Source organism: Lytechinus pictus, chromosome 18 (assembly GCF_037042905.1).
Source record: "Lytechinus pictus isolate F3 Inbred chromosome 18, Lp3.0, whole genome shotgun sequence".
In the NCBI taxonomy this organism is placed as follows: Eukaryota; Metazoa; Echinodermata; class Echinoidea; order Temnopleuroida; family Toxopneustidae; genus Lytechinus; species Lytechinus pictus.
Genome location: NC_087262.1, coordinates 9,049,402 through 9,191,298, shown reverse-complemented (window position 1 = coordinate 9,191,298; position 141,897 = coordinate 9,049,402). Strand labels below are relative to the sequence as shown.

At 36.2% G+C, this 141,897-nt stretch overlaps 1 protein-coding gene and 1 long non-coding RNA gene across 2 annotated transcripts; both read right to left on the bottom strand.

The window, feature by feature from the left end:
• Positions 1–39,500: 39,500 nt before the first annotated feature.
• LOC135157500 (uncharacterized) lies at positions 39,501–92,982 on the bottom strand. The gene is made up of 3 exons (XR_010296497.1): positions 92,800–92,982; positions 55,119–56,072; positions 39,501–49,163 (listed from the first exon to the last, which is right to left on the bottom strand). It is a non-coding gene; the product is annotated as an uncharacterized LOC135157500 (long non-coding RNA).
• Positions 92,983–130,436: 37,454 nt separating this feature from the next.
• On the bottom strand, positions 130,437–132,021 carry LOC135157531 (decorin-like). Its single transcript, XM_064113430.1, has 2 exons — positions 131,608–132,021; positions 130,437–130,445 (listed from the first exon to the last, which is right to left on the bottom strand). Exons 1-2 carry the CDS (start codon positions 132,019–132,021, stop codon positions 130,437–130,439), a joined length of 423 nt encoding a protein of 140 aa, XP_063969500.1.
• Positions 132,022–141,897: the final 9,876 nt, after the last annotated feature.

Below are 141,897 nucleotides of genomic sequence, written 5' to 3'. Positions count from 1 at the left end.
AACCCCAATTAGTGTCCTAAAGAGACCTAAACCCAAAAGTGTTAATTTGTTTTTTTTTTTTTGGGGGGGGGAGTTTTTATTTATTGTGAAGATGAAATTATTTATTTTAATTAGTGGAAATTAGTAAAAATTCAATAAAAGTACCATACTAATGGCAGAATTATCACATTCAGTGTATTAAGTAAATAGGCAGAGTTCTCAAATAGTACAAGTATCACAATACAGTTATTGTTCATGTTATACTGACATAGCGCCAGGGATGGTCAATGTGCGTATTGCAGGAATATTGTGCAGGCAGAATAGGGTAGAGGGAAACTGTGGATTGGGACTATTACTTGGGAATCATTAAAGATATTGAGAAGGATTTATCTAGTTTTAGCAACTGAGCTTTAGGCGGTGCTGCACCAGCCCGAGTTTGCTAAATCTCAAGATTTTAGCCCTATCGGCCCTCTTCGCAATTAATCTCGAGATTCAAGAAACCCCGTCTCCACCATCGCAAGAAGAGCGATCCCTGCTCGAGTGAGGCATCGATGCATTATGGTCTCACGCCGTGAATAAATAATCCTGAGTGCGTCTGCACCCGCGAATTAGCGGGATAATTCGTAAAATGGCGTGCTATTTTGCAAATAATCCCAAGTTGACTTGAGATTGCAATCTTGATATTAATCCAGCGAACTAGCGCGATAATTGCGTCTCCATTACGAATAATCTCGAGATTGTTCAGATCGGGATAATTTGCCGGATCAGAAATAGCGGACTAACTTGAAAACTCCGGCTGGTGCAGATGGCCCTATTGATTTCATGCTGCATCAGAACGCATCAACGAAACCAATCAAAGCTATTACATTATTGGTCAGTTTTGTTTGTGAGAATGTAGAACTAAGCAATACTGATATTACTGTGGTTAATCCTATACTATGCTTTTCACCAATTATTGGAATATAGAGGGTCAGGATTGGTGATTTCCAACAGAACACTTATTTTCCGATTCATATAATATGAAAGTCAGTTATGCTTTTGTGACTTTGCCGAGGTACATACCACCTGAGGATGCAAGCGAAAACTTTTATTGCTTTCAGATTCCATGCGCAAGTCGGAGATTGGGCAAGCCAGATCCATTCTCGTCTTTGTGACGTAAAACAAGACATGCAAAATAGTCATAAAATCCGCTTTGGTACTTTACTTCATTTGCAAATTCTACTTTAGAACAGGATCAATTTACCATACAGCAATTGTGAAAGCAGAAGGTATCGTAAATGATGACAAGGGGCAAATTAAGTGAGCGCTTGGAGAGTCATTTGAATCAGGGAGACGGCGGATTCAATGACTTGTGGTTTCGCCAGGGAATTCATCCTGGTTTTACTGATGCATGCGGATGTTGTAGTCTACATTCTTAATAAAGATATGACTCTCATTGACTTGATGTGAAATAGGAGAGTGTATTGAGAGGTCAATGAGGACATTCACCAGCCTGAAGAAATGAAGATATAAGTGTAAACAAATATATATCTATATTTTAAAAAATATATATATTTTGCAAAACATCAATAATTTCAAATTTAATACTATACTCTTTCAAAATAGGATTGGTCAAATAATGAATCTGTTGGAGATAGATAGATACATGTAGATAGATAGATATAAATATAGATGGATAGATAGATAGAATGATTGATAGATAGATAGAATGATAGATAGATGGATAATGGTGTTAATGTATCCAACCCAAAATAATAGTAAAACTAAACCCCAAATCCAGATCCGGATAAACCCCTTATCCGGATTGGTGCTGGTCCCAAAGTGTCCGGATAAGAGGTCGGACTGTAGATAGATAGAAAGAAATATAGATAGATAGCTAGCTAGACAGATAGATAGAAATATAGATGGATGGATAGATAGATAGATAGATAGATAGATGGATGGATAATGGTGTTAATGTATCCAACCCAAAATAAAAGTAGAAATAAACCCCAAATGTGGTAGATTATAAATTTTTAACAAATGATTTGGTTTAATTTTGAATTATATTTTTAATTTGATATCATTGAATCATTCACTAATTAATAGTATTGTAATGAGGAATAAACAGCATTTTGTTTCCACCAGCATTTTTATTCGAGAAATGAAGAAACAAGCTATGCTTTTGACAAAATGTGGTATAAAACCTAAGAAAGTCAATGTGACAGTATCATTGGAAAGTGGATTGAACAGAACACGAAGATAGCTATAAAATCACATTGCTTTCAGAAGGCAACGCATGAATATACATCGAGACATATTTGAACACTCTTGGGTTACACCTAGGTGTATAATATCTTGCAATCTTGATCACGTAGTGGCAAATCTTACACCGCCCACAGACATAACAAAAAAGCAAGAGCATGATGTAATAAGGCCCATATGCATATTGACTGAAACTTTACACCAATTCCATGCGACGTTCCGCGCTCACCACGGGCACATACAAAACAAGACTGATTTTAATTGGTACGAGAATAAAATGGAGCTTGCCACAGCTATAATTATAAATTGCTGCATTGTACATGTAGGCCTACCCTTTAGAATTAAAGGGTTCAACCACCATGAAAAAAAATCACAAACATGCCATTATTTAAAGAGAAATTCCAGTACACTGTAGTTGCAGTAAACACTGATTTCATGAGAAAGTCTGTAAAACCAGGCTTAATTGTCAGTATATCATCGAGGATCTAGATCTGGTACAGTTACATAAACTGAACTTTGTGAAATCTTGAAATCTACGCTGAAAAATGTTCAGACTGAACTTCCCCAACACAGATAAGCGCACGTGGGACAGTGTATAATTATTGCTTTGAGCGTCGGGCCCGACGCTCTACCCGAATCCTGTGCTTATTTGCTGATTTCTCAGCAATTACACAATTTCTTCCAGAATCCTTTGGCACATGCGTTTTATTTATACAAACAGACACTTTGGTGGTCATTTCATTGGATTCTGTACGAACTCATTTTGATATCGTTACCAAAACTAGCATTTACCTTTAAACAATCCATATAAGAAAGCTATACTATATATTCATTCCATCTAATTAAGTGCTTTCGAAAATGATAAATATCGTATTTGTTATCACCATCAATCATATGCGGGCATTGCAACATAAAACTTAACTATTGATCAATCGCAAATACCAGTTGCATCTCTTCATTATCATGACGTACGCCATGAAATATACAGTTTAGGGTTTCAAACAACAACAAATACAGCATGCTTTTAGTATAGCATACAGTTGTGCCTTTTGTGAAACTGCATCAAGCATCCTTCCAAGAAGCATTTAAAAACAAATTGTTTGTAGCATCCGGACTGACCAGTCACCATAGCAAACATGTTGGCTTTGATTTTTATTCAGTTTTGGGGGGGGGAAATGTGATGACTAACCATAAATTTCACAATTTTTGTCCACATTTCATACATCAGGAAAAATTATATGAAATTGATAAATTGCCAAATGGTACAGTGGAACACTGTTTGTATTGTACCTAGATCTAACTCCTGAGATCTAGGAGCTCTACAACAAGATACTGACCGACCAACCCTAATGTATTTTTCTCTCAAGCACACAATTTGTTTAAGCCCCCCCTCCGATCAATGCAGACTATTAAGCAAAATTGAACAGGCCTTTACATGTATTTCTATTCCATGACCACTCTAAATTTTCTTCCAATTTATCAAGCGATGAGAATTGATTCCCTCCCCTACAGAACAGAGCGGACATACCTAGATTGACCACCCCACAAACATCCTGCAGTAGTATCATTCCAATCTATGACATCATGGTTACCATGGTAACAGTGATGTCATACTCTATCAAGTCATTGTGGTATCACATTCACAAATGCATTTCATCATCCGAGACAGACGCTCTGCCAGGTTTGAGCATAGTAGTCTGCTCTGATCAGACTTTCCTTATTTTCTTCATAAGGTTGCCACTTTATGATTTTAATATGAAAGTATGATAGTCACCAAAAAAATGAGCCTTTTTAGCACACAAACAATTATTTATACGGCCCGGATATAATGAAATTTAGCCTGAATTCAGGCTTGAGCCTGAAAAGTGGCATCCCCGTTTGATGTACATGCAGACCTACTTTTTTATATATAGGCCTCAACAAGGACATAAAGAAGAACTTATGAAGTTGACCTATGTCCCCACTATGGGTATAAAAAACACACACACATCTGATCATCATTCACATGGGTCTTTGTTTAAAGAAGATATATATGTTACAAAGAATTCAAGATATCATGACGGTAAAACAAGTTTGCTTTAAAAAAGGAACACATACCGCAATGAGAAAACTTTTTTTTTTGCAATCAGGATGTCTATTTTTGGAATTAAATAAGCTTTCTTGTTTCCTTATTTCATCACAACAAATATAAATGTAAGCAAAACCAATATACATGTATACATATTATAGCGACACTTGAGACTACATTATAGGCCCATCTCTATAAACAAATCAATGGTAATGCAAATTCCAATAATAGAACAGGGGAAATATGGTATGCAATATTATTTCATATTTTTATTAAAAAACATTTTCTTGAAGAAAAAGTTTCACTCTGGTGAGGTTTATGAATTCCATTACCACCCCCTCCCCATAAAAAGATGTGTAGGTGAGGGGGTAATCTTTTAAAAAGGGCTGAAAACGAAGACTATGCAATGTAATTAGTAATTTCGAAGCAGATGACAGTAGCAGCTGTCTCTCGGATGACATCATAGCTTAAATAACACATCTAATAAGGTAGTCAATGGGATATTACTCGCCCAGTCAAATAAGACTAAACAACCTCGCCAAGGTTAAGGTTTTTTTTTAGTCTTCGATTTCAGCAGAGGTTTTTTTTTTTTTTTTAATCATTTCAATAAAATGGCATTTGAAGGGCAATCCTTCAGTAATCTACAGCAGACAATAATCTAGATATTCACCCAAGATATCATTAAAAAGGAATAATGCCCACCTTTATACAAGATTTTTGACCCCAAAATGAATTTAACAGCATTCGGGCAATCTGCAGATGATAAATATAGGCCTGTGTACAGTATATGTTCCACTAGATTGTTACTGATGGTATCAAAGCTTATCCAGTGATGAATGAAATTATGGAGGGGTGGTGGGGGGGGGGGGGGTTCTGTGTATCTAGGCACTATTTCCAGGGGATGCTGGGGGGGGGGATAAAATTTAAGTCTGATGAAGAATACATAAAAAAAACCCACCAGAATCACAAGTAAAACAGAACAATTATAGTTGTTCTTGCACCCCCCCCCCAAAAAAAATATTATTTTCTCTAGATACGCCACCATTGGGGAATACCTTTAAGGCTACTCCCAGACTACATTAAGACATGAATGTTGATGGGTATACCATCAGAGCACAGGATGAATGATGTCAGAGGAACATGGATATCAATCCATCACGTCACACAATAGACTGTTTTCACACCGACCTCATCAGAAAAATTAAATTGAAGGCCTATAGGCCCACACCATTAATATGCACTGCTTTGGATTTGGTGGTAACTTTAAATACCTGATTGCTAAGAAAGCATGAATGCTTGTTAGCAAGCAGCCAAAGGAACAACGGCTTAAGGTCCTCTCCGAGGGACCTGGTAATGAGGATTTAATGCCTTACCAAAGGGCACTAGCACACCAAGTGGGAATCGAATCCGGTTTGCCAGAATCCGAATACCCTTGCACTGCAGAAACAATCAAGTAAAAACTACACCATTTTGGAAGTGTTAAATACAAGTCATGTAATAAGCTGACTAAAGACCTGCATGCAAATTTTCCCATAGGCCTGTAAATTCTGAACTTGGGTCTAAAAAATGTGGTTTCACCAGGGAAGTGGGAGTGGTTTCGCAAATCTCTGACAGCACAAGTTCGATTCTTTTACTCAGACTATTCATAATTGTCTTGGAATAATAAATTAATTAATATTCTTTGCCATCATAGTACGATGAAAAACACAATATTTTACCCTTTTTACACAGGATTTTCTTAGCCCCGGACTATCGCTAACCCCGTACTATCCTTAACCCTGTACTATTTTTTTTCCTTTTCACACATGCCAAATTGTTATTGCTAACCCCGGATAAGGAATGCTTGCTTTTCACACACAAAAGTCGCTAACCCCGGACTAGTGGTAGCTCATTCACTCGTACCCTTTTTACACACGCTAAAATTTCCTTAACCCCGTACTATAGGTGGGGCTAAATTGCCATTTAGCCCCACCTATAGTATGGGGTTAAGCTTAGCCCACTTTCGTTTTACACTAGCGATCTTAACCCCGTACTATCGCTCTTAGCACCGCAATTGCTGGGATAACCCTGCTTTTTTGCAGGGCCAAATAATCCCGTACTAAAGGTGGGGTTAGCCCACTTTGCAAAAATGCTGTGTAAAAATAAAGTGGGCTAAGCTTAACCCCGTACTATAGGTGGGGCTAAATGGCAATTTAGCCCCCACCTATAGTACGGGGTTAAGGAAATTTAAGCGTGTGTAAAAAGGGTATTTGTGACACTTTTGGGCTTTGGCTTCCCACAAATTAAGACCATTGCCCAAGCTAAACCAGACTTCAGATTAGGAGCCACAGAAATGTTGAAATATGATAAGCCACCTTGACCCATTCCACCGGAAATATTGGGTATGAAATGATTTTTTTTAATGTCCAAGACTGTCCCCATAGCAACCAATCAACACAGATGGTCAGGCAGGAAGCCGATGGACAGGAATTAAGACAACTCAAAGAATCCCTTAAAACATAAGATTTGCATACAAAATATTGACATTTATGTAAAGATTAGGGGAGGGTTGGGTAAATGAGGCCCCTGTTTTCATAAGTCCAATCATATCTTTTAAAAGCAAAGCAGTATGAATAGATTCTAATAGACGAGAAATGTTAGAACCAATTGCCCCAATTTGAAAAATAACCCCTACAGTGTCATTAGTAACAATTATTTCATACCCTGATCAAAACGGATTAATCATTCCAGCAAATGGTGACTTCATTCAAATATGATATACATGCATGGAAGCATTTCCAGACCCCCCAAAAAAATCTGTTAATCCTCTAAATTAACATTACACAAAATGTCTGGATGAAGAGAATAATTTTCAATTAGTGAATTTAAAGTGCATGTCTTTTCCAGCTGCTTATATTGCATGAAGCTACACCATTTTAATTGATTGAAACTTGGGACGGAGACATAATAACATGTGTCTGATTGTAATTGGATAGAGCTACAATGGTACGAAGTCATTCTTACAAAGTGAACATACATGTACAATCAACAGAGTGAGTTGTGGAGTCTAATACCCCATTTACAGTGTAGATCTATCCCTCTCCCGTGTCACACTATCACACTAGACAATCGTATGGAGCAAACACGGGATAAAATTCTTTATCAAAACACGAGGGGCCGTTTGGGTCATCTGTGGTAATCGCGAGGTACATCATCTCCCTTAGCGTTGTCATGGCAAAATGCCAATCAAGGGAGAAAGCGGGTGCTGCACAACGATCCAGGCCATGCGCTCAGAAAAAGGACTTCCATTTTCTTTGCCGAGTTTACGCCGCGACCGTTTAGATCTACACTCCAACAGTGGATCACGCCGTGTAATCTCCCGATAGTGCTAGACTGTCTAGGGTATATTTTCCCTCGCATTACCTCAGACTCGTGCTTTGTCCTTTGTGCCGAGACCGTTTGGATCTAACGGCTCGTCTAGAACGACCTGCGGTAACCTCCGCTGGCACTCCAGATTTTTGGCAGATCTAAACGGGGTATTACAATCCTTCTATAGGAGCATTCACACCCAGCCGATAAAAAAAAAAAAAATGGGCCCTGTTACACAAAGCCTAGGGATTGATCACACTGCTGAAGCTTATAATTGATCATACACAATAGTCAATGTAATCAATCATATAAATCAGGCACACGATCAGGCTCTGGGCCCCGTATTACAAAGAGTTACCATTGATCTGATCATCTTAATATATTATATGGACATATATTTTTTTCTGTAGAAAAACATTAGTGGTAATTTTATTGGATTCAGTTTGAACTCATTTTGAGATCGTCACTACAACTGGTGTTAATAATAATAATATCGGCATATTTACTCAGGGTAGCCACTTCAGTTCCGAAAACCATTCTCCCAGCGGGCCCTGCTATTATTATTATTTACATGTATCTTTTAATAAGAAACTTTATACCTCATATTTACCCAGAGTAGCCAATTCAACTTTGTCAGCAGGTCTTCAAGAGGGCCCTGACACCCTGCATAACATATCATTGCTACCCCTCTCCATTCTAATAAGTTTTAAAAAAATTCTTTGACATGACTTGGCCAGAGATTGAACCCATGACCCCACATTCATGAGGCGGGCCCTATTTACCACTGAACCACCATGCCCCATGTTCACTAGTTCCATCTGTTTTATTACATACATAGCAGAAAAGATCATTCATAACAGTTTGCACTGTCCTTTTCCAGGTTCAACTTCAAATCAATAATATTTATACAGTATTTTATTTTTATCTGCCATATTGACAAAGGGATGAACTTGAATTAACAAATCATGTAAAATAAAATTATTTCACTGGATAGTAAAAAAAAACACTTTCAAATAATTGTTACCATTTTCAATTTCCCGACTGAATAGACAGATGATTGCACGATATTTCATTTCATTGTGATCAAGTCAAACATCAATAATTTAATAATTTCATTTTGGAATTGACAAAGGCAATCGTAGCTCACTAATCCGATGCTAGCTCAGTCGATTTCTGCTCAAATAATCAAATAATGAATTTTGAAACATAATTATCTTCCATCCACCAGCACGTACATTGTACCTTTTGACTGGATCTAAAATGAAGAATCAACAATGAGTTAATCTGTTTTAGAAACATTATTATTATACTGAATTTTGGCAGAAAAGAATTTTATTTTGGACTGTTTGCGCTTGGATGTGTTTCAAGTTTGTGTTTCTTAAATGAGAAATTTGTGCTCTTAATTTTTGTGTCTTTCTGACACACTTGACAAGCAATAAAATCCAAACACTTGTACTAATCCATCTACGGGCAATAAAAATGGAAAAACAAACCACAAATTTGCCCCAATTTTGAAGCTTTCAAAACATTCCATATATCATTGCCTGGCATATCATCCAAATATTTGCTTAAAATCAGGCTGTGTTATGGTAAGAACCTTCAGCTCCCATCTGCTCTCGGTGAAGTAAAACTTTGCCTTCTAGAAGCAAGGGTTGTAATTCCTAATCACTCCAGCTAATAGGATGTAAATCATTTGGAAAACTACAGGACCTATTCAAACCGTCAAGATAAAATACCACTACGCCTGCATTCACACTAGCATAATTTATTGTATAACATTCAGATAATTTTTATCTTGATCTTGATTGAGATGCCATGTTGGGCAAGCTTTTCTGGGTATGCTCATGGAATTTGGAGGAGAATTTGGTGTGAGTCGAGAAGTTACAACACCGAATGCTTGTCATTTTAACGTCACACACAAAAAGTTTAAACATTGAGCATTGCTTTCAGCAAATAATTGAATAAATTTCTACAACAGCCTGGATATACCAAGCATAACTGATAGACTATTAAAGCACATCTCTCTATTCCTTCGACAAAGGATCACCATTAAGTTCCTACATATTTTCTTAATATGCAGGCTATAGACTCAAGCAAGGCAAGGGAACATGCATAAGCAATATGGATTCCTGCGTACCCAAAGGCCTATTGATATGTCCAAACTATTTAAAAAGTACATTGTTTCAATTTAAGCAGCAATGGTACGTATTTGTTCACAATGATATTTATCAGTCTGAATGGGTACCAATGGAACTTAAGAGAGGGATGGAGAATGATGAAAATGACACAAATGAAACACTTTTTAACATGTGACTCTGTGACTCAACATATCTGCATGAGGCTTGTTGATGTCATCATTGAAAGTAAAAATTATCCATTTGTCTGGTTGTCCAATTCATTTTGAAATCTTAAATTTACGCAATCCATACTTGAACAAAGACGCGTATGTCTCATTACTTTGGTTTTGCTTATGTACTGGCAGTGTACATGGACACTATATAAAAGTGCTGATTCATAAATGGAAAAAAAATAAGATAGGGCATGGAAAGAAAGACAGACAAAAATAATTGAAGCAAAAGATAGAAAGAAAGAAACAAACAAAGGAAGGGAGTGGGAGCAGTCACACGTCAGACCAGACGTAAAAGGAAATTTTGTCACAGCAGGAGATTACATTTTAAACCACTCACAAACAAATACACAATGACAAGTTGCCATAGCAATGAGTAGGAAAACAACTGTGTATGTTTACAAAGAAATGTCAACCTTCTCTCTCTTTCTTTCTCTCCCTCTCTCTCTCTCTTATTTAAAAAACATAAAAACACAAACATGACAGCGTCATAATCAAAATACCACTTGGCATGTTGATCAACAAAGACTGTATTTTACAGAGGAAATAAAAACCACAAATTTGCTGAGAGCTTCCCTTGTAAGGATTTTACTATACTATTTGATGCAATGCCTTATTTGCGTTTATAAACATGAGTAAAAAAAGGTCCACATTGTTTTTTTATGATTCAATCAAATGGAAAAATGTATGATACACCTGCCATAAGGCCTACCTGCCATCCAAATTTAATGATTTCTATCATCCATTTCTTTTAAAGGGGAAATTCACCCTCAAGAATATTTTGTTGTAAAAATAGCAGAAAAGATAATTAAAAATATTGGTAAAGGTTTGAAAAAAATCCATGAAAGATTAATAAGAAAGTTATTAGAATTTTAATGTTTGGATTTGTGACATCATAAACAAGCAGCTGCCCCCTATGTAACGTAATATAAAATGCATAAATATCATTTTTTTTTAATGGTTTGTGATTAATTATTTTTGTTTTCTTTTTAAGAAGCATTAAATGATTTGTCTATTGATATATTGAAAGTGTAGTAAAAACCATTTTCAATTTTCTGAGATAATGACATTTCATTGATTTTTTACCATACGATATGTACATGTAGGAAAGCTGCTTGCATATGATGTCACAAATAAAAATTCTATAACCCTTTTTATTCCTTGAGTGATTTTTCCAAAACCTTCAGCAATATTTTTTTTGTTATTTTTACAATAAACTTTTTGTCAGGGTGAACTCCTCCTTTAATGAACTCATTTAAGTTTTGTTATAAATCCCTCCAAACGTATTTGTTACTATTCTACTTCATTTACTAGACCACATGAATAGTACATGTAAGCACTATCAACCATTATAATGTGGAGCATATGAAATAAAAATGTGTTTTATCAAATAAATTTTGTGATTTTACATGAACATTGATTTTGAAAGTATGCCCGATCAAAATGAAATATCAGCATTTTTTTCTTTATATATAGCAAAAACTCTGGTGTTAACTGGAGTACCAATTATTTTACACCGGTGTCAAATTGACAGTTTTAGTTTAACACCTATAGGTGTTACCACAACACCTTTGGTTGTTACATTTACACTCTTTGGTGCTGTGTTCAATCTCTAGGGTGTAATTTTAACACCTCAGGGTGTGGTCCTCTATTAATGCCAACTGGTGTCAGTTTTAACACCATAGTTTTTACAGTGTATCTTAAGAATAGTATACTATCTTTCTGATATCCAGTCACTAATAAGTTCTCAAAGGGATCTCTTTACCAAAAAGAGGGCAATAAATTACATAAAAGAACTAATAGATAAATGGTCGCAACACTTTAGATATTAGTCTTGGTCTGGTTGTTACAACTCTCTTCCTTCAATCAGAGGGACGTTGGTTCAAATCCCTTCTTGGCATGTTTTCCTTCAGCAAGAAATTCACCCACTATGTGCTGCACTCGATCCAGGTGAGATAAATGGGTACCCAGTAGGACCTATTCCCTGAATGCTTTACAGCTTTAGAGCCTATTATCAAACATTTACCAAATTGACTGACTCTAAATAAAAAAAAAAACTACCTCTTTAAAATCCCAAAACAAATATTATAAGGAGAGGATCGTTAAGAAATCATATGGTATCTGAACGAGCCATCAAGAAGATTCAATCATAACATTCAAAGAAAACTATAACTGGTATCATTGTTCATGAGATGCCACGATAATGAAAACGATTATGGCATTTTGCAAACCTATCCCGTGTCTATGTGACATCATACATGTACATACATGTAAATTTCACAGAAAGTAATTTCATTCAGACTTTGCTCATCAAGCCCGAGAACATTAAACCAATTACTGGCAGCATAGTCAGCTCTAGATGATTGGTGAATCAACGTCATTCCAACACGTCTGAACGTAGAATTCTGTACATGATGTCATACATGCAGTTGATTATGATGGAAAAAAAACCCAAGTGCTATCTAATATAAGAAAAACAGGGCACATTCACACCTGTACAATCAGTGAAATATGCGTGAATTAAATGAATTTGTTCACCTGCTTAACATGTTCAAAACACATTTCAAACCTGCCATTTAATACCAGATGATGTTTTCATATTTTAAATGAGCTTGCAACAAGACTTTATAATATTCCCATAGCAAAGGGTGCACATTTTGCCTCCCAAATTTGCTTTCCCAAGACTATGCCTCAGACCTCCAAAAATTCCCTGTAAAAATTCTGAAAAGTATAGTACTCATTTTGGTGTGTTTTCTTTGTAGAATATTTAAGAGTACTCTGTTTTCACACTGTCAAATTTACAGATTGAATCCTGTATATATAAAGATAAACTCAAGAACATAAAGAAAAACGGTCTTTATAGGCAGGCGATATTTAAGAACAGGTTCGAGTAATACATATTTCAATATGGAATACAAGTACTAATTTAATTTAAAGGGAAGATCAGATTGCAGTCTTTGCAAACAACCTTCTTTATACAGATACTGCTGTAATAGCAAGATGGTGTATGCGGTATTTTGTAGTGTTCTTCCCCGGTAACGAAATACCAGGTATTTTCCATGAAAGGATGGTGTGAGAGCCTCTCTTTTTTCACTCAGACAATGCATGACACCTTCTGACGATTCAAATATTAATTACATTCTCATTTCCATGAGAATGAACCCAGTACAGGTGATAAAGCTACTTTCATAACACCTTCAGGAAGGACTGTTCTCACAGCAAGAATATATTGCCCCCCCCCCCCCCCGCAGGTATGAACAGGTAAAAGATGGATACATGTCGCTGTACTGTGAATAGGCTCATCTTCACCAGCCCAAAGTTTCACACTATCCTGCTATTTCTGATTCTGCAACTTATCACAACTTATAAAAATTATTTACTGACCATTAAATATAACATGATGAATAGAAAATATCCATTCAAAATACAAAATAGTCTTGCATCAAACATACAGCAGGGACCCGACTACAAGTACACATTCCAGAAGGACCTCAGACAAGATGAAAATCTGGGATAAGTCAGGGCCCGTCTTACAAAGAGTTACGATTGATCGAATCAATCTCAACAGTATAGAAACCATCCATAGCATAATTTTTTCTACAGGAAATTTGCACAATGTCCTTAGTAAAAAAACGAGAATCACACTGAATCTTAAGGGAACGATGAATGTATGAATATATCTCATATAGTTTCAAGAAAATATTTTGAACAAATTTTGCATTTTAGATCGTCCGACGGGATAAAAATCTGGGATATTAAAGCTGAATTGATCATTTAGGTGTCGAAATGCATATTTTACCTTTAACATAATAAGCCTAAAGGCACGGCTCTCAACAAGGACTTGACTTAGAAGACCAGTAAGCATTCAAGTCTATTATATGATTCAACACCCAACGTCAGATGGGATGAGAATAGAAGATAACCCTAGTTTATCGAGAGCCTGTCAAAATGCAAATTCTACCTTTAACACAATAAGCCTATTTAAGGCACCCTCAACATGGACTTGACTTATGAGGTTCTTTCTAAAAGTAAGCATTCCAGTCTATATGATTTAACATCAATCGTCAGAAGGGATGAAAATCAAGGATTAGCCGAGTTTATCACGTAAGTGTCAAAATGCATATTCTGCTTTTAAAATAATATGCCCAAAGCCCTACAAGGGACACCCTCGTCAGAGAACTTGACTTTATGGGGTTCTCCCTACAAGTAAGCATTCCAATCTATCTACAAGATGATTTAACATCAATCATCGCGATGGGATGAAAATTGAAGATGAAATTCCTGACTGACATCTCTCCACATCTCTCCAGGGCCAGCCGGTATTTTGCTTCAAACCCTCGCATCCACCGATGCATCCTCATTCGCACGTACCGTCCCCGCATCCGCGACATTCATGACATAGTCTTACACAATGACTTCCATAACATTTTCACCGCTGTAGATCACAACAGCACTATACACATTGCACAGCTGCAGTATTTCTTTTCACAAAGCCATCCCTTGCGTCCTCTAAAATCTTCTTTGCACCAACCTTGGCTTGGATCCCACATCCATACACATTCATAACAAAGTCCTACCAAGCAAAATTTGGGCATATAGCAGGTAAAAACCGTTTTCTTTTGCTTGTCAATTTTTTCAGAACAAGCCCCCTCCCCCCTTTGGAAAATCCTGGACACGCCCCTGATCAAAACAATGTAAATAACAGTAACCACTAAATCAAAATTGTACATCCAATAAAGAGCTGGATTAATTAAGATTAATGTACAATTTTGTAGATCCACTCTTAAATAATTTGAGAGTTTGAGCCATTGAATCAGATGACGGTCAATTTTTTCCTAAAAACTGTTCTCATTTTGTCTGATAGTACAAACTTTAACCCATATCGGAGCAAATATGGACTTTACACAACATTTTTTGAAAAGGATAAGATCGTTTTGAATTTATAAGACCATTACTAGAAAAAAAAGTTGAGATTTAAAAAAAGAAGTAAAAATCATCACCAGACATGCTCTGACATCATAAATATGTAATATACTTACCTGTTCCGGAGTCTTGTCACCAAAGATGGTCTCAAAAACAGCTTTCCTTTTCCTTTCATCTTGGCAAAAGTTTTTCCACAATATTGTTCACCGAAAAAGAAGGCCAATTCCACTCTTTCAAGCAAATCTTTTGTTCAATCAATCTATAATCAGGCGAATTACCACTGTTGATGACAGGCTGAGTTACATGTCAAGCCACACGAGAGAGAAATGAGTTTAATGCTTTTCCCAAAATATTGTGCTCAAGAAAGAAGTAGAGCAAAGTCACTCCTTCAATAAAATGTTTTGTTTTTCAGGCTATTGCTCAGGAAACTATAACCGCTGTTTGGGGGCGAGACTGGGCTGTTCACATTACGATACATGAGTGAAGGAATAACATTGGTTCAGGAACCAGTTCATATCTACCGATGATGAGTCTGTAGAACCCCAGAGAGGTTGTGGCTGCACGGCATTAACATGTGTTACGCGATCCCCATTGGTGACTTCTGCAGGTTCTGAGTCACAGCTGGAGGAGATATTGTTTTGTTTAGAGAAGATGTCTAGCTACCAAGACACGATGTTTGTCTAAACATAGATTGAAAACCCGTACGACCAGAAATCATTCAGATTTGCCACATAAGATGTCAAAAGTTACTTGAGAAAGTTCAGACACGGTCCTGTCTCACTATTAACATTCAGGGAAAACTCATACAACCAGAAGTGGCTTACATCCACCTCATAAAATGTCAAAAGTTTCTTCAGGAAGTTTCAAGTAGATATCTCGCTTTAACAACTAGAAACAGTTCCATCCATTGCATACATGTAAGACATCAAAAGTTACTTGAGGAAGCTTAGACATGCCAAATAGCTAGAAACATTCAGAGAAAACTTGTACTTACAGAAAATGTTTACACGTACATCAAGCGCAAAAGACGTTATTACGTTACTCGAGGAAGTTTTCTATACGTCTAGCTAAACATTCTGAGAAACTTGTACAACCAGACATCGTTTGCAACCATCGCATAAAACGGCAAAGGTTACTTGAGGAAGTTTCGAGTAGACACCAAGCTTATACAGCTCGAACCCATTCAATGATCCATAAGACCTCAAAGGTTGTTTGAGGAAGTTTACATTCCCAGAAAATTTGTACAACCAGAAACTGTTCGCATCTTCCAGAAAATACATCAAATGTTGCATATAATACGATAGAAAGCCAAGATACAGTGTCTAGCTAAAAAAAATAAGAAAAGAATTGTACAACTACGAATCCTTTACATCCACAGCACACAATGTCAAATGTTGCTTGAGGAAGTTCTCATACAGCCTAACCCTTGAAAAGCTTTTTGGAAAATCTAGGAACAAAGCCCTGAGGATCAATCCACTCGGGAGGCTCTGGTGGAAATGAACAGGAAAATAATTCCAAGAGTCTATGCTATGCTATCTCTTTCAAGATCTACTGCCTTCAAAACCGGATAAAGAGGCCATTCAATACCAGAGAGTAAGAAAGAGTAACAAACTCAGTGATCAGACTACAAATCAGCAATTAAATATATTATTAGCCTTTCGAGTTTATAAAGCTTGGAAAATCAAAATTATAAGGTTTCTTCCAGTAGGTGAACAATATTGGGTCTTGCTAAAAATATTGCTAATTATTAAGTTACTACATGAGATTCACTCTTTGTGCGCTGGACCATGAACCCATCTGTACTGGATTATTTTCAGGGAGGGAAACAATGCATTGTTTGTTGAGTGTGAAATGCGAAGTTCGCACGGCACCGAGTGTGCATTGGTGCGAAGTACGCGTGGAAAGGGTTAAAGGGATTCATTACTGGTGCTTTTTATAGAAAAGCGATCATTACTTAAAGACGCCTTCGTCAAAACACTTCAAAGAATTTCTCTGTCAAAAACACATTTAGACATATCAACCATTATCTTCCTACACTCTAGTTTCCGACAAGTCAAAGTTTTTTCAACTCCGAAACTGAGTCAACAATTTTTTTTAAAACTCTGATCCGTGTAAAATGACTTCTGATTCATCATTTAGGTTATCACTTTTTACATCTTCACATCACAGCAGAATAAAGAGTTTTTCGCATGGCAATGCAGAAGAAATTCTAGAACACAGTAAATGTATTGAAAATGCGTGTTACATTTCAAAGAAATTGCAATAATCACAATGAACGGCTAAGAGGTCTTTGTCGAAAATTGGTGAACCAGAGCAGGAGATCATCCTATTAAAGTTTCGAAGCTGATGAAAAACTACAAATATGTCATCCGTCCAGAGTCCAGGACGAAACTGCTGTTTTGATTCACCAACTTTTGACAAAGACCTCATTGTCTTGAATGGGACTTGACAATACATTTTCTATGTTCCTGAATCGACTGTACATCACAGGAGCAAAAACTCCCTTCAACGAATCAGTGACACCAAACTAGCATACCGGTTCAGGAAACCAGTTTGGAAGATGGCTTTGCTAGCTTTCCCATTTGATCACCTGAAAGTGGTTTTCAAAACCACTTCACGGAAAGCGATCTTGTTGCCATGGGTAAGCTCTCAGTTCAGTTTGAAACCGCAGCGTAGGCATTCTGCACACAGCATGTGCGAAGATCGCTTCCCGAAGAACGGTTGTGTCCTCCCTTTATAAGCTAAAACCAGTTACATGTAAATGAGGCACAGCGATCTTGAAAACTACATTGCAAGGTGGTGCGATCTTGAAAACTACATCGCAAGGCGGTTTTCCAATCCGTTTGGAAGATTGGCTTCAAGACGGCTTCGAACAGATACTTGAAACATGTCATGTGTCCTACATGTATGACGAACAGGTATGTATGTGCGAGAAATATTGACGATTTTGCACGTACCATTATTGGAAGATCTGGGCCCAGAATATATCAAAATTTTAATCTTTTAATACATGTATATGTGAATACCAACACCCATATAAATAATATTTTTGAAAAATGGTCTTTTAACAGTCACATCTATATTCCAGAATTCCGGAAAAATCTAGAAGACTTACACCACTGCATAGTTTAAGTTAAACCAAAGGACAGGTTTCTTCCTTCAAAGAAATAAGATTAACAAAACTATCACGGGAGAAAATTTAGAGTCAGGGTAATACAGTATGGCTTCAATTTAATCTCATGCCTACTCTCTACTGTATATGTACATGAATGGGCATTTTACGTACAAACTCTCACGTGTCGCGTGACATGAGATGAATATTTTTGTTTATAAAAATTATGCCTCCACACTTTCGGTGTGCAGCGATACAAGATGAAGCCATTCATTTTGGGACATATTTTTGGCGAATCGGAGGTGGTTGCAGCTCTAGACAAATTCTTTTTTCACACTTCCTGCTGGGAAATATTATTAGAATAGGCTTAAGCTATTTTTGAACAGAATAATCAATGGAATCCATTGAATAATACAGCCCGTCGCTTTTTTAACAAGATGTTGTTTAATTTAAAAACAAAATTATTCAAACTCTTTTTGAAATTATTTGAACTTTATAAAACAATGTAACAACCTGTTTAAACCTTCAAACAATAGTTGTTAAAGTGAATCTTTATTAAACGGCATGAATAAAATTTTAAACAGCATTTTTACAGTAAACTGGGCCCATAATTGTATTTGATACAACTGACAACAAATGAGTAGGATAGGTATATTGAAGGCTATCTATGAGTGAGTATTGCATCAGGGAAACCATTGGAACTTGTTGAATTCAAAAATGAAAAAAAAAGGAAGAAATAATACCAATAAAAGCTCGAAGAAGCATTGATGACAAATTAAAAGAAAATTATGCTAAAACCAGTTTAATGAGGCACAGCGATCTTGAAAACTACATTCCGAGGTGGTGCGATCTTGAAAACTACATCGCGAGGTGGTTTTCCGATCCGGTTTGGAAGATTGGCTTCAAGACCGCTTCGACCGTTCTAATTACACGTTACACTAGTTTCCAGTAAACTATTTTTAGGATGGTAATGAGAGCTGGGTCAGTGAGGAAGAGATATCTGAAACATGTCATGTGTCCTATGACGAATAGGTACGATGTGCGAGAAATATTGACGATTTTGCACGTACCACTATTGGAAGATCTGGGCCCAGAATATGTCAAAATTTTAATCTGTTAATACATGTATATATGTGAATACCTACATGTACCCCTATATTCACAACACCCATATAAATAATGTTTTTGAAAAATGGTCTTTTTAACAGTCACATCTGTATTCCGGAATTCCAGAAAAAATCTGGAAGACTTACAACACTGCATAGTTTAAGTTAAACCAAAGGACAGGTTTCTTCCTTCAAAGAAATAAGATTAACAAAACTATCACGGGAGAAAATTTAGAGTCAGTATGGCTTCAAATTCTCAGAACGATTAAAGTTTTCTATTTATTGATCTCATGCCTACTGTACATGTATGGGCATTTTACGTAGAAACTCTCACGTGTCGCGTGACATGAGATGAATATTTTTGTTTATAAAAATTATGCCTCCACACTTTCGGTGTGCGGCCATACAAGATGAAGCCATTCATTTTGTGACATATTTTTGGCGAATCGGAGGTGGTTGCAAAGACAAATTCTTTTTTCACACTTCCTGCTGGGAAATATTATTAGAATAGGTTTTAAACTATTTTTGAACAGAATAATCAATGGAATCCATTGAATAATACAGCCCATCGCTTTAATAAACAAGATGTTGTTTAATTTAAAAACAAAATTATTCAAACTCTTTTTGGAATTATTTGAACTTTATAAAACAATGTAACAACTTGTTTAAACCCTTAAACAATAGTTGTTTAAGTGAAACTTTATTAAACGGCATGAGTGAAATTTTAAACAGCATTTTTACAGTAAACTGGGCCCATAATTGTATTTGATACAACGAACAACAAATGAGTAGGATAGGTATATTGAAGGCTATCTATAAGTGAGTATTGCATCAGGGAAACCATTGGAACTTGTTAAATGAAAAAATAAAATAGAAACAAAAAAAAACAATAAAAGCTCCAGGAAGCTTCAATGAAAAATTAAAAGAAAGTTATGTACATTTGAATATTGAGATCACTAAAGCTATTTCGATCCTCCCACTGGCAATCAAACCGTCCATGATCAAACTAACATCTGTGATGTCATACCAAGGAGAGAGTGATATCTCCTTGGTCATACGCTTACAACTTCCCCATCTTATTAGTAATATATTTTCTCTAGACTATCACAATATCAAGTGTGTTTTTTTTTTTTTTTTTTTTTTGGTGTGCCTCTATATAGGGGAAGCCTGTCTCATAATAGGCTCTTTGGTTTGATTTTTGTTGTTTTTGGTAAAAAAAAATGATATTACATTGGTCAAGAATGTGTGTAATCCATATAAAGACCCTGTTCTCAAAATAGTTGTTTGATCTGGTTTCCCTTTAAGCTAGTTTGGAAGATCACTATGACTCCATTCTCATTATATTATCTAACACTGGTTTACTGGAAACCGGTTCAGGAAACCAGTTTGGAAGATCGCTTTGCTGGCGTTCCCATTTGATCATCCGAAAGTGGTTTTCAAAACCACCACACGTAAAGCGGTCTTGTTGCTATGGGAACACTCTCAGTGGGGTGACATGTTTTGTGCAAAATTTAAAACAGCAGCGTAGGCAGAGCTGCCAACCTGAACAAGTACATTTCAGTATTTTAAAAGCTGAAAATAAGTATTTTGGTGAGGAAATCAGTATTTTCAAAGAAATATAATAGGACAACACGTAAACTGAAACTTTAGGAATCAGTATTTTGTATGAAATCATCAGTATTATTCTCATTTTTCAGTACTAAATACGGAAAATAAGTACTACTTGGCAGCTCTGCGTAGGAATTCCACATACAGTGTGTGGAGTAGCGCGCTCGAAATGTGCGAAGATCACTTCCCGAAGAACGGTTGTGTCCTCATTTATGCTCAAACCAGTTTAACGAGGCAAAGCAATTTCAAAACCACCTCGCGAGGTGGTTTTACAAAGTGGTTTGGAAGATCGCTTCTAAGACCGATTAGAGCATTCCGATTAACACTAGTTTAACTAGTTTCCACACGACTCTTTTCCAGTAAACTAGTTTTAGAACTGCAATGAGAACGGATCTGTGCGCCACCAGCTAGCCGCTACCTAGTTACTACATTGAGCATGCTTGAATTCCTGTAGGGGCAAGAAAATGATATGAAAATTTTGATGTCTAATCCGTGATAGTCCGCTAGTTTACATACCCATAAACTCCATGCAAGGGTGTCAGCTGATAAAATATCCACCACTAGAAAGCATCTTAGACGATAAATGATCTCCTCCAAAGAAACAGAGAACAACAAACCAATAATACAGATTCACTTTGGACGACAGATTTCAAATAAAGAAGAAAAAAATGACTGAGATACAGCGACCATGAACATGACTGACAGGAGACATAAAACACAAATATGTTCCCTGAACAAACTTAGAAATAAACAGGAATGGATTTTGACAATGATCTCCTCAAAATAATGATCAGTAGATCCTCAACAGTCTCAGTCACTTATGATCCATGTACATGTAGAACTAGAACTTTGTACACACATGTAATAACGAAAATCAAGGTCAAATCCGGGTGGGCACTTTTAGTTCAATCCAATTAGTGCTCGATGGAAATTGATGCTGGATCGATGGCGATCCCAATTATCCCCTCTCATTAATACAAGTGTAATTCAGATCGAGAGATATCTAGACTGAAGTTTGTAGTGAATGCAGTCTTTATAATGTACATACATGTTCAACAATAAGGAAGTGGTATAGATGACGAGCAGTGTGCATGTGTGATTAAAATTGATTTTTTTTTTTCATTTTTCTTTACTAAATATGGGAGTCTACTATACTACCTCCAGATTCTCAAAAATAGAAATATGCTGTATACTTTGATGTATTAAAGCAAGAAAGTTTTGCATGTGATAAAATTCAATGCAGGTTTCCACTTAATCCACACAAAACTGAAACTACATCAATCTTTATCACCACCTAATAGACTTCATCATACCAAACTTTACCATCACAAAACCCCCCCTTTATTGCAAACAAATATCGTATAAATATGTATAATAGATTTTCTATCATGTTATTTTTAGGTCCATTGCTTGAACTGTATTTGTATAGAATCAAAACCCTTTTCAGAATTTTAAGAGGGTGGATAATGGTCTGAAAATGTTATTTTCTTCAAACAAATTATCAAATTATTATTACCTTAAAATATACATCAAACATATTGTGAAATGCCAAATTTGACAACCCATGCTTGGCAGATCGTAATACATGGAAGTACAGCGAGCTTAACAAAATAACCCAGCCCCCCCCCCCAGAAAAAAAATTAATCAACAAATCGATCATTTTTTAAAAAATGCTTTTGCCCTAATAACTGAAGTATAATCTACAATTATTTTCAGTAAATACATCCTTTTTCATGTATTTTTAAATGAACATTCATAAATTTTCTTCTGAACTCATATTAATTTGCCTTATCCGTTCCTCCCCCCCCCCTTGGTTTTCATTTTGGTAGATCTTTTGTGTCACAGACCTCGAGAACTTTGAAAGGTCTTGAGGTCTATTGTTAATCCCACCACTTTCTGTTATTTACTCTATTTATAATGTACCCTTTTTTATTAATGTTTGAATGTATTTTTGAATGTTTTTAATGCTATTGTACTTCTATTTTTATCAGATTGTGAAAAATATAAATAAATTTAAAAAATCTCAATCTATTTTCATTTTTGCATATAGGAATCATTGCCAGTATTAATGTATATATTTCGTACAAGGAAGGAAGGAAGGAAACAAGTAATTCAAACATAAATATGAAACTGGAGGGTTTCAAAATGAAAGCTTTTGAATAAAATCAAAGAACTATTATTTCCTTACCAAGTTTTTTTGTAAAAAAATAAATGACTTAAATACTTGTGTATCAAGTATTCTTGATAAAGCATAATCATCATTTTCTAATGTGTCTGTTGATATACTATCTGTTGTGCTTTTAAAGGAGAATGAAACCTTTAGAACAAGGTAGCTTGTGTGAAAACAGAAAAATCAAAGAAACAGATCAACGAAAATTTGAGAAAAATTGGATAAATAATGAGAACGTTATGAGCATTTGAATATTGCGATCACTAATGCTATGGAGATCCTCACATTGGCAATGCAACAAAGATGTGTGATGTCACTTGTGAACAACTCTCCCCATTACTTAAGTATATATTTCACTATCAATAGATCATGTATTCTATCTATAGGTGGGCATGTAACACAGATTTTTAAGGAATACATGATGGATAAAGAGTTTGTATCACCATAAGAAAAAGCAAAAAGAGACATTTTGGGGGTATTTATAGTCCATCAAAGGGAAAGTTGTTCACATGTGACATCACACATCCTTGTCGAATTGCCAATGGGAGGATCTCCATAGCATTAGTGATTGCAATATTCAAATGCTCATAACTTTCTCATTGTTTGTCCGATTTTTCTCAAACTTTCGTTGATCTGTTTCTTTGATTTTTCTGTTTCGACACAAGCCTACTTATTCCAAAGGTTTCATTCCCCTTTAAGTGAGAGGACTGTGGACAATTCCTTTCATTTCATAAAAAAGAAAAATCCCTGCATATCATATGAATTCTGCACACATTTATCTTATTTTAAATAATCTACATGTTATTTTCAAAGGCATGGTACATCTTTACAAAATGAACAGAGCTTTATATAGTTTACAAGTTTTTGTACACTAATATATAATATACATATTTAAAACAAAAATGGATAAAAAAAGGTCAAAAGGTCAATATTACTTTTCTTAACATTTTTTTTAATTTGCAATTTTGTTATAAAACAAGATATATATATTTTTTTTCATTTCACTAATAAGAAACAAACCCACTGAATGATATTTCTGATGTAATGACAAATTATGGGGAATCTGGTTATTTTTCTCTGTTAAAATGAGAACACGCATCAAAAGTGATCAAATGTTGTTTAAAAAAAAAGAAACCATATATGGCTAGTTGACTACCAAATTATTTTGATTCCAGTTTGCATAAACAACATCCTTTAATAATTTTACTAGATCCTAAGAAAATTGATAACCTCAAGAGCTTCACAGGAAATAACTAAAACTGTGCTTCTTTCAAGTTTTATCAAGGAAGTGTTTCTGTGAATTCTGCTGAAAGAACCTTTACTAACAGTCCTCTAATATGCTTTTCACTCTGCACTTTTTTTCCTTAACCCCGGGAAATTGGTGGGGCTAAGGGGGGGGGGGGTCTTAGCCCCACCAATTTCCCGGGGTTAAGCTTAGCCCACTTCGTTTTCACACTACGTTTTAGCAAAGTGGGCTAGCACGGTAAATAGTACGGTACTATCTGGCCCTGCAAAAAAGCAGGGTTAGCCGGCTTATTGTGGTGCTAGCACCACAATTGCGGTGCTAAGAGATGCAGTGTGAAAACGAAACAGGGCTAAGGAAAGTGGGGCTAAGCATTAGCCAATCACAGAAGTCGAATTGCACGTTAATCACGCTCTGTATGGTAAAATCATCAATATTCATGAGCTGAGGGATAGTCTGGGGTTAAGGCATTAACCCCGGCTGAGCAGATAGTATGGGGTTAAGAAAGACAGTGTGAATCGAAAAAAAAGATAGTATGGGGTTAAGGAAATGCAGTGTGAAATTGTACGAACAATCCCAGTAAATACATAGACTTTACACACAATCTGCAGAATATGAACTCCTCAAAGGCATTGTTCCAATGTGCCACAGGGTCACCTTGACATGTACATGTATATTGCACAAACAATCCCAGAAAATATATAACCCTACACACAATCTACAGAATGTGAACTCCTTGAAGACTTTGTTCCAATGTGCCCTAAGGTCACCTTGACATGTACATTGTACAAACAATCCCTGTAAATACATAGACTTTACACACAACCTGCAGAATATGAACTCCTTGTAGACTTTGTTCCACCTGCATTGATCAGCATCACCTTGACATTCTGTATGATTCCAAAGAATACATCGAATTAATAACACACAAACTGCAGATCAGAGTGACTCCTTGGAAATATCATTCTTGGAGACAACTTTAACCAGAAATCCCAGTAAAATACATTTATTTTTACAGAGACTCGGCGCAATAACTTTCTGGAAGACATCATCCAGTGCGTTTGTAGATATCCTTGACAACAAATCTCAGTAAATACATAGACTTTGCACAGACTCTGCAGGACAATCTTCCTAAAAATGCACTTCCCAGGAACTTGTGGGAATTAACGTGACTAACAAATATGAAATATCATATGTATAGACCCATTTACATGTGCTCGGAACATCCAGATCATATTCACAAAATTTCAAATGCAAGAAAGCCAGAGCAAGTACTCCGTCCAACTAGAAGAGAAAATATATTAGGATTCAGGGCAAAAGAGATGTCCTCCATGGGATCCCCTGCTATTTTATATGAGAAACTTCACCTGTCAAGATGGAACAAACAGATTTGAAGTTCTGTCCATGCTGAAGCTACTACCAATAAACAATAGCCATGATGCACTCCGACTGATGCTATGAATGATTCGCAGAAGTGATAATCTTGAGGATAACACAAAAGCATGATTTCCAGGAGAGGACATAAATCATAACAAATTAATTTGAATCTACAGTGACGCAAAGGCTCTCGAGTTTCAGCGTTCGATCGCGGCCATCGTGCCTGCTACCTGGGAAATATGTCATAAGATGATCTAAGCAGTCCTTTGATGAAGAGGCATCATGAATGACTTATGCATCTATAGGGCCTAAGGAACTGACTTGCTTGTTTTGTTTTCTCGAAGGTATGAATGTCCAGAATGTCTGCTGTGGGACGGTGGCATAAACCGTGGGAGGCGACGGTCGCGGGAGAGCGTGACACGCTCTAAGGTGAGAGGCACGGAGAGAGTACACAGAGGAAACTTTTGTGTCGTCTTCAACGGGATGATTAATCAGCTGGATGGTTGACGGAAGATTAAAGACACCGACGACAACTCTTCAAACATCCAATACGATACCAAACCTAAACCATGGCCAGACATACATGTACAAACACAATGTTACTATCTATATTAAGGAAGTCAAACGTACACATGACACGGCTATACTCGGAAAAGCTTTGAAACTGATCCCAGTGAATTAATTAACTAAAGCTAACAGCTCTTGAAACTGAACTCATGTGTTAGGATTAACCATACGATCACATTTATCAGACTTTATGTACTCTAAATGAGTAAATTAGTTTTGCATGGTGTCATATGACTAAAATGAAGTGTATGTGTGTATATGGATTAATTTAATAAGTTGGAAAAGATATCATCACAAAAAAAGTGATTCGGCTACTAATAAGGCTTGATCAGATGGTGGTAAATATATTTTTTTTAAATGTCTGCAAGATCTTTTCTACAACCTGGAAAAGTTAAGTTTGCCCAAAAGTTGGAATCCCTATCAAATCTAAATCATTATGAGCAGAGTAAAAACAAAAAATGTAATCCGACAAATATTTTTTTAAAGCTGTAATAACTGATTATATTTTTCAAAAAACCAAAAAAAATGGGTTGTATATTTTATTTTCAGCGCTGTTAGTCTGTGTTGCATTCTTTTCCATGCTTCTTTTAGAGATGAAATCATCAACTCCCTATACTACCTACATGTACGTTGGACATGCTACTGTTATAAAATCAAATGAGTCAGATCTTTCAAATTTCATCAATTTCTTCTTATCTCACATCCTATATTGAGTACATTTCCAGTTTTTATTTGAATCATTTTGCTGATGAGGTGGACTCGGCCTTGGAACTATTTTCTAAACTAATTTTTGTACCGATGGTCCTTGTTTAATATCATTCAAATATAAAATGAAATCATCGCTTACTGAGAGGAATGACTCAAGAGCACGAATGATGGTATTGTACTGCTGGCTACCATTGTTAATGGATACCTGCACTTGGTATTACCTTCAAGTTCATATTGATGTTCGCACATGATTCACTGTGACGGGAATACTCTATGTTCAGTGAGAGAGTGAGTCATCAGAATAAAGAACAATATTTTTCTGCATCTCTTCTTCTGCGAGAAGAAGGGGAGGGATAATAATGAAAAGGATAGAAATCTTGCTTTCCAGAAAAAAAATGTGAAAATGGAATCAATACACAGCGTATGTATGTTTGTAGTATTTGAGAGATGTATTCCTCATTTTAGGGTGAGGACCGTGAGGAGTAATCAGGGTCCACAATTTTATTGCAGAACATACGTAACAGAGGCACCTTTTCGGAGCCATAGCTTCAAATCTATGGGAGTGTTTCATGAGGCAATTAGTCAATAAATTTCACTGACTAATTTGTTATGAGCCAATCAGATGCAAGGATTTCAGTAGCTTTTCACAGTCATGAGTGAAAGTCAATGACCTTTTATTTCATGAAATGCTCCCCCTGTGCATGTATAGACTTGCACATTAAAACCACACAAGATTTCAATATTCATATTCAACACTGATGAACAATTAATTACCACTGGTAATTAGGTTGACAAAATGACTGGATGCCCCTGCGCTAGGTTTTGAAAAATGAACAATTTTCGGAAAACGACAAGAAAATTATGGTGATGGGGGCATCCTTTAACCCTGTTGCTATCTTGATCCCTCAAACTGGGCTAAACCATCTCAAGAATGCATCACTGGTATCTGGTAGACGACGATATACTTGTCACTGCTTTGAACAAAGTTTGCTCAGACTCCTGCCAACGATAACAGCACAAGATGCATCTTGAAGAAGAGACGCCCCCGTCCCTGCTCCCTCTTGCCTATAATCGCCCCCTCCCCGATATATCCTCATTTCCTTTAGTTTTGAAGATAATACCCTCTTCCTAAATTAAATTACCCAAATTTCATTGTGTATCTGAATGTCCCAAGCTAACATCCCTCAACTTCATCCTAATATCATGATCATCATCATCATCATCATCATCACCACCACCACCATCATCATCATCATCATCATCATCATCATCATCATCATCATCATCACCACCACCACCACCACCATCGACATCATCATCATCATCCTCATCATGATCATGATCATCCTCATCATGATCATGATCATCATCATCATTATCATGATCATGATAATCACCACTATTAGTCTTATTACCACCATCATTACCACCACCACCATCACCATCATCATCATCAACATCAACATCAACATCAATATCATCATCATCATCATCATCATCATCATCATCATCATCATCATCATGATCATCATGATCATGAACATGATGATCATCATGATAATCATCATCATCACCATCATCATCATCATCTTTTATCACCATCATCACCACCATTATCATCATTATCATGATCATGATCATTATCATGATCATGATCATGATCATGATCATCGTCATCATCATCATCATAATTATCATCATCATCATCATCATCATCATCATAATTATCATCATTATCATCATCATCATCATCATCATGATCATTTATCACCACCATCATCACCATCATCATCATCATCACCATCATCATGATAATTACCATCGCTATCATCATCATCATCATCATCATCAACAACATCACCATCATCATCCAGGGAAAAATCTAAATGGGAGCTCACAGCAATTTCATGCCAAAATGCTGAAAATAGCCCTGGAAAATCCCCATTCAATGCAATGCTACAAAGCTCTTCCAATGTTGCAGTATTTTTTAGGCAGTTTAAGTTGTGAAAAGTAGCTCCCCCTCCCCCCCCCCCAAAAAAAAAGAATCATTGTCATCATCATCATTACCACTAATATCATCATCAAAATTTGTCAATCACAACTCATCAATTATTAGAGTTGATAAGACAACCCATCACAGTGTCTCCTGTTACGACTGAGCAGCTATGACCCGATTTCTCCGAATTAAAATTGGGATAAAAACATTTCCCGCTAAAGAGATGTATGGTCCATTGTGCATGGCGAAGATAGGGCTGACATCTGAAGAATACCGTCATAACAGTATCATCATTACCCTTTCAGACGAGAGACTTTTTGTAATCAATCAAGCCAAATGCACTGTAAATAGATAAAGGAGAAACCCCTTATAGGAGAAACCCCATTTCCACCAGCCCGTACATGTATTTACTGGGGAGGAATTTTCGCTCGAGTATAAAACGTGCCATTGGATTCTCGAGTATGAGCACTTCGGACTCCTTGTTCAAATGGCCTTTGGTGTATGGTACTGTACCACAAATTAATCATCCCCAGCCAAAAACCTAAGTGTATCTTGACTTTGTGAAATAACTGGAAAATTAATATTCCAAATAATGATAGGCATTTATAGGGTGCGTTTATGCGCCACTATTTTACCCTAGAATCAAGATCTGAATCATGATTCAGCAGAATCACGGTTGCGTTTAGTCAAAAGTGAAAATAAACGTCTTTCAAATCACAAACATGAAACACGGAAAAAGGGGCGTTTGGAAAGACGTTTCTGTAGAATCACGAATGAAAAAATGTTGTATAAATGTAATCGTGATTTGAATCACGATTCTATGACGTCATTGTGTCGGGCTACTTCCGGTGTATGTGCATATGCTCAGTGTATGGGTCAAACTGCGCGCCGGAACGGCCCGAATCCGAGGAAAAACAGCATTGGAATGAAAGTCGTCTAAACCCTGATTCTGTGGTATTATGTTTTGAATCATGATTCTGGCTTGAGATCGCATAAACGCAGCCATACAACACTGGTCAGAGGGGAAGGGGATGACCAAAGAAGACATGAAAGGAACGAGAGGTGTAGGAGAGTAGGAGGGTTGGGTTGAGGGAGGAGGATGCACCGAATAGAGTAAAGTGGAGGGAGGGGTGAGGGTGATCTCTGAAAGCGGGGTGAATCTGGCCACGCCCAGAAATCAGATTTAAAACCTATTAAACTGACCGACTCTATATAAACAGTGGAACAAATTCTCAATATATCATCTATTCCATTGCGCACTATATTACTCCAGCAGCAGACTCTAGAGCTCAGTGCATTCAAGGAATTAATCCTGCCGTGTACCCACTCACCTCACTTGGGCAGGGGCCGTGGAACGGTTTTCAAAGTGGGGGGCTGACCATGCAAAAAATCACAATCATATGGTCATTTTTACGTTTTTGTACACGGCCCCTGTTGAGTACAACATAATAATAATAATTTTTAAATCGTTCTCATCTGGATAATTGGCCCAATTCAAAACGATGGGATGATCTGTAAACTCAGGCTGATGAAGACGAATATTTCACGACTACATATTTTTTTCAACGTTTAGTATGTGATCAGGTGTTAAGGTCTCACTGCAATCGATTAAAAAACATCGCTCATTACGATTATACACCTGGATCTTATTTGATTTAACGGCCAAAGAATTAGGAAACGACTATTTGTACTTTTTGGAGTCAGCTGTCGTCAACACATTCCAAAAGTTTATCTATGAAAGCAAATTAAGGAGATGGGCACTTGCTGACTGTAAATTTTGTAGCTTTGTTTTTTGACTGCACATAGCTTTTTTAAAACAATTTTTAAAGAAATTGATTGAGAAAAAGCAATTTATATTTACATATTTCATACAATGATACATCCAGCATGGTTGCAGTTAGTGACCAAGTGAAATATACATGTAGATTCCACACTAAATCTTAAAGACTCATTTTCAATCACAAATGATTTCGAGTCACATCTTTAAGATTTGAAATGTAAATAAAACCATCCAGATGTCACGATGCTTGTTCCAGATTCATTGAAAAATTCCTGTAATTCAAAGTGAAATATCTCTATATCTGTTCTACTATTTGAAAGTTCTGATATTTTTTAGCATCTTAAGAACCAGTAATCAAATTAAATGGAAATTAATTTGTTTTAAAGATCAAAATTTGAAAACACAAACCATCAACAAAATTGTTACTGGGTGTGGCACTGCCGTATATGGATTATTATTTCAGGAACAATAAAACAGAAATGGAACAAAAAATAGGCATGAATTTACAACTGCTTTAACTATTCATTGATTGAATACTTAATTCTGTGACTCCCATGTCTTATGTTATGAACCAAGGGTCATTTGAGCACTAATACCCCTTTCATAAACCCAATAAAACACAATTATGCGGCTAATAGCAGCATAATTTGGTCGTAAAATCAGAGGAGGACAAGAGTTATCCGCATTATTCTGATGCTGCTATTATCCGCATAATAGCGGCATCGGGACAAGATTTTGAGTTTATGAACGTATTTCCAAATAATGCGGATAATTGCCATGGTGCGGTCACAAGGTCACCCTTTTCCAACACAACCGCATTGGAGGGGGCGTGTCCAGTTGTCATGACGATTATCCGCCTTTTTCAGGACGGGCGCTCGTAAAAATAATTTATGGAGTTTGTGAACGCAATTTTTATTGAATTATCCGCATTACCCTTAGGCGGCTAATTGGAGGATATGTTTTATTGGGTTTATGAAAGGGGTATTAGTTTCTAATCTTATTAAAGGTCAAGTCCACCCCAGCAAAATGTTGATTTGAATAAAAGAGAAAAATCAAACTAGCATAACACTGAAAATTTCATCAAAATCGGATGTAAATTAAGAAAGTTATGAGATTTTAAAGTTTCGCTTATTTTTTTACAAAATAGTTATATGCACAATTTTAATCATGTCCAAAAAAGAGAATCGATGATGTCCCTCACTCACTATTTCTTTTGTTTTTTATTGTTTGAATTATACAATATTTCAATTTGTACAGATTTGACGGTAGTACCAACTTGACTGAACCATAAAATGTTAAACAGGGGTAATTCCACAGGTTGAGGAAGAAATACAACTTTGTTTCACAGGACAACGAGGAGAAAATTAAAATATTTCATATTTCACATAATAGAATACAAAAGAAATTGTGAGTGAGCGATGTCATCAGTTCCCTCATTTGCATACCGACCGGGATGTGCATATAACTATTTGGTGAAATTAAGCGAAACTTAAAAATGTCATAACTTTCTTATTTTACATCGGATTTTGATGACATTTTCAGTGTTATGCTTGTAGGATTTTTCTCTTTTTATTCAAATCAACTTTTTGTTGGGGTGGACTTGTCCTTTAATGACTTAATATCAGAAAGCTGTAATGGTAAAATATTAAATTCTGAAATTCCAACCCATTCCATCCATGAAAGAAAAAAAAAACATTCAAATATTGATCAGGCACCCACAGACCAATACAAATTTTTCATGAACAATTGCAAAATGTATCCAATGAAATATATTTTTAGGGACAGTGATTTTCCGTTTAAAAAAAATTGCCTTTTCCGTTTCAGAAAATCTCAAATTCTGTTTCAGCATGTCAGAAAACGGAAATTCCGTTTCCCCATAGACTTTGTACACACGGAAAAGTGACAATTCCGTTTACACATTGAATAGCAAAATCACAACATGTACACTCGCACTGGTCAAAATTTGTATCTGCTAATGTACCAACAACACAATAGAATCCTTTCTAATCGGATCTATGCGGGTGCATGAAATATTTTTACAAACCCATCCTCACCTTTCACATTATTAGCATTATTTCACGGTGAAATGATATTTCATCGATAATTTTGGGGTTTTTGGACATCGTTATCATCAGTCAACGGCTTTTGCCAATCCGCCATCTTGGATTTTAAGACCACGATATCGTGCTGTTACATCTTCAAACGTAGAGGGCAGCAACACACGACCGTGTAGTTGAACGATATGTGTGCATGTAAAGCCCAACCCGGCCGGGTACGGGTACCGGTGCGGGGTACAATCGAGTGTGCTGATGTCGAGTGCAGTCACGATGTGTGAATTGTCATGATAGTAGCGAAGTGAGATCGTGTTTTCTGGGGTTTTGCGGCCATTTAATATTCTCATTTTGTTGTGATTTTGGAGTAATTTCTGTTGCTATTCTGTGTATTTTGAGGGAAAATACGTTTTCTGTGATTTTCCGTTTGAAATGCCACTTTCCGTTTCAAAAGGCCCTTTCCGTGAATTCCGTCCGTTTTCCGCGATCGCGGAAAATCACTGTCCCTATATTTTCATTTTATATCTTCCACATTATATTTCTATGACAAATCATTTTGTATAATTCATATTGAAAATGACATTTTGTGAAAAATGGAAGAAAATAAATGTTTATTTGAATTGAAAAAAATGAATAACTTATTAACAGACTTTCATCTTGATATCTACATGTACATTGCAGTTATGAATTGAAATAGTCAATAGTATTACAAGTACCGAGATACAGTATGTTGGGGGAATTCAACATGAAGTATTTTTCTCTTCTATGGTTTTAATTCTCTGTACCATGACTAAAACATTCAAAACAAGACAGAAGAAGTATCATAAATATGAAAACATCTGATGTAAACGGAAGTCAATGAACCACAAAAATATACTTTATGTAATATGTACGCCTACAGAATATCTATTTTCATTTTTTTGTAACTATTTATAAAGAAATCGATTTGATGGGATTCTTCTTCAGTTCTCACAAAATGGTTTGGGTGGTGAAATTGTTTTGTCGTCGAAACAGTCTCAAAAATGTTCACATCCGCCTTAATATCATCTAAACGTCCTAGAAATACTTCAAGTATTAAAATACGCCTCGAGTTTCAACTTTATTTTTGTAACTATTTACTAAGAAATTGAGAGGATTCTTCCTAATTCTCACAAACAAAAAATGGGTTAGGTGGTGAAATTGATTTGTGGTCCAAAGAGTCTAGTTTTCACATCGGCCCTATCACAAGAGTGTTCCTGAATAACAAGAATTGGTGGGCGCCTCATTAAGCTGTTCGTAGGTTACGGATGCCCTCATGTCCGACCAGTGATATAACTATACCCCATTCTCATCTATACAGTATGTACTTTCTAGAGCAAAGTGATGTGCATTATTTGTTTTATATTTAAATGAATAAAGATATGGATTCTTGTTATTCGATATACATGTAAAACCATCTTCAACTCTAAACCAAGACAGACCAATAGAGCTGGTCATTAGTAAATTTTCCTGTAAGCCAAAACAAATAACTGGTCACGTCATATTTTAGGCGATCATTTGATCAGGATTTATATCACCATTTTATGATATATATTTTTTTACAAATGTTTTCAAATGCAATACCTCAACTGACAATACGAAGTAGATCACTTCCAGATTCTTACCTTATTCTTAACTTCAGAAGATTAAGCGGCATGATCGTGAATGAGAGCAAACGATTATATAAATGAAAGTAGAGTTTAACTGTATATCCCAATACAGCAGTGATACAATCAAGGCTATAAAGAAGAGGACTCTCGACCATGGCAAAATGACAGTTGCATGCTTGATTACCTTTGAATCTTGGAAGAGACAACCCATAACTCTTGACAGAATGGATTGTATTTTTTATTTTTTGCTGGTATCAACTGACTCTCTTTTGAGTTGGTTATACATGTATTTTACAGGCAACACCGAGTTGCTCATGCCCGCATATGTATACATGTAGGCTGTGATCCAGTGCTCTGATAATATATTTTTCCAGCAGTATTGATGCTATTTGAAGTCTATCTAAGAGCAAAACTTTTGGTATTCCTTTTCTTTAGCATTCTCAAAACGTTGACACACAAACGCACTATATTAATAATATCACAGTAAAAACGCTGTTTAAGATTTTATACAACGCTGTTTACTCTATGAACCTTACAGTATTTGTTTAACCGTTTAAACAATCATGTTTAATTTAGTGACAATTAGATATTGAAAATTAAACTTTGTTGCTTAAGATTTAAACAGTTGTTTAAACTGTTTAAACAATTACTGTAAGGTTTATATAGTAAACAGCATTGTATAATTTTTTTTACTGTGTAATAATAACAAAAATTATTACAACAAACCTGTCTATAGAGGTCACCTATTACGGGAAACAGATAAAGTGACCACCGGAGACAAGTGGCCCTAACAGAAAGGTCCTATTAATGGGGGACAATTTTGGTGGCCACCATGCACAGTCAGGTTGTTACCATAGACAGGTGGCCATTACAGTTAGCCTCTGTATCGGAGGGTTGGCTCAGTTGGTAGAGCGTCCATCTCACAACCGAGAGGTCCTGAATCAGTCCAAAAGACATTAAAAGATGGGAGTTGCTGCTACCCTTGTTTGGCGTTCACCAATTTAAGCGATAGAGCAACGTCGATCTGGCACAGTGGCTGCAGGGCCATGATAAAAAGAATTTTCGGATGTATTTCTATTTCAGAGTTCATTTCGAACAATCAAATATGGAGTTTGATCAATGAAATTGAACTATGGAAACATATAATTAGTGTCACTGGATAAAACTTCATTTTCTTGTACAAATTCTTATTTGTGGAGCATTGCGGTCCAGTGGATTAGCACTCGGACTTTGAAACAGAGGGTCGTGGGTTCAAGTCCCAGTCGTGTCTCCCATGCCAAAATGGTGATCACCAATCACGCAAACAATCTCATTGCAAGTTGATTCTGATCCAACTCGCGCGTCCAAAGTAGCAATCGATTTACCCCTGAAGCATGGCTTTATCCATGAAGGAATCCAAATCAAGGAGTTTTCCTACAAAAGCAAGGTGTTTTTCTTTGGAATCAGTGTAGTGTGCAATTATATCCGATCAAGGAGATCTCCTTGATCCGATTCCCATCTCCGTGAGTTCAATGAAAAAGGGTATTTTGATTTTCAGTGTGACCCTATACCTACTTGCATGATTCTATTTGCGGTTCTTGCCAGGGGTCTGTTTCACAAAACTTGTTATAATAAAGAATTTACAATAAAAAGTCAAAAGCTATAACTCAAATCCTTCAATCTGATTGGCTGATAGTACATTGTTATTGGAAAAACAAGTATTTTTTAAACAGCTAGGACCCAAATCTGTACATTTTGAAGTACTGAATGGCACTTCTCATGTTTACTACTCAAACTCTGTTTAGTCAAATAGTTTGTACCATAATGGTCTAAACCTATTGGCCTGTATTCTGGACTCGGGTGTAAATTAAACTTTGGTCTAAAGTTGTGGTCTAACGATGGATAGCTAATTGGGGTACAAATCTATATTAAGTACATGTTCAATTTATCAAATCATTTGACACTCAATTCATTTATACCTGTCTAGAAAAGAAAACTGAAGTATTCTTCTCCATTATTAAAGTAAGGGGAAACAAAATACATGTAGTAAACATAAGAAATATTCAATATTAATAGCATTTCTTATTTTTGGGGCTTTCCATAATTTTAGACTGTGGTCTTGTACATGTTAAAATGGAGTTCAGAATACGGATCATTCGGTCAACTCTAAATTTGAATAGTCCAATTGCAGTTTAGTCAACCATACGCCTGGTCTGATCGATACCCACTTACATGTAGTCTAATCGTCAGTTGTCTAACACCCAGTTGGTCTATTTTCCACTTCATTTAATTTATCTTTTACTCTGCCAAATGAAAATTTGTTATAAATACTCTAGCCATATGGACTACATTGGTGGCGTACGATCACGTGGATACTAGATGAAATGAGTTGGCCTATAAAGTGGAAAGTCAATAAACGGTAAATGGACTAAATGGCTGGCAATTAGACTAAATGATTAGTAGACCAACTGGATGTACACAAACAAAGAGTAGACATAGAATAGACCATGTGGGGTGAGACGAAATGGAAACGAGACGAAGTGGTTGCTGACCTATCGACATACAACATTCAAAATTCAAAGTGTATGCCTCCATCATTACCAATTAATAAATGTATGGCAAATAGCTCTGGAAGAAATGTGTAATTGCTGAGAAATGAGCAAAATAAGCACGGGATTCCATCAAATGTCGGGTATTTTTCCATGCAATATGTCCCACATATGCTTGTATGTGTTAGTGTTCATCAGGATTATCGGTTGTGAGCTAAGATTTCGTGATTTCACAAAGATATAAACTTAATGATAATATGGTGGCAATCAACCTTGATTGAAAAGACTTTCTCATGAAATAACGGTTTGCTGCAACTACTTTCTTTTACCTTCAATCAGTTTAAACGAGTCTTTGAAATCTCAAACAAGTTAAATTTTTGGTATTGAAATCTCAAAGCATGATTGTTTAAACTGTTTAACAACTATTCTAAGTTTCATACAGCAAACAACATTGTGTAAATTTTAAACAGTAGGCCTACTGAGCATAAAGCTGTATTAACTTACAAAGACTCTTCACATGACTGGGTGACCCTTTCTTGCGTGGTAAAGTAACACCAATGAAACATTGGGGTACACAAGAAAGGATCACCAGTCTCACGCAAAGTTGTGCATAATTCATGGACAGCCTTATAAAACGACCCCCTAGTATTAAAGATAATATGAGAAATCTTTACGTACCTGAACTTAAGCATGATTTCTATAAAAGGGGAACACCAGACACTACCAAACAGACGACGACGATTCTTGTCAATGCATCTCTATTCGCTACTTCAAACAGACATATTAAAAAAAAAAATCTAAATTCAGATCCCAACGCACTTCATTCCATTATTAAAAAGTAAACAACATCTATATGTACTCTGTGGTTTGGTGGAGTTAACCAGGGCTAAACTTTGTATAAAATTGCCATTGTGCAAGTATCAATGGTGTATAAGACCACAACTCACCATTCATAAAAAAGTATATCACATTAGGTGGTTTCAAACCGCCACCATCATAAGAACCCCCGTTAAATTACGAGAACTTTTTTAGGCTAAAAGATACCCATTAATTATTCCTCCATTCACACCGCCCCGAAACATACCCTTCCGCAGTATGGTCTGATAAGCAGGCAAGGCGCGAGTTTCAAAATCACTAGATCAGCAGCCACCCACGGCGCCCGCGCCCAATACACGCTGGGCTAAAAGTTCCCGTAAATTGCTTTCACATTGCCAAAATACCTGCGACCTTGGAAAAATCCCCGCGAAAGTTCTCGTAATTTTGACAAGTACCTACTATTTAGTGGGTATTTTCTTTCAGGGAGATTTCGCGTAATTTGCTCTCACATTGCCAATATTACCTGGTATTTTCTGATCGGGGTTAATTTCCCGATCAGAAAATACCTGGAACTGACGAACTTTGAGGCGGTCTGAAACCACCTATTGTGAGTTTTTTTCTGTGAATGAATCCTGATCCTATAATCTTATTAGATGATATTACAAATAAATTGACTCAATGGGATTTGTTGGTACTGATAAGGCGGTGCTGCACCATCCCGAGTTTGCCCAATCTCCAGAATTTAGCCTGATCGGCCCTCTTCGCGATTAATCTCGAGATTCAAGAAACCCCGTCTCCACAATCGCAAGAAGAGCAATTCCTGCTTGAGCGATGCATCATGGTCTGACGCCGTGAATAAATAATCCCAAGGGCGTCTGTACCTACGAATTAGCGCATTATTTCCTAAAATAGCACGCTATTTTGCAAATAATCCCAAGTTGACTTGGGATTGTAATCTCGAAAGTTATCCTACGAACTAGCGCGATAATTGCGTCTCCATTGCAAATAATCTCGAGATTGTTTAGAGCGGGATAATTTGGCGGATCAGAAATAGCGCGCTAATTTGAAAACTCGGGATGGTGCAGACGGCCCTGATGTTAACTGTGAAAATCAGTTTTCCCGAAAGACAGTTATAGTATTAGAACCCCTTGAAATTCATAGCCTTACAAGTATGTGTTGCTCTCAAATATCACTATAACATGCTATAATGCTATAGCCATCGTACAAAGCAGTCAAAAAACGAAAATATGGAAGAGTAAATATGAACAACAGAAACTGTCACTGTGTAAACTGATTTTATTCAATGGTCACAAACACAAACCACAAAGTCACCATGCATGGTTAATAACAAAAGGGAGAACTATGTGGAAATGTGTTTAATTCAATTATTAAAACATTTTTTAAAGATCACATTCTTCAGATAAAAAAAGAAGCATATAAAATGGATAAGAGAAGGAAAGAAAAAGAAATGAACAGAAAAATGAAAATTAAAGTGAAAAAAATAATAAATTAATGAGAAAGGGAAATAAAAAAGTATTGTTTAACCTTTCCCTTTAGTTGATATTCTCATCTATTATGGAATCATAACATTACACAGTGAAAATTTAGAAGTTGAGAATGATGCCAGTTGGTGTCCCTCGCAGTCTACACCATGAGGTGTTCAACCTACACCCTAGAGATTGAACATATATAACATCAACAAGTGTAAGAGGTGTTGTATTAACATCCATAATCGAGACAGTCACAGTGATTTCCCGATTAAAAAGATGTTCTTTTCCAATTCTTGAAAAGCTGTAATTTCATTTTAAACTTGATCTTCTAAAAATTGATAATTTGTTCAATATGTCATAGAAAATGAACACAGCAAAACATGTATTCTCTCTTTTCAAACGTAAATAATAGTATATCATGTTAAGAAGAGCTTGATGGGAGAAGGAACTGGCTAATCTGGGTAAAATATGACATTATTATCAATATTGGTATTATACTTGTAATTCAATGAATTTTCACATGAAAAGAAAAGAAAAAAAACCCAAACAGATTTTCCGTTTTGATTCTAACAGTAAACAGAAAATCACTGTCCCTACCATAGATGTTGAACTAAAACACCAAAAACTTTAACACCTAATAAAGTAAAATGACTGGTTTTGCCCTCCATGTATATAAAACCAACTAACACCTCAGTTTTAATATTTCATATATCAATTCTCTTAAAAGAGAATGAAACTCTTGGAGTAAGTTAGCTTTTGTGAAAGCAGAAAAATCAAAGAATAAGATCAACAAAAGATTGAGTAAAATAGGACTAGCAATAGAAGAGTTATGAGCATTTGAATGTCGAGATCACTAATTCTATGGAGATCCTCCCATTGACAATGCGACCAAGATCTATGATGTCACAGATGAACAACTCTCCCCTTTTGGACACTGAAAATATACCCCAAAACATCTCTTTTTGCTCATTCTAATCATATGACAAACGATTCATCAATGATATAATGTTGTGAAACCTCTGTACTTGTCCTCTCATAAAGAGATCACCTCACCTTGTGATAGACTCTATAAAAGTGAGAATATAAGTGAAATAAGTACTAAAGTAATGAGGGAGTTGTACGTGTGTGACATCACAGATCTTGGTCGCATTGCCAATGGGAGGATCTACATGGCATTAGTGATCTCATTATTCAAATGCTCATAACTTTCTTATTATTCATTCAATCTTCCTCAAACTTTCAACAATATGTTACTTTGATTTTTCTCTTTGATATGGATTCAGCTGGTTTCAAGGGTTTCATTCTCCTTTAAAATTGCTCTAAAAACCAATTTGTTTAAATTCGCCTCCCAGTCGTTTCCTTTCATTGTCACGATTGTTGTTCCTTTAAAGGGGAAGTTCACCCCAAAGAAAAGTTTGTTGTAAAAGTGGCAGAAAAAATAATTTAAAAATATGGGTGAAAGTGTGAGGAAAATCAATTAAAGATTTAAACAATTATTTGAATATTAAGTTTGGATTTATGATGTCATAAATGAGCAGCTTCCCCGTATGTTAATGCATAAACTTCAATTTTTTAATGGTTTGTGAGGACTTATTTTTGTTTTCCTTTTTCGGAACGGGTGTGAAATGATTTGTCTATTGATATACTGAAGGTAGGCCTACAGTAAAAACCATTATAAATTTTCTGAGAAAATGACGTCATTGATTTTTTTTAACCATACGTTTATGTAGGAAAACTGCTCGCATATGACGTCTGAATCAAATAATTAAAATTCTAATAACTTTTTTATACTTTGATGGATTTTTCTCAAACCTTCAGCAACATTTACTTTTTCTGTTATCTTTACAATAAACTTTTGTCAGGGTGAACTTTCCCTTTTTATAACCTTTGTCTCTCCCTCCTTATTTCCTTTCCTCAGCACCTTGAGCATATAATCAGTGTGGATTTGGCGCATTGGAAATACTCTACATTATTATCATTGTTGTGCAAAAATACACTAAAATTTTGAGTTTATGACTCTATTAAAGAAAGACAGAATTGACAGTATTGCTGTCTCACAGCTGTCATATTTGTGAAAGTAAATCAGATCATGAGATCATAAAGAGAAGATAATCACATCAAGTTGAGCAAATTTTCACAATCTAGAAAAAAAAAATGTAGGGTATTTCACTTCAGTCCTGCCCCTACAAAGCTACGACAAATTATTTTCACATGGTTTAAAACCCATATTGGGTTATAGTAGACTACTGTCTGAATCATGATTTCATTGTTGGATAAAAATACATTACAGATTGTAATAAAATGTTGTGCTATGTGATCGTATAACATAATATGTTTTTTTTTGGGGGGGGGGCTAAAATTCAAAGTCTGAATTGCTGTAACTTTTTTGTAAGTAAAAAATTGTTTGTTTTTTTGGTAAAAACAATTAAATTACCAAATACAAATTATGAGTTATAGGGCAAAAAATATCAGGATACCAACTCCATACTTGTTAAGATATTTGTTGATAAAAAAAATGTTCCAAATATTACCGACTCAAAGAGGGTGCTAAATCTATTAAAGATAGGAAGAATTCATATACAAATCATGGTTTTTCAACACAAAGGGGGACAATTTTAACTGAATTCTGAAAGCATTTTGTGTCAACCATTTTGTTTCAATCCTTGAAATTCAAAAATGAAAAATAAGATGTCATAATAGAAAAATATATGTTGCCAATTTGAAGAGAAAACAATGATCAAATAAGGCTAAAGACAACTCACTATCCCGAAAGGATTAATCTTGCTATTTATAGAGGCCCCCATCTTCTATCTCTCTCAATTTATCTCTCTCCTTCACTGTAGTAATGTAGGTCCATGGTATGGGTGACTAAACTCTGCGTATTGATCAAGCATGCACTTTTGCTACGCACCCTAATTTAATAACGAATCTGCCAAGAAAGCCGAAAATATCTTAAAGAGTCTGTATTGATTCAGTTCCCATTACACTTCCCTCGACTGCACCACGCTGAAAGGCAAACCAGTCTAAACTCAAGCAACTTCATCAATTTATGACTGACATCCCATGATGAAGATAAAACAATCATTCATTTCAATCCCTACAGTGTATAGCTGACATCCTAAACATCGCTATACCTTCAAACAGATGGTCATAGGGTTGAATACCAGCCAGAGCGAGTTTTACTTCAGCAAGAAAATAATTGTGCTTCACTCGACCCAGGTGAGGTGCGTGGGTACCCAGTAGGAATGCTTAATTCCTTGAATGCCCTGAGAGCTGCTGACGAAGCGGCAGCTCGAGGTAAAGCAAGGGTTAACGATCGTTGTGCACTGTATCCTCTGGAAAATGATTTTGTGGCCGAGTGGATTAGTCTCAGGACTTTGAAACAGAGGGTCGTGGGTTTGAATCCCAGCCAAGCATTGGCATTAGACATTTGGGCATTCAAATGCTTATAACTTTCTTATCTACTATTTAGTTCCAATATTAAAATCGATTTAATCAATGTTCAGAATATACAAATGAGAATATTTATACAATGCATTATAATGAGTTTTTGTTATGAAAGCCTGTACATCATTAACTTTGCTTCACATTTCATATTTCATATAATATACATGTAATTTTAATAAAAAATAGTGAGAGGCTAATGCCATCATACCCCTCGTTTTCATACCGACCAGGATACAATTCTTTTTGAACAGGATACAGATCAGAGGCATCAGACAGATATCAGGGAGATTCAGAGATTGTGCACAACTCAAACTACAGAGGGCTCACTTTGAAAATAGACTCTTTCCATGATAGAGTTCAAGTGGTTTATAAATTTATACAGACCTCTCTTCAATTCCTCAGGTTTGGAAAATTCCACCATAAGTGTTTGGCAGTGTTCTTTTTAGTGCCTTGCTACATTTGACAAGGGAGGTGGCAGTTTATTGATTTAAACATCCAGTATGTCCTAAAAATTTATTATGTGGACAATATGAAAAAAAAAAAAAAAAACATGTTTTCAATTTTCATGGATGCATTTTGCAGTTTACAATAATTACATGTACAATAAGTTTCTTTGGTTGTGATTCTGTCACACAAAAAAAGGGATGAAAATGATATAAAATAAAAGAATAATTACATTTTGATGGATGTTCTTTTTTAAATTTTACATGAAATTTAAGTTTGGTTTGGATCCTGACAAAAATGTAGCTTCGAAGGGCCATTTGAAAAAAAAAGAAATTTACCAAAATAATACCAAGTGAGGCCACTAAACATCCTCAAATGCAAAATTAAAATTTCCATGAAAAACTTAATGAATGGATGCATGACATAAGATTCTCAGGTCAAGAAACTTTTGTAAGATTGCCATGATAGATGATCATGATACACCAATGAATATACACTGTACATTTAATTAACATTACCGGTAAACCTTTACAAAGGCAAAGACAGGCTTCAAAGCCCACATACAGTACAGCTTTTGGGTAAAGGTTCAATACGACTTTGAATATGAATCAGTCAGAAATCTGTTCTCTGAAAAACAGGAAGACTGTGCTCCATTTCAACTCAAGAGGGCTCACTTTGGAAATATATCTGTAATCATCTTGGTCCAACCCGTCAAGCCAGCTTTGTTCTATTACACTCACGATCGTGATCACTGATGCTCTTTATGTATTTTATTGACCCCCCCCCCCTTTACCATTTTTAAGAACAAATGTGTTCCCATTACATTATAATATGCAACAAATAATTACTTTAATATCAACAATATCAGAAGAGCAAAAACGTTGTATTCATGATAGAATTGTAGAGAAAGTGACAAATTTTTTTGGGGATAGCATGTACATCATGTTCATATTTAAATGCAAAGTCCAAGTCAACAACTACTTCATCTAAAATTTCTTTGGTATTGGATGTCCATGTTTTAAAGAAAGTTAGAGCATTTTGAAGTTTGCTATTAAATTTCATCACCTACATGTACATGTATGCTTTACCAGCACGCGACACTGGCACCGGTCCGACGGTCCAAGACTGGTAAAAATTGCTTTCGGACCAGTAAGTTTTCAGAAATAGCCAGATTTACTGGTCCTACATGACCAGTAAACTGATACACATGATATGTTCTCCTCTCGTTAATTATAAAGCAGAGCTGCCAACCTTGTGCAAGCAAAAAAAGGAACCATTATGGCCAAAAAAAGGAATTTCCAACAAAAAAAAGGAATGTGTTAAAACGAACCTTAAAACCACATGCGACAAACATCCAATGCAAAAAGTATGTATGCAGTGAACAATTTAAAAAAAGTTAATCTCTAGGCCTAGTCTGGGCTAAGTAACGGAGCGTTACAAATTGGACCCTTATTTTAATTAAGTCAGTAGCAGGGCTTGAATTAAGAATTGAGAGGGGCAAGGCCATTTTCAAATGGGCACTTTCAGCTTGGGGCAACCGGCAAAGTGGCCTTGGATGCCCCAAAATTTCAAGGGGTATCAAGGCCATTCTAAAGGACATGAAGGCCACTTTTATTCTAGTCAAATGGGCACCTAGGCAAATTTTTCTAAAAATGACAAGTAGGCCTTTCATTTTGTAGTGCAACCTACTCCGGCACTTATCAAAGTGAAGATCTGTCGAGAAAAAATTCTTTCAGGGGCACCAAAATCAGTTCTGGTGAACATTTTTAGGGCCCCATTTTTCTGGGGCTTCCTTTCCACTTCTAAAATAATTAATTGTTTTATGTTGAGTTTCCTGACAAAACTACCAAATTGTAGACTAAGAGAAATATAAAAAAAAAAGTTGACATCAATTCAGACTTCTCTTCCCAAGTAACATTGTTTTTGCCAAACAGTACCCTTTAAATTTAAAGTGTCATAAAATGGAAGTGTACATGTAACATTCCACAAATATAGAAAAATTATTCATAAATCAATCTAATCTAAAATTCAAATAGAACTATAGATAAGAAGTTGAAATCATTCCACAAAAGTCCCATCGTAAATCACTTCACGATGTGCACAGCTCAGCCTCAATCACACTGCACGCACACTCAATCATCACCAGCAGTGACGGCACTATAGAGCAGACATCTAGGCCGCCAGAACCGGGGAAGAAATCTTCCCATTCCTGCTAAACTGAATGCTAAAGTGCCGACTTTTTTAATGAATTCCAAAGGCAGTAGGACATCTCTCTAGTATAAATCATGTGAAACTATCAATAAATGTTGAATATCACCCAGAATTATTACTTCAAGGGACAATGAAGAGCTTTCCAGGTCTTTTCAAAGCCGAATACATCGTATTTGTTTGATACGATTACGAGTTGATGAAAATTAACCAGACAGTACCGTTATCCGAAGGGAATTGATATTAATCAATTCAAGAAAATAGCCTCAAAATTTCATTTCTTTATCACAACAATTAATTTTAAAGTATATGAAAAATATCTTTTGATGATTCAATCTTTAATATATATGATGAGTATTTTTGTAAAATTTTGCAAATGGAATAATAATTTCCCTCAAACCTCCAAATCCCCCTCCATTACAAATGGACTCTTCTCTTACTACATTTGGGAATTACCCTACCCAATTCATCGTACTCCTCGCTCTGCGCTGCAAGAACAAACGTTGGCTCGATCACCTGAAGAGTGTTGGCCCGTGCGTAAAGATAACGTATTAGCAGTAACGTTAGATCTAAATTCTGAAATCTGATTTTCGGATCGTTTTTTTGTACATAAAACATCACTTTATAGGAAAGAAATTACATGCAAATTTAAGATAAAATATATAAAATTCAGAAATATCGTACCTTAGACCGCAGTTACTGTTATTTCCTTTCAAATGATGATCAAAACATAATCATCCTCGATCCTTTCGTTTGTCATCGTAAGTTCCCATCTTGGATGACGTCATCATCCTTACAGACGTATTTACCAGTCGCTATACATCGCGATTCGTACCATGCATGCCGCTCGCATATTCAACTAACGTATATGTACGTGCACGCTATCAAATTATTAAAGTGCGTTGGAAAACCGGCAGGCGGGCGACTACGCACGCGCAAATACCAGGCTCATCTCGGGCTCAACCACTGAACTAGAAATACGTATTTCTAGTTCAGTGGGCTCAACACGCACTCCACATACATACAATTATGTACACACATTATCAAAATTGTCAAAAAACGTAATTTGAAAAGAAAAACCATAATGCCGTAATTTGAATGAAAAAACGTAATGATTACGGCAAAAACGTAATGGTTGGCAGCTCTGATAAAGGCTCTGGTATCTTGAAAAAATAGCGAGCTCTAAAATTGAGAAATGGCTCTCATGATTTATGTTTTTCTTGTGTAGTTTCTTTGTATACGTTTTTTTAGCAAATTTAGGGGACAATAAAAGACAGCAAAATAAACTCAAGACTTTTTAAAATATTTTTCTTTATTTTGGGGACCAGTAAATTTTAGTTTCTGACCAGTAAAGTTGAAAACTGGGTATCTACGGTCCGACATGAATAGGTTGGACCAGTAGGAATAAAGGGTTAATAGTGTGGAGCCCTGGGCCTTATCACAGATATGCAAATGAGAGAGTTTATGATGTCACACACTCACTGTTTTAATAGTTTGTACTAGTTAATTACATGTATATGAAATTTGAATTTACTCTTACTCTGTTTAGATTTGAATATGAAGCTCTAGATTGAATCGTGATAGATTACAATAATGGCAATTCCACATGTTCAAGGTGGAACGAATGTTTTAAATAATTGTTAATATTACAGGAGGGAAAAAGGTAATAAATAGAGGAAATAGCGATTTTGAGATGGCTTTGGTCAGGCTTTTTTTTTTGGGGGGGGGGGCTACTTTCACAAACTACTGGCTATTTCTGCTGCATTGGATAAGTTTCAACATTGTCTCAGTGAAGGAGAGGATTTCCTGGGGCTCTTTCAAGCTTTTTGAGGGCAAATTCGCCCCGGGCCCTCATATGATTTTTCACCTGTCATCCCTTTACCTCATTTGCATCTATAGCACTGTTCCTGTGCATCTAACTGTTTTGTGAAACTAATAGCAACTTTAATAAAAATTACATATCTTTTTCTCCTTTTTTATAATGGCAGAACAATAATAGAAAAAAGGAGCTAGGATGTTATGTAGAAACAGTCTATACAAGGGCTCGTCCACCCAAACAAAGAGGTTGATTTGCAATTGAATAAAAAGAGAAAAATACTCAAATTTTGATGAAATTCCATGTATCAGCGTTAAGCTTGTTTGATTATTCTCTTCTTATTCAAATCAACATTTTGTTGGGGGTAAACTTGCCCTTAAAAAAAAAAACCTACATGTATGTACATTTAGATCAAAACCAATACATTGTATGAAATGAAAGTTTCTGTCTTTTTAGCAAAACATCAGTCCATTTCGTTACAATATTTCAAATTAAACTTTCGATATTCCTTTGCAAATGAATCGCTTTCTTTCCTTTTCTACTGTACGTTTTACATGTAGATTTTGTAATATTCAAAGTTTTTTCGATTGTTAGAGAAAAAAAACCCTTCCTCTAATATCACCATCATGAATACCTGAACAGCTATTATTTAAGGATGATATATTATTCACAAACTGTGAAAAAAGAACCCCTTTCTTTGTTCATAAAGGGGAAATCCCTAGATTGGCCTTTGGATTCAAGCGTCTCTTTCTATCCATGCTTAACCCTTTTATTTTGTCACATTCATGAATACTTCATTGAACAGATACAGAGAAGCCTGGAGTCTTTCCTGTAAAAACCCTCCTCTTACTGGGGAATTTTAATCTTGAAGTTTAATACATGTATGAGGATAGAAAGAAATTTTATAACTCTGTCTTGTTGGGTGTGTTCATGAGCTCTGTAAAGCATGCTATTGTATAAAAAAGAGGACCGATGAATGTTTCAAAGTATACCTTGTTCACATTCACTTTCGGTTGGTCAAATGGGGAAATATTGCCAACTTTGATCTTGGAGATTATTAAGGGAGGAAAGAAATTATCTTTTGGGTTTGTACTCATGAGCTCTGAAAAGTACACTAGTGTAAAGAGGGCAGGAGAGCGTTTCAAAGTGAACATGTATTGTATTACTGGATACCAAGACCTTGTCCATGTTCACTTTCCAAGGTCAGTCCGAGGGGGAAAATAATGCAAATTTTGATCTTGAAGATTACCATAAGAAGTTAGATAACTCTGTTCTTGGGTGTGCATTAATGAGAGCTCTATAAAGCACGCAATTGTAGAGATGACAGAAGAGTCTTTGAAAGTCTATTGTATTTAATGCCTAACAAGACCTCATTCATATTCACTTTCCTGGGTCGGTCTAATGAGAAATACATGTACTGCAAAATCTAGATCTTAAAGATTATAAGGGAAGAAAGAGATTTCTAAACTCTCTACTCGAGTTTATTCCTGAATTCCATAAAGCATACTATTGTAAAAGAGGGCAGAGAAGTACAGTGTTTCAAGCTAATATAAGAGAGTACAGAAAATTATGAGAACTTTAGATTTGTAATTAAAGCAAGAAGAATATGCATATAGGGCCTTCTTGGTATAGGAATATGAGAGTCCTATAGGTGGCTCATAAACTATGGGAATTTATCTGGTTTGAGCAAGGCCGAATGACAAACTGAATTTGGTATTTTGAGGTGTGGACAAAGTCGCATCATTTCCAAGATCAAGTGGGTGTACATGTAAAAGCATTTGTAATCATTGAAAAAAATGACACTTCACGTACCTTTAATGAAATCTGCTTGTTATATATTCTCCTTCTCGTGGTCCCCAGATTCCCCTCCGAAAGCGTACAATTTTGAAGACAATATCACCCACTCGACTTCCGCTGTTGAAGGCACTTGTAATCAAAATCAAATGTTCACAAATTTTTGTCTCCTGGTATTCCTCTCTCTCTTCTCAATAAATATATTCCCTTTAGATAAAAGTCGATTTCAATAATTTGAAAGCTGTTGCGGTAGCGGCAGGCACAACTGATCCAGCAGACTTCAAAGGACAATATACTTTCCAATTGACAGCTGAACATTTGCAGGTATCATCGCATGAATGTCGCTCTGCTGTCTTGTTTTACAGCTGAAAGAAAAACCAAAAAAGTACAATTTCATTAGGTTCAACCTAAAAATACAAATAAAAAAATCTACATCTGGGCCCAGTCTTACAAAGAGTGGCGATTGATCCAATAAACCACCACTATGGAATGTTTTACAGCTGAAAGAAATTTAAAAAAAAACAGTAAAATTTAATTAGGTTCAACCTAAAAAATACATATAAAAAAGCCTATATCTGGGCCCAGTCTCAAGCGATTGATCCAATCAACCACAAATATTAAACGTTTTACAGCTGAAAGAAATAAAAACAGTAAAATTTCATTAGGTTCAACCTAAAAAAAAATAAAAAAAACCTATATCTGGGGATTCTGGGCCAAATATTTCAAAGAGTTGCAATTGATCCAATCAATTACAACTATGGAAAGCCAGCAATGTCAACATCTAATACGCTTGTTTGTTCAAAATGTTTTCTAGATATGATGTGTATGCATGCATTCATCGTTTTCTTGAAAATTCAGTATGCTTCTCTTTGCTTGCAAAGTGCAAAAACTACACCTGTAAAAAAGAAAATAATATAAAGTTAAAATCAGAAATGATAATTTACCACATAAAAAAAATCTTCCTCTGCTGAAGATAATTGCTGCTGATGTGTTTTCCAAAATAATAATCAAATATTAATGATGATTCTGGTTGAAGTATTCATCACAGAGGTCCGCATTATAATGACAAGGGGGAAAAAAACATGAGGGCCTAATGCGGTTGACGTATATATGTACTATCTAGACAATTTGTCTGGAATTTTAACTAAATAAGGTGAATTTTCTCTCCAGTGCATCACAGACGGATCAAAGGAAACAAACTATAGATAATGGCAGTTTCTATTTGATTTGGAAATAGTACTTATGTCATCAGGGCCCTGTCTCACAAAGAGTTGCAATTGATCCAATCAATCGCAACAATGGGAAGCCAGCAAAGTCAACATATAATTATAAAATGCATGTTCGTTCAAAATAATTACTAGAAATGATGTATATTCATACATTATCTGTTTTCTTGACAATTCAGTATGCTTCTTTTTGTTTTCAAAGGACATCAAACAAATCTCCGAAAGAAAAACATTGTTGGATTTCCATAGAGTTACGATTGATAGGATCAATTAGGATCAATCGTAACTCTTTGTAAGGGCCCTTGAGTCTGTATGAATATTACATGCATGCTGCTGGCTTAAAGTCAGGCTTATTTTATAGAGAAGGCTAACCACGTCTAACAGTGCAATATTATGACAACTTGACAAGATAACCTCATTTTTTCCGGTGCTTTACTCAATAGCCATATCCTTCACTGTTATATGAATTCATTTTCGTAATGTGTTATCAACGATAAATAATGTAGCATGATGAGCGTTACTCATTACCTAGCGGATGATGGCACTATAATAGAGGTGTCAAAATCATTACTCTCATCATTCCTATCGAATATAATAAAATAACATGAAATAAACACATAAATAATGGAATAATTAAATATCAAAAGAGCTATTACTTCGAAGAGTGTTGGGAAGCGTACGATGGTGGATTGAGGTTTTTATGAAAGGGAGAGGTAGAGCAAAAAGAAATGTTGGTTTCACAGGTGAACAAACAGAATGATTTGACTCATAAAAGATTAGAAAAGCAAAAAAAAAGGATACTATAAAAAAGATTACCATATTACCCACCCCCCCCCCCCTTCCCCAGTGTCCCATTCTAAGAGAGCTCTGGACGTTATCAAGGTAAAGTAATTTACCAGAGTAAAATGGATGAAGCTTTATGTTTGAAGTGTACTAAGATGAGAAGAAATTTCAGGTAGAAAGGGCAAGAATACATGTATATAAGTTACAAGGACAAAAAGACAAGATCTTGGATCTCATCAAGTCAGGTTGATGAAGATGAGAAGACCAGAAGACAAGATTCTGGATCTCATTTAAATCAGCTTGATGAGGATGAGAAGACCAGAAGACAAGATTCAGGATCTCAATTAAATCAGCTACAGGTAGATGAAGACGAGAAGACCGGAAGACAAGATTCTGGATCTCATTTAAAATCAGCTTGAAGAGGATATGAAGTCCTGAATACAAGATTGAGGATCTCATTTAAATCAGCTTGAAGAGGACGAGAAGACCAGAAGACAAGATTCTGGATCTCATTAAAAATCAGCTTGAAGAGGATGAGAAGACCTGAAGACAAGATTCTGGATTTCGTTAAATCAGCTTTATGAGGATGAGAAGACCAGAATACAAGATTCTGGATTTCATTAAAAATCAGCTGGAAGAGGACAAGAAGACCAGAAGACAAGATTCTGGATTTCATTAAATGAGCTTGATAAGGATGAGAAGACCTGAAGACAAGATTCTGAATCTCATAAAATCACCTTGATGAGGACGAGAAGACCAGGAGACAAGATTCTGGATCTCATTTAAATCAGCTTGATGAGGATGAGAAGACTAGAAGACAAGATTCTGGATCTCATTAAATCAGCTTGATGAGGAGACCAGAAGACAATATTCTGGATCTCATTAAATCAGGTTGATGAGGATGAGAAAACAAGAAGACAAGATTGTGGATAACTGGATATCATCAAGTCACTTTGAAAAAGATAAGACCAGGGGCCAGGCTCATAAAGGATTTGCAACTGTTGTAATTTTGCCATTATGGCAACTACCATGGTAAACTTGATTTTGATTGGCTGCTGAGCCCTGTTACCATGGTAGTTGCCATTATGGCAAAGTTACAACAGTTCTTTATGAAACAGGCCCCAGAAGACAAGATCCTGGATCTAATCTAGTTAATAGCTTGATGAGGATGAGATGACCAGAAAAAAATTCAATCTCATCTATTGTGCTTGATGCACATGAGAAGACCAGAAAACAATATATTGGATCTCATCAAGATGACTTGATGAGGATGAGAAGACAAGGACACAAGTGAAGTAGTCAGCTTCATGAAGATAAGACAAGAAGACATCTTAGATCTCAATCAAGTCAACTTGAAATGCTGAGAAGACATGACAGGATTCAGGACTTCATCAAGTGACTTGAAGAGGATAAGGAGACAAGAATACATCTTGGACTTGGTCACCAATGACAAAGAGTCAAGATCTTGGATTTCAGCATGATGGGAGACAAGAAGATCAAACCCGGACTTCATCAAAAAGATCTAAGAAAGATAAGACAAGATCTTGGATCTCGGTTCGTTGACTTGAAAATAGATCGACAAGAAAACAATATAGATCTCATAGAGTTTACTTTATGAGGACGTAATAAGACAAGAAGACAAGGTCCTACACCTCATCAAGTCGACTTGAAGAGGGTAAGATTAAAAAGACTAAAAGTTCTCAAGCTGACTTTAGGAGGGTGAGTACAAAACTTCAAAATCTCTCCTAAATTGAGAAGTCAAGGCTTTGATTTTTATTCAAAATTTTAAACTACCTCATGCCATTAGATTTCACACAGACGAAATATGACTTGCCATGAATACTCGTTTGCAGACGTTACAGAACATGACTTTTAGTTAAGATTCAATTTTCTGTTTCCAAATTAAAAAAAAAATATTGAACACATCAAAAGAATAAAAAATCCATCTACTAGTATTCCATTAGAGAACCTCAATGGCCAAGGTTGATACATGTAGACCATATTCTATGGTTTTGTTGGTTTTATTCTCCTGTCTTAACAGGAGAAACTGCGTAACCACACAATTAGAATGTAATACAATGAAGTAGAATTGTTGCATGGAAACAAATGTCAACATCAATCATCTTTTCTTCCATCTTGTCTTCTCCCCTCCTTTTTATCTTTCACAAGTTCTATTCAAAATGTAAAAGAAAATTACGGGCATGCACTAGGCAACTAGTAATAGCAAATTTCATTAACAAATTATTATATGTCCCAACAACAACCATAAATGCACTTTTGTCATATCATCCCCATCATCAGCATGATTAAAATGATTTGCGAGTTTCATTATTATATCAAGATTTTCATCTGTTGAAAAATGTGTTTTGTTTATAAACTCATTAACATGATCACGAACTATGAATACGGGATGAATGCAGGAGCATTGTTGTCAAGTGGATTTAATCTCCGGACTTGGAACAGAGGGTTGTGGATTCGAATTCCAGCCGTGGCATAATTTCCTTCAGCAAGAAACTGATCTGTGATTGTGCTGCATTCAACCCAGGTAAGGTTAAAGGGGTACTCCAGGCTGAAGTAAATATGATTTAAACAGGTAACGAAAAATCAGACAAAATCAGACAAAACACTGAAAATTTGATCAAATCAGACAAGGATTACAACGTTATGACATTTTAAACTTTTGCATTTTCCGGTGAAACAGTTCCAGGAATGTCTTTATGAATATTCAATGAGCAAATTGATGATGCCATATCCCCACTTGTTCTTTTGTATTCTATTATATGAAATTAGGTTTATTCAAAATTTTTCCTCCAAGAACTTTAAAAATTGGACTGACAACTGAATTGTGCATTAGATATCAATTGCTGCAAATTATTTCATCGTAAGGGAGACATATTATTCACACATGTATGAAATAATGAAACAATTATTATTTCATGTAATAACATAAGAAAAGGGAAAATGGGGATGTGACATCATCAGCCCACCTAATGAATATTCATGACGACGTGAATATAATTATTTCCACAAAATATTGCTTAACTTTTATAAAATTCAATCACTTTGTTATTTGTTATCTGATTTAGATGAAATTTTTGGCATTTTGCTCTGTGAATTTTACTCTTTTTATTCAGATATAAATAATTCCAGCCCGGTGCATCCTTGAAGTGCTTGGCTTGCAGGGCTAAAGCCCGGGTTATAATATCAAAGTGCCTCTGGAAGCACATAGAGACATTAAATTGTATACACAAGAACTTACTACTTTATATCATCTTCATTAGTTGACTGCACAACTTGACAATTGATACTTGAAATGACCTCTTTTTCAATACCAAAGTTTAAATTAAAATCCATTAATGTGTAAGGGAGGAGGCAAGTCTGCATTTTACACATTTTACAGGACTTTTGATGGATTTTAGGTACATCTTTAATACCTCTCCATCAATCAATATAGCTTTTATTCAAAGTAACATCCTGGCTGACATCCTCTATAAATATCAAATCGAATGTCCCTAGATCTCTACTAATCTAAATCTTCTATGCATATATATCACAGGACTTTCGATGTCTTTTGGGTATCTTACCTTTCCACAAACTACATGAAAATCAATCATTAGGTGGTTTCAAACCGCCTCCATCACAAGAATCCCCGTTAAATTACGAGAACATTTTTAGGCTAAAAAATACCCATTAATTATTCCTGCATTCACACCGCCCCGAAACATACCCTTCGGGATAAATTCCTGAAGTTAGGAGCATGCGCAGTATGGTCTAATAAGCAGGCAAGGCTCGAGATTCAAAACCACTAGCTCAGCAGCCACCCACAGCGCCTGCGCCCAACGACATGCTGGGCTAAAAGTTCCCGTAAATTGCTTTCACATTGCCAAAATACCTGCGACCTTGGAAAAATCCCCGCGAAAGTTCTCGTAATTTCGCCAAGTACCTACTATTTAGCGGGTATTTTCTTTCGGGGAAATTACGCGTAGTTTGCTTTCACATTACCAAAATACCTGGTATTTTCTGATCGGGGTAAATTTTCCGATCAGAGAATACCTGGAACTGGCGAACTTCGAGGCGGTCTGAAACCACCTATTTTAACTTATTCCGAGCAACTTTTTGCTGAAATCCTCTATGAAGATCAAATTGAGTTTCCTAAGATCCCTACAAATCTAAACCTTCTCTGCGTATGCAGAACAGGCTTTAACATCCTCCCACACAATGATGCAAATCTCGTTTAGACTTAAACCCTGATCTAAACAGAAGGCTTTCAGATGCATTAAAAGGATAATTGCAGTTTCTTTCTTCACTTACCTGGCTTTGGAAGGATGAGAGAATTGAAATTCCACTTCTTGATCACACAATCTATTTCCTACAATCCTCGCTCGGTTGCCATTTAGGATTGACGATGCAAACAGGAGATAAAAATCCAGATGAAATTCAGTTGAACCCTCGCAACTTTCCAGGTTTCAACCAATTGAGGGTGTGTTGATGCTTTAAGCTTGACGACTATTCTTGAGGGGTTAAAAACAAATGTCCGTAAACACAAGCATGCAGATGTTTACTTCTGAACACGCACTTATCGATAATCAAAACGATGTTCATAGAAAACAAAGTGTTCTTAATACATTTCTGCTTCAATTTACAAGCGAGCAATCATCTGATTTCCTGGATTGCATACCCATCGGCAATGGAAAAATCAAATCTAATTTGGGGCCTTTTAATCAAATCTGTGGCTGGGATGACCAAAAAATGAAAGAGGGTTGAAGGGAAGTAACTGAAAGTATGCGGTTGAATTAAAGCAACAAGATATCCAACATAGATGAAAAGCAATCATGCATTGCGAGCGAGGGGATTGGTTCAGATTAGGACCTCAAGCGAGCAATTGTGATCGACGAGTCACATGACCTACACGTAGGGCCACCAGCAAATTGAGCATCTCCTCCTCTTGAGGATTTTGTTGGAAAACATCTACCACTCCTTCCAAAAGACGGTAAATCTCCGATGACAGTTCTGTCATTTCACATCCGACATCGTCTGTGGAAGCTCGTTCGTGAACCTGATCGGAGAGCATAGGTAGGATGAGGTCAAGTGGGAGTCTGAAGGCGAGACTAAATGTGTCATGAGGATGTGTTCACGTTTCTCCCTGGAGGATGCAGGCACAGATGGATGGCGGAATCATGTACGCGTGACATTGGGCATCGTTCACACCTGTAAGGCTATCCACACGGAACTAGGCTTGATTGGTTGAGCAGCATGGAGACATCTCTATAAAGAGAGAGAGAAGAGATGAGAAAAGGTAGAAATACCAAAGTAGAATTGGATGTAAAACATGTAACATTTCATAGTATTTATTGCAGTAAGCTTTTTTAATTGCCTTGCAAAAAAAATTATGTAAAACATGAAACAACATTTTATAGCATTTTTTTGTGCAGTATAAAACAAAAAGTTGTAAATTATCAAATATTATGAAATGAAATAAATAAAATAACTTTACATGTCAACCCAAGGAAAGATTTTTAAACCCAGGATAACATGTTTCACATAAAATATACAATACATAAGAATTAGAATTACAAGGCACAAGCTAGCAATTAATTCTGCTTAATAAGAATTAATGTTGGTTATGGTTGTCGGTAAAATGCTTGTAATACAGGTACAACTGATGAGGCCCTGTCTTACAAGAGTTGTTATATATCCGATTAATCTCAACTATAAAGCCCGTGGGCCACTATGCCGATTTGGCTACGATTTGACAAACCTTCAGATCTAGCAGGATCGGGGAAAACGAACCATTATACTAGGAGTCAGTGAAAACAATTTATTACAAAAGGCAATTATCTTTCTTGTTTTTTTATAATTTCATATTTTCATTGTACAATATATCCCTTGAGATACTACATGCCCACATCTTAAGGCAGGATATACCACTGTTTATTATGAAGACAAAAACAAAAACTATGGTTTTAAGCCTTCTGTTTCATTTCCCAAGCCCTTGCCAATGGGGATTCATTTTTTATTAAGATACGACCTCCCCTCGTTGTAATATCCATTTCTTATTGATTAGCAGTAGAAAGCTAGAAACTAGATCAGATGAGGAAGTTTCTCCATAAGTCTGAGGTCGGTTCTCCATCAGTCCGGGGTGGAAGTACGCCTACACTGTAAACTGTGGTGTTTAAACTTACACCAGTTGGACACCCCTATAGGACCCAACCCTGAGGTGTTAAAATTACACCCTTGAGATTGAACATAAAGCACTTAAGAGTGTAAAACTGATGTAGTAAAACAAGCCATAGGTGTTGAACTGACTCCAAGAAGTTAACGCCGGAGCGAAATGACTGGTGTGAGCCTATATGTACACAAATCAACATCGAGTAAAGCCAACACTGTAAAAACAGGCTGGTGTTAAGTTAACACAATGCCGGTTTTTGTAGTTCAAGCGATGGTGTACGGTGGGTGAATGAATTAGCCTCAGTCTAACCCGGGGTCTCCACCTCGTGAATTCACTGGATACAATGTAGTTCGCAAACTTGTTCAATATTTTACATGAATAATTTTACACTGATTCAGGATATTGCAAACAAGATTATATAAGTATACAGATGAAATATCCTACTCCTACTAGTAACTAGCATGCGGCTAGCTTAATATTAAGTGTGTAATATGCGTGGAGAGTAATAGTTAAGCGATCTTTTAGCGAGCAGGAACTGTTCGCTAGCATGCACTCGCTTATTAAGCAAGCAACCTGCTAGCGCATGCTAGTTACTGTAGGGGATATAGGCTTGAGAATACCAACATCATACCATCACAAAATCAGACTAAAATATGCGAACAAGTAGAACTCCTGTTTGTGGAAATACATGTAGGCCTATGGACTTTTAAAACGAGAAGTTAAAAACCAACATCAACTACCCTTAAGTCTAAGTCTATTCACATCATCACCAACTCAGATTAAATTGTTCATAAATGAGAAAGAACAATGTGGGCTGGTGGAAATCGGCTTGACAGCAACCAACACCCCCTATGTGAGTCCATCCACACCACCAAAAATTTAGATTAAAAGGGTTTTGTTTCGCGTTGCCGGTTGCTATTTCAGGACATAGCCAGGATGCACGATCCATCTTGGTTTATTTGATGCCCATAAGGGAAGCTCTTTTTTAACCAATTTTTTTCACCCATTCAGAGTTTAAAAATGGCACAAGCCACAGATGGATGACTTCTGAATCACAATTCAAGTCGCATTAAAGATAAATACCAGTTGTGGTAACGATCTCACAATGAAATCAAACAGAATCCAATGACCCCCAAGTATTTGTATGTAAGAATTAAAAAAAATATGTGCCAAGTGGCTCTGGAAGAAAATGTGCTATTGCTGAGAAATGAGAAAAATAAGCACGGTATTCCATCAAATGTCGGGTATTTTTCCTAGCAATGTTAATACACTGTCCCACCTACGTCTTTTTGTGTTAGTTATCATCAGAATTATCGGGTTTTCAGTTAAGATTTCCCAAAGATAAAGTTGATTTCATTGTACCAGATCTAGATCTGCGATAATATGGTGGTAATTTACCTTGATTTTAAAGGCTCGTGAAATAATTATTTGCTGCAATTACTTTCCTTTACCTTTAAATTTGATGAAGCCTAGGTATTCCATTTCACTACTCCTATAAAGTCTACGCCCGGCGATTGTAAATCACTCTGAGATTAATTTGACCATGACATGCTTGATTTGAAAGTATCTCATTTCACTACCTTGATCCGTCCCCAAAGATTAACAGAGAGGTAGACAACAACCCTTTATACCTCTCGCTGCTCATCATCTGCCCGAACCTGTCATTTGAATGTCAACGTTCATACTGCCCCCTCCCCTATCTCTCTCTCTCTCTCTCTGAAAAGAGTGAATTTTCACTCCCTTTTCACTCTCCTTGGTAGTGACAAACAACCCTTTACACCTCTCGCTGCTCATCATCTGCCCAAACCTGTCATTCGAATGTCAACGTTCATACTGCCCCCTCCCCTATCTCTCTCGTCGTCAGTCACGCCTTTTTCTTTCTTCTTTCTTTCTCTTTATCCCTCTCTACCTACTAGTACTGTATGCATTTCTCTACCCTCCCCCCCTCTTATCCCCCCGTCCCAAGAGTCACTAGTAGACGATGATGATTGGATGAAGGTTTAAGACACATCATTCCCAAGGTGAAACAAGGTGGAGTTTGCCGCTTTTAATTAGTTTTCATATATCTTCCGTCATATCATCTTCAGAAAAATGATAAAAAAACAATCATTCCCGAGGCAAAACAGGGTGTAATTTACTACGACTAATTAGCTCTCATACTGTGTTTATCATTTATAATATCATCTTTAGAATCATCATAATGAAATGATGATTCCCAAGGCAAAACAAGGTGGAATTTACTGCCATTAATTAGCTCTCATATATCTTCTGTCACAGTCTCCTAAGAATAATGATGATTAAAAACACAATGCTGAGGCAAAACTACAAGTAGGTGGATTTTGCCACATTAATAGCGTTCACCTATCTTTTATCATGTTTAGAATAGTGATAATAAAAATGTACATGTAATTCCCAAGGCTAAAAAAGGGAGAATATGCCCCCTTTCATAAATCTTCTGCCATGTTTAGAATAATGATAGGATTGTACTGTGCTTGGTTTGCTCATGAAATGAGACCTAAACACCATGACAAATTTGTTTGGTTTTTTGTTCTTGCCTTGAACAATATGGAATTCGCCTCAATTTCCTCTGCCATCTTTAACGCCTTGTCAGTAAAAAAAAATCTGACATCTCACATACATGTATCCCCAATTTAAGAAGACAGTAATTCCTGAATGCATAATCATTACATATGGCTGGAAAGAGTATCTTCTCCTAAATAATTTGATACCATATTTATGTGGTCTGTCTTCACACATGGATAATCAGTAGGTATTCTTTGCAGTGATGTAAAGTTTGATTTGCGTCAAAGTAAGGCATGACTGCAGTGAATAGGGCCGTCTGCACCATCCCGAGTTTTCAAATTAGCGCGCTATTTCTGATCCGGCAAATTATCCCGATCTGAACAATCTCGAGATTATTTGCAATGGAGACGCAATTATCGCACTAGTTCGTAGGATTAATCTCGAGATTGCAATCCCAAGTCAACTTGGGTTATTTGCAAAATAGCGTGCTATTTTACGAATAATCGCGCTAATTCGTAGGTGCAGACACACTCGGGATTATTTCTTCACGGCATCAGACCATAATGCATCGATGCCTCGCTCGAGCAGGAATCGCTCTTCTTGCGATGGTGGAGACGGGGTTTCTTGAATCTCGAGATTAATCGCGAAGAGGGCCGATCGGCTAAAATCTCGAGATTGAGCAAACCCGGGATGGTGCAGCACCGCCTAATGAATCCAGATAAATGATATCATAATCCTACATGAGTTAGTACCAGTAAACATATTTGCAAATCTCTTTTCAATGAAATTAACTTGAGAATTATGTAAATCACTGAAAAAATGTTTTGAAATGGATTTTAATGCAACCCTTGTAGGATTATGACATCATTGACATCTGGATTCATTTATTGCAGTCATGCCTTACTTTGGCTCAGATCAAAATTTACATTACTGCAAAGAATACATGTACATGTACCTATTGATCATCCAAGTGTTAACACATACCACATAAAGATGGTATCACATTATTTGGGAGATTGTACTCTTTCAGGCCATGAATAATAATTATGTGTTCACAGCATATTTTTTCCTTGTATTGGGGATTTGTGAGGTGTCAAGTTTTTTTACTCACATGGTAGAATAATGATGATATTTCATCGTACTTGGCTTGCTTATAAAATGAGAGAACCTAACAAACTGACAAATTCTTATCTCTTTTGGGGCCTTGAACAATGAGGAACTTGCCTCTACTTCTGCTGTCATCTTTAGAATAATGATGGGATTGCATTGTAATTGGCTTGCTTATAATATGAGCTGAGGGGCCCTGAACAAAACTGACCAAAATATTCTTGAATCGAGGAGAAACTCTAATAGCTTCATTGTTGATTTCTGGACACATCTGTTGATAAGCAGAAGGGTAGATTAAACAAGCAGGATTGGCACAAAATGTTTTGTTCTACATTATAACAATTTTAAAGTGTTTTAAAATGATTTAAAATATGTTTTTATAGAATTCAAATTTTGTATCAGGCATATAATATTTCTCAGGTTATATTAAAATGTCCATGTTCACGTGTTGTTGTCTTGTGGCGTTGACTGACTGGACTCACTACACAATGAGAAGGTCATGGGTTCAAACCCCAGCCACAGTATTCATTTCCTTCAGCAAGATATTCATCCACATAATGTAGTGCAGTGCTGCACTCGACCCAGGTGAGGTAAATGTGTACCAGCATGGTACCAGCTAGTCTGCTGGGCAAACCCTTCACTCGAGTTAAGGGTCTGAATGTGCAGCCTACTCATGCCTTGTGTACTGAAGACCCTCTCGCTCAGGCAGCAAGTTTTATATGTGCTAGTCTTTGAGTGGAGACACACTTGTTGATCAGTTTCAATCAGGGTCTGTGCCTAGAGACTAGGTACCAGCAGGCAAGCCTAGCTTAGCCCAGAGCACCTAAGAAGGTGAATGCATGTATGCCCGCAATATACTGTACATATAAATACCCTTTATTATTATCATTATCATTACATAAATTAAAGTTTTAGAACATGATATCCTCAAGTAATCATTTGGGGATTAGGTAGTCTAGACATTCAACTTTACTCCCACACACAGTCTATAATTGATTCTCATCAAGGCTGTTTTTTTCAATTTAATTTCTGTTCATTAGAGCTCAAGAAATCCAATGAGAATACAGACTAATAATCATGCACCTGCGCTTGCAATCACTGTAATGAGCCAGCAGCTCTATTGGGGTACAAAAGTGACATCATCTCAGGATTAAAGCCTTTTTTTTTATATTTCAATCATACTCGAGTAGAGTATCATCTGGAATTCAATCCTACAAAAGTGTAGTGGCCATTATTTTTTTTTCCAGCAGTCGACTCTCGCACTCTCCCAATATTGTTTTTATTTTTCTTTTCACAAATTTAGTGATTGGAAATCAGAAAGCTACATTGTACATCCTCATATTTTCAGTCCATTTCATGAAAGAATCAATTAAAAAATGCATTCTATGCTTGAGATACTGTTTTGAATAAAATAGCAGAATTATATAACTTAAAAATCTCGAAATAATGAAATTGTGTTAAACACAATTTCATTATATCCTAAAAGTTAAAGCTTTACCTTTTGCCTTAAAATAAACTGTAAAATCATATATATGTCATTATGGTCAATTCCAATCAAAAGCCAAAATGGAAGTTCATAACTACAAAGGGGACCACCATTAAACTAAAAAAAATCTGTCCTACGCATACATTTATAGGAGAACCCGAACCCTACAAAACGTTATATATATGGGACTACACATATATTTTTTTTACTAAATTTCAATTAATCAGAAAAATATTGTTTTGAAAAAAATTCTAGTTGGAAAATCTAAGGGTCATCATTCTACGTCAAAAGAAAATATTCAAAAATAAATAGCAGGAAGGGTAACAAAAAATGTGGTGCTGGACAAAGACCCCTGTTACATCTGAGAGATTCCCTACCTCGGGCCGGCCCGGGGCCTACCTCGGGTCGGAAAGATATCAGATGTAAACATCCCAAACCTACCTCGGGCCACCTTTTCCCAAACCTACCTCGGGCCACCTTTTAGCGAACCTACCCGAGACCACATCCAGAGGTAGTCTCGGGTAGGTATCGGGCCGGCCCCGGTCCACCAATCGTTGATGTAAACGCACACAAGCTTTCGAACCTATCTCGGTCCGTTCGCCAGCTGTCAAATTACGTCATAGCGCACGCTATCCCCTCCCCAGCCCCGTCGTTCTTCGAATGTTTTGCGGCATGTGAATTGTGATTGATAAAGTCTTTGATGAGTGGAAAGAAGGAAGCATTTTAGACGTATTCTTCCCGAAGAAATTGCTTACGACTTTCCCGAATCAGGGAATACACATTAATATTCTTCATAATGTATTCCAGGGTCTGTACTTTTCGGGGTTTTAAATATCTAGAAATAACAACTAACGTACACTATCCGATCGTAACCAAATGGCGAGCTAGCAGCCGACGAGTGTAACGAAATGTAACAACTTCAAATAGCGCGCGCAAATTATTCAGAGCCTATAGATCGAGAGCGCCCTTTGGTGTCAGCAGTCGGATATCGCTCGAAACCGTACCGATAGGGGAGGGAATGAACGCTGTGATGTAAACAGACCACATTTCGGACTCGGTCCGTTCGCGAAGCTAATCCACCAATAATCCAGTCAAGGTTGCAAGTGGACTCGGTCGGGTCTCGGGTAGGAAACTTTCAGATGTAACAGGGGTCCAGGACCCCTGTTACATCTGAGAGATTCCCTACCTCGGGCCTACCTCGGGTCGGAAAGAAATCAGATGTAAACATCCCAAACCTACCTCAGGCCACCTTTTAGCGAACCTACCCGAGACCACATCCAGAGGTAGTCTCGGGTAGGTATCGGGCCGGCCCCGGTCCACCGATTCGTAGATGTAAACGCACACAAGCTTTCGAACCTATCTCGGTCCATTCGCCAGCTGTCAAATTACGTCATAGCGCGCACTATCCCCTCCCCAGCCCCGTCGTTCTTTGAATGTTTTGCGGCATGCGACATGTGAATTGTGATTGATAAAGTCTTTGATTTGAGTGGAAAGAAGGAAGCATTTTAAACGTATCCTTTTCAAGTCGATCATATCTTCAACTTCAAATGGCGAGCTAGCAGCCGACGAGTGTAACGAAATGTAAACAACTTCAATTAGCGCACGCAAATTATTCAGAGCCTAGATCGAGAGCGCCCTTTGGTGTCAGCAATCGAATACCGCTCGAAACCGTACCGATAGGGGAGGGAATGAACGCTGTGATGTAAACAGACCACATTTCGGACTCGGTCCGTTCGCGAAGCTAATCCACCAATAATCCAGTCAAGGTTGCAAGTGGACTCGGTCGGGTCTCGGGTAGGAAACTTTCAGATGTAACAGGGGTCAAAGTGTAATGCGACTGATCATAATGAAACTGACCACAGTTTTTCTATCCACATAAAATTGCTAACCGAATCCCAATGTTTTATTTGAGGCTTCCATATATAAGTAATGTTTTGCACAATTGGTATAAAAGTGTTTTTGATTTGAAAGAACTATCAAAATGTTATCATTCACTTTTTTTCATGTCCTTTTTGCATAATGCGACCGACTGATTTTTTAGGACAGCATGGCGTCCACAATATACAGCCTTCAACCTTTCTGTATGTATCGTTTAGAGGCCTTGGATGTCAAGTTGAATCCACAGTATAAACTTGACAGAAAGACTCACCGTGTAAAATTGACAGCACCAAAAAATAGAAAAGGCATGTAGAAGTGTGCCGTGGAATTAAATACATTGTCCCTTAACAGTGAGAAAGTCCCTTTATGGTCTTCAAAAATTTAGAATTAGCAATTTATCAAATCAATATTCAACTAAATAACATCCAATTTAATTCCATTCAATTCAATAATGGTTTATTAAAACATGCCTCGCAGCCAAAGGCTGAATAAAAACATGTGTACAATACACAATAACAGAATAATACTTAAGTACAAACATGAAATGATATAAATTGAAAACAATTACTAGTAGTTCATATTATAATACAAGGAAATAAATTGTTGAAAATAAAAAAATCATACATTGTATTGAACATTATAAATATTAAGTACGCATTTTATAACCACTACAATGAGGCACATTGTACATGCATGAATGAAAAGTATTAGAACAGAGAAGATGGGGAAGGATAAAGACGGCATAGGGAGACAGAGAAAAAGTGAGTAAGGGGAAAGGGTAATCAAAAGGAGATATAGATAGAGGATTAGGCCAGAAAGATGAAGAAAGTAGTGGCGAAGATTAAAAAACAAACAAAAGCATGCATGTATGACAACTAATTAAGTACAGAGTACACTGAGTGGGGCAAGGCGGTATAGAATGAGGACGACTATCCTAGCATATACAATGTAGTAATGTAATAAATTATCACATGATTGCTGCATAGTGAATGAGCCGTTAACTTTTTTTGCATAATAGGCTTTTAATAAGGGCACCTGATCAACTCTGGGCTTCAAATCCTCCATACAGCAAACAGCATCACTTGTGAAACTGCACGGATTACCATCCAAAAATAACAATTTCCATATCAAATTCTCATCCCGAGTTCACAAATATTGTGTGCAAAGCTGGTGAGATCTGCAACCAGCATCCACAAAGCCGAGATAAATCTTGCTATAATATCACGTCCGTCACTTCGGGTGGCAATTATAGCAACGTATCGGTGACTGATGTGAATTACTGCCAATTTAGTTTTGCTGCCATCGTTTAACAGTTGATCTTGATGCCGCAGCACGCTCCGGGTCAGTAAGGAGGGAGGATGAGGAAGATGTCTTTCGTGATCTGATCAATGGCTGTTGTACTCCGTGCAATATCTATCCTATAAGGCAATGTTTGATCATGACCCTTCTACTGATTTGATCAAGTTCGCATACCATGTATGCAGGGATAATGAACAGTAAAACAAGCTGCAGGTCACATTAATACCTTTTGATACATTTTGTATTTTGTAGATAAAGGCCATTCCTGACTGGTATTTTCCCACGTTCTTCTTCTTTCATTCAAGCAAAAATGTTTTTCTGGCTCTCCTGCTCACTTCCCGCAAAATTATTAAGTTTAAAATTAAAATTTCTGATATGAAGGTACAAGTAAGCCTCAGTTTGAAATCAGGGGCCCGTTTCGTAAAGGACTTGTAACTGTTGTAACTTTGCCATAATGGCAACTACCATGGTAACAGGGCTAAACAGCCAATCATAATCAAAGTTTCCATGGTAGTTGCATAATGGCAAAGTTACAACAGTTGCAAGTCCTAATATGAAACGGACCCCTGATATACATGTAGCAATACATGTAGGGTATTTTTTTTTAAGGACAAGTCCACCCCAACAAAAAGTTGATTTGAATAAAAAGAGAAAAATCCAACAAGCAAAACAGTGAAAATTTCATCAAAATCGGATGTAAAATAAGAAAGTTATGACATTTTAAATTTGAAGTTTCGCTTAATTTCACAAAACAGTAATCTGTACATCCTGGTTGGTATGCAAATGAGGAGACTGATGACATCATCCACTCACTATTTCTTTTGTATTTCATTATATGAAATATGAAATATTCTAATTTTCTCCTCATTGTCAAGTGAAATAATAATAAATTCCTCCTGATGGAATTAGCATTGTTTGATACTATATGGTTCAGTCAAGTTGGTGCATATTGTCAAATCTGTAAAAAATGAAATATTGTATAATTCAAACAATAAAAAACAAAAGGAATAGTGAGTGATGGACATCATCGGCTGACTCATTTGCATGTCACTGAGTTGTGCATATCACTGTTTTGTGAAAAATAAGCGAAACTTTAAAATGCCATAACTTTCTTATTTTACATCCGATTTTGATGAAATTTTCAGCCTCATGTTAGTTTGATTTTCTCTGTTTATTCAAAGCAATGTTTTTCTGGTGTGGACTTGACCTTTAAAGAAATCGTTTGGTAGCATTCAAACACCTGCAGCATACCTTTGTGGAAACTTATAAAGAACGTGAAAATTATTATCTTTTTGTAATACCTCTACCCCTGTCTTCCTAATCCTCCCCTTCCCCCCCCCCCCCCAGTCTGAAAGCACAGACTCATACTAATCAGTCACAGTGTGGAGAAATCACATGGGCACCAGCATTTGCAGTGGGTTTTGCATGCAAGTGGAGCTTGATGTGGGAGAGCCAATCATGTCTCTTGTACCATCATATACGTCATCGAATTCGAGTCAATTCAGAGACTGATGCGAGGCATATTTCGGAGAGGCATTTTATTACTTTTTAATTAGCGATTTCCACCTTGTATAATTTTCGTTATTTTCAAATGACCTTATGATAATCCCCACATCATTACCTTTCCATTGATATATAATAAGGCCATATGTTTGAATCAATATATTTCTCCTTTAAACTAAAACCAAGTCTCGAGTGAAGAATAGACTCCAAAGTCTCTCTCTCTCTCTGTCAAATACATGTACATGTAAGAGCCAACCACAGGACATAGTGAATCTAGTCTCAATACTTCAGACCCTCAGACTGCATTATGCACCATGCGAAAACTATGGGTCTGCGCCTGCAGACTACCCCCTACTCCCCCCTCCCTCTCTATCTCTCTACGACAGGCCAAAACAACAGAAAAAAGGTGGATTCCATGGAATTTCAGCAATAGAATTAAATTAATTTCTAGCCTATTCAGAAACACAAATAAAGAAAACCGAGTAATTACAGGTCCCCCCTCTACAAATGGGTCACCTAATTGATTTGCCTCACAACTTGCCCACACATCTCCCATCCATGCGTACCATGCACATGCAAGAGTCTCAGCGCTCCAAACAAATATCACTGCGTCAATCTACATGTACAGTGCAGCATGGTGGTAATTAATTTGGCATGCTATTTCATGTCACGTAACACCGCACTCATGGGTTATTTGCTAAATTAATTATTTGTCTGGAGGTTGTTCCCCCGGGCCTCGAGTGTTTTATCTTCACATCCATTTACATGTTGGCAAGTTAAGAGGTCGCTAACAGAAATTTTTTTAAAGAAATATGTTCATTGGTATGAAATTCGTAAAATCTACAGATTTTTTTTTTTTTCACCTTTGAATTCATTGGTAATTTGGAAAAGTACATGTATGTCATGAAATGTATTTTGTGTGATGCAAGCTAAAATTTGATATGAAAATTGTGTCCTCTGTCAAGGCAGTATGATTTCCATAGAAGGGTTTCATAGAACCATAGCATTTGGTCTGAGCTAGAAGTCAACTTTCTGCTACCAATATCACACTGACCTTTTCAATTTGACATTGGTTTATACGATTGATAACAATCTTCCAATATTTATTGGTTTCTTGGCATACTGGAATGGGCAAATGGGAGCTACATGGCTCCACGCTGATGCATGAATGAATCCACATTCAGAGGGCTCAAGAGATGTCGTTATTGCCTGAAAAGTTGGAATGAAAGTAGTCCGTTCAAACGCTTGTATTACAGATTTGGAATGGACTCACACCCACCCGATCAGAAAAATTCCCAGAATTACAAGTTTGTTCAGGGGAGTGTTTCATCAACATTTTTGTCCGACAAGTTGTCAGATCTGACAACTTCCCTTGATGTTGATTGGCTAAGGAGCACTGTTACTATGGCAACTGTCGGATAAAATGGGACTTGTCGGATAAAACGTCCGACAAGTCCTTTCATGGAACGCTCCCCCGGCCTCAAATTACCAACAGTGCATTCACACCTTCATGAGATGAAAAGTTCTCCTAGTTTTCAAAGGAGCAAGGAGATGTTCGCATCAATAGGGGAGGATGTGCCTTCCACGCAAATATATATATATATATTTTTTTTTGGGGGGGGCTACTTTTCACCAGTTATTGCCTAAATCTGCTACTCTGAATAAGCTTTAACATTGCAATTAATGAGGATTTTCCAGGGCTCCAATTTTTTTAGTTTCCCGGGCTCTTTTGAGCATATCAGGGGCTACATCGCCCCCAGCCCCCTTGTAATTTTTCTCTGGTGCCTTCTCCTTGTTTGATATCCATAATGGGGTAATTCAGTGAAGAGGTTCTCAGAATTCGTTTTCATTTTCACACTCACACTACAAATTTGTATGACATGAAAGTAATTTGCACTCACGATGGACCGTGGCAAAGTGCTTTTCAAACACATCATTACAAATTCAGTCATTGCATATAAATTTAAGATTTCATCCTGACACTTTGCCCCAAAACCAAGCTTTATTTTTAATAGAAACTTGATCTTCAATAGGTTATTTCTATCTAAAAAATTTAGGAAAATAAACTTATAATTTTTTAATTGATTCATTTATTTATCTATTTATCTTTTTTTTTGGGGGGGGGCCTAAAGAATATGAAAATTATCCAGTATACATCACCTACTATCAATATCTTACAAAACAATATTTTTGTGTGTGTGTACAAGTATGATGAGAGAACAAAAATATTTACTTGCTAAGTTTTGTATTCTGGAAATCCTTTTGTATTCTAATATTTTGATGAATGCTCTCCTAGCTCCCAATGGTTTTAATCACTTTTATTTTGCATTTTGGCTTCTATTTCTTGTTTTCTTTGGGTACTTTTCATACTTCATAAATGCATGCTTTATTTTTATGATTCGTTTTGCACTGTTTTTCATAGCTTGCATGGCCTTGCTTAAAACAGCCGCTGAAATGCTTTTCACACTGCACATATTTCCCCGAGGTTAAGCATAGCCCACTTTGTTTTTACACGACGTTTATAGCAAAGTGGGCCAGCAAGGTAGTCCAGTACTATCTGGCCCTGCAAAAAAGCAGGGTTAGTTGGCTTACTGTGGTGCTAGCACCACAATTGCGGTGCTAAGAGATGCAGTGTGAAATGAAACCGGGCTAAGGAAATGTGGAGCTAAACTTTAGCCAATCACAGAAGTCAAAATTTGCATGAAAATCACGCTCTGTATGCCAAAATCATCAATATTCATGAACTGTGCGATAGTCCGGGGTTAAGGCATTAATACCGGCTAAGCAAATTTATAGCATGGGGTTTATAAGACAGTGTGAAACCAAAAAAGATAGAATGGGGTTTTGGATGGTAGTCCGGGGTTAAGGATAGTATGGGGTTCAGGAAATGCAGTGTGAAAAGCATATCACTGACCAAGGGTCTTTTTTTTACTGTCTCTATAAAATCAAATAAATCATATCCAAAATCCAATCTACAGGGAGAAATAGACCTGAAGTACCATCCAAAAATCCAGAAGGAATGATTGTTAGGCACACATCAAGTCTCTAGAGATGTGTAAACTCTTCCGCTGGGTACGTGCTTCCATGGACTTGCATTTATGTATGAGATCAATATCAGGAATAAATATTTTCAGAACTACTTTTTTTCACGTATAAATGAAATGAAGCGAGTGTGACAATACATAATCAGCCTTATCTGGTCGATCGATGAAAGACGATAGTATTCTATAATCTTTGGGTGCATTAAAAATTCTTGTGTAAAAACATGAAATGATCTCCAATCCATAGCAAATGGATCTTCTCTGAGAAATGTGATACTGCCAGAAATTGCAGCCACTAAAATAGGCTTATATTACTAATACCATAAAACATATGTTCATGTACATGTACATGTAGCTTGAAGGTGAAAATATGATATCTGATTCACGATTTCAGTGTGTGGTGGAGGGGGAATATCCGGCTTTATGTTGGTGTACATAGCTTTTTATTATTTTGTCAACTGAAAAAAAAAAAAAAATCTTGTGTTTATCACAAGCACTAGGTTTCACAAAAAACATTTGCCAGGCCAAGAAAAGGAGAGTGAGGTTAAGCACATTATCAGAAGTATATTTTCAAAATGGCTGATACTGAAGAAATCAACAAAATCGCCTTTCATAATTTCATGGTGCTCAAAGAAAAGGTGTTGAAAAATATCTTGTACCATATCACTCAATTTTAGGAGTTGGAAGTGACAATGTAAAGTGCATTCCTTGGTTGAACTGTCATCGGCGTCACAACAACGACAACGGTATTTTGAATTTTCCTAATCATCTGTCTTCTACTTTATAAATTGGCAAGTCCAAGGTTTTGAAGCATACCCAGACTTCCTTGGTTACCGTATGTGGCATGTTTTCATTAGCCAAAATTTTCAAATGTCCCTGCTTATTACAATATGGCGAAGAAAAAAAAAGATCCTATCACAATCCTGACCTTCACATCTCATCTTCAGAGAAATCAGCTGAGGAGAAGTTGTCACAGGAGCAAAATATCAATTGTCGAAGGAGCAAAATATCTTGTTACCAATGGTTGGAGTAGACTCTTGAGACTGAGCAAACTTGGGCTGATGAAGAAATGAAGAATGGTCTTTTTTTTCTTCTGCGTTTATTGTGCCTACCGAAAAAAAAAAAAAAAACTTTATAAAGCTTAACAATAACATAAACCTGAATTTTAGACCTCATTTTAACCTTAATCCTAAATTCCTAATCCCCCATCTTCCTGAACCAAATATATCACAATCCTAACCTCCATTTCACATCAGAGAAATTGGCGGAGGAGCAATCGTCGCAGGAGCAAAATATCTTGTTACCAAAGTTTGGAATAGACTATTAGAGACTGAGCAAACTTGGGCTGATGAAGAATGATCCTCTTTTGGGGGCTCGACTGCGTTGAATGCTCTTACCCCAAAAACACACACTTTATAAAAGTTAAACATAAACCTGAATTTACAACCTAACTTTAACCTTAATCCTAATCCCCATCTTTCTGAACCAAATAGATCACAACTCTAACCTCCACATCACATCTTCAAACTTCAGAGAAATTGGCGGAGGAGCAATCGCCAAAGGAGCAAATGTCTTGTTGATGGTGGGATGAAACTCTTGAGATAAACTTGGGCTGATGAAGAACGACCTTACAATACTGCACCTGTTTCCGGTGCACTGAGCAATAAAGATCAAGACACAAAAAGTGACAAATAATTAAAGAAATGATGTCCAATGACATCACGGATCCTGACAGTTCCAAAAACATTGCACGAGAGAAGAAACAGAAAAAAATATGAACGGGAGACGATTTGGCATTTGAAAGTTGTGAGCGAGAGCTGTAAACATGTAATTGATGTGGAAATCTTTATTGGGAAAAAGCATTGAGGTAATGTGGAAAAAAATATATATCAGGAACACAAAAAAACTGTTGTCACAGTAAAACTAAAAATCACCCATTTATAGCCCACTCCTAATATCATTTTTATATTTTTAAAGTAATATGGAATCTTCTACACATTAAAGGATAAGAGCAGCTTGTAAATGTTATGTCACGAAAATACAAATGTAAAATCATATGTAATCAATCATATTCTCTTATCATTTGTTAGTTTTTTTCACCAAAATTTCATTGAATTATCTGATTTCTCTACTTTTAAAAACAAAATAGCATCCTACATGTACATTTAGTAGACCTTCTTATAGCAAGCTCATGTTATGTCACGAAAATACAAATGTAAAATCATATGTAATCAATCATATTCTCTTATCATTTGTTAGTTTTTTTCACCAAAATTTCATTGAATTATCTGATTTCTCTACTTTTAAAAACAAAATAACATCCTACATGTACATTTAGTAGACCTTCTTATAGCAAGCTCCAGCTCCCCTCCCCCTCCTGCACCCCAAATAAAATAAAAAAATAAGAAGACTACTTGGAAAACGGTGATCTGGTTGTGTCATTTCTTAGAGCTATTAAAAATGCATGAAGCTCAAATACATGTAAATCAGGGCAATGCAGGGCCTTTAGCATAGGGGCTGTTTTGGTTGAATTGTCGAGCAACGAAAAACCTTTACCCTACGGCTAGGTTTACATCTATCCTCGACATCTAAAGTGTTTGTGTAAGCTGGCCAATCTTGATCAAATCAAGACGTTTCCAGCATACCTTAGTCTTGATTTCACTGTTTCTACTGTATAAATTTACATAACTTTCCCAAATCTGTTATCCAGCAAAAACAACTGCCATTAGGCGTCGAAACTGCAACACAAGGTGGCGGCATACGACCCCCCCCCCCCCCCCCACAATAAACAAAACAAAGATTTCTCCAGATGGATATTAAAATGTGGGTGTTCTGTAACCAAGCAACTTCAGATATATGGGAAATCACATGTAAATAAAGAAAATGAAAGTTGCTCTTTCGAGTGATTCCAAAACTGTGCATGTTGAGCAAATTTGTACCTGTAGAGACCTCCACTCCCCACTTCTCTCTCTCTCTCTTTCTCATAAACACTAAAAAAGTCATCATTTGATAGCTCATTTACCAAATTAATTGTCTTCCTGTCAGTTGTATACACTATAAATCAAAAGAAGCACATATTTATCATTCCGATTCGTAGCATCATAAATCATGAATTGTTGATTGAACTCAATATGCAGTCTACAGCCCAATATACATGTACAAGTACATGGGATAGAGTCCACCATGTCTTCGACAACTGTAAAGACTCTTTCATCTACAAGAGGTTCACTATATTAGACACCGTTCTCACTACGTTCCTAAAACTATACTGGAAAGTAGTTTAGTGAAAACTAGTTTAACGTGTAGTGAGAACGGTCAAAGCGGTCTTGGAAGCAATTCTCCAAACCAGTTCGGAAAACCACCTCGCGATGTAGTTTTCAAGATCGCCTCGGTAAACTGGTTTTAGCGCAAGTGAAGACACATCCGTTCTTTGTGAAGCGATCTTCGCACATTTTGAGCGCGCTACTCCACACGACAGGTGTAGAGTGCCTACGCTGCGGTTTCGAATTTCGCGCTAAATGTGTCATCCAACTGAGAGCATTCCCACAAGAGTTGGTCCAATCTGGATCAATCCTCGATCTCAACCCATAAATAATGAGAATTGATCTCTTTGAAATCCTCTTTTTCCGCACCCACAGAGCTCTTTTGGTCAACTTTCTCAAGGCAAGTCTCAAATATGATGTGAGTTTATTTCATACATTTAATGTACACAGATTCACAGAATTCTCAAAAAGCCATCGCTGCTTTCTCACTAGAAGTGGTGAAATCTAGATCGATCCTCATCCCTTCTAATGAGAACAGTCTCTTTGATATCCTCTTTTGCAGGGCCCCCACAGAGCTCACTTGGTCACTTTTTTTTAAGGCAAGTCTCATGTTGGTTGATTTCATCATACATTCATGTACTACATAGAATGCTCAAAGTCATTGCTGCCGTCTCATTAGAGGTGTTCATATCTAGATGAATTGACCTTAGCCTCTTGTCGAGGCCCTGGCGGCTGCTTCCCGAGCAAAGCGAGGGATTTCCTAATTCGCGAAGCGAATTAGGCCTGGCGCGAGCCAGGGCCTCTTGACATCTGAGCTGAATTACATGTATATATTCATGAGGAACGTCTTCCTAATGAATATACATGAGTCATGATATTACTGGTCACCTAGTAAACCAATGAAAAGTCAAAGCTGTTTCGTCCTGGGTTCGGAATACTATAGTAGTCCACTATTCTGCAGGGGATTCATTTAATTGCGAGACACTTAAGGGGATATATAACCAGCAAAATGCTACAAGTAGTGATACTACTTAAACTACTACTAGTACTGGCCGTAACAGACCCATCACCACCCCGAAACTTCCCGGGAGATACTGGTCAGCCGCTGGTCAGACTCGAGTCAAGAGGAAGCAACTCCACTCCAGCATTCCCTCACTGCACAGCGGAGATCGATAATCGACGCATAGTGGAATCGCATGAAATATTACATTTTTTCCATATCCTGTGGATAGATTTACAAAAACATCTCGTCCTTTCAGTGCAAATTTAATTTCATCGACTTGCAAATCCTTAAATTGGTCAATATTCAGCATTTAAGAGTCGCCATTCAAGATGAGCTCATGAATATTCAATATGACGTCATACTGTATCAGCCCACGCTCTCATTGGATGAGTTTCACCTACCAGTTTTTGGTCGGACTCGGAATATTGGTGAAAACAATAAAAACAAAAGAAAGTAGGTGAAATTCGGCTCAGATGTCAAGAGGCCCTGTCTCGCGGCGCTCTGCTTCACTATATCTCTTGCTTCGCCATGTTCGCTCGGAAAGCAGCCGACAGGGCCTCGACAAGAGGCTAGATTGACCTTCATCTCGCCATAAGAACAACTTCCTTACATCCACAACCTCTTTTACAGCCTGTCTTTCCTAAAGTGCTCAAGAGTGAACCGTTAAAGATGAAGGTCGATTTTTTTATCGCTACACTTTCCCAGTCCGATCTCCATCAATCGATCCTCATCACTTCTTATGTGAACAGTCTCTTTGAATATCCTCTTTTGTGGCCCCCAGGGAGCTCACTTGGCGAACTGTTTGAAGTCAGTCTTGTGAGATGTTTGTTAATTCCATACATAGATAGAATACTAGGTCAAGACTGACATACAAGGACAATTATCTCAAGACATGATACACCAAGAAGACAATGTAATAGAAATTACAGGATAGTCTCCAGACAAGATACATGTACATGTAAAAGTGCAACAAAATAAAAATTATTTGATTTACAATGCATAAAACTGTTTTGTCAACTGTAGAATTTACACGTAGCTTAAATGTGATTTTGATAAAAAACAGAATTCCGATGAATGTGGTACATGTTTTGCTGTTACCATCAAGATTAAAATGAAGAATTAAAATGCCAGTGCATTACTTTCGCTTTAAAAGGCTTCAGTTCATGTGCCTTGAATGTAAAGTTAACATTTACAAGATCATCAGTATGTGTATACATGTATACAGCGTACATCATCTATAAAACGCCTACTTTACTTGACAGACGGTGCATAATATTACTATTTCTGAAATGAAGCTCTGCGTAGAGGTAACCGTCAATGTTGATCTACCCTAGGGCAAATTGATGCCTGCCTTCTTGCTGAATTATACACATGATTCGCTTGATTCCGATTAAAAAAGACATCTTTGTTTTACATTTGAAAGTGTCCTCGGGGCCGTAACACAAAACTTTTAATAGCAATGATCGTAGAACATTTTTCTACGATGGATTCCATTGACTACACTGTCCAATCAATCGTGAAAATCAAGCGTACAATCAATCGCTAACCTTTGTGTTACGGGACCCTGATTTAGAAGCATGGACACTGCTAATAGGCCAGAGCTTTTGGTTCATTACTCACTATAAAATCACAAGGAGAAAATCTATCGGCAAAGAATGAGAAAAATGAGAGGATAAATATAAAAGTAGTTTTATCAAAATCGATTACCAGAGGTAAAATATAAGAGAGTTTAATATGGAAATTTGAAAATGGGGATGGGGATCCTCATCAAATTGGCAAATGCACTTTAAAATGGCTGATTTTGTGGAAAATTCTCTATTTCTTTTATACACAACAAAATAACAATTTTTTCAATTTTTCCATTATATTTCACATCACATCTTGCCTCTTTCTGAGCACAACATATTATGTCATGGGAAAAATATATTTCACGCTACCTATGTCAAGGAAGGGACAATCACTAATCAAAAACATAATTTGTAGAGGGGTTGTGGATCAGTGGATAAGTCTCCAGACTTTGAACCACAAGGTTCTGGGTTCAAATCGCACCGCAGCACTCACATCCTTTGGCAAGGCGTTTATCTACATTCGCCACTCTCCACCCAGGTGTAGTAAATGTGTATTCAGTAGGAAGGAATTCCTTTAAAGAAATTGGTAAACCTGACCCATTTGCCAACGCACAAAAATGAAAAACTAGAAACTACAGATCTACATGTATACTACTTTGTATTTTTTTAGGCCTTATCAAGACTGACAATGATTTTTAAGAAGAGAAAGTGGTAACCATTATCTATTCTCCCAAAATTGACAACCAAATAAAAGTCATGTATTCTCATGTCATTGCGTGATATTAAAGGGGAAGTTCACCCTGACAAAAAGTTTATTGTAAAAATAGTAGAAAAAATAATAAAAAATACTGCTGAAGGTTAGAGAAAAATTCATCAAAGAATTAAAAAGTTATTAGAATTTCAATTACTTGATTTGTGACGTCACATGCGAGCCGCATTCCTACATAGCGAATGGTAAAAAATCAATGAAATGTCATTTTCTCCGAAAAAAATACAAAAAATCACAAATACAATACTTTGAACTCTAATAACTTTCTTAATCTTTCACGGATTTTCCTCAAACCTTCACCAATATTTTTTATTATTTTTTCTGCTATTTTTACAACAAAGTTTTCTTCAGGGTGAACTTCCCCTTTAAATGGGTATTTATCATCCCTCTTCTGGGGCTGACCACAGCTGGGGAACCATCACATCTAACACAGCTGATGGATAAGAGGAGTGTCAAGTGTGCTGTTACCATGGCAACTCCATCATCCTCCTTCTATCTTTGCCTTGATAGCAATCATGCATCATTCACGGCTCAAGACCCAAAGCTGACGAGCTCCCAACAAAACATCGCACGAGCTCATGCGGATCATCGGGATATTGAAATCAAAATCAAGTCTGGTTTGGCTTTAGTATTTAAAAGGAAAATGGTATTTCCAGGAGTACGTCCATTGTTTCTGGAAGTGATAGATAAGTGAACAGTTTGAAATGCATCACCATCATTGTCATCTAATGCAATCATCATCACCATTTTCCTCATTGAATGATGATTCCAGTCAGAAATAAGGCTAATGACGAATTTTTTGCACTTGTGAAACCAAACCAGAACATGATTAGAATTACGAGCGCTAATCACAATCATGAGTTCAAATTCTACTCCGGAGGTGAATTCCAGTTAAGTTTATTAAACTCAAATCACAGTTTTTGAGTGAAAGTGTGAAAGGTCCGATGATTCTAAAGATGAATTGCAATCATCATTACAATGATGATTCCAGATTCACGAGTGAAAAGGCCCCTATACAAACTTGATGCACATTTGAATTAACAAAATACATTTACACAGTGCAAATGCTTGATAAACAACTTGGTTTACATGTACTGTTAACTGATCATGTATTGTTTAAATCTGAAACAAAATGTTTAAAATGCAATGTTTTAACAGCAATGCCAACTTTCTAATATTTATTGCATTATTACTGAACATTGTCATTTAAAACTTTAAAAACTTTTGTTTAAACTCTCTTTAAACAGTTAAGGAACTCAATTTTTCATACCAGAAAGTATAGAATTCATTCATGTTGTTTAATATTTAATACATGTTGTTTAATTTGTTTTTACCATGCAGAAGTAGGATGAAGTCGTCAAAGGTATACATGTAGCCTACGTCAGACATGGAGAGCGATGGATGAGATGATCAAATGAAGCGTGGGTAGGTGTGACACAAATAGAGGCGATAGAAAGGAGAAGGGAGAGTTGGATTTGCACATTGCCTTGTTTTTATCTTGTCATTTAGTAGGCCTACACGAAAACAAGTTGCATGTGTGTAGTACGTACAGGGGGCCGAGGAATGGTTTGTATTAAAGTAGGGAGCGGGAAGGGGGGGTGAGGCGAAAGTGGGGGGAGGGGGCTGACCATGCAAATATTCTAAGATCTTGTGCTTTTATAAGTTTTCTGATGAAAAAAAGTGGAGGGGGAGGGGTTGAAACCCACTCAGCCTCTGTGGTTCTGCGGCCCCTGTAGTATGCACTTGACCTCCATGTACAGTCTACTAATGCTTCTATTTCACGAGCATTGGGACTTGCAGGATTAAATGAATATACAGCTGTCTTTAATAATTGACATACATCACATGTACATGAAAGATGATTAGACTCCATTCACACTATTAAACTTTCTTCTTCCAATAGTTGGATTGGAAGATATACTACAGTACCTTGTTTGATGCATGCACTGTGGAAAATCTCAATTTGGATTGGCTGTTAAAGATTGAATACCAGTTGTGGTAACAATCTCACAATGGTTATTTCCAATTCGTCTAATGCCAATTCGTCCCATTGCCAACTCGTCTACTATCATTTGGTCTACCTTTAGTTCGTCCACTCACCACATGGTCTTCTTTCATTTTAGTCTTATGCCATTCAGTCTAATAATCAATTGGTCCAATAGCCATTTAGTCCATATCCCATTTGGTCTAATTAAACTTAAGTGTTAACTGTGCAAAATGAATGAGAAGAAAATGGGTATTAGACCAACTGGTTATAAGACAAAATGGTAACAGACGAAGTGATGATTGGACCAGATAGTTATTGGACTAAATGGTTGTTAGACAAAATGTTGATGGACGGAATGGCATTAGACTAAACGAAGGTAGACCATGTGGTGAGTGGACGAATTGGCAATTTATCCTCACCATGAGTTCGAACAGAATCCAATAAATTATCACCCAGGTGTTGTATAAAATATGTGGCTCTGGAAGTAAATGCGTAATTGCTGAGATATATGAACAAAATAAGCACGGAGTTCCATCAAACGTCGGGTATTTTTACGAGCAATATTAATACACTGTTCCACATATGCTTTTCTGTGTTAGTGATAATCAGAATTATCGGTTTTGAGCTCAAATTTCATGATTTCACAAAGGTAAGTTTACATTTAATAGTGTACCAGATTGATAATATGGTGACAAATAACCTTGTATTTAAAGACTTTCTCATGAAATAATTGTTTGCTGCAACTAAAATATATTTTACCTTTAAGCCAACATGGCAGAGATAAAATGATTTTTGCACACATGCATAATGCATTGATGAAGTCATAAGAAATACTGGTACTCATGCGTCCCTTTTCAAGTGACGTGAAAGATCACAAAAACAAACCATAGAAGTTTTTTCAAAACCATATAAAAACAGACATAAAGTCCATTAAAAATTCATGTCGCAAATGTTTTTCAAAAACATAATAGCATGCCAAAGTTTGGGAATGTAGATTAATATTTTGACAAACTTTCTATAAAATGTATGAATGCAGAAACATTATTCACTGATTCCCATCATTTTCTATTAAATTTCTGCAATAATGCCAAATGGAAGTGCATTCCAAATTTTATGCTCGTACAAAAAAAATCATATTCTGTATGGGGATAGGAATAAGTAGTACTTTCATACGTAAATTAATTTCTACAAATACAATGTCAATGTGAATATATTTCAGGTGCAGAAGATGTTAATGCAAAAGTATCCCATGAATATGAAAAGTATACTACTCACCAATGTTCTCAAACAATCAAATACCCCCTCTAAAAAGTAAATAAATGAATGGATGGATGGATGGAGGATGGATGGATAGACGGATGTATGAAAGAATAAATAAATGAATGAATGAATGGATGTATGAATGAATGCATGAAAAAGAAAAGAATAAAATTAAATGAAATAATACATGAAAAAATAACTAATCAAATAACATATGAATAAATAAACAAACAAATGGACAATAAATAAATAAATGAACCTCTAAAGTCTAAACCTCTCCCCAGAGACATAAATCTTCTATTTATTCTAGTCATACCTTTAAACTCTTCCGCCTGGATGATGGATGAGATGGTGGAGTAAGATATATGCAATGAGTTGATGAGTTAACCATACAAAATTGGGCTTTAGCCTGGCTGACATGCATCATGAATTATTCAGGCCCATGTCGGCTGACTTTCGTTAGGTGGTTTCAGACCGCCTCGAAGTTTGTCAGTTCCAGGTATTTTTGGCAGTGTGGAAGCATTACCAGTATAAATCTCCATGAAAGGAAATACCCCCTATATAGCCTGTACTTGTCAAAATTACGATAACTATAGTGGAGATTTTTCCAAGGTCGCAGGTATTCTGGAAGTGTGAAAGCAAATTACGGGAACTTTTAGCCCAGCATGTAGTTGGGCGCGGGCGCCGTGGGTGGCTGCTGAGCTAGCGTTGCTTGCTTATCAGACCATACCGGGCATGTTCGTAACTTCAGGAACTTATCCAAAAGGGTGTGTTTTGGGGCGGTGTGAATGCAACAATACTTAACGGGATTCTTGTGATCGAGGCGGTTTGAAACCACCTTTTGTGTCGCTACACTTTCCACATCCATGTGAAAAGTATGTAAAGTTTATTGACAAATTCAGATTAGTAACGCACTATTAAAGAACATGGGACTGTCAAGAGTTGTGTGGAAAATGTTATTCGTTTCATATCATTTGCGATATCTTTAGTAGATATCAAACTGGTATAACTTTTGAGGAAAAAAATTGATGTGGCTTGTCACGAGATAACATCACACACCACTCTATACATGTAAATGTATTAAACCGGCTTACGCTGTTGTGCATGTATTTCATAGTCATAGAATGATAGATAAATCCTGTGATTTATATTGCATTTTTGGTGATATTACATTTTGTGCAACTGTCGTGTTCAAAGCTTGGCATATATTTTGCCTCAACATAGAGATCCTTACAGTATGAATAGCTATAGCTTTATAGGTAAATATTCTCAATACATATGGCAATGGCCATTCCTAAATGCTATGACTGTCATGTTAAGGGTCAAATTGAAATAAAAAGTGTAATCTTTAATTTTAGGGGATGTTAATAAAAAGGACTGTGAGCAACACCTATGCATTATATCCCAAAGGCAATTCACAAACTGTACTACAGCTGGGAATTCACTATTAAATTAAGCTCAATGAATCTCTATATGGGAAATTATCAATATTACACCAATTAAACCCACAATTTAGGCAGTGCTTAAAGGTCAAGTCCAACCCAGAAAAAATGTTGAAATGTTGAAAAAAACAAAGTACCTGCACAATGCTCATCAAAATCGGATGTAAAATAAGAAAGTTATGACATTTTCAAGTTAGGTTTATTTTTCTCAAAACAGTTTAATACGCACAACTCAGTGATATGCAAATGAGAGTCCATGATGACCCTCACTATTTATTTTGTGTTTTATTGTTTTAATTGTACAATATTTCATTTTTACAGATTTAACAATAAGGACTATTAACTTGAATGAACTACAAATACAAAAGAATAGAACAATGGTAATTCCACATGTTCAGGGTGGAATAAAACTTGACATCACAATGAGAAAATTAAAGTATTTCATATTTCATATAATGAAATACAAAAGAAATAGTGAGTTTATAGAGATATCATCAGTCTCCTCATTTGCATACTGACCAGGATGTGCATATAACTATTTTGTGAAATTAAGCTAAAATTAAAAATGTCACAACTTCCTTTTTTTTTAACCGATTTTGATGAAATTTTCAGTGAACTTGCTTGTTGGATTTTTCTCTTCTCTTTATTCAAATCAACTTTTTGTTGGGGGTGCACTTGTCCTTTAAATTAATGAAAGGCCATTGGAAGCCTTGGGTGATCTTTTCACTGGCCTCAATGCCTTTATCATTGTCCTTGACAATTGTTTTTCCCTTGCTTATTTTGTCCCATTCATGCTGTAGTGAAATGCACCCTCTAATAGAAAATGGCCTTGCCCAACAGGCCTGTACTGCATGCAGTCGCTATAAAACAGAAACAATTGAAAATCAACTAAATAATCAAAGCTACACAAAATCGATCAATACCGTTCCACTTTTAAGACCTATTTTTATTTATAAACGTAAATGATTTCACTTCATACTTTACCACAACAAAATAATTTGTTGACGTACGAAAAATGTATTCCATTATCCAGACATTAATGTCATCAATATCCCATTGCACAGGAGATGGAAATGCGCCTCAAAATTTAATTGCAATTGATGGATAACCTTCGTATTTGTTGTCATGGCAACTAATGCAAGGAGGCAAATACACATATGAATTATGATTAAAATTAATAGGAAGGTAAAATAAATATTGATTTGCTAATTTGAAATTTGGAGAGTTCTTACACTGTGCATGTATGTATACAAGCATGGAGGTGGGCAAAATTTTATGAAAATATTGTCAATGTAAAATGATACTGTACATGAAAATGTGAAAATGAAAAGTCTATTGTGCTACGGACTCAATTTTGTCTTTGTGTGAACCACTATTAATTACATTCGGAATGCAAGCCATGTCCTGTCTGAAAGAAAAAAAACAGGTCTATTTCAGGCCTGCATGCATATAAAATGACAGTACAAATATGCACATGTACCTTGTTTATTACGAACATTCAAGAAAACTGACAAGGCAGACAGAATAATTAAGTTAGCATTTCAAGTGTAAAAGTTGAAAAGGAAAACGTCATTCCCCATCAATCTCTATATTAAGGAGGAAATAAGTGATCTATCAGGATGCGAAATCGAAATGCAGAACAAGTCAAAGACATTTTTTATAAACTATAAAAGGAAATGAGGTGAGACGATGAGATCTGCGCGATTCTAGTAAAAGAAGATATACAACGGCCTCAAAGTTTACACATGCACTAAAAAATCTGACTCAAAATGGTGGAAAAATATTGAATTTCAGGCATTTCATGTGACGGCCTCAAAATGCAGCCTTTTCATTTCTCATCAAAGTCCCAGAATCGTGTGCAAAGTGACGAATGGGTGCAGAGACAAGGGGTACCATGTTTCTGTTCAATCTAAAAATGACTGGCCAAGGGTTTTTCCAAGAAAATCATATCTTTCAAATTTTAATGAATTTTTGGCACATAACAATATAGGTATACATTAAGGAACATACATATACATGCATTAAAGGAACATCATCATTAAAAGGAACATTACTGTAAAGTGTAAGGAACATTATCAACTGATTTTTTAAAATAAAAATGAAATTCATGTTAAATCTTAATAACTCTAGGTGTGCAGACATGCCCCCTCCAATACTTATAAGCATTCGCACCTGCCTCGACTGGATGATGTACTTATAATAGTTATGAGCACATATATATTTTTTTCTTTCCTAATTCTTATTTCAAAACTATTGTGATTTGCTTTCTTACATGCAAATATCCCCATGCTCTTGGAGAAATCCCTGCAGAAGACATAAGTTATTGTAATTTTCAATTGTATGTAATATGAGCACATGTTTCTTTACTCAGCGCGCGACACTGGCACTGGTCCGACGGTCCCAGACCAGTAAAAATTGCTGTCGGGCAAGTAACTTTTCAGAAATAGCCAGATTTACTGGGCTAACGTGACCAGTAAAATATATATCAAACTAATATAAATAATATTTTCTCCTCTTTAGTAAATAATATAAAAGGCTTTAAAGTGGCTTTCCAAAACTGAGAAAGGGTTCTCCTGAATAATGTTGTGTGTGTGTGTATGTGTGTACTGTTTGTAAGTAAGTTTTATCGGGTGGAGGGGGAGGCAATAAAAGCAATAAAAGACAGCAAAATAAACAAGTCTTTATTTTAATTTATTTATGTTTTTATTTATTTTGGGGACCAGGGAATTTTAGGTTTGGACCAACTGGTAAAAAATTGAAAAACTGGGTATCTACTGGTCCGACAAGAACAGGTTGGAACAGTAAAAAAAGAGGGTTAGTGTGGAGACCTGCTTTACTAACAGTTTACAAGTTCAATAGTCAGATCATCATGGTATAATAAACAATTCAGAGCAATAATAATGATAATAATCAACATTATTTGTATAGTGCTTTTAATAATATCACAAGACATGTCTCTTAAGCGCTTAGGAAAAAAATAGAAAGAGAGAAGGAATTTCAGCAAAAAACTAAAGTAATTGGGAAAACAAGAATTAACCTCCATCCTCAATTTTTCATGAACCAGAGGGATGAGGGAATGGTCGTTTCTATTGCCATGGTAACCGATGGAAAACAGATCTGCAGTGGATGAAGAAGATCGGGATGACAAGCAAAAGCGAGGCAAGCAAGAAGAGAAGAGAATAAGAGGGAATCCAGTGATCCTCAGATGTATTAGGGGAGGACAACAACACTAATCTCGGCAATCATCGTGACAAGTTACAAGTTAGTATTACAAGATATAAGTTACCGGTACTTTAAGTTTAAAGGTTGAGCGAACTGACTATCATCGTGTGGTGTCTCTCATTGGCTGTGTGTTACAAATGGCTAGTCTTAAAATAATATACATGTACCTTTTGAGAACATCATCAGGAATGCATGCACAAAGGATAAATTAGCTTACATGTACATAATCTTTATATTTCTGAATTAAAAAATGTTACAGAGGAAAGGTACCTGTTTTGCTACCCAGTAAACACATGTACATGTAATTATTACGATATGAAATTATTATGAATGTATCGAGTACGGTACTGTAGTGAATTAGTATCAAGTAGGCCTATATTACAAGACTACACTGATCAGAATGTTGCATTATCAAAGAATAAGAACAAAGAAAGTTTGAGAAAAATCAGACAAATAATGAGAAAATTGTGAGCATTTGAATATTGCAATCACTATTTGCTATGGAGATCCTCCTATTGGCAATGCGACAAGGATGTGTGATGTCACATGTGAACAACTTTCCCTTTGATGGACTATAAAATACCCTCAAAATGTCCCTTTCTGCTTTTTCTTGTGGTGATACAAACTCTTTATCCATGGTATATTCTTTTTACATGCCCTCCTACATGTACATGTATAGAAAGAACACATGATCTACTGATAGATGTGATAAAAGAGGTAAATTAAGTGAAATATATACTAAAGCAATGGGGAGAGTTGTTCACAAGTGACATCACACATCTTTGTCGCATTGCCTATGTGAGGATCTCCATAGCATTAGTGATCGCAATATTCAAATGCTCATAACTTTCTCATTATTTGTCTGATTTTTCTCAAACTTTCGTTGATCTGTTTCTTTGATTTTTCTGTTTTCACACAAGCTATCTTGTTCCAAAGGGTTCATTCTCCTTAAAGGTCTGTGTGCCATGTAAGGCCTGTGTAAGGAATGAATGCTGCTGCCCCATGATAAAAGAAAGCAAAATTGTGGAATGAGTTTCAGTATATTAAAGGGATGCTCCGAGCTGAAGATATTAATATTTCAATAAATAGAGTAAAATTCACAGAGCAAAATGCTTAAAATTTGATCAAAATCGGATAACAACTAACAAAGTTATTGGATTTTAAAGATCAGCATTATTCCGGTGAAACAGTTCTAGGCATGTCTTCAAGAATATTCATTAGGTGTGCTGATGATGTCATACCCCCACTTGTTCTTTTGTATTTTATTATATTGTTCAAAATTTTTCTACCAAGAACTAAAACAATTGGATTGACAACTGATTATTTAAGTGCATTAGTTATTTCTTGCTGCAACTTATTTCATAATAATTGAGACACATCATTTACACATGTATGAAAAAATGAAACAATTATGATTTTATGTAATGACAATAGCATACAGGTATATTTCAGAAATTGGGGCTATGTGTCTCCAGTCCAATTCCTTTAACACCTTGTACATGTAGAGCATACTGAAATATCCAAAATCAAGCAAATTCAATTCTGAAAAAAAGAAAGATAATCAGCGTCGTTTCCTTTTGTCCCGTGACTGTGATGGCAGAATGTTTTACTCCCTGTATATGCACATTAGTGATACATGTAGTAGGACTTAGTAAAACATCAACTGAATAAATATCTTTCAGGTACAGTAATGTTGATAATTCTTGTGGCAGTTTCAAAACTTTAATTCACAATACTTGAAAGGAAATGTGGACAATACATTATACTTGTAGATTGGGATTTCATGGGTGTGAAGACGTCATTTATGAGGGTCAAGCAACTTTTGGGTCCCCCTGCCAGTTAACCATAACCATCCGTTTACAACAACAACAAAAAAATAAACATTTCTTTCAAATTAAACAAATATGACTTGTGCTTTCCAAACACAGTATACATGTAGGGAACAAAAGAAAACTTGACATTTGCAAAAATTAATTAGAATACTTTCATACAGCGTAGTTGTATTCAGTTCAGCTTTTTAGATTACAAAATTTTGCTCTCCATCACAACAGTCGCAACGAAAAATTTCTAATGGGAAATACGCAGTTCACCTGGTTGCCATGGAAACATTGTTGACACCTTGCATTTCAGCAGCACATCAATTAGTAGATCAATAAAGGGAGGAGGCAGAACAAATCAAGCTTGGAATAAGATTGACACAAAAGGTGCATTATCATGCTTGCTTCCATGTGTTCACTTTTTATATACCGGTATTCTTACTCTCTCTCCCCCTCCCTCCCTCCCTCTGCCTCTTCCTCCATATCTTTATACCCTTTATTATTTTTTCTCTCATTCTTGAACTACCTCCAGCTCTCTCCCTCTTTTGCTCACACTCTCTCTCTCCCTCTCTTTCTCTCCCTCTCTCTATTCATCTCCCATAATCACGTTCCCACTTCTTATAACCTCTCTCACTCCTCCCCTTCTTGTTCTTTTTTACCTCTTCCTCCCTTCCCCTCTCCCTCCAAAGAACAAAAGCTAATAAAATAAACAATATTAATGAATTCACCATCATATCTTGATTGAGAATTAATAAAAATTGACAAATAAATTGAAAAAAATGATAGGTTTTTTGCTAGAACAACAAAACTTGTGTGAATAAAAGGGAAATCTCAATTTAGTCTCATATGATGCCTAGTTGTTAAAGGTCAAGTCCACCCCAGAAAAATGTTGATTTGAATAAATAAAGAAAAATCAAGCTAGCATAATGCTGAAAATTTCATCAAAATCGGATGTAAAATAAGAAAGGTACAAGTATGGCATTTTAAAGTTTTGCATATATATTATTCACAAAACAGTGATATGCACAACTCAGTGACATGCAAATGAGAGAGTCGATGATGTCACTCACTCACTATTTCTTTTGTTTTTTATTGTTTGAATTATACAATATTTCATTTTTTACAGATTTTACTATAAGGACCAACTTGACTAAACCATATAGTATTAAACAATGCTAATTCCACATGTTCAGGAGGAATTAATTGTTGTTTCACTTGACAATGAGGAGAAAATTAGAATATTTCATATATAATAAAATACAAAAGAAATAGTGAGTGGATAACGTCATCAGTCTCCTCATTTGCATACCGACCAGGATGTGCATATAACCGTTTTGTGAAATTAAGCGAAACTTTAAAATGTCATAACTTTCTTATTTTACATCCGATTTTGATGAAATTTTCAGTATTATGCTTGTTGGATTTTTCTCTTTTTATTCAAATCAACTTTGTGTTGGGGTGGACTTGTCCTTTAACATAGGTTTAGCCTTATGGTTGAGCTTACATGTACATGCATGGGTTTAAAAAAAATTATGATAAAGAAGATACCATCACTATTGCATCAAGTAACAACGATGAAGACTGAAGAGTCAACAAAATGAGCTGGCTGTCCTACAGCATGCCATACAACAAGCTAATTGACCATGGTCATTATCTATGCCGCCACTACCATAGGTCATTTTCATGGGCTTTTAATCCAATCTCACAAATTACCTCGTAAAATTTGCTCCTGCACCCCACCCCCACCCCCCCCCCCCCTCCATCACCCTCCACCCTCCCCCAAGCCTTTGCCTACTCACATACCGCTGAAATAGAGAAATGCACCAAAGGTTGATAATGAAAATGCAATTATTGCTAATTGCCCTCTAAAACGGCGATCAGAAGCTCGGTCTCTTTCTCTTACCTGGTTGGGTTATCCGGACTCCCCCCTGGCGACGATGAGGGAGAGCGATTACCGGCGTAACACGATCAGAAAACGATGGGCAGGTTTACGGTCGATGATAACGAGCAAACGAGGCTTTCGTTGCCACGGGCGAGACGGGAGTCAAGAATCAAGGGGAGTGCTCTTGAATGAAGTTCAGTTCCTGAGAGGTCTAGAGATAGAATGAAAGAGAGAGAGGGATGAGGACGCAGCTCAACAGAAGTGGCCGCTGTTTAGTCTTAATCATCAGACACAATGAAATCTAGACAATGAATGACGGGTTAACGGCTTGTGGAAGAAGAGACTGACCAGGTCACACATTACGAGCTAGAAGCACCGGACACCTAGTCTCAATTTTCAGACACAAAAGAAATTAAGGGCAGTGGGATGGAACTGTGAATGTAAATGTATTCAGTGATAAACTGGACATCAATACGTACAAATGTAGTCTCAATCATCAGACAGTTATGTACAGAATCCAAACAATGGACGGGGGAATGAGAAGGAGTCTGTGCTGGACATCTCTAGTCAGAATTATCAGACTAAAATGAAAGTCTGAGTGGTTTGGATTGAGATGAGAATACTGTATCCAGTGTAGTGATGAGCTGGATAGTCTCAATAATCAGACACAAATTAAATTCTAATGCTGACAAGATAAAATAGAGAATGAGAAGGATTTTACACTGTACATCTAGTCTTAATTATCAGACATAAATGGTATCCTAATACTGAGAATGAGAGGGATGGTGACCTGAAGAATAGGAGAGATTTGAGAATGATTCTGCACTAGACATCAACAATGTAGTCTTAATTATCAGACACAATAAAAGTCAGATAAGTGGTTTTGATTGAAATGAGAAAGCAGGAATTCTCACTAACAATTCCTGTGTACCGAACTGAACCAAATCAAACCAAACCTAACACAAAGGCCTTGTTTGGTGGTTCAGTATTAAAAAAAAGGAGGCATATTAAATTCACCAAGTACCGGTAATATTAAAATCACTTGACATGTACAGGACTCCATAGATTTAAGTATAAAAAAAATTTATTGGTTAATGATTGTGCTCAATAAGAATTCCACGCAAAATATGTTGTAAATCCTCGATGAAAGCGTCTGTCTCGTCTTTGATTGAATTGTTATCAATTTCAGAATTTTTTTATAAACATTAATATAATTTTTTCTCCATAAAATGAGAGGACATTTGCAGCTAATCTTGGTATATTAAGTGTGGCTGAATTACACATTGCCGTAATTGATCGCGATTGTAATCGGTCCTAATCATTTTGTATTTAATAAAAGAAAAAGACAAGGCATAAAATCCTTCCTCGTAACTGACAACGTATGGAAGCTTCGGTCTCGTCTTTGATTGAATTTTTATCAATTTCAGAATTTTTTATAAACATTAATTTATTGTTTCCTTCATAAAATTGGAGGACATATGAACCTAAACTCAGTAAAAAAGTGTAGTTGAATTACGTACTGCCGTAATCGATCGTGACTGTAACTGGTCATAATTGTTTTGTATTTAACAAAAGAAAGAGATGACATAAATTCATTCCTTGTGACTGAAAAGGTAATGGTTAAGTATATACATGTATTTCACCTTCACAAATGTCCATATTAATATTAACAAAAATAAATAAGAGATGAAGGAACGAGGGTAGAAATAGAATTTTAATGGAACAGAAAAGATTTTTTAAAATCCAAAGCATAACAACGCTGATTACGTTCTGGAAATAGTTTGATATGGAAAGTTGAAACAGGAAGTCCAAACAACCAGCTCTCAGCTGTTACTATACTCGTAGTTTGAAAATGAAATGAATTTGAAAATGTTTTTCCATTGTCAATATTTTCTTTAAAATGGTTTAATCTGATCAATTACTGAAAATGAAACCATAAATTATCAGTTCCGCCTTGGTTCTGAACGCCGAGTGATTTCACAACACTAAACAGTACAGACCCATGTACTCAAATTCGTGTTGAAAATATGTTTGATGTCACATAGCGTTAATCTTTCACGACCAAGAATTTACTGATATTTTATCTCTTTAGAGTAAATGATTGACCAGATTAAACCACTTTTCAGAAAATATGGACTTTCTAAAACATTTCTTATTTTTTGCTGCGTTTAACAGTGACATTGTAATCGATCATGATCATATGTTCATGAAATAATAATCCTGAAAATAATTTGTTCTTTGGCGTTTTTATTTAATTTGAAAATGAAAGTAGAAATTACTCTTATTTTTGTTTAAAGGAAAAAAGAAATAAAAGAAAGTTATGAAACAATTTCTTATAACCATGCTTTCTAGAAAAAAAATTCATGACAGACCAGGCTGAGTTTGCGATCCTATATTTAAAATGTTTATAATTCAACTTGGCATATATTACCGAACCCCGAACCGAACCAAAGTTCAGAAAAAAATTGACGAACCCTGCCGAATCAAACCGAACCCGAACATACTGTACCGCCTGATTTGCAGCACTACCTTCATTCCTTTCTTCTTTTTTTCTTCCTGCCTCCCTCTCTCCCTTTCCTTCCTCTCTTCCTTCCTTCCTTCCTTCCCTCCCCTCCTTCCTTCCTCCATTCCTCCCCCTCTTCCCCCCTCTCTCTCTCCTTCTCTTCCTCCGTATTCCCCTATCCTCCCATCTCTCTCTTCCAATACAACTCATGAACTCAAGTAACAGCACAGTATACATGTAGAATGATAGGATAAGTCATATGCCAGCTTCAATTAGAAGATCAATACGTAAGTGGCTACAACTCTACATGGTTTAGAGATCAATACACTATTTTACAAGTTGATGTTGGATTTTCAGTCAGACCACAGTATCTGTGCTAATGAGCACATAGGCAGGATTCCTCCACATGTTCTCAATGCCAAACAATCCTTGCTACAAAATATCAGGCATTACAAAACTTGCTTTCTATAAGAATTTTATCAAAAAAGAATTAAACATTACAACACTGATTTGAAAATTGAAAAAATAGTGCACTACTAAAAAGAGTATGTTGTAATGCATATATATATATAGAGTCGCAACGTCGGCTTATAAACACTGTGAAACCCTTAGCTTTCAGCAAAACCTGCTACATGTAGCTCAGTGAGATAGGTGACAGACGAGAGAAACATCGAAAACTGTAGCCAGAGGTTCAAATCCAGCTAGGAGTAAAAAAAAAACGAAGAGGGGTTTTTGTGAGTTTTGTAAAAAAATAAAAATTAATTAATTATAATTAGTGGAGGGGACGTAGAAAATAAAGGCGGTACATCAGGCTCGAACAAAGAAAGTGGAGGGACACCTTTTGTCTGCCAAACAATAGGTGCCCCTCCACTTTCATTGTATGAGCCAGACGCACCGCCGCCTCTGCATGCACGAGCTGTATTTTGTCAGAATGCTAAATCATGAATTCATTAATTTTTGTTTTCCTCTTTCTCTTTGCTCCTTTCTTTCTGTTTTCCTTCCTTCCTTTCTTTCTTTCTTTCTGGGGGGATGGCTCCTAAATAAAATTATGAAATTCAAGGAGTTAATTTTGAGTTTGATGTCAATGATTTCAAATGTTCCTGGAATGACTAAAGAGTTGCCCAAAACTCTTCCCCAGTTACACCCAGACGCCCTCCCAGGCAAGAGTTCCATATGCACCCCCAAGTTAATTGAAATCATGTATTTCGGTGGCCTGAAATTTTCATAGAGTTTATACGTGAAAAATAAAGAATGGCAATAAAATCAAATTTCCGCGTCACCAAGGGGGGGGGGGTCTCCAGTCGTAGATCACGAAAAACAGTGTTAGAAAGTGCGCCGACCTTTCTTAACCTGCGCAACTAAATTGAAAGGAAACATTTTGTGATATATAAAGACAAGGATACAAGACCGAAAATCGCAGCAACTAACCGCGCGATTTGCAAGCTGTCGCCAAGCGGAAGACAAAGAAATCAAGATGGCGACGTAAACACGGCCGTAAGCTCTTCCCATATTTTCATAACATTAATTTTATCGTTTTTTTTAATGAATTCTTCTTTAAAAATGAAATCGATATCGCAGAAATGTCGGAAATGAAGTTGAACCCCATGTAGCCTACATACTACATGATTTATGGCTAGAATGATCTTTTAGCAGGTTTAGAGGGAAAGTAGAAATCTCGGGGGCGAAAGTTTCAGGTTTTGTGGCCGTACGTGCATGACTATGGCTGCCTCAGTGTCCCAGGCTAATGGGGAGTTAGCCTTCGTAGAGTAGATGATTTTTACTCCCCAGAAACCTCCAGGCTAGCCCCCCGGGATCTTTTTCTTGCACTATACGGAGTATACCTACTAAAAAGTAGTACTAGTACTAAGTAAGAGTAAGACAGTCTACTAGAGTTTATTTTAGTTTTGTTCAACTGCACCAAATGTCATGACATGTGTTTTTGTGATTGTGGCCTCAGCCAAGTAAAGTCTAAAGAACTGGAAGCCTGACTGCTGGGTTCCACAGCACTCTTCCAGAATCTCGGGTAAACTAAAGGTAAAGTACGACTATACTCTGTAAAGAGGACTGTTTTACAGTACTCAACGGAAGAAGAAGCGAATCCCATCGATCCAGCCTACTTCCGGAAACCGGCTCTTACCGGTCCAGCGCTCTCCCGTCAAAAAATATCAACACTCCGCTTTCATTCAAATCACCAACCATTTTTTTTCGTCTAAACTCGTCTTTATTTAGTTAGGAACTTAGGAATGAATAAGTGAAACAATAAAACTTACATTCTCCATTCACGTTTCACTCGAAATAATCGTTGATTTCACTTCCCAGTCCAGGAGTATCCCCTTTATCTTTTGAGTTGTCCTAAAAACACAAATTTGCCAACTGGATTTCACCTTCCCGCGGTTCGAATTGAAATGTTAACCGCATGTATGGTGACGTCACGTCAAGGGTATGGTATAGGCATGATGCATTAACTGCAAGCTTTGTCTTTGAATAGCTATCTTGATCTTTTGATAATATATCAATTCATTTTCCATCGGGTTAAAGGACAAATTTTAAAAAAGTCATAGATTTCGATGCCATTGATATTTGTTGATTATTCAGAACTCTCTCCCCGTCACGCCACTGGTTTTCTGGGGCCGCGGAACGGGGGGGGGGGGGGGGGGGGGGTCCACCCCGGCGCCCCACCCATTTCTGTATTTTTAATTTCTATTGAAAAATATTTAATTGTTGATCCCATATTGCGGAAGAATCGTTTATACATTATACTACAACATCGGATGTTAAAATTGTGGCATTTTAAAATACAATGCGTATCAAAAAAAAGTTTACACTTAGAAATAATCCTGTAAAAAACATATTTGCAATATCCTGAAGCATTTTCCACACTTAAACATAATCATGGACCTGGGAAGTGGGGGTGCTGAAGCACCCCCAAGATTTTCCCAGGGGTTGCTGCGTGTATTATTTTCCATAGGCAGCACCCCCTGTAATTCTGGTTGGTGCGTCACAACATAGGAGAAATGTATGGAAAATGACCAACATCTTGTGTTGAAACCCCCCCCCCCTTTTTTTTTGGCTTATCGAATTTCTTGGCACCAAAACGACCTTCATTTTGTAGTGAAACCTTTTTTTGCTTGTCAAATTACATAGGCGGATCCAGGGGGCCCAAGGCAAGGGGCGGAGCAAAAAAAAAAAGAAAAAGAAGGGAAAAGAGAGGAAAAAATAAGAGGATGAAGAAAAGTGAATACAATAAGGTGAGGGGACGAATTGGAAAATAAAATAAAAAACCTTTCATGCCACTATATAAAGTTTTCTCTCGCGCTTCGCGTTCGCATTGCATGTTTGATGAAATATAGGCCTATATGAGATTCTTCCTCAATAGGCTGATATGGAGCTTAAAATATCAAGTTTTGAAGTCAATATACAAAACATATTTCAGCTGCGACATCGAGTTTTCATTATTTTGTTTGATTTATAAATTGATTTTCAAAAAGTGCTCTGTAAAATGACCGTTTTATTGTCTCGGTATCAACATTTTCAGCTCGCGCTGCGCGCTCGCGTTATTTGATTTGTCAGGTACCTATTCTCTTCGTGTATTCCATAAAGTTTTCAAAATATCCCTTTTCAGGTTTGATTGTCAAAACCTATCAGCCAGCACGCTCGCATTTTGATTGGTGAGTAATGTATACCTTATTAATTTCCTCAATAATAATAATAATAATAATAATAGCAATTATATAACAAACTATATACTTGAAATCCCCTTTTCATGACATCGCGATCAGTTGCGCTCTAATTAATTTGTTAGAAATATAATATGTGCAACCTATTCATATTAATAAAAGCGCTTATAATGTCCAGTTTTCAAGAATTAATATCATCAAATTTCGAGCTGCCATTGGGATTCTTAACAAATACAAAAATAACTTTTTCATGAATTCCTATAATTGTCCTTTTTTTCAGAATGGAATATCTTGCGCTTAGGAAGAGGAATAGAAGAAAGTCATAATTTTCATATGATGACAAAATGTACTTCGCGCTCACATCATTTATTAAGAGCGATCCATAATATCCACTTCACAATTTTCCTACATAGTGCTTGAATTAGTGCTTAAATTTGCCCTTTTCAGATAGGAATATCAAATATTTTCAGCTCGCGCTTCGCGATCAGATTATTGATTTTCATGACAAAAAAATATATATTTAGAATGCCCAGACACTAGGTATAAATCTTAAACACACGCGCGCATGTTTATTGAGATACACAGCTTGTGCTTTATTTAAAACATGCTTAAATTATCCAGTTTCAGTCTAAAATTTTCTGCTCACGCTTCTTGCTCACATTATTGATTTAGGATACCCAATTACCCATTCTTTTTATGATTTACAAAACTTCAATTGAGTAACCCGTTTTTAGGTCTAAATCTCATTTTTTTTCCACTCACGCTTCGCGCTCGCATTGTTTAGTTATATGGCTATCCTGCCCATGATTATAAAATATGCTTAGAATTTCTATTTTTTAGGATGGAATGTCAAAAATTTTCAGCTCGCGCTTCGCGCTCGCTTTATTTGATTACTGAATATGTATCGCTTTATGGCTAACTACAAACAGTCCTCAAAAAGTCCCTTTTCGATCAGTTATATATACGCATTTTGTTCAGGATCATGCACAAACATTGCCCAGAAGGTTCAATTTTCAGGACAAGATACATGACATTTCGAAAAAAATTAGCTCGCGCTTCGTGCCTTATGAGATTACTATGTTTTATAAGAATAAAGCAAAGAAGTGACTGTTACGAAGAAACAAACAGAAATCATCTTTGAGTGGCCGATCGGGGAAAATATGGGTGAATTTTTTATTTCGCCCCCCTCCCCTTATTGGCAAAAGCTGGATCCACCCCTGAATTTAGGCCTACTTCAGCACCCCCAGCCAAGAAATCGTTCCCAGGGCCCTGAACATAATATACAGATCTCTTTAAGCAAATGACGATATTATAACTGTCAAAAAAATCTTGGCGCTTGAGTCAAGTACCTTTGACGCCAATATTTGTTGTTTGTGCTATAGCGCCACCTTGTGGTTGATTAGTTTTAGCGTTGAAGTCATGAGCTGCCAAATAATTAATATAATTATACAACTATTGTGAGCAAGGGCGGAAATCCCAGGGGGACGCGTCCCCCCTACCCAAAATAGTAGGGGGCACATACATCATTCGCAATCTAAATAATTAATGTATTTTGGACTAAATGACAAAATTACCATTCATTTGGGTGAAATCTTTTTTTCTTTCTTTTTTTTTGCTTGTCTAAATTTTTTGGTTAAAATGACCTTACACTTTTGGTGATAACCTTTTTTTCTTCTTTTTTTCCAGCCACTGGCCCCCTAACTTTGGGGACAGATTTCCGCCCATGATTGTTAGTGAAGTGTCATTCCTTTATTGTCGTGAAAACTTTGATGATGCGTACCGAGAACTTGGAAATAATAAAAGTAGACGTTGATGCACGAAGAACGATTGATTTAAAGATATTTTTTAACCTATTCATCTTCTTGCCCAAAGCACTTCATAGAGCGCCATATCCCCCCGCCCTCCCCACACACCGAGGCCATCGTTGCGATATCTGCTTAACACGCGGAGCTGTGATACATATGAACGGCTTAATTAGGCTTGATTTTCGTTTTGTTTGGGAAAACTTGTGTGAAGAAACAAGGAGGCCTGTTAAATCAAATATGAAATATAAACCTACTTTAAAATGATAAAAACTTAGTGAAAGAATGCTGGAGATGTCTGAAATCAACTTTGTTTATATTCAGTTATGTCCTCAGATCACGGGCGTAAATCCCGGGGGATGGGGATACCCCCCCCCCCCCCTTTCGGAGAGGGGGATGGCATGTACAATCATCCCCCCGGCCCCACTTTTCAAGACATAAACGATATATTTTAAATCATCAAAATTAATGATTAATACTACTGTTAATGCGTGGATTCATCTTTAAATGCGGTCAAAGTGCTTAAATTTGCCTAATTTTGCATAATTTCTCGCGCGGTCGCTCCGCTCCCGCGCTCAATCTGATCTTACAAGATTATTGCCATGACAAATCCCTACGTTTACCATATTCCAAATGTTATATCCCCTGCATCATGAAAGTATGGTTATAATACGTCCACTTATGAATTGTATGATATCAATCACTTATGGTTAAAACTTTTATTATAAATACTAATAATAGGCATTTATATAGCGCCATTATCTAGAAATATTCTATTCCGAGGCGCGATGTTATTATTATTACCCCGGCTTTAGCTCGAGCTGCCTTTCAGCACTCATGCATTCAAGGAATTAATCCTGCCGGGTACCCATTTACCTCACCTGGGTTGAGTGCAGCACAATTTGGATAAATTTCTTGCTGAAGGAAATTACGCCATGGCTTGGATTCGAACCCACGACCCTCTGTTTCAAAGTCAGAAGACTAATCCACTGGGCCACAACACTCCACACCATTATACACCCGATGAAAACATTATTTGAATACACTGGTGTGACTGTGGGGGGGGGGGGGGGTCATTATCCTAGCATCTTTGTGGAAGCGGGGGATAATTTGTACAAAAATATAGGTATATATACTCTTTCTTCAAATTAAGAGTATGATGCGTTGCTGATGACATCAACCAAGTCAATGCCGTTGATGAAACACAGAGGCAAGCCACATTATTTCCCACACACTTTCACGATTTCATCCGTTTATAGGAGACTTTAAATCACATTAATTCCAGTACAATAATGAATATTTCAATATGATTTTTTTCTCTCCAAATATTGAATGTTGCATCACCTCCCAATATAATCTTATATAAAGATTATTTAATATCTTTCCTTTCTGCAATATTTTTCTTTTTATTTGCATTACTGTGCTATTTACACCCTTTTTGAAGTGTATATTGTGGCCTGTGATAACCTATAATCATTTTCATAAGCACCCTTATTCCCGATAATGATTCCCTTCTTTCTCATCTCACCTTTAACCAGCGAGCAAATGAGTTTTCATTGAACAAAATATGGACTGTTTAATACTTATTTGGTATTTATATTTCTTTTTACTTTTCTTCTGTATAGTTCAATCTATTGATAATTCATCTTTATCAACCTTTGTAATTATAAGCACATTTCAAAGGACTGAAGCAACTTTTCAAGGCTCGCCCACTGCTCTCACTCTCTGCATTTTTTTCCATACTTGCACACCCCTCGAAAGACGATTTTGGTCATCATTCTGTCTTCCAACTATTGAAAATTTGCTCGCGAGCTTCGCTCGCTCGCATATTAATATTTCCTGCAATTCATCTTTTTATATCCTAACAAATCCATTACAATATAGCCATCGAACAAATTCATGATAAGCATTTAACTGAAAGATGGTAGTATATAGTACAAATATACACTCTATACATACGTGTACATTTCCCGTGATGTGATAAATACACACCACTTGAAAGAGGCTTTTGGACATCATTTTGTCTTCCAACTGCTGAAAATTTTCCCGCTCGCTTCACTCACCTGGATATTGATATTAACTGTAAATAATTACTTTATAGCCATCGGGAAAAAATGGTTGTGTATGCTTTTAACTGAAAGATGGTATATGTACATGGTCATAATACCCTGTATACATATCCCTTGGTGTGGGGGTGTCCCCAAAATTTTGAATTTTCAGATCAATATATTGCTATCACCCCCCCCTCCCCCCCCCCCCCCCACACACACACACACTTTTTTTCGACACGTTTTTATTAAGGATTTCATTCAGATGGATTAAAATTCTCAAGATAAATACAAAAAAATTACAAATCTTCATTTTATATCAACAAGGATATGCAAAAAACAAATACATATATATTTACCAAAAACTGAAGCAAATAAGGACGGAATGAAATTCCTTAAAATTGTACTTTTATATCTAAAAAAAAAACTTACTTAACTGAGCCCCCAACCCTCTATGTATTTTAATAATAATTGATATTAAATGACTAAATGATTTGCAGGAAAACAGAAATCAACCTACATGTATTATCATTGCATCTCATTTTACATCAAGCTTCAACATAACTTTACATAATTATACACACACACCCACCTTAACACCCACTTACACATGCACATACCATGCATACGTAAACAAACATAATATATACAAATCTGCATATGAACTTTTAATTTTCGCGAAATAGGATACAGAAAGAAAAGAACCTGCATATTATATTGATACATGAGAAGGGGAAATTGAAAAGAACTAGTAAAAAGAAAAAAAAAATCATCAACATTCACACCAGGATTCACACTCGCACCACACTAGACACATCCCACCTGTTCACATTCAAATCTCTTTTCACTTTCAGTTCATCCCATTTCTGTAAATGTAAACTTAAATTGCCTGACTTCGTTGCCAGGCGACTTTCTTCTTCTATACAACCCGTAATATATTTGTGTATTTTGATGAATGAAGTTACCCGGCCTTCAGCTCTGGAATTAAAAATTGCATATAAAGAATAACAGAATTGACACATTTAATTCTACAAGAATTTCCAGGTAATCCTAAGAATATTTCCCTCCAATTCAAAGTTCTTAATTCAACTAAACAAAAATGATCAATACAAAATTGCCACAGAGGTTTAACTTTTATGCAATCCATGAGTATATGGAAAGTACGATTCAGATTTTGTACAACAAAACGAGCGGTAATTATCTCCCACAAAACCAGATCTCATCAAATGTTCTTTTGTATACAGTGCATATCAAAAAAAAGTTTACACTTAGACAAAATCCTGTAAAATTATACATTTGTCATATCCTGAAGATATTTCCACATTTTAACATTGGTACAGATCCATTTAAGCAAATGACGATATAACTGTCGAAAAATATTTCCGCTTGAGTGAGCACCACTTACTTTTCAAAAGTTAGTGAAAAATGATTTGCGCAGAACTTTGAAATAGTTATGTGAATAAAAGTAGACCTTAATCATGAAGAAAACATGGAATTTAGCTAGTAAAATTGATTTGAAGATATCTTTTACCTTTTTAACTTGTTTCCTTTCCCAAAACATTTCGAAGAGTGCATTGCGCCCCACCCTACTCCCCCACACACCGAGGCCATCGTGACGATATTTGCTTTACACTGAGCTGTGATTTACATCAAATGGCTTAGCCTTGATTTTCATTTTGTTAATCATTGTCATGCTTGGAAAAGGTGTGGAGAAACAAGTATTAAATAAAAAATGAAATGTAAACCCACTTTAAATGATAAAAACTCAGTGAAAAAAAATGCTGGAGATGTCTGATATAAACTTTTGTTCAGATTTAGTTATGTCCTCAGATCCAGCTGGCACAAAAGGGTAAAGGTTGTGCTTACTAAGTGTTGAAATTTCAATTTGGGTGGCAAAATTGTTACAAAATGCTTGAATGTATCTGTTTTATTTCAATTGACTAAAAGTGCAAGGGAAATGTATGAGAAATGTTTCGCAGGGTAAATTTGATTTCGCCCTTTCCCCTTGACACAGCGTGACACAGCATTTCTGCGCAAACAGATTTCTGCGAGCTTTACAAAAATGGACAGTGCTCACTCAAGTGTAACATTCTGTCAAAATTTTTACTTTCATTAGATAGATGAGACCCAAACCTAAGATTATATATGAAAAAATTACCCACATGTTGTATATTTTTTAATTCCCAGGGCTTTTTCAAAGTGTAAACTTTTTTTTGATACGCACTGTATATTGCTCCATGTAAAAGCATAAACTGAAATTCCCTTCATTTTCTTACAAGAGTTGTACTCCTGTTATATCCAAATAATTTACAAATTTCTACATCAGTAAAATTAAAATCACTGTGACCATCCTTGAGTGTTAATTTATATAGTTCTTGTAGATTGGTAATAAACAAGTTATAAATTGTTTTTTTATTTAATTACCTCAAAAGCAGCTGCAGCTGTTTCCTGCTTTCCAATATTCATACTTATCCCAAAGTCTACGAAATCAATTTTTTAAAACTTTATTGAACTATCAAATTTTTTCCAACATGTTGGTATAATAATAACAGCAAAAATGCGGTGTTAACCGGTGTACATAGAGGACCACACCAGTTATTTTACACCGGTGTTAAATTGACAGTGTTAGTTTAGCACCTAGAGGTGTTATTGCAACACCTTTGGTTGTTACATGTACACTCTTTGGTGTTATTCAATCTCTAGGGTGTAATTTTAACACCAGAGGGTGTGGTCCTCTATTAACACCCACTGGTGTCAGTTTTAACACCACAGTTTTTACAGTGTATATAATAGCTGGATTTATAAAGCGCTTTTTGCCAGAGGATACAAAGCGCTGCTATTATTACCCCGGCTTTAGCTCGAGCTATACCATCACCGGCGCTCAGTGCTTTCAAGGAATTATTCCTGCCGGGTACCCATTCAGCTCACCTGGGTCGAGTGCAGCACCGTGTGGATAAATTTCTTGCTGAAGGAAAACACGCCATGGCTATACGATTCGAACACACGACCCTCTGTTTCAAAGGCAAGAATCAGAACCACTAGACTATAGCGTGCACAATATCTATTATTTGGAGAAGTTGATTTGAGGTAATACCGAGATTTTGAAAAAAGGTCACAGGCTTCAAGTGACCATTATCCAAAATTTGATCCACGCTAAATATTCCTTTATTGAAAAGATCATTGTCAAAAATCGTTTGACCTCTTATACAAATATTTTGATTATTGAATATAATAGGCTTAACCTCCTCTTCAGAATAACTATATTTCCTTAAGTCTTGCCAAGCCTTCATCATTTCTGAATAAAATTGGGGTATTTTTTATATTTAATTTTGAAATGTCAAAGTCACATAGAAACAGAAATCTCCCCCAACTGATCGAAAACAAAAATCAAAATATATACAACTTCCATCCTGCATCCCGTTCTCCGTAAAGTAATCGTTTAAGCCACATTAAACGTTGAGACTTTACAAACAACTTAAAATTCATCATTTTAAAACCTCCTTGTGAGTAATCCTGGTACATTATAATTCTCTTTATCCGATCTTTTCCTGACCATAAAAATTCAAATGAGATCCTTTCAACCTCAGCATACAACCACTGAGGAACCACTATTAGTGACGAAACAAAGTTTAACCTTGACAATGCATATGTTTTTAACAAATGAATTTTCCCCATAAGTGTGAGATCCCTTTGTTTCCACCATCACAAGAGTCTTTTTATTTTACTAAGTATTTCTTTGAAATTCATGTCCTCTTTTATTATAACATTAAGAGAAAAGTAAATACCTTAAATTTTAATATGCTGAACAAAATTCCCAAACAACTGTGTCTAAGGTCTGTCATTATCCCGACCCATCCACAAAATATTAGTTTTTCCTTTGTTTATTTTTAGACCACTGATTTTCTCGAATTCTTCAAAAAGGTATTGAAGACGTTCAAAAGAGTGTGTATTTTTTTTACAAACAATGATATATCATCAGCATACAAAATTTGCTTTATTTCATTTGTCTGAAATTGAATTCCTTCAACATTTCTGTCTTTCCTTATTGCCAAAGCAAGTATTTCTATACAGAGCAGAAACAAATATGGGGAGAGGGGATTCCCCTGTCTTACCCCTTGCTTTATATTAAAATAACCAGAAGAAACCATTCATAACACAACTAGTAATATCCGAGTATAAACACGGACCCACGAACAGAATGAGTGCCCAAATCCAAATAGTTTAAGGATCTCAAAAAGAAAATCATGTGAAACAGAATCAAAGGCCTTTTCAAAATCAACAGTGATTAAATATCCAATATTTTTTAAATTAGATCGATATAACATATCATCTATTAATCTAACACCATCTCCAATGTTCCTATCTTTTACATAACCAACTTGATCATTATGAATTATCTCATTTAGTATTTAATCTTTTTGCTAAAACCTTTGACAATATTTTGTAATCCACATTTAAAAGTGTAATTGGTCTAAAATTTTGGACATATAATGGATCTTTACCCTTTTTTCCAATAACGTTATCACACCTTGCTTTTGTGAGGTTGTCAGTGTTCCTCTATCATATATGTTTCATTAGTCCAGACTGGACCTTGCTGTTTGGAAGTGCCCTTTCCCAAAGCTAACATAGAGGGCAAATGTCTCCCAATCTGTAATCAGCGTCAATCCACTCATCTTCAGGGAAGACATTTTAAAGACACGCCAAAGATCACATTGAAATTACATGTCCCAAAATCAGCACTGTACTCAAAATGATTTAACATAAAGATGCTCATCATTGACAAAACAAAAACCAATCTGAAAATAAAATCTTCTAACTCTGTTTCGTATCGTTAACTCTTCTTTTACCTTCTGTTTGTTGTAACTCCCGTAGGAGCTCGGCAGGACAGCATTTTTTGCTGGTAAACGCAAAGCTGGTATATAACCAATTACCTTGGAAACATTTTACGTCTAGGTTAATCAGTCATAGTGGCTGACGTAATAGACGACAGATATCACTCTTGGGCCTTTTTATCAAAGTGGAGACAATGGCAGAGTTGGGATTCGAACTCACAACCTTGCGATTATGAGTCCAATGCTCTAACCACTGGACCACACTTTTCAAAGTGAAGAACATGAAGAAGGACGTCCAATCTGAAAAAAAGTTTTCATTGTTTCATTTCCTTCCCATCCTTTATACACTTTTTTCACAAATTCTTTCTAATACCTTCCTATTTACTTCAACTTTAAAAGAACCCCAAATCAGCCATTTTGTATACCTTTTACAGATATCGACAAAAAAAAAACTAAAAGAAAAGAGAGGGATTATCCGTTTGCAGAATCTACATATTCCCATTATATTTCATTTCATATCACCCTCTCTTCATCTTCTCTTTTCTATCACTTCCTTCTTAAATACTTGCCTTTAAAAGTCTTGTTATATTTTGCAGCAATTTCTTTTAGATACTCTGTATATACCCAAGTCCACATTTCCATAAGGCTATACTCAATATACAGCTTATACATTTTAAATACCAGCGAGAGGAAAGGGAAGAAGGATTTTCTGTCTACTTACTCTGTTTCAATTAAATCCATCCTATCTTTATCGTTCCATCAATTCCTCCTATTAATTACTTACTGTCAAAAACATATCATTTGCTCCAAAAATTAATTTTGATGCCCAAATTAACCATATTCTGCTAACTTATTCATAAATGTTGTTTAAAACATTAAAAAAAAAAAGCTAACAGAAAAGTGAGGAATCATTTTTCCAACTTCAAAAAATCTCTCCTCCCTTTGTTAAATCTCATTCCATTCTTTCCTCGTTTTCCAAAAGTTTCCTTTACTTGCTATCAGATACTTTTATTTGCTTCAGCTTTACATATCCTCATCAAACTATTAGCAAAAAAGGAGTTTCAATTGGAAGAGTCTCTTATCATTGTCTGATTTCCATCCTATCCTTTCTTCACCTTTCCATCATTTATTTCTAATTACTTGCAGCTGAATGTTTATTATTATCATTTGTTTCAATTTTGATACCAAATTCAAGCATTTTACACATTTTTACGATTATTTATCCAAAAAGGCAAAAGAAAAGTGAAAGACCTTCCTTTTGAAGACTCTGAATGAATTCTCCTTCTGTTTCATTTCATTTCATCTTTCCTTCATCCATCATTCCCTTCTTTAACACTTGCAACTATAAGTTACACTGTACCCAGGTCAACATTTTATACATAATATACAGCTAAGCCACAAAAAAAAGAGGAAAAAAACAGCGAGAGAAAAGGGAAAAATAAAATTTTCTGCCTGAAATGATTTTTCCCCCAATCAATTCCAACCTTTCTCTATCTTTTCTTCACTTCTTTCGAGAAATGACTTGATGTTAAAACAACTGTAAGTAAGAGAAGACGCACTTTCAAAGACGCACTTTCAAAATTCAAACATTTCAAAAGAGTGCGACAAAAAGAAACTCCATGGATAAATAGTGACATATTGACCAAGATAAAGGAAAGGAATGAAATAAAAAACCGTGCTAAATCTTCGAAATCTGACAGTACCTGGATATTATACAGAAAACTTAGAAATACTGTCACAGATATGATACGAAAGGCAAAAAAAGCAATATATTTCAGAGATAATCTTGATCAACAAAGGGAATTGTTGTGCTATGTGGAAATCTTTACGATGTATGCTTCCTAATGAAAAACACAAGAAGTTAATTCAAAAACTGTCTTTTAATGGTAAAGATATTTTGGGATTTAAGGAAATTGCCACACGCTTAAATGATCACTTTGTTGACCTGGCAGCTAAACGCAAAGAAAGGTTTACCTTTGAAGACAATATGGATCAATATTAAACAAAGTATCAACCACTTTCAGTTTTAAGCCGATCTCAAGTCGAGATGTTAAAAAACACATCAATGAAATTGCAAGTAATAAGGCCACTGGCCTGGATCAAATTCCAGCACATGTAATTAAAGAAGGTATTGACTAATCATTACGCCATTGACACATATTGTCAATACTTCACTGTCCACAGGGAGGATTCCTGATGCATGGAAAAGGGCTCGTGTAACGCCAATCTTCAAAAGTGGTGACAATACTAATCCGTCAAACTATAGACCAATCTCAGTACTCCCGGTTTTGTCTAAAGTCTTAGAAAAGATTGTGTTTAATCAAGTGTATAACTACCTGTCAAACAATAGTTTGCTTGATCCATGCCAGCATGGTTTTCGTCCAGGCCACTCAACAACCACTGCCTAGCTTGTTAGATATTACTGATGATTTTGCTAACAAAATTGATCAAGGTTACGTTATTGGTATGGTCACTATAGACCTAGAGAAGGCATTTGATTAAATATCGTCTGAATTACTGTTAAAGAAATTATCTTACTTTGGATTCTATCAGGATGCAGTAAAATGGTTTCGCAATTATTTTTATGGTAGGCAGCAATCAACGGTTGTCAATGGTAATATGTCAGGTTTTCGTACTGTTGAAAGTGGAGTGCCTCAGGGGAGTATCCTAGGCCCCCTCCTCTTTATAATCACTCTAAATGATTTGGTCAGATCTGTAGAACAATGCTCCCTCTCTTTATATGCAGACGACACATGCATTTACTTTGCATCTAAAGAGCCCAGAAATTTAGAAATGACTATTAACACAGATTTGAAGTTAATTTCTAAATGGTTCTCTAATAATGAACTAATAATCAACATCGATAAGTGTCAATTTATGTTATTAGGATCTAAAGCAAAACTCCGTCTATTTGGTAATATAAAAATACAAATGCAAAATTATGAATTGCAAAGGGTAAGCCAATGTAAATATCTTGGTGTAATAATAGACAGCTCCCTAACCTGGACCCCCCCAAATTGACAGTGTTCGGAAGAAAGTTTTACAGATATTTTATTCTTTAAAACGCAGTCGATGTTATATACCCCAAAACACAGCTCCTATGTTGTATAAGGCTTTAATCCAACCGATATTTGACTATTGTTGTACAATCTGGAGAAATGGCAATAAAAGCCAACTAAATCGTCTCCAAGTTCTACAAAACAGGGCACTGAAATCTGTCTTAGAAGTAAACAGTAGATTTAGTACAGCGAATATATATGCCATTTTAAAGGTTGATCAACTCAACAAGAGATGGAACAATCACTCAATTTTTACCATTTTTAAATTGGTCAATAATCTAGCTCTATCTATCCTTTGTACTCGAATCACACTTAAATCACGAGAATATCTTTTAAGAAACATAGACCGACAAATTCAATTACCGAAGCCTCATTCTAATTATCTAAAAAACAGTCCCCTTTATTTAGCTTCTAAATTATTCAATAACCTACCCGCAACAACCCGATTAGAAAAAAACCCGGCTACATTTGCACGTCTCATATCACTTTCTTAATTTAATTCTCCACCCCGATCACCCTTGATGATACCGCATTATATATCTTCATTTTTTAATGTTTAATTTTGACATAACTTTGTATATTATTTTCGTCTATTCATTTTTCATTTTTGTTTACTCCAATTTTACTTTTGCCAATTGTATTTTACCCATGTTTTGATATATTTTGTTTTTCGTTTTTATTTTTGTATGCTTGTTTTATGTTGATATTATTTGTTATTATCATTTGCTGAAAAGCAGCTTCTAGCTGAAAGCAGGCTTTTTAACCGTGATTAAATAAATAAAATACAAAAATACAATACAAATCGTTTTTCATTTCATTCCATCCATTCCTCAATTTCCATAATTTTCTACTAATGACTTGCTGTCATACTTGTATAATTCTTTGCTTCAGCTTTGAGTATTCTAATCAATCATTGTAAACATCTTTTACAATTTTCTTTCCCTTTTTACAAAAATAAAAAGAAAAAAGAAAACCTACAAGAAAAGCGAAGGTCTTTCAATCGAAGAAAAAAAAAAAACCCTCTTTTCAATTCAATTCAATTCAAGGTTTATTAAAAACATGAGTCGCAGCCAAATGGCTGAATTGGTCATGTATACAAAGTAAAAACAATTAAAAGACTCATTACATATTTCAAACATTAAAAAGCAGTACACCTTTGTAAAAACTGACATGAGAAATATGTGTATAGGCAAGAATACTTAGGCAATGAAAATTTACATACATGTACATAAGATAATGAGGAAAAGGTAAATTAATAATAATATAAACAAAATAAGTAAGCTGTAAAAGATCAATAAAAATATATGGATATTAAATAAAAGAGTTGATTTCCTCATTCATGAAAAAACTTGATATTGCAAGTAGGCTGGTATTTCTTTCAAATGAGCAATGGGTTTATTGATTGGGCATGTCTTTATTCAGGAGATCTATGAAATATGGTATGGGGCTATTGCGAAATCGATTTGTCTTACATTTGTATTGCTGATATCTAGGAGTATGTCGGAGATTAATAGTTAAGTTTTTTGGAGGAGGTAACCAGGTACTGAATGTTGGATGTTTGGTTAAAGACATTGCGAAATCCAGGCTGAGTTTCTCCCTTCTGTATTCCAGAGTAGGAATTTCACATGATAGGCAAGCACTGGCATAATCTGTGTAGTTTAGGCCCAACATGATCCTACAAGCTCTTTTTTGAATTTGCTCTAAACTTCTTACATGTTTCTTTGTAAGCCCACCATTAAAAACCGGGGTGCAATATTCCATAACAGGACGAATGTAGCCCATGTATACCAATTTCAGATCCGATAGAGACAGCCCATATCGCTTCAAAAGCCTAAACATGTACAACTTCCTGTTACATTTTTTGATGATTTCTATGATATGTAGGTCCCATTTTAGATTAGATTGGACGATTACACCAAGAATTTTAACAGATTGAAGTTTTTGTAGAGGTAAGTTATCAATATAAAATCTTGGCTCAGCAGGAGGATATTTGGAGAATGTCACAACTAGTGAAGAACATTTTGAAGGGTTCAACTTCATGTGGTTTAGGGAGGACCACTGATCCAGATTGTATAATGTAGATTGTATGTCAGAAGGATAATTATCTTTACGACATTCCAGCAAAGTAAGATCGTCTACATATTTATAGCAATCGACTGATGTGTTTTCACAAGCATCATTAATCATAATCATGAAGAGGATAGGACCTAATTTAGTCCCTTGGGGCACGCCAGCGTGATTGGGTAAGTAATTAGACAAAGTGCCTTGATATTTTACACATTGTTGACGATTTTCCAAAAAACTTATTATCCATTTAATGATACAAGGTCGTACATTGAGTTTGATCAACTTCCTAACGAGGATGTTATGATCCAGCCTATCAAAAGCTTTTGTGAAATCAGTACACACAACTGTGGATAGACTCTTGCTCTTTTCGCCATTCTCATACATTTTGTGGAGCAAACTCACAAGATAATGAGTGGTCGAAAAACCAGAGCGGTTTCCGAATTGTCGTGAGTCAATTTTGTCAGTGATATCTTTAAGAAGCCATTTGGCTATAAAAGATTCTGCAATTTTAGCAAATTGACTTGTTAATGCGATTGGTCTGAGATTGTTAATGGTTGCCGGTAATGATTTCGGAATTGGGGTTATTTGAGCTTCTTTCCATTGTTGTGGTACTATTCCCGTTTGGAATGATAGGTTGATCAAATCAGTTAAAGGTACACACAATTCATATGCAAATTCTTTCAAGATTCTGAGAGGTAGGTCATTAGTTAATCCAGCTTTACCAATCCGCAATTTCCTGAGCTTTAAGTACACATCATAAATTTGAACATGAGGACATGAGCATGGACATGGTAAGAAAGCAGGTAAAGAAGCTTTGTCAAAAGGGGGAATGTCAGCTGCGATTGAAACAAAATGCTTGTTAATCGCATCCGCTACCAAATTCAGTTGATTGGGATCAGTACCAGGGATTTCGATATTTACCGGGTCAGTATTCCTATTGGTAAGCACTTTTATTTGCTTGTACCATGCTGATGGATTGTCGGTTTTTAGATTACTAACACGGGTGCTGTAATAATGACGTTTAGCATCAGATAAGGAGCGAATTACTTTATTTCTGAGCTTGCGCCATAATGTTTCGTTGCCTTTCTTGAAGGCCTTTTGCCTACTCCGGATCAATGATTTGACATATGAAGTTATCCATGGTTTATCAACATTGTAGGAACGTACTTCTTTCGTTGGTAAAGCCCCTTTCACAATTGACGTACGACCACTTGCGACCTTTTGGTCGTGCGACAGGCTGCAACAGGCATCAATCGCCAGTCATCTCATAATATCGCACATAGGCTTTCACAGTTGCAACAGCTGTCGTACAACAAAAACAACCAGTAAAACCCGTTGCACGAGTAAGTCGATTATGATCCTATTGTGCTCGTGCGATCACATGCGAGTGTTGCACGAGGGATTGCGAGGGGAACGGTCGCACACAACGGTAGTGCAATGTTGTAAGCCGTTGCGATCGGTCTTGCAACAGTCTTATGGCACATCATATTATCGCACCCAGTCGCAAGACAGGTCTCTGTACATGTAGGTCGCTAGCACATGTGCAAGTGTTGTACGACCTCCAGTCGAGTAAATGCGACTACTTAGTTGTGCCACCTCTCGCACCAAGTCGTGCAACGTTGAACAACACTCCCACGATGATCGCCCGACCGATGGTACGACCCCGGATACGAGCTGATGCGAGTGAATCGGTCGTATTTGATCGCGTTCGGATTTTGAACATGTTCAAAGTTCAGATGTGACCAGTCACGACCACCTCGAGTTCGTGCGACCGTCTACAACGACTGCGAGTGCTCGCAAGTCACCAAGAGATCGATCGTGCAACAGCAGAAAAAAACTGTTGCAGGCGGTCGTAAACTGGTCGGATGTCAATTGTGAAAGGGGCTGTACGGTCGCATACATGCGAATGCAACGGTAGTGGAATGTTGTAAGCCGTAATTTCGATCGGTCTTGCAACAGTCTTATATTATCGCAACCAGTCGCAAGACTGGTCTCTGTAGGTATCTAGCGCATGTGCAAGTGTTGTACGACCTCCAGTCGACTAAATGCGACTATACGTAGTTGTGTCACCTCTCGCACCAAGTCGTACAACGTTGAACAACACTCACACGATGATCGCCCGACCGATGGTACGACCTGATGCGAGTAAACCAATCGTATTTGATCGCGTTTGGATTTTGAACATGTTCAGATTCAGATGCGACCAGTCACGACCACCTCCGACCACCTCAAATTCGTGCGTTCGTCTACAACCACTGCGAGTGCTCGCAAGACACCAAGAGATCGATCGTGCAACAACAAGAAAAATCTGTTGCAGGCGGTCGTAAACAGGTCGTACGTCAATTGTGAAAGGGGCTTAAGTACCGGTCTAAATTTGCCATTGTTTCGCTTAGTAATAACTCACATTTTTTGGATGGATCTTTCGTTTGGTAGACTTCTTCCCACGTATGTCCTGTGATCCATTGTCCGAAATCCCTCAATCCACTATTTCTTAATGGACGAACTATCCTACCCTTGACAATTGTCTTAGGTCTGTTATATGATTTCATGGGTTGCCACAGCACACAGTTGTGGTCACTCAAACCAAGAGGTGAGAGTATTGAAACAGGTGAGTAAAACTGATCAAAATTTGTTATTATTTTATCTAAAATGTTGTTGCCTCTAGTAGCTTGTTTAACAACCTGAGTAAATCGATCATTTCTTAGCAAAGGTTAAATGTTTAAATCATTGGTGTCACCAATAATGGCTATTCCTGCATCAGGATATTGCATTAATAAATCATCAATGACTGTGGTGTAATGATTCAAATATTCATCCTCATTAGGATTCTTGGGAGGAAAATATGTGACACACATTATGATACATGACATTTGTCTAGGTAGACGTGTTGGTCTCAACATTACCCACATAGCTTCAACATTGTCAGGTGAGTCGATTTGTAGGGCACGAGGCTTTAATGATTGTTTTACATATAATGCAACGCCTCCGCCTTTCTTTCCTACTCTAGGTTTGGAAAACATCACATAATTTGGGAGGGAAACCAATTCTAATGGTGTATCTGGGTTCAGCCACGTCTCTGCTAATGCTAGAACGTCAGCGTTTTGGTTTCTTGATACCATTTCTAATTCATCTACCTTATTGTTAATAGATCGAAGGTTTGTTAATAACACAACAGGTATATCATACATAACATTTCTTTTCAGTTCTTTAGTGTCTGTTAAGCATCTAGTTCTTTCGTCCCTTGGTTTGGCACGTTGAATCCGCTCACGGGCAATAACAGTTATCTGTTGCTGTTCATGAATAGGATACTCTGTCATGAAAGTAGGACGCTGTACATTTCTTTTTCTTCTACCTTGTCCTTTTGTTCCACGATGAGTTTTCCGGTATCTTGCAATTCCCAAGTTCTGAATGGTATTCCATAGATCTTTGCTGATTCTCTGTTTACAGGATTCTGCGTCATAATAATGCCTCAGATTTAAGGTAGCCTTTGGTTGTTGATGTTCATGATGTATGTTAGGAGAGGGGCCTGGGTTGGGGCTAACATCTCCACAAACAACAAGGGCTAATTGAAATGTTGATGTGGTGTTTCCATAATACTGGATACGGAATCCGAAATACTTCAGCACTTTTACTTTATACTCGTGCATGTATGTGCAGTTTGACACAGAACTATAAGAAAACTTTGTAGATACTGGTGACAAGGAGTGCTGCTTATCAGAAAAGGATGAGCACAAAAGAACAGAGAGCACAACAAAGGATAATCCTTTTAGGTAGGCCATTGTCAATGTATTAGATTAGTTGGCTAAGATGAAGAAAGAATAGGCCTAAATAGACATCAATTCAAGTAAAGCAGGTAATCAGATTATCAAGGTTCAAAGTACTTTACCAATACATGTAGTGAGTGTATGTAGTAGTATGGCTGCTATCACTCCAGTACTGGTAGAATCTGTTACCATGAAAATGAGATCATCAAATGTACTCCAATTTCACACAGTAATTCACAATAAATGGTCCAGTCAGTTCCATGATATCTCACTATAAAACTGGTAGCATAATCAATCTCTAAAGTCAGCAGATCATGATGTAATTAACAAATCAATTGGAGCTCTCTAAAGGGCAACCTGACAGTTAGGTGCTTCTCATTGTTTCATTTCTAATCCATCCTTCCGTCATCTTTCTATCATTTCTTTCTAACATGATCTTTCAGTTGAATTCAAATGATTATTGACTCAAAAAATAAATAAATAACAAATTCAACCATTTTACTATACTTCTACAGGCAGGGGCGGAAATCTTTCCCAAAAGTTAGGGGGGTCATGGGGCTGGAAAATTTGACAAGCAAGAGGACGACAAGAACACACTTGTCGAAACGTCGAGATTGGGTGGTCCTTTTCAGGACCAACACTTGCCCAAGAAAGATACATGGTGAACCGTGAAACCTACTACACTATTCTTCTTCGCCATGGAAACCTTCAGAAGTTATATTAAAAAAAAACAAAAAGGTTATCACCCAAAATTTCAGGGGTCATTTCGACGAAAATAAATTTGACAAGCAAAAAAAAAAAAAAAAGGTTATCATCCCAAAAGTAAGGTCATCTCGCCATAAAATACATGTTTTATTTCGATTTGGAATGATGAATTTCTTACCATCATAAAATACCAGAAATAGTTTGGGGGACATTTGATATTGTGTCCCCCTACTATTTTGAGTAGGGGGGACACGTCCCCCCTGTCCCCCCTGGGATTTCCGCCCATGTCTACAGGTATTGATTATATTTTAAAGAAAAGAGGAAACGTGAAGGGCTTTTGGAGAATCTAAATGTATTTTCATTCTGTTTCATTTCATTCTGCCCTTTCTTCATTTAAATCTTTCAATCACTTCCTTTTTAAACATTTCCTTTCGAACACTTACGATTATTTGCAGCAACTTTTTGGATATATGTACACTGGAGCCACATTCTACAGGTAATGTTCATTAAAATGTTCATGATACAAAAGTAAAGGACATTCTTTTTAATAATGACTTGCTGCCAAATTGAATTATTTGATTCGAAACTAATTATTATGCCCATTTTTCACTTTTTTAATTCATTTTTTGTTTGTTCACCCTTTCATTCAATTTCTCACCCTTTCACGGCTACTTCCGTAAAAAAAAAAGTGAAAGGCACTTTCAATTTGAAAAAAAAAATATATATATCATTCTGTAACATTGTATTCTACCATTTCATCATTTTACAACATTTCTTTCTAATGGCTTGTTGTTAGATGCTTATTATCATTTGCTGCAATTATAAATACACAAGTCAATCATATTAAACATTTTTCAAAGTAATCGATCATTAAAGAAAATAGGAAGGAAAAAAAAAACCAGGACTTCAAAACCCTTCATTTCTCATTTCTTTCTAATGACTTGCCGTTTTAAAGCTAAGGATTATATGTTTCAACTTTAGTTACAACCAAATCGGGGGATTTCACACACCTTAAGTTGTTTATGAATATAAAGAGAAGGAAAAGTGACAAGTAGCTTTACCTTACTTTATCCTTTCATCACTTTCTTTCAATAAATACTAATTTCATACTTTTATAATCTGCAAAATTTTGCCGTCTTAGTTATACATTTAACACACCATAAATACATGATATCTGTTGCTATTTTGATCATATAGTATCTTAAAAGGAAAAGGAAACAAAAATCCCCCAAAGGGTACATTTTTCTTTTTTTCTCAAAAATGCATAATTCCATCGCCTGACCAGTGTTATATCTCATGTATCGATGTTATTCAGTGTGAATACACTCTTCACTGTTCTTCAAGTTCATATTTCATTGATTTCGTTTCAAGAGCTAGCTGTTTTCTTAACATTTGCTTCTGAAACATTTCTTTGACATTTGTAAACATCACTACTTTTCGCTAGCGGGATCGGACCAAACAGACCAGCTCTCAGGGGTTGCCCCAGCACTCCTTGAGAATTTGCGTGTTTGAAGAATCACTTTCGATCCAACAATTTTGATTCTCGTAGCCACATGATCCTTTTTTCGTAGTGAATACGCGATTGAGGCCAATCTACCCCTCTCCTTTTTCATTTTCGGGGGCAAATCGGTGCGTATGTATGGTAACTTTACTGTAGGGGGAAGATTGAGGCTGCGGGTTAGGCTGCTGGGTAGAAGTCGGTGAGTGTTGACGTGGTCGTCGCTCAAATCCATACAACAAACGATCACGGTCAATCATCCTGACGAATCTGACAATGATTGCTGGGGGTTGACGTTGAGATTTTGCAACTCCACGGGTGGAAGAGGGTAGCCTGTGTGCGTTAACAAGCGGGATCCGGGACGCTTCTTCCTTTGATATTCCCATAAAATGAACAAACACTTCATGCACTATACATCGTAGGTGTTTTCTTTCTCATTTCTTTGTTGAACTCCATAAATGAGCAAGTTAGATTTCCTATCGTGAATTTCACTCAGTATTAGTTTTAGATTTTTTAATTTTAAATCATCCATGACCATGCATTTATCTTCCACACTTTCAGCGATTATCCTACTATTTACGTTCCTTTGATTTGAATGATCATTAACCAAGTTCACATTATATTACGTTATTTACGTATTCGAGAGATCAGCGTCCAACAAGCCAAGCTTCTCAGCTGGTCTCTCTTTTCATTTCACCCCCCCTTTTTTTTTTAACATACACACTAATACTCTTACTTTCAAGAATGTTTAGTTTTATAAAATGGTGATATAAGTATCGTATTTTGTTCGTATAATTTACATTACCCAATTTTTGCAAATGTAAGGTCCTTACTTTTGTTCATTTTTGTTTGTAATTGTATTTATGTATTTGTACTTATGTATTTCTGATTTGAATGTGAAAAATGGAAAGAAAAGAAATGAAATAAATCAATAAATCTTAAATCTTCATCAAGTTCTTCTATTTTCTTGAGGATTTGGGAACGCAATTGGGGAAGATAAGTGTTTTCAATGCTTGGAACTTTATCAGAGGTAAGAGTAAGACCCGTTTCAAGATCTGATACTTTTTGGTTAGTATTAGCAAGATCTGCTTTCATAGTAGACATTTCTTCCATAAATTTATCCAGCTTACCGTTTAATTGTGTGAACGAAGCCCTTGACTCCAGCATAAAAGAAACGAGTTCCGGAGGTATCATGGCTGCTCCCTGAGCGCTGCGTTCCTCGTGCAATGACGTGTCACCTGTCATGGCGCCTGTAGTAGTAGTGATGGAATGCTCACTATCGGTAGTATTTACCTCACTTTTTTTGCTCCTAGTTGTGGCAGTAGATTGAGATTTTCCTTTCTGTTGTGTCCTAAGGTTGTAATCTCGCATTCCTCTATCCATATTCCCGGATATGCTACAGTTTAAGGGATAATATTTCCACCAATTTTTGTTGAAATGTCGGGAGCTCTCAAAATGTCTGTGCGTTTACCAAGAAGTCATAGCACACCTCACAGTCATAGCACACCTCACACACACACACACACACCCTCACACCCACACCCTCCCGCACCCTCTCACACACATACTGCTCGGACCGGATTTACGCCAGTGCCTCAGATCCAGGTGGCACAAAAAGGTAAAGGTTGTGCTTGTAAGAGGATAAAAATATTAATTTTGGGGCAGAGTTGTTGAATGTAATGTATCTGTTTTATTTCAATTGGCTAAAAATGCAAAAGAAATGTATGAAAAATGTACCCCACGGTCAGTTTGTTTTTGCCTTTTTTCCTTGACACAGCGTGAAAATGAGCATTTCTGCTTGCGCAAACCGATTCCTGCGAACTTTACAAAAATGGACAGTGCTCACGCAAGTGTAACCTTCTGTTAAAATATAATATATATATACTCACTGTAGAATTGAATTTAATTTATTTGGTTGATTTCATTTCTATATTCATTTTTGTTTTCAACATACAAATCAGGAAACATAAATATAAATAAATTACATAAATCAATACCTATCAATGATAAACAAAAATGAGCTTACACTTTCAAATTGGTAATAACAATACAACCAACATACAATAAACAATGATATCATAGATAAATCAAAACCTTTTAAAAGTAATTAAAGTATATGAATAGATTGATGTATGCTTTTAAAAAGAAGAGAGAGACCAGGTAAAAAGCGAGGCTTAATTGTTTGTCGCTGATCTCTCGAACAGAACGCAATATAATAGGAGATTGGGGACTGATAGCAGATATTAGAATTCAGGGATGATAAATGCGGTCATGGATGATAAAATATGACTAAACAAGACGTATTGGGATGGGGAATCCACGAAGAAAGAACAAATTACAACAGAATATTAAGGGGAAAGGGGGAATACTTCTTAATTTCACAATTGTGCATAAGTTATTATCTTGGTAATAATCACATAATACAAAAATAGAACATTGTTTTATAAGCCTGTCACTCTTACAACAAGTTGTTTAAACTGTTTTGTAATTATTCAAACTTAACAAAAACTTGTTTAATAAGTTTGAACAGTTGTTTAAAGGTTTAAACAGTTGTTAAAAAGTTTAAACAATAGTTGTTAAAGTAACGGGCTTAAACAATGTGCGTTTTTACAGTGTATATATGCATAAATCCTTTTCTCACATGCAAAAAAAAATCCTATAGTCAGGGGTTAAGCTTACTTTCTGAATCTACTTTCTAGATCTGAAATTTGGGCATTCAAAACACTTTTTGTAATTATGAATAATATGCGTAAATAACTAAGTGCGAGCTGATAGTTTTAATCAACCAATTCGAAAAAACAACTGTTAATTATTGTTTGCTGTGACTCATGAATGAGGACGGTTAAGCACGTTTGTAATAAAGAACAAAGTAAACAAGCGAGCTAAGAGTAACCATGAGAGGGTAGATATAGAACTAAATAACTCCTGCGAGCGCGAAACGCGACCAGAAAATTGGACAATCTATAAACACTTTTTTTGCAATCATGAACACGATGGGTATCTAATCATACAAGCAATGCGAAGCACTAGCTTTTTTTGGTTTTATTTTTAGACTTAAAATCGAGCATTCCGTGCATTTTATGTAATTATGAAAAAGAAGGGTATCAATGAATGATGCGAGCGTGAAGAGCGAGCTGAAAATGTTTGACCCAAAAGGGACCATATATCTTAAGGACTGTCCAACATGAAGGAAAATTGTAAAGAGGATGTGGATTTCACGATATATTGCTGCGAGCGCTAAGTGCGAGCTGAATTTTTTGACATACTAATCATTGTCGGTACAGCGGCTTACAACCTGAAAATTTGACATTCTAAACACTTTTTGTAATCATGTACACGATGGGTATTTAATCGAACAAGTAGTGCGAGCGTAAAGCACGAACTATTTTTCTTTAAGATTAAGACTTAAGAAATCGGACATTCCATGCAGTTTTTGTAATCACGAAAATGAAGGGTATCAATTAATAATGCAAGCGCGAAGCGCAAACTGAATTTATGTATATATATATATATATATATATATATATGTATATATATATATATATATATATATATGTATATATATATGTATATGTATATATATATATATATATTGACTGAAATATATTTATAAGTTTTTACACGTTTTTATATAAAGAACAAACTCTGATTCCGCATCAGTAATTGGACAAGCTGTGTATTTCAACAAACATAATGCGATTGCGAAGCGCGAGCTTAAATTTTTGACATACTGACCAGAAAGAAACTTGGAAGCACTGTCCAACATGAAGAAAATTGTGGAAAGGACATGGATCTCACGAAACATGCTAAATATATGATGCGAGCGCGAAGCGCGAGCTGGAAAATTTATGAAATTTAGACCAGCCATTCTCAATTACTTTTTTTGAAGCTCCACATTTCTTGCTGAGAATCTATGCTCCACTATCCATTACGCAAACAAGCGAAATATTGCGGAGGGGTCCAGGGGCCATGGTGGGGGTCGAGGGGGCAGAGCCCCCGAAGCTTTGGAATATGGGCTCTATAATATCAATAGAAGAAATACAAATGCCAACAATCTATACAATTTATTAAAAGAAAAATGATTAGTGACGTTTCACAACATAGGCCTACCAGCATTGTAAAAAAAAATCTGTATTTCTACAGCAAAATTGATGTCAGCAGAGTTGCCATAAAATGTGTGTATTTTCTTTTTACAGTATTGATGTTAATTTTTCCACGAATTAGAAATAAAAAAAGTTTTTATAGAGTAGGCCTACATATTTAGTTAAAACAGATAAAATGTGTTAGTCCTGACCAATGTATATTTTGTTTCTCTCACTTGAATATTTCCAGGAAAGAAATAAACAACACTTCTGTAATTTTGCACACAATGGAAACTGCTGACAGCATTTGTTGTAATAATACAGATACTTTTTACAGTGAGTGATACCACTAGTTCAGACTGTTCTGCACCAGATCTATTGGCTGAAGCAAGTGGCGTAATGAGTAAAAAATTGAGGGGGCCAGATATGGCGGCTGGAGCAAATTTCTTAAAATATGCGAGCGAGCGCCGCGAGCTATCAAAAATGTTGAACTTTTCAATACAAAAATCTATATTTTGGATAGATTTTTACATAATATAAAAAAATAATACAATGTTCACTCTTACCCTTTCCTTTTCTTTCTTTTTTCTCCTTTTTTCTTGGCCGTGAAACATTTTGGGATCCCCCTAGCCCCATCCCCATATGTACGCCATACATTCCCTAATTTTGCAAGGGCTGAAAAAGCAGGCGTTGCACTACACTAACGCCCCAAACTGCCCCTCTTTCTCTACAACTCGCGTGCAGTATCATTCATTCAGTTCGTGTTAAGCATGTGCAGGCAATCACGGTTGAGACAAGACATCGGAGCATATTTAACTTTTACATCTTTGGATTTTAATCGGCTTCGGAAACAAAGTTTATATGCTTGTTAATATGTCTCAAATTCATCCATGAACATGATTTTCTTTGAATTTCATATTATTTGATGTTTAAAACTTAACCAAAACATATATTCTGGAAATGCAAAATCACTCGCCGTAGAAATAGCAATCCTGTGAACGGGGCTTTCAAATCACTTGTGTGGCACAGAAACTTTGTACAGAACAGAACACCATATCGATCCTCCTGCTAAATTTGACACAATCTGAGGAAATCAATTAGCATTTAAGTGTCAAGTAAGGATTTTTTTTGGTTTCTCTTTGTAATAGCGTGGAGCGTTGTGGCCCAGTGGATTAGTCTTCGGACTTTGAAACGGAGGGTCGTGGGTTCGAGTCGTGGGTTCGAATCCCAGCCATGGCGTAATTTCCTTCGGCAAGAAACTGATCCACAATGTGCTGCACTCAACCCAGGTGAGGTAAATGGGTACCGGTAGGAAGTAATTTCTTAAAAAGCTGTGTGCGCTATGAACGCCTAGCTTAGCCGGGTAATATAGGAGCGCCTTGAGCACCTAACAAGGTGGAAATGTGCGCAATATAAATACCCTATATTATTATTATTATTATTAATAAAATGATCACCAAATCCTCATTTCCAGGTTAGGCCTACTGGTAGATACATTTATTGCACCCCCATTTTCCCATATTTTATTTTTTATTTTTATACCGGCTCCCACGCGCCACTCTGCAAGGCTCGGTGCGCCACAAGTGGCGCGCGCCACCATTTGAAAATCCCTGATTTAGACCTTAAACATTCTAATCACTGTCGGTACATAGAGCTCCCCACGATCGCAATAATAATAATAATACATAATACACAAGATAGCACACTTTCCATCTTGATTAGATGCTCAAGGCGCTTCAGAGCAGAACAACAAAAACTATTTACATATAATACATGTCTGAACAATAAGTCAATGTCCATCAAAAAATACTCTTGTATGTTTTCAGGTTGCCCTTGAAGGTGGTCACTGAAAGTCTGGGTTTTCAAACTTTGTGCTTTGGGAGAGAATTGCATGAGCAATGCGAAAAAACATCACAATTTGATGACGACGCAATTTGACATTTTATTTGACATTTGACAACGATAATGGAACTCAAAGCCGAGCAAGAACAATGTATACATGGTACATGGAGCAGTTTGAGCAGCCCTGCGTGACCCGACACGCAGTGCTGTTGGACTGCCGACAGACGTCAGTCAAGCAGTCACGCGCTTGCGTAACAGACAATGAAAATTTTTTCATTTTTTTCCAACATCTCAGACTCCGCATCTTTAGTCACACCGACACAATAGGGTTACCTATTCAAAACCCCGGTTCAAAACCTCGTCTACCTTGTCCCCTTCTCTTCCGTTTGCATTTGTTTTCCCCTTTCTCTCTGCCCTTTCTTTCTTTCTTCATTTCTTTCTTTCTTTCTTTTTCTCTTTCTCTTCTTCCCTTTTCTTTCTTATTTCTCCCTTTTTTTTTTCTTTTTGCCCCTTTTCTTCATTTTCTCCCCGACGGCAGCGCAGATTTAGCGACGATATCCAGAGTGGGGGGGGGGGGGGGTGTGTTTAGCGACGGCCCTGGTAACGTAGAATTACAAGTTAAATGTAAAACAGAGTAAAATATAATAATTTTTGTAAAAATTCCAACGAACTATCGTGTTTTTTTTTACGTTGATTGCAGTGCATCTATCGTATAAATAGTGTTCGTATTTGTAAATTAACGGCGATTTTCATGTTAATGAATTGTTAAATGGTGTTATTTTTTACAGTTATCTAGTATTTTTGCAGTTTTACAGCACATCGTATTCTAACAGTTATTTCTGTTTGTGAGTCCCAGCTGCTGCCAGTAATAATTGCTGTTTTTCAGTTTAATTTTTAACAGTGTATCTATTCTTTTGTTTCGTTCTATTTCAACTGCGGTGTAGACCCACCAGGGGGGCATTTCATGAAAGGACATGTCAGACGTTTTATCCGACAAGTCCCATTTTATCCGACAGTTACCATAGGAACGGTGCTTCTCAGCCAATCAAAATCATGGAAAGATGTCAGATCTGACTACTTGTCGGATGAAAATATTGATGAAATGCTCACCAGGAATACTAGCTTAGAAGGAGGGGGGGGGGGTGCACAATATAGAATACTTGAAATTTATAAAAGTACAAAGAAAAATAAACAGAAGATACTTAAGAGTGAAATAAACAATAATAAATTACTATCTTTGCTAGTCAAACTTATGAAGAGCATCATAGCCTTATATAAACAAATATTGACAAACTAATCTAACACAATGTGCAACGTAAAGAAAAAGCACATATAATTTTTTGCAGTTTTTAGGATACATCATGATTTCATATATATTAAATTCAATTCAATTCAAGACTTTATTCCAGACACAACTGCATAAGCAGAGGTCCACATAAACAAACATCATAGTATACATCAAGACAGACATACAGAGATAAAACCAGATTAAACAAAGAACAGATAATTATGTATAGAGAGAACAAGGTATAAAATAATCACACTAAAAGGATACTAGAAATAAACAATGAATACACAAAACAAAATGACAGCAATGTATGGAAATATTTACAAATGGCAATGTGAGTAACTTGCTTCAATAAAAGACACAAATACGTAACTATTTTAGTAGATCACGACTCATGTTATACCAATGCTTCCACAATTTTGATGTATACCTCGTACGGCTGCTGTGTTATGGGTGAACCAATATACTTACAATAGTTTTTTCAGAGATGTCAATTCTCTCAATAAAGTTAAAAGTTAAGTTTCTAACAACTGCTTGACACAAGGGTCAGCAAACATTCTACTAGCACCAGAGTGTGTTGGTAACCGAAGAAGCATTTTCATAGCACCGTTTAATAGTAAGCTACCATGCTCTTCCTATATATGCACCACAAATGTGCAGTATACAGCGGAGTACAATATGCTCGAAATAATGGAACATAATTTTATGAACATATGGAACTTCCTGCACAGTGTGTTCCCTTGTGCATAAAGCTTGCGACACTTAAAGTTGTTTAAGCCCATTACTCTGGCAATAAGATCTTTACACTCTTGAATAATAGTCATTGTTTAAACTTTTATTCAACTTCTTAAACAAAACAAATTAAGCAATAATGACGAGGACCTAAAGAACGTGCTGAAAATCTTAAATAACGTATATATATATATATATATATATATATATATATATATATATATATTTATTTTTTTATTTTTTTTTAATTGATGCTAGTGCTGTGGGTTTTTAAATGTATAATGTATTCAATCTTATTATTTATGTTTGTGTACATTTTTTTCATATAACTTGAGCAGAAGGATTGTTTGGTTTGGGTGTTCCGAACCTCAGCAAGATTGTTCCAGATAAAAGCAATGAAGGACCGTCCTTAACATGTTCAGTTCTTACTCTAGGAACGAGTATACAGTTATTAGATATTCTGGTGCTATTTCTCATTAGTATGCGTCAATATTACATGTACATATTCCACCATTGTAAATGTTGTTTTAATTTCGTATAAAATAATTCATATTATGGATGAAGGGAGCCTGCATTTCTCTTGACTCTCCCTTCTTTTCAATTTATATTTTGTCTTGATAATTTTTTATTGTGCAGCCTTTGTTGATCTGTATACAGTTTTTAAAAATGTGATTGTATAATACTATCCTAGGGGGATCCAGGGGGCAAGCCCCCCCCCTATTGGCGGAGCAAGACAAACGGGGAAAGAAAGTGGGGAGGGGGGAAAGAAGGGAAAAGAGAGGAGATAAGGCAATAGTCAGTTTCACTATGTAATTTCGCCGGATTTTTTTTGGAGAAATTGAAAATTATACATTTTTGGAAAGGTTATTGTATAAGGAATCAGAATAGAAATGTTTCCATTTGCACCAATACCTATATGGCCGCGCCATCTTGAATTAAAAAAAATGGCCGCCAAAAACGGCGTTTTCGACCATATCGCGGCTTCTAAGTGACATAGAATCATGATTTTGGCACTGAAACCACCATTTCTTAGGTCAAGGAATCCATGGGTATAAAACTAATCAACTTTATTCAAGAAAGAACATGATATTTCTTGTCTTTTTTTTTACGTATGTCGATACTCGAACTCACATTTAATGCCAAATGAAGTGTTGCAAATTAAGTGGGCTGAACATACCTTTTATTATAGGAAAATGTTAAACCACTGTGTCATACATTCTTTACTAATCATTTATCATGTGTTTCAGGTTACATGATTAGGTCATAGGTCACTTAGGGTCGATGAACTTTGGCCTTGCTGGCCGGGGTAACAACTTGAAATCTTAAGTATTTGAAAAGTCACCATAACCTACAGAGGATTAGGTAATAAAGTACCAATTATCATCTTTCATGAGTTCCAGGTCACATGATCAAGGTCAAAAGTCATTTAGGGTCAATGCAATTTGACCATGTTGTAGTTTCACTAACCAAAACAAAACTTAATCAAGGTTAAGATTTAACTTTCATCCAGTTATTCGATTAGGCCTATCAGCAAATCGATGAATGGCTTTCGGGTTACTAGGCGAAGTTCAAAGGTCAATCGTTGGTCAACTCAATTTAAATATAAAGAAAAGGTTAGGATTTTGTATTTTAGACATATTTTTGAAAGTATAAGGACAAAATGCATAGGCCTATAACGTTTAAAGTATATCAGAAATTACATGAGTATAATTTCAGGTTAGTGGTTCAAGGTCAAAGGTCATTTCAATTAACTTGGATAAGAATTTATATTTTGTTAATTACCTGCAAAAATACTTACATAAATGAAACTTGTATGAGATCGGAATTGGATATCACAAATAAAATGATTTGAAAAAACATAATTTTAAGTCAAGGTCAAAAGGTAATTTGAAGTTAATAGGCTTTATTATCAAATTAACGGGTTTTTTTCTTTTCATAAAGAAATATATATATATATATATATTCATCTTACAAGTATGGTAGCTTTCAAAGTCAGTACTGCTGCTACATGTACTGTATATTGGCTTTTGTACGGCAGGCGATCTTTCAGAATTCAACTTAGTATATTTTGAAAACAAAGTACCATATAAGTGACCTGAAATTCCATTCGATTTGGTAATACTCGAGAACTACATTGCATTATATGTATTATTAAATAATCAAATAATCATGTCCTTATACTTTCAGAGTTGTGATGACAATACAAAAGGTATCTGTGCAATTCTAAATAATCATTAATCAAAATCAGTGTGTAACTCGTTTTAATTCCCTTTTTTTATGTCCCCCCTTATTTCCATTAGGTTGATTTTAAAGTGTTCACTGGAGGAGAGAGCTACTCTTCTGCCGGGGCTAGACTCGATAAGCTCTGCTTTTCTAGCCCCGGTCACATTATTTACCATCGTATTTTAATTTTGTTGTATGTTTTTTTTTTTTTTTTTTTTTTTTTTTACATGGAGTAATTTTCTTTTCTTTCTTTTGTAATTGTGTGTATTGATTTTTAATGTGAAAAAAAAAAAAAAAAAATGAAATTTCAAAACATAATCCTTGGTTAAGATTGAAATGTTGATAGCACAACATGATATGGTTAATGAAATATCACTGATCATCTTCCATGAGTTTCAGGCTGTCACATGATCAAGGCCAAATATCATTTAGTGTCAACTTCGACCATGTTCGTGGTATCAACATTTAAAATCTTAGGCAAGGTGAAGTGTTAAAGTGTCATCGAAACTTTGAAAATGGAGGGACATATTTCATGAAAAAAGTTATCAATTAAATTGATGAATGAAATTTCAGGTCACTAGCAACTCAAAGGTTGTTTGGGGGTCAACTGTTTTCAAAGGAGGCGCGATAGCTCAGTCGGTAGAGCAGGGGATTCGTATTCCGGTGACCCGGGTTCGATTCCCACTTGGTGCGCTAGTGCCCTTTGGTAAGGCATTTATCCTCAGTACCAGGTCCTTCGGAGAGGACCTTAAGCCGTCGGTCCTCTGGTTGCTTGCTTACAAGCATTCATGCTTTCTTAGCAATCAGGTAAAAAAATCACCATCAATCAATCAATCAATCAATCAACTGAAACAAAATGCAATGCCTCAGGCATCACCTGCACTAAATAATTTAATGTAGCAGCATTGCTCACTTAAAAAATAAATACCTTTCATGTAAGATGAATGATTTTTCAAAAAGAGAAAAAATAGCATTCATCTTATATCAAAAGTTCTTTGACCTCAAATGACCTTTTACCTTGACCTGAAAGCTTCCTTTTCATTTCATATAATTTGTGATATCCAAAAACTATCTTATACAAGTTTTATTGACTTCAATATTTACTGCAAGTATTTCAAGATTATGAGCAAATTATACATTCTTATCCAAATTAATAGATCTGAAATGACCTTTGACATTGGACCAGTAACCTTAAATCATTGTAATCTAATTCCTGATACCTGTTAACTATTATTACCATGTTTAACTCAATAATGATTGATAATTTAAATTTTGTGAAAATTTAAAATCTAACCTAATCTCTTTTTAATTTTCTTAATTTTGACCCCTAATTGACCACTTACCTTCAACAATTTTTCTGAAACTTGATGGCCATTATATTATTTCTTTAAGAATAGGGGCTTGCTAAATTAGGCCTAGCTTGAAAAATCAAAATCTTAGCATCGGTTAAGTTTTGAGAAGTAAAATAAAAACATGGTCAAAGTTCAAAACCCTAAATGACCTTTGACCTTGATCATGTGACTTGAAACTCATGCAAGATGGTCTGTGATATTTTATTACCCATACCCTCTCTAAGTTATGATGATCTTTCAAAACTTAAGCTAGTTTAAGATTTCAAGTTGATACCCCAACATGGTCAAAGTTCAGTGACCCTATATAACCTTTGACCTTGATCACGTAACCTGGAACACATGCTGAATGATTAGTAAAAGCATGTATGAAGCACTGATTTATCATTTCTCTTACTGCTTAATTTGGAATACTTAATTTGGACTTTAATGTGAATTATAATCTGGAAATACGTAGAAAAAGACATAAAATATCATGAAAATGGTTTTCTTTCTTGAATAAAGTTGATTATTTTTTATACCAATAGATTCCTTGACCTCATAAAAGGTGGTTTCGGTGTCAAAATCATGATTTTAGGTTACTCAGAAGCCGAAATTTTGTCGAAAACCCTGTTTTTGGCGGCCATTTTGAAAATCCAAGATGGCGGCCATATAGGTCACGGTGCAAATGGAAACATTGTTATTCTAAATCCTTATATTATAACCTTTCCAAAACTATATAGTTTTCAATTTTTCAAAAAAAAAATCCGGCGAAAGGTAACAAAATGAACATAGCGAACCTGACTACAATGGAAAATAGAGGAGGAGGTCGAGATAGATTACAATCGGAAAATGAAAAAAAAAATTTCATGTCACTATAAAAAAAAAATCGCTTGCGCTTCGCGCTCCCATTCCCTGTTTGATGATACATATCTTGCTTAATAGGCCGATAAAGAGCCTAAAATATCAGGTTTTAAAGTCAATATAAAGAACATATTTCAACTCGGATATCGAGCTTTCATTTTTCAATTTTGTTTGATACAGTGCTTTGTAAAAATGTCTGTTTTATGGTCAATATTTTCAGCTCGCACTACACGCTCGCATTAGTTGATTTGTCAAGTACCTATCCGCTTCGTGTATTCCATAAAATTAAAAAAGTCCCTTTTCAGGTCTGATTGTCAATAGGTATCAGCTCGCTCTACGCGCTCGCATTTTCATTGGGTAATGTATACCTCTTTATTCTAAACTTCGTACAACCCCCTTTTCATGACTCTTTATCAATGAAAAAATTCGGCTCATGATTTGCGGTCGCTTAAATTGTTAAAGATATATTTACCCATCCAAGTCATAATAACAAGTGCTTTTTAGGCCTTGGTATCAACAATTTTCGCGCTCAGGCTCATTAGATTAATATATAAGATAATAACATTTTTTGAATTACTATAATAATTAAAATGTCCCCTTTTCAGAATTGGATATCGACAAGTTTCATCTCGCGGTTAGGAAGAGGAATAGGAAGATAGTCATCATTTTCATATGATGACGAATGTTCTTAGAATGTCCCGGTCCCAGGACAAACATAATAATAATTAAAAAAAACATATCGGCTCGTGCTCACATCATTTATAAAGTGCAATCCATATCCATTTAACATTTTTCCTACACAGTGATTGAAATAGTACTTAACTTCATAATTTTTCAGATCGGAATATCAAACATTTTCTGCTCGCGCTGGCATTGTTCAAGTTCATGAAATAATTGGATTTAGAATGCCCACATTCTTTGTCTAAATCGAGAACACGCCCACGCATGTTTATTGAAATTCGCAGCTTGTTCTTTATTTAAAACGTGCATAAATTATCCAGTTTCAGATCAGAACATCACGAATATCAGCTGGCGCTTCGCGCTCGCCGCATCATTTATTAAGTGCGATCAATATCCACTTCAAAATTTTTCTACACAGTTCTTGAAATAGTGCTTGAATTGACCCTTTTTCAGATCGGGAAATAAAATATTTTCAGCTTCGCGCTCACATTATTGATTTTCATGGTCGAAAAAATGATAAAAAATGTAGTTAGAATACCCAGATTCTAAGTCTAAATCTAGAACATGTAGGCATGTTTAATGAGATACGCATCTCGTTCTTTATTTAAAACGTGCTTAGATTATCCAGTTTTAGATCATAATATCAAAACTTTTCTGTTCGCGCTTCGCGCTCGCATTATGTATGTAGGAACATACCCAATTGCCCAGTTCTCATGATTTACAAAACATGGTTTGTGTCCCATTATTAGGCCTAAATATCATTATTTTTCCCGCTCGCGCTTCGCGATCGCATCAATCGTTTAGTTATATACGGATTTATTAATGATTACAGGAAGTGCTCAGAATACTATTTTTAGGTCAGAACGTCAAAAAAAATTTCAGCTCGCGCTTCGCACTCGCATTATTTGATTGTTGAAATATGGATTTTCTTCATGGCTAACTAGAAAAAAGTCCTTAACAGGTCTCTTTTGATCGGGCTAGAACGTATATTAAAACTTTCTTCGCATTGCAGTAATTATTTAGTTACATACGCATCTTGTTCAGGATAAGAAAAAATTCCCCAGAATGTTCACTTTTCAGGACAAAATACATGGAATTTCCAAAAAAATTTGCTCGCACTTCGCGCTCGCACTATCTAAATGGGGCTTAAGAAATTATATATTAATGTTGTGTTAAAAGAATAAAGCTATAGTGACTGTTAGGATTACCCCTTCAAAGAAACAAACAAAAATCAATTTTGAGCGGCTGAACGGGAAAAATATGGGTGAAAAAATGTTTCGCCCCCCCCCTATTGGCCAAAGCTGGATCTGCCCCTGTAATGACGTCATATAAATCGTATGATTGGCTCAGATTTGAAACTAATTTGATTCCTACTCGAGAATAAAGGCTTGCAATTATCCAAATCGTTATATTAGTATTCTTACAATTAATTTGAACCTCAAATTAAAAGAGACTTTTCATCCACATTTTCAGAAATGAGCAAAATGCGAACCGGGGTGTGGACCAGTCGTACGGTGTGCGGGGGTCCTTTATGCATGGATAACAAGTGTTTTAAAGTCTACTTTTAAAAAGCTTGAAAATCCTCATCAGGAGCCTGTCACAGAAAGACTTGCAATCAAACAGAACTCTAAATATCAATCGCATCTTGATTTTCAACAAATCAGATGCGTTTATTAGGGAATTCCATATGAATCCGTCAAAGAATATAAAGTATGCCTGCCTATCGCAATCCCTCAACTCACTATTACACTATAAAAACACAGAACAAAGATTTCGAAACTTCCTGAAAATATTCAATTGTAGTCTGTAAAAAATGGTAGATCGAATGCATTGCTAGCATCGATAATAGCAAACTATAACTCATGATATTAGTAGTAGCAAGAGATTTACCACACTGAAGATTGTCCGTCCAGTTTTGGACTAACATTGCCGGATAGTCAGTACTGTCTTCAATATTTTCCCTTATTTTTTCCTTGACAATTAATTTTAGGGTGAATTTCGTTTGCCCAGCTTCATTTTCACTCCAACAAGTGTAAAAACCAGTCATGTTTTTGGCAACATTGATGATCAGAAGAGCGTTATGAGGAAGAATGGAAACTCCATCGGGTAAGGTGTCTTTATCAGAGAACTGCAGTTCTTGAAGCGTTACTGACCAATAAGTGTTGCTTGATGTTGAAGATCTGACTGGGCAAGTTAACTCAACTTGGTCACCAACGAACGTAAGCAGGGTTTGATATGGTGGAGAGCACAATTGTGGGCGACAACTAAAAATGTCTGCGGCAGCTAGTTCGGCCACTGAAGTGTCGGCGTATGCTGCAGGTTTAACACATTTCATAGATTTCTCTTCTGGATGTAGGGATAAAACAGTCTTAACGAGGTCCCAATCACATAACCAAGGATTACTTTCAAAGTTTATTCTTACTGATTTCAAAGAAAACGTTAGATATCCACTATCAAGTGATGTGATTTGGTTGCCCTCAAGATTTAAGTTGGTCAAGTATGTCTGATATTGCAAGGAACCGAATTCGAACGATAGAATATTGTTGTAACTTAAGTCCAACATCCAGAACTGTTGTTTCTTGTCAAATGAATCATTGGAAATGCTTTTGATTTCATTATCGAACAGATAAAGAGTATATGCCTTGCTGTTTCTTGGTAGACAGTATCTAGGAATTGAAGTAAAGGAATTGTTAGACAAATCAAGAACCGCCAAATTGTTCATTAACAATTCTTTACAGTGATTTCCGAGATTAAGTGAAGAAAGATTAAATATCAAAAGTTCTGGGAATTCAACAGTGGTGTCTGCCTGTACAGTAGTGTTTTTTTATAAAGTATTGTTTAAAAGCAAAGCTTTGATGAAGGCTCAGGTATTGAACATTTTTCAAATCCCTTAATACCTCTATGGACGTGTTCGAAACGGGTATGCTAGACAAATCTATACCGGTACCTATTCGGCCCTGCACTCCTGAAAACTGTAGATTCGAAATGTACTTCAGAGGATTTCCACTCAACCTGAGATACGACAGCTGCTCAATGTGTGAAAACACACCAGCGGGGAGGTACACCAAACGGTTTCTGTTTAAGCTCAATATGACATCTTTTAGGCCAATGAAAGCTAAAGGTTGAATATCAACAAGGTGGTTATCATCCAACTCGAGAAAGAAGAGTGAAGATGCCGACACGAAGGTGAAATTCGGTATTGAACCAATCTGATTCGTCTTCAGGTATAGTCCAACCAAATCATGCGAAATCCTTAGCTGTTTGAAGTCTGTCAGGTTATTATTACGGGCGAAAATGTTGTTTCCTGATAGGATACTTGAGTTGGAAGATCCGATGGCATTATTGTTAATGTTTATATGTAGGACTGAAAGGGAGATGATTTCAGTAATCCCATTGGCCTCTACATTCATATAAATCAATTGTTCTGTATCAAAGATATGATTTAAATTTAAATGGGTTAACAAATTGTGACTGATATCAAACCTTTTAAGAGAAGTCGAGCTTAGGGAGTTAACCTCTGTTATGAGATTAAAAGCTAAATCCAGTGTTCTGAGATAGATTAAACTTGAAAAATAATGACGATCGATTACCCTTAGTTCGTTGTGACTTACATTCAACCTCTGCAGTGGTGTGATCGAACGGATGAAATTAAGGCACGATATTTTATTCTCGGCGAGGTTCAATACCGCAAGGTTTGGTAAGGAATCAAAAGTTGAGTTTTCTATAATGTAGAGATTGTTACGGGACAAATCTAACTGTGCTAGTTCTGGCAACGTTGTAAAGTTTGAAAGCACTGGCAATCTATTGTTGCCTAAATAGAGATAACGGAGTTGTGGCAGATCTGTCAGGTATTTATGATCCCATACGGTGAGAAGGTTATGACTTAGACCCAAGGACGTTAGGTTTGTTAGGTTCTCAAAATTAGTTAAATTTGAAATACAGTTCCATCTCAAGTTTATGTATCTAATATTTCTGTGTCCGGAAATTCCAAAGTGTAAAGTTGTGAGCTTATTGTGAGAAGCATAAAGACAATTTAAGGTCGGAAAATACATGACAGAAACGCTTCGCAGATAGTTTTTATCAACATTTAGAATATACACGTTTGAATTATTTCTTCCATACAGTGCGTCTAGTGTTAAAATATTATTGGATTTAAGACCTAGACTATACGGTGCGTTAAAGAAAATATCGTTTGAAAATTGATCGATCTTATTGGCATTCAATATGACGGTTTCTATTTTGGAAATGTTGATAAATGCGGGTCTACCCACGAATCTGATTTGGTTATCTTCCAATGAGATGAACTCCAAACGTTGCATGTTACAAAAAGAAGAGACATCCACAATTTTATTGCCTTGTAGGTAGATTATTTTTATTGAAGGAAAGCAAGTGAATAGAGTTTCGCTGATGCTTTTGATATAGTTGTATTCAAGTGAAAGAACCTTGAGGTTTTTCATCGTTTGCGCCTTGTCCAAGTATTCAATATTATTGTATGAAATGCACAAATCTAATATTAATTTTGGGTAAGCAAAAATTGTTGTTGAAATGTCCCTGATTGCATTCCCTTCTAAATCTAACGATAATACTCTAAATGGGATTTTAGGTAGATTCTGGAGTTTGTTGAATGCCAGTTTTAGCGATGAAAGTCGTGTACTTGATGGATCACGAAGGGTCTGTTGTTGCCACTCTTTCAGAGAATTCCTGGTGACTGATAGCTTCAGGAGAGCCGGTAAGGGACCAAGGTATGGTATCCTTTGAAGGAAGTTTGAATCAAGTTCAAGGTACTCCAGTTGGGTTACTTCTTCGAAGACTCCTTTCTCGATTAAGCGAATGCGGTTGTTGGACAGGAGAAGCTCAACCAAGCTTCCGAGACATGAGAATGACTCCTTCTTGAGTGCCGTGATTGAATTGCTCTTCAAGTTAAGCGAAACAGCGTTGCATGGGAGATCCTGAGGCATATCATCAAGATCTGTGCATGCCACATCGACCAAAGTCCTCATCTGCTTGCACTCACAAAGATTTGAACATCGTGAATGACATGTCCTTCCCAACAAGACAAGAATATACAGAAAGATAAGCACCCTCATCGTGCCAAATGGGTTGTAAGCATCTGATGAAATGTGCAGAATGTCAGACAGAATGTAAGGCAGAACAGTTTCCTTTTTTGTGTCCGTAGAAATACAATTTATTTGAAAGGTCCAATTTGTTCATTCATTGTCCATTTCATGACAAAAAAGTGAGAAAAAAAAAATCAAAATCTTCTTTTTCTTTCACGTAATCTGTCACGATAAAAGCTCTCTCTTTCTGTTGGTTGTCGCATTTTCAGAAGATGTAAAGGAGCTCTTGACATGTTTGGTAAGCTATCATAGAGGTACTGGAGGCAGCATCGATCAAAATATCTTGCAGAATAATGATAAGCTATTATGCTACACAGTATAAGATTTCTGATTATTTTTTTCATTAATTACCCAGTGACGAATCCTCACTGATTATCCTCCCGTAGCATCTTATCCTCAGGGAATCAATGTAGGACTTCACTAGTTGCCTATCTTTAAAGGTTTCTTGAACTAATTACTTTTTTAAAAAATTCGCTAGACACTTGTTACATAAAATAAGAATTTCAATATAATTATTTTGGTTGTTCATAACTCCAGAGATTTAACAGGCGTAAGCTGGTGATCATGGTGTCAAAATGCAGAGATTCTTACAAGAAGATCAAATAAAATAAAACTAAGTACCCGAAATGCACATTCACCCATAAAATTAAAGGTCAAAGCCTTCAAAGGTCAATGACCTTCTAAAAAAAATTGATATACCATATTATATCCCTTACTTAAAGTTCAGGTCTACCCCAGAAAAATGTTGATTCGAATAAATAGAGAAAAATCAAACAAGCATTATGCTGAAAATTTTATCAATATCGGATGTAAAATAAGAAAGTTACGACATTTTAAAGTTTCACTTACTTTCACAAAACAGTGATATGCACAGTGACATGCAAATGATGATGTCCCTCGCTCATTATTTCTTTAGTTTTTTATTGTTTGAATTATACAACATTTCATTTTTTTTTTTACAGATTTGACAACAAGGACCAACTTGATTGAACCATATAGTTTTAAACAATGCTAATTGCACATGTTCACGGATAAATTAATCGTTGTTTCACACGACAACAGGGAGAAAATTGGTATATTTCATATTTCACATAATAAAATACAAAAGAAATAGTGAGTGAGTGATGTCATCAGTCTCCTCATTTGCATACCGACAATGATGTGAATATAACTGTTTTGTGAAATTAAGTGAAACTTTAAAACGTCATAACTTTCTTATTTTACATCCGATTTTGATGAAATTTCAGTGTTATGCTTGTTGGATTTTCTCTTCTTATTTGAATCAACTTTTGTTGGGGTGGACTTGTCCTGTAAGATTGTCGCATTGAGAGTGTACTTTACTTTACTTGTATCCAACGAGGCTTGTAGGACTTTGCCTGTTCATTGGTCCAAGGGAATAAACTGTATGCTACACACTATCAGTTTCAATTAGTTGCATGTAGCAAGTAGTAGCATGTGGCAAGTAGTTACATGTGGCAACATATAAAATCCATTACTCAAAGTCGTACACAAAAGCAATATCCTTCCCGTCAGTGGCGTACCGTGGGTCACGGCATTGGGGGGGGGGGGGCACCAGCAAAAATTTCGAGTCACTTAGGGAGCGCGCGAAGCGCGCTCAGTTGTCAAGTATACTGACCTAATAGAGATATTTTATGGACATGCAGTGCCATTAAACGGATATGTATCTCACTGATTAAATAATGCGAACGCGAAGCGCGAGCTGAATTTTTTTTGATATTCAGAGCTAAAAAGGGACATTATAAACAATTTTTTGTAATCATGATACGTAACTGTCTCGCTAAACATACAATGCGAGCGCGTAGCGCGAGCTTAAATTTTTGTATATATTTACCCTAAACAGGGAAATTTTAAGGACTATATTTTAGAATCCATTAAGAGTATAATTATCTCACCATAGTCATCTAATGCTAGTGCCATCCTTTGCTGATTTTGTTAGAATTACATCTAAACACAGCCATGAAGCACCTTTTGTAGTCATTAACCATGATTATCATACGCATCTTACTAATCAAATACTGCAAGCGCGAAGCGCGAGCTGAAAATTTAGGAAATTCAGACCTCAAGAGGGGCATTCTAAGGCTTGTTTGTAGGAATTCCCTAAGACCGTACGTATTTCTCTGCTAACCAAATGCTGCGAGCGCGAAGCGCGAGCTGAAATTTTTGGATACATTGACCCCAAACATGGATATTTTAAGTTCTATGTTTTTTTAAGAATCCATTAAGAGTATACATATCTCACCATGGTCATCTAATGCGAGTGCCAAGCACTTGCTGATTGTGTTACAATTACATCTAAACACATGAAGCACTTTTTGAAGTCATTGTAATCATGATTTTCATACGCATCTCACTAATCAAATACTGCGAGCGCGAAGCGCGAGCCGAAAATTTAGGAAATTCAGACCTGAAGAGGGGCATTCTAAGGCTTGTTTGTAGGAATTCACTAAGACCCTACGTATTTCACTGACCAAATGATGCGAGCGCGAAGCGCGAGCTGACTTTTTTTGATATTCAGATCAGAAAAAGTGACATTTTAAGGACTGATTTTAGGAGTTCATGAAGAGCAGAAATATCACCAATCCGCTAATGCGAACGGACAGGAAATGTTTTATATTAAGACCTTAAAATAGGGCAATCACTTTAAGTAGTCATGAAAAAGAAGAATATGTCACTACATAAAACAATAACTCGAATTGCTAGGAAATATATTTGTTGTATCTTGATTTTAAAACAGGAGGTTTTAGTACAACATGATTATACTTTATATCTCGTTGAACAGTCTATGCGAGCACCAGGAACAATGAAGCATATAATGTTTTGTAAAGTTATGAAAAAATGCTTCTTATGTAATACATAATATAATATAACATTATAATGAACAATAATATATTCTTTCCCCTCTACGTTTCTTTTCCCTTTTCCCTCTTTTTCTCCTTTTCCCCGTTTTTTTTTTTTTTTTTGCCAGCCGATTGGGGGGGCACGTGCCCCCATGCCCCCCCCCCCCGTAGTTACGCCACTGCTTCCAGTGATTATCAAGCCGATTCTTAAAGGAATTTACAGAAGGTGCTTAAACCACATTTTCTGGTAGACTGTTTCAATTGCCTCTAGTCCTCCCTTACTTCGAACAAGCAGATCTATGCTAGTGTCATAGATACCATGCATAAACTTATGAACATCTATCATATCTCCTCTTTTAACATTTAACCCAGCAATTTATTTGATTTAGAGACAGCTTGTGACATATGGTCTTTGAAGGTCAGTCGTGCATCAACTAGTACACCCAAGTCCCTCTCTACCTGACTTTCACTAAGAAGTACAGAGTCGCATGGACGTTACATCTGCTACAACTGCTATGTTTGTTCTCCCGAATTTGACTTTATTTTTACTAAAATCTTCGTAATCTGTCTGGCTAACTACTGGAATGTACTCTGAAGTTCACATATTTTGTTCATCCGACTGTTTGGTGAGCTAACTTTGCTTGATTTTAGCCGAATTTTGAAGATCGAGAGCTGTTTGACATAATATGATCGTGACAGGGACCTGGGAAGCGGGGGTGCTGGGGGTGCTGAAGCACCCCCAGAAATTTTCCTGGGGGTGCTGCGTGTATTATTTTCCATAGGAAGCACCCCCACGAAATCAGGTTCCCTTTGTATTTAAAGTTTCGCTTATTTTTCACAAAACATGTGATAATGCACAATAATATTAGGTGAGTCAGTCGATGATGTCCATCACTCACTATTTCTTTTGTTTTTTATTGTTTGAATTATACAATATTTTATTTTTTACAGATTTGACAATAAGGACCAACTTGACTGAACCATATAGTATTAAGCAATGCTAATTCCACATGTTCAGAGAGGAATTAATTGTTGTATTACTTGATAATGAGGAGAATATAAGAATATTTCATATTTCATGTAATAAAATACAAAAGAAATAGTGAGTGGATGACGTCATAGTCTCCTCATTTGCATACCAGCCAGGATGTGCATATAACTGTTTTGTGAAATTAAGCGAAACTTTAAAATGTCATAACTTTCTTATATTAAATAAACCTTATTTTATATAATAAAATACAAAAGAACAAGTGGGGATATGACATCATCAGTTTGCTCATTGAATATTAATGAAGACATGCTTAAAACTGTTTCACCGGAATAATGCTAATCTTTAAAATGCAATAACTTTGATATGCCTTGTCGGATTTTGATCAAATCTTTATTCTCATGTTCGTCTGAATTCTCTTTATCTGTTCAAACCATATTACATTCAATGTGGAGTTTCAGATCAGAATATCAAAAATTATCTGCTCGCGCTTCGCGCTCACATTATTAATGTAAGAATAAATATCAAATTTCCCATCATTTTCTTGATTTACAAAACATGAATAGAATGTCCCAATTATAGGTCTGAAATCTCAATTTCGTTTCCGCTCGCGATTTGCGCTCGCATCAATTGTACAGTATAGTTATATACCTATCCTGTTCATGATTAGAAAAGTGCTTAAGATGTCCTGTTTTTAGTTCTTAAAACTCGTTTATTATTTCTGCTAGCGCTTCGCGCTCGCATCGATTGTATAGTTATTTACATATCCTGTTCATGATAAGAAAAGTGCTTAAGATGTCCTGTTTTTAGGTCTGAAATCTCATTTTTTATTTCTGCTCGCGCTTCGCGCTCGCATCGATTGTATAGTTATGTACCTATCCTCTTCATTATTAGAAAAGTGCTTAGAATGTCTCGGTTTTTTGGTCTGAAATCTCAATTTTGTTTCTGCTCGCGCTTCGCGCTCGCATCAATTGTATAGTTATATACCTATCCTGTTCATGATTGCGAAAAGTGCTTAGAATGTCCAGTATTTAGGTCGGAATGTCAAATTTTTCAGCTCGCGCTCGCATTATTTGATTGTAACTGCAAACAGTCCTTATAACACTTCCCTTTCGATCAGACCAGAGCGTATATAAAAAAATATCTGCTCGCACTGATCACATTCGCAGTTATTATTTGTTACATATGCATCTTGTTCAGGACCACAAACATTGCTCAAAATGTTCAATTTTTCAGGACAAAATACATGAAATTCCCCCCCCCCCCCAAAAAAAAAAGCTCGCGTTTCGCGCTCGAGTTATCTAATTATATATCTATGTTCTTTGATAAGAAAGAAGTGACTGTCATATAATTTTATGTGTATATATATATATATATATATATATATATATGTGTGTGTGTGTGTACGTGGTGCCCTTAGAGGTGCGTGTGTGTGTAATTATGGAAAATTATATTGTCCTCTCCCCCCCTCCACCAGAGATATCAGCACCCCCACTGAAAAAATCGTTCCCAGGTCCCTGGATCGTGATATACCACTACCGTACAATATGTACTACATTGTCTTGTAGCGCAACACACGTAACATACTTACAAAGAAGCCAAATTGAATAATGACTTGCGCCGAGTTCAATTTCTTGAAGTATGTTTTGAATAAGTTTTTGGTATAATTGGATGCACCATTCATTTTATTTTATTAATTTTTTTTTTTTTTTTTTTTTTGGGGGGGGGGTATTATGAAAAGTCTCATAAGTTACCAATTTCATGGAGCGCTAATGTACCTCCAAATTCGTATTCTGAAAACTCTATTAGCGCTCAATTAACTCCCTTTAGGCCACTCCCCTACTGAGCCGAATTAGCCAATCAAATGCGCTCTTACAACGTAAAATTTTCTACTAGGGCGCAGTGTTTCTTCCACAGAGATACGATCTTTCTTCACTTTGCTGGCTTGCAGCGCAGCGCCCGGCTGCTGCGGGTGCACTGCACCAAGATAAACAAAACGTCAAATGTTGTCTGTGCACAAGTCTCTTAATGTCAGAATTTCAGAAAAATATATTCAGTCTAAAGAATTTGTGAAATATTTGGGGGTCTTTATTGACCCAGAGTTAAAATGGAATTGCCATATTGATAAACTTTGTGCTAAAACCAGTAAATTAGTAAATTTCCTTGGTCGGCTTCGTTCATTTTTAAATGAGGATAGTCTGAAATTAATTTACCGTTCAGTAATTTTGCCATTGTTTGATTATGCTGATGTAGTCTTTGATTCATCAAATTTGAAATGTACCCAACAATTGCAAAAAATACAAAATAGAGCTTGTAGAATAATACTCAAAATTAATCCGTAAAATGTATATCTAACCATACTGTTCATCAACTCTCAAACTGGGAGTCATTAAAATCAAGGCGTATAAAGCATACTCTTTTAATGGTTTATAAGAGCCCGGGGGGGGGGGCACTCAGTATATAATGCATAGTGGGTATGTGCCGCGGAGGGGACCCCCATTTTAACACTCAAATTTCCGATCCAAGGCATAGCATTTTTGTCTTATTGAGAAAAAGAACAAAGAAAGCCGTTCCAAGGCATAGCATTTTCTTCTTATCGAGAAAAAAGGAAGACAGAAATCCGCTCCAAAGCGTCGCATATTTTTCGTTACGCCGTTCCGGTCGCATTGAAGCTGCAATTTTGGTGAAAAGCGGCCGAGAGCGCTGTCCGACCATCGCCTCTGCGCGAGCGCACTCGGCGGCCGTGCCGCCGGGCTAGCTGCATCATGCACGCATGCCCGTTCCATAGGGATGCATACAAGCTCACACGCTGGCGATCCGTTCCAAGGACCCCCGTTTTTACAAACATTTGTCGTTCCGAAGCCCGTTCCGAGGACCCTCCTTTTTACAATAAGCCCGCTCCAAGGCCCCCGTTTTTTGTCTCGCCCGCGGCACACCCCTACCACTTTTTTGGTCGAGTACCCCCCCCCCCCGGGTATAAGAGTCTGAATGGTCTTAGTGCGCCTTACTTGAATAATATATTTCAGTTTCCAACTCATAAATATTCTCTCCGTTCTGATAAAAATCTTTCTCTCCCGAAACCACGGACTGAATACTGAAGAAAGAGAATTTTAATACAGGGGTACGACATATTCTTTTAATGAATTGCCACGTGATGCTAAATGTTCTATTTCTTATAGTTCATTTAATAACTTAGTTAATAATCACATCTTAAATTGGGTCTGATTGTACATTATTCTCTGTTGCTCAATTCCTATGCATTGAAATGTAGGGTGTGTTAACGTAGGGGGAGGTTGGGGGCTAGATGTTATGACCGACTAGTTTTATTTCTTATTGTTTTGGTATGTTATTTTTATATTGTGTATAATTTATATTTGTGTAATTTTCTTTTATGCTATATGAGGACCCCTCGGTAGACCAGCACTGCAGCACCATGATTGATGCTGCTGAGTAGGGCCATCCTCCCGTTTTTCATTTATCAATTCACATGTATCATTTGATATGTATTATTTGTTTTTTTAACGGAAATAAATTCAATTCAATTCAAAAATCTTCTTTACCCAAATGGCATGTGATATTCAAATGCAGACTGCATACGACCAACTTTCAGAACTTTTACGACCAACTTTCAAAATGAAATACGGGACAATCGACAAAGTACGCTGCATGAGCGGATCGACCGAGCCAGGTCTTAATAAAAAAAGATCAACAAAGAAGGCTACACAGTGTTAGACTTGTGAAAATATATGAAGAATTGGAAGGGAGGGTGAACGAAAGAATGAAGGAGAGAATGAAAAGACGAAAGAAAAGAGATGAATTGAGAAGAAAAAAAAAATGAAGGGGAAAAAAATAAAGAATGTTAGAATAAAAGAAGGATGAAAGAAAGAATAAAAGAGAGAAAAAGGTTTCCGTCATTCTTTGAAATGAATAAAGAAAGAAAGAAAAAGAAAAGAAGGAAGGAAAGATGAATAAATGTGTGAATAAAAAATAAGGGAGAGAAAGGGAAACAAGAAAGTAAGAAAAAGGAGGAGGAAAGAATTAGAATGAAGGAAAGACAAATGTTTCCTTCATTCGTTGAAAGAAAGAAAAAAACGAAGAAAGACTGAGAAAAACTGGAAGGAAGGAAGGAAGGGAGGGAGGGAAAGAAAGAATTAGAAGGAAAAAACTAAAATAAAGAATGAAAGAAAGGATGAAAGAGAGGGTGGAAAGAATGAAGGGAGGAGAGAATGAAAAAAAGAAAACAATGGAATGAGAGAAAGAACGACAAGAAAAAGGAGAGGAAGGGAGAAGAAAGCCAAGAAAAGTTTAAGGAAAGAAAAAAATGAAGGAAATATAAAAAAGGAAATAAAAAAAAGGAGGAAAGTATATAAGACAAAGGAAATAAAGAAAAATCAACAGAGAGAAAGGATCAGGAACGAAAAATAGAGCAAAAAGATAGATGGAACAAAAAAGGGCAAACAGGAATGATAGAAAGATAATAAAAGAAGGATATAGAAAAGAAAGAAAGAAAAAAGTCAAAAATTCAAGCAAAAAAAAATCCAATCATCTAACAAAGATGATAGTGATTGGTGTTTTTTTTAATATATGTTTGAAATAAATAAACTAAAATGTTTTAGAAGTGAATAAAATTTAGTATTGAAACAAGATCTAGTTATGAAAACTCAATATCTTGTTACTCTGATTCCATCACCAAATCAGTAGTCTGAGAATCCATAATATAATTATAAAGATTTCCCGCCGATTTTGTGATTATTTTGGTGGAAAAACTGTTTATCTCATGTGAGATTGTTTGCACCATTGAAAATCTGCTCCGATCCTACATGCCTAGCTAGTAGCCTGCCACAAACAGGAAGGAAGCCAGTTCGTTTGCAATGTATTGGGTTAGCAAGAAAATCACCGCAGAACTTGCAAAAGTTTACATCTATCGATTTTATTTGTTGTCTCTGCTTCGTCATCTGTCGGTTATTTGATGAAAATTCGTCAATTTCAAATGTTTTAACTATGTTTTGTTCAAAATTCTGAAATACGGGACAAATCCGAGCGGACAAGCTTCGTATCATCCGCAAAAAGCTTGATATTTGATTGCACTGTATTGGGAAAAAAGCACAGTTTTACTACGAAAAATGTTTGTCATGAAATCAATCATTTTCCTTGCTTGACGTCGAGCATAGTCCATTTTTCCCGAGGGAAAAATGAACCGTACGTTTCTTCGACCCCCTGTTACACCCACAAATGTAATAAACACACACAAATGTAATAACGCCCACAAATGTAATAACACTTTACCCACAAATGTAATAACGCCCTCAAATGTAATAACACTTTACCCACAAATGTTATAATTTCACCCACAAATGTAATAATGCACTTTACCCACAAATGTAATAATTTTTGATCGCTCACAAATGTAATGACTTTTACCCACTAATGTTTTAAATTTGAAGGGATTTTTGGCGAATCTGTTCTAAACTAAATCCCTATTATAATAGTAATGCGTTCATATAGCGCAAAGTCACATTCTTTTTTTCTCCAGACCTGGTTATATAAAACATTTAAACAATCTTCCAAACAAAAATCCCAAAATAATTCTTCTTAATGTTGAATAACATAGAAGTATGGCGTAGTCTTTCCTCCAGACCCAGATATTATAAATAGCAAATAAAAAATTTAAAAAAAAAAAAAAAAAGACCCTACGATCTCAGTCCCAGTCTCGTCAGGCGTGCCGCAAGGCAGTGTCCTCGGCCCTCTCCTGTTTCTACTCTACATCAATGATCTGCCTGATTGCATTTCATCTCAGACAACAACCAAACTGTTTGCCGATGACTGCCTACTCTACCGCAAGATCCAATCTCATGATGATGCCAACAATTCTCAAGAGGATCTTGACTCCTTGCAGAAGTGGGAGTCAGACTG

Bases quoted from the DNA above. Each gene is read 5' to 3' on its own strand.
- LOC135157531 (XM_064113430.1), bottom strand. From the start codon at position 132,021: ATGAGGACTTTGGTCGATGTGGCATGCACAGATCTTGATGATATGCCT.